Source organism: Saccopteryx bilineata, chromosome 4 (genome assembly GCF_036850765.1).
Source record: "Saccopteryx bilineata isolate mSacBil1 chromosome 4, mSacBil1_pri_phased_curated, whole genome shotgun sequence".
Taxonomy (NCBI): Eukaryota; Metazoa; Chordata; class Mammalia; order Chiroptera; family Emballonuridae; genus Saccopteryx; species Saccopteryx bilineata.
Genome location: NC_089493.1, coordinates 77,441,139 through 77,582,724, shown reverse-complemented (window position 1 = coordinate 77,582,724; position 141,586 = coordinate 77,441,139). Strand labels below are relative to the sequence as shown.

General features: G+C 46.3%; 4 protein-coding genes across 29 annotated transcripts; 2 read left to right on the top strand and 2 right to left on the bottom strand.

Annotated features, from left to right (window-relative positions):
- Positions 1-20,416: 20,416 nt before the first annotated feature.
- Positions 20,417-42,124, top strand: MAP1A (microtubule associated protein 1A). 2 transcript variants are annotated; one of them, XM_066276867.1, is made up of 7 exons: positions 20,417-20,654; positions 21,621-21,722; positions 31,219-31,301; positions 31,582-31,722; positions 31,938-40,038; positions 40,190-40,410; positions 40,606-42,124. In XM_066276867.1, the coding sequence occupies exons 1-7, from the start codon at positions 20,417-20,419 to the stop codon at positions 40,759-40,761; spliced, it is 9,042 nt and encodes a 3,013-aa protein (XP_066132964.1). In that variant the 3' UTR covers positions 40,762-42,124. The 2 variants fall into 2 exon arrangements, with proteins under 2 accessions (XP_066132964.1, XP_066132966.1); XM_066276869.1 differs by lacking the exons at positions 20,417-20,654; positions 21,621-21,722 and adding an exon at positions 27,796-27,852.
- A 1,982-nt stretch (positions 42,125-44,106) lies between these two features.
- On the bottom strand, positions 44,107-92,051 carry PPIP5K1 (diphosphoinositol pentakisphosphate kinase 1). 25 transcript variants are annotated; one of them, XM_066276756.1, is made up of 34 exons: positions 91,977-92,051; positions 90,812-90,966; positions 88,415-88,511; positions 87,960-88,233; positions 87,321-87,516; positions 86,785-86,875; positions 86,504-86,589; positions 86,029-86,183; positions 85,812-85,913; positions 85,111-85,272; positions 84,877-84,998; positions 83,481-83,582; positions 83,148-83,234; positions 82,963-83,038; positions 82,709-82,818; positions 82,542-82,624; positions 82,243-82,374; positions 81,615-81,736; positions 81,131-81,313; positions 77,420-77,561; positions 77,019-77,242; positions 76,572-76,699; positions 76,240-76,354; positions 75,966-76,073; positions 74,789-74,905; positions 74,461-74,625; positions 71,793-71,942; positions 70,866-70,956; positions 67,949-68,074; positions 67,183-67,245; positions 63,370-63,552; positions 61,768-61,905; positions 49,277-49,390; positions 44,107-45,402 (listed from the first exon to the last, which is right to left on the bottom strand). In XM_066276756.1, the coding sequence occupies exons 4-34, from the start codon at positions 88,104-88,106 to the stop codon at positions 44,441-44,443; spliced, it is 4,782 nt and encodes a 1,593-aa protein (XP_066132853.1). In that variant the 5' UTR covers positions 88,107-88,233; positions 88,415-88,511; positions 90,812-90,966; positions 91,977-92,051; the 3' UTR covers positions 44,107-44,440. The 25 variants fall into 25 exon arrangements, with proteins under 25 accessions (XP_066132853.1, XP_066132846.1, XP_066132857.1 ...); XM_066276749.1 differs by having other exon boundaries at positions 87,960-88,134; XM_066276760.1 differs by having other exon boundaries at positions 63,397-63,552; positions 87,960-88,134.
- A 4,072-nt stretch (positions 92,052-96,123) lies between these two features.
- Positions 96,124-103,476, top strand: LOC136335517 (creatine kinase U-type, mitochondrial). The gene is made up of 10 exons (XM_066276720.1): positions 96,124-96,403; positions 97,221-97,531; positions 98,160-98,358; positions 98,562-98,657; positions 99,019-99,240; positions 99,390-99,475; positions 99,593-99,716; positions 102,572-102,706; positions 102,901-103,026; positions 103,239-103,476. Exons 2-10 carry the CDS (start codon positions 97,383-97,385, stop codon positions 103,353-103,355), a joined length of 1,254 nt encoding a protein of 417 aa, XP_066132817.1. The 5' UTR covers positions 96,124-96,403; positions 97,221-97,382; the 3' UTR covers positions 103,356-103,476.
- A 261-nt stretch (positions 103,477-103,737) lies between these two features.
- Positions 103,738-121,200, bottom strand: STRC (stereocilin). The gene is made up of 29 exons (XM_066275419.1): positions 121,155-121,200; positions 120,085-120,870; positions 119,971-119,995; positions 117,973-119,227; positions 116,935-116,997; positions 116,723-116,833; positions 116,384-116,550; positions 116,006-116,192; positions 115,755-115,870; positions 115,345-115,477; positions 114,821-115,003; positions 114,506-114,544; positions 114,155-114,322; positions 113,942-114,007; positions 113,365-113,490; positions 112,876-112,934; positions 111,959-112,082; positions 111,734-111,846; positions 109,739-109,874; positions 108,894-109,090; positions 108,625-108,715; positions 108,256-108,412; positions 107,456-107,625; positions 105,482-105,637; positions 104,954-105,096; positions 104,617-104,765; positions 104,262-104,359; positions 104,018-104,165; positions 103,738-103,826 (listed from the first exon to the last, which is right to left on the bottom strand). The coding sequence occupies exons 1-29, from the start codon at positions 121,198-121,200 to the stop codon at positions 103,738-103,740; spliced, it is 5,301 nt and encodes a 1,766-aa protein (XP_066131516.1).
- Between the last annotated feature and the right edge of the window lie 20,386 nt (positions 121,201-141,586).

Below are 141,586 nucleotides of genomic sequence, written 5' to 3'. Positions count from 1 at the left end.
AAAGCAACCAATGAACAACTAAGGAGCCACAACAAAGAACTGATGCTTCTCATCTCTCTCCCTCTTGTCTGCCTGTTCCTATCTGTCCCTCTCTCTGTCTCTGTCACCAAAAAAAATGTGCAGTTAGGACATACAATACAACACTGATAAATCTTTTTTTTTTTCAGAGATAGAGAGAGTCAGAGAGAGGGATAGACAGGGACAGACAGACAGGAATATAGACAGATGAGAAGCATCAATCATTAGTTTTTCGTTGCGCATTGCGACACTTTAGTTGTTCATTGATTGCTTTCTCTTATGTGCCTTGACCGTGGGCCTTCAGCAGACTGAGTAACCTCTTGCTCGAACCAGTGACCTTGGGTCCAAGCTGGTGAGCTTTTGTTCAAACCAGATGAGCCCGCACTCAAGCTGGCAACCTCGGGGTCTCGAACGTGGGTCCTCGGCATCCCAGTCCGACGCTCTATCCACTGTGCCACCGCCTGGTCAGGCCAACATTGATAAATCTTAAGAAGGACATTAAGTTAAGTGAAATAAGCCAGTTATAAAAAGACAAATATTGGCTCTGGCCAGATAGCTCAGTTGGTTAGAGCATTGTCCCGAAAGGCAGAAGTTGCCGGTTCGATCCCTGGTCCAGGCACATACAAGAACAGATCGATGTTCCTGTCTCTCTCTCTCTCTCTCTCTCTCTCTCTCTCTTTCCCTCTTCCTTTCTCTCTCTCTAAAATCAACAAAATAAACAAACAAAAAAGACAAATATTGTATGATTCCACTTATACGAGGTACTTTGCGTAGTCAAAATACGGAGAAAGAAAGTAGAATAGTGGTTATCAGGGGCTGGAGGGGGAGGGAAAATCGAAAGTTATTGTTTAATAGGTATAGAGTTTCAATTTTACAAGATGAAAAGAGGTATAAATATGGATGGTGGTGATGGCTTCACAACATTATGAATGTATTTAATACCACTGAATTGTGCATTTAAAATGGTCAAAATTGGCCCTGGCCAATTGGCTCAGTGGATAGAGCCTCAGCCTGGCATGTGGACGTCCGGTTCAATTCCCAGTCAGGGCACACAAGAAAAGCGACCATCTGCTTCTTTCCCCCCTTCTCTTTCTCTTCCCATTCCACAGCCACTGGCTCAATTTGTTTGAGCATTGGCCCTGGGTGCTGAGGATAGCTTGTTTGGTTCAAGCATTAGTCCTAGACTGGGGTTGCCAGGTGGATCCCAGTCAGGGCACATGCGGGAGCCTGTCTTTCTGTCACCCCTCCTCTCAATTAAAAAAAAGAAGCCCTGGCCGGTTGGCTCAGTGGTAGAGCATCGGCCTGGCGTGCAGGAGTCCCGGGTTCGATTCCCGGCCAGGGCACACAGGAGAAGCGCCCATCTGCTTCTCCATCCCTCCCCCTCTCCTTCCTCTCTGTCTTTCTCTTCCCCTCCCGGCAGCCAAGGCTCCATTGGAGCAGAGATGGCCCGGGCGCTGGGGATGGCTCCGTGGCCTCTGCCTCAGGCACTAGAGTGGCTCTGGTCGCAACAGAGCAATACCCCAGATGGGCAGAGCATCGCCCCCTGGTAGGCGTGCCAGGTGGATCCTGGTCGGGTGCATGCGGGAATCTATCTGACTGCCTCCCCGTTTCCAGCTTCAGAAAAATACAAAAAAAAAAAAAAAAAGAAGGAAGAAGAGCCTGACCAGGCGGTGGCACAGTGGATAGAGCATTGGACTGGGATATGGAAGGACCCAGGTTCGAGACTCCGAGGTCCCAGCTTGAGCATGGGTTCATCTGGCTTGAGCAAAAGCTCACCAGCTTGGACCCAGGGTCGCTGGCTCCAGCAAGGGGTTACTCAGTCTGCTGAAGGCCCGCAGTCAAGGCACATATGAGAAATCAATCAATGAACAACTAAGAAGTCGCAACGCGCAACGAAAAACTGATTGATGCTTCTCATCTGTCTCCATTCCTGTCTGTCTGTCCCTGTCTATCCCTCTGACTCTCTCTCTGCCACTGTAAAAAAAAAGAAGAAGAAGAAGAAGAAGAAGAAGAAGAAGAAGAAGAAGAAGCAGCAGCCTGACCAGGTGGTGGCACAGCAGATAAGAGTGTTGGCCTGAGCCCTGGCCAGTTGGCTCAGTGGTAGAGCGTTGGCCTGGCGTGCAGGAGTCCCGGGTTTGATTTCCGGCCAGGGCACACAGGAGAAGCGCCCATCTGCTGCTCCACCCCTCCCCCTCTCCTTCCTCTCTGTCTCTCTCTTCCCCTCTCGCAGCCAGGGCTCCATTGGAGCAAAGTTGGCCCAGGCGCTGGGGGTGGCTCTATGGCCTCTGCCTCAGGCGCTAGAATGGCTCTGGTTGCAACAGAGCAATACCCCAGATGGGCAGAGCATTGCCCCCTGGTGGGCATGCTGGGTGGATCCCGGTCGGGTGCATGTGGGAATCTGTCTGACTGCCTCCCCGTTTCCAACTTCAGAAAAATACAAAAAAAAAAAAAAAAAAAAAAAAAAAAAAGAGTGTTGGCCTGGGATGCTGAGGACCCAGGTTCGAAATCCCAAGGTCATTGGCTTGAGTGCAGGGTCATCCAGCTTGAGCACAGCCTCACCAACTTGAGCACAGAATCGCTGGCTTGAGCATGGGATCATAAATATGAACCCACGATCACTGGCTTGAGCCCAAAGATTGGTAGCTTGAAACCCAAGGTTACTGGCTTGAGCCCAAGGTCGCTGGCTTAAACAAGTGGTCACTGGCTTAGCTGGAACTCCTCAGTCAAAGCACATATAAGAAAACAATCAGTTAACAACTAAGGTACCGCAACTATAAATTGATGCTTCTCATCTCTCCTTCCTTTCTCTCTCTCTCTCCAAAACAAAAAAGAAAAATTTAAATTTAAAAATGTGCATATTTTAAGTGTATAGTTTGGTGAGTTCAACAAATGTGTGTGTGTAGCTATTACCACAATCAAGTAGAAAACATTTTCATCACCCCCCAAAGTTCTCTTATGCCCCTTTTAATTTGTGTGTGTGTGTGTGTGTGTGTATGTGTCAGATACAAGGAGAGTCAGAGAGAGGGACGGGACAGATAGGTACAGACAGACAGGAACAGACAGAGATGAGAAACATCAATTCTTCGTTGCGGTTCCTTAGTTGTTCATTGATTGATTTCTCATATGTGCCTTGACTGGGGGGCTACAGCAGACCGAGTGACCCCAGTGACCTTGGGCTCAAGCTGGTGAGCCTTGTTCAAACCAGATGAGCCCGCACTCAAGCTGGCGACCTCAGGGTCTCGAACCTGGGTCCTCTACATCTGAGTCTGATGCTCTATCCACTGTACCACCGCCTGGTCAGGCAGCAACCTCTTATATGTTTTCTATCACTGTAGATAATTCCCGTTCTAGAATTTCATGTCAGTTTATTCATGCAGTATGTACTTATGGTGATCATGACAATGCACACTGAAATCTGCTTGCAGAGAGCATAACTGACTGATGACCTCAAGTGGATCTACCCCCATGTGTACCAAAGCCATACTTCCCACAGGCTGATACCAGCCAATGCCAGAGCATGGCAGGGGGTTGCAAAGGCTGGCCCAGTCCTGTGACATGCAAGATTTCCTCAGCAGGTGCTTTTGACTTGAAGACCCTTCATCAGCCTGGCTTAACCTTTCTTGGAACCACGCTGTAGGACAAAATTCTTCCTTTCTGATCCTCATTCCTTCCCTCTCTCCTTCAATGAATATGAGACCTATATCTGAAAGCTCTCTCTGCCTTCCCCTGACCCCTCCCTGTGATGGTTTAAAATATACCCACAAGTTCATTGACATTCCCTTCAAAAGGTAGTGACAATTTCTCTCCTCTTGGATGGTGAACTAGATTTAGTGACTGCTTCTAAAAAATAGAAGACAGAAGTGATGGCATCTAACTGCCAACACTACATGTCATAAAAAAGCATTGTGGCTCCCTCCTTCCTTACTCTTGGTTCACTTGCTCTGGGAGAAGCCAGCTGCCCTGTCACAAGGGTACTCAAGTACACCTACGGATAGGCCAACATGGTGAGGAGCTGAGGCTTCTTGCTAATAGACATGTGAGTGGGCTACCATGTTTGTAGCAAATCATCCAGCCTCAGTTAAGCTTTCAGATTACTGTTACCCAAACAAACATCTTTTTTTTTTTTGTATTTTTCTGAAGCTGGAAACGGGGAGAGACAGTCAGACTCCCGCATGCGCCCGACCGGAATCCACCCGGCACGCCCACCAGGGGAGAGATGCTCTGCCCCTCCGGGGCATCGCTCTGCCGCAACCAGAGCCACTCTAGCGCCTGGGGCAGAGGCCAAGGAGCCATCCCCAGCGCCTGGGCCATCTTTGCTCCAATAGAGCCTTGGCTGCGGGAGGGGAAGAGAGAGACAGAGAGAAAGGAGGGGGGGGGGTGGAGAAGCAAATGGGCGCTTCTCCTATGTGCCCTGGCTGGGAATCGAACCCGGGTCCCTCACACGCCAGGCTGACGCTCTACCGCTGAGCCAACCGGCCAGGGCCCCAAACAAACATCTTGATGGCAACCACATGAGAAACCCTAAGCCAACACCATTCAACTTATTTGCTTCTGGATTTCAAATCCTTAGAAACTCTGTGCAGTAACAAATATTTATTTTAAGCTGCTAGGTTTTGGAGTAGTTTGTTTCAAAGCAATAGATAACCAATAGGTTTCTTACACATCTACCGTATTTCTCCATGTATAAGATGCACCCTTTTTGAAAATTTTGGGGTCTAAAAATTGGGTGCATCTTATATAGTGGTTGTAGTTTTTTACTTGCATTTTGCACCTTTTCATGCTTGTTTTTGTGCTCATTATTGTAGATTTTTTTACTTGCATTTCTCACTTTTTCACGCTTGCTGTCTTTGCGCTCAGTTTCGCACTTGTTACTGGTATATTACACTAGGTTACGTTTTGGCACGTTCTGCCCAGAAATGGCTCAGAAAAGATTTTTGTACAGTGCTGAATTCAAGTTAAAAGTGATCCAGTTTGCAAAAGTGAATGGAAATCATGCTGTGAACGTAAGTTTGGTCCTCCTCCAACTGAGAAATCAATCCGAGAGTGGCTACAGGAAGAAGAAACTCTACTGAAAATGCCACAGCAGAGGAAGGCTATGAGAGGCAACTCAGAAAAATGGCCTGATTCTGAGAGGGAATTGAAGATATGGATTGAGGAGCAAAGGGCAATTGGAATTCCTGTGTCCACAAAGATGATTCAGCATGAGGCAAGAAAAATTGCTGATGAAAAAGAAGTTACAAAGGATACAACTAGTACTTCAGATTCATGAAATGGAATGGACTAAGCATGTGTATATGCACCTGACTTGCCCAAAAGATATCTGGAAGCTATAAGCAGAAGGTCCTTGAATTTCATCATTTTGTCATTCAATGTCGGAAGACACATCAGTTTGAATTGGGACAGATTGCAAATACGGACAGTCTCCCTTCAGTTTGATGTCCCAAGTAACAGAACTGTTGTTAAGAAGGGGGTGAAAACTGTAACTGTGAAGACAAGTGGACATGGAAAGAGCCATTATCAGTATACAGTTGTTCTAGCTTGTTGTGCCGATGGAACCAAGCTGCCTCCTATGCTGATTTTCAAACGCAAAGCAATGCCAAAAGAAGACATTCTTCAAGGAGTGATTGTCCATGTTCATGACAAGGGTTGGATGGATCTGGATGGGATGAAGATCTGTTTGAGAAAGTTTGGAGAAAGAGACCAGGTGGGCTTTTACACAAACCTTCCCTATTGGTGCTTGATCAGTTCTGGGCACACATAACAAAAAACACAAAGAAGACTGCTGCAGAGAATAAAACAAAACTTGCCATCATACCTGGAGATTTGACAACCCAGCTCCAATCACTTGATGTCAGCATTAACAAATCCTTCAAAGCTGCCATGAGAACAAATGGAACCAATGGATGTGGATGAAGTCTTCTGAGGACCCTTTGAAACCAGCAGGAAGAGTGAAGAAACCAACTATTATATAGGAAAAGTTTGTACCTGGGTGAAAATGCCTGATCTGTGTTGGTGCAGTGGATAAAGCACCGACCTGGGATGCTGAGGTCGCCAGTTCGAAACGCTGGGCTTGCCTCGTCAAGGCACATATGGGAGTTGGTGCTTCTTGCTCCTCCCTCTGTTCCATCTCTTTTCTCTCTCTCACTAAAAGTGAATAAAAAAGCCCTGGCTGGTTGGCTCAGTGGTAGAGCTTCGGCCTGGCATGCAGGAGTCCCAGGTTCGATTCCCAGCCAGGGCACACAGGAGAAGCGCCTATCTGCTTCTCCAACCCTCCCCCTCTCCTTCCTCTCTGTCCCTCTCTTCCCCTCCCACAGCCAAGGCTCCATTGGAGCAAAGTGGCCCGGGTGCTGAGGATGGCTCTGTGGCCTCTGCCTCAGGCGCTAGAATGGCTCTGGTTGGGGCAGAGTAACACCCCAGATGGGCAGAGCATCGCCCCCGGGAGGGCATGCTGGGTGGATCCCGGTCAGGTGCATGCGGGAGTCTGTCTGACTGCCTCCCCATTTCCAACTTCAGAAAAATACAAAAAAATTAAAAAAAAAATAGTGAATAAAAAAAATTTACTACTGGGTGAAAAGATCTTGGGATAATATCAAGATTGAGATCCTTGTCATTTAAGAAGTGTGGCAGCATCAGCCTGGCATATGGAAGTCCCGGGTTTGATTCCCGGCCAGGGCACACAGGAGAAGCCCCCATCTGCTTCTCCACCCTTCCCCCTCTCCTTTCTCTCTGTCTCTCTCTTCCCCTCCCGCAGCCAAGGCTCCATTAGAGCAAAGTTGGCCTGGGCGCTGAGGATGGCTCAGTGGCCTTCTCCTCAGGCGCTAGAATGGCTCCTGTTGCAATGGAGCAACGCCTCAGATGGGCAGAGCATCACCCCCTAGTGGGCAAGCCGGGTGGATCATGGTCAGGAGCATGTGGGAGTCTGTCTCTCTACCTCCCCGCTTCTCACCTCAGAAAAATACAAAAAAATAAAAAAAAGAAGTGTGGCATTTCAAATGCCATAGATGGAACTGAGGATGAGGCAATATATGAAGACAGTGATTCGTCATCAGACACAGATGAGGACAAGCTAATAAATGGGAGTTTTGACAGTGATGAGGAGTTGTATGAATTTTATGATGAATAAAACTTGAGTTCAGTAACATTATGTAATACTTTTTTTTCAAATTTCGGGTCCCAAAATTGAGGTGCATCTTATACACAGGAGCGTCTTATACATGGGGAAATATGGTAATTATATCTTGTTATCTACTTCTCAGGAGACCAAATAACAGTATTGTGTTTTGTTTCTTTTTTTAAAATTTAATTAATTTATTTATTTTTTATTTATTCATTTTAGAGAGGAGAGGAAGAGACAGAGAGAGAGAGAGAGGAGAGACGGAGAGAGGGAGGGAGGAGCTGGAAGCATCAACTCGCATACGTGCCTTGACCAGGCAAGCCCAGGGTTTCGAACCAGCGACCTCAGCATTTCCAGGTTGACGCTTTATCCACTGCACCACCACAGGTCAGTATTTTGTTTCTTTTGTTTGGTGTAATGTCTCTTTTTATTTTTCATCTATGTCTGTATATTTGTAGGTTGTTTTTTTTTTAATGAAATCATCACTTTCTGGCCCTGGCCGGTTGGCTCAGTGGTGGAGCGTAGGCCTGGCGTGCAGAAGTCCCGGGTTCGATTCCCGGCCAGGGCACACAGGAGAAGCACCCATCTGCTTCTCCACCCCTCCCCCTCTCCTTCCTCTCTGTCTCTCTCTTCCCCTCCCGCAGCCAAGGCTCCATTGGAGCAAAGATGGCCCGGGCGCTGGGGATGGCTCCTTGGCCTCTGCCCCAGGCGCTAAAGTGGCTCTGGTCGCAACAGAGCAATGCCCCAGAGGGGCAGAGCATCGCCCCCTGGTGGGCAGAGCGTTGCCCCTGGTGGGCGTGCCGGGTGGATCCTGGTCAGGCACATGCGGGAGTCTGTCTGACTGTCTCTCCTCGTTTCCAGCTTCAGAAAAATACAAAAAAAAAAAAAAAGAAGAAGAAGAAGAAGAAATCATCACTTTCTTTTTTTCGTCTTCTTTTTTTTTTTACAGGGACAGAGAGAGAGAGAGAGAGAGACAGAGTCAGAGAGAGGGATAGACAGGGACAGACAGACAGGAATGGAGAGAGATGAGAAGCATCAATCATTACTTTTTCTTTGAGAGACCTTACTTGTTCATTGATTGCTCTCTCATATATGCCTTGACTGTGGGCCTTCAGCAGACTGAGTAACCCCCCCGCCTGAGCCAGTGACCTTGGGTCCAAGCTGGTGAGCTTTTGCTCAAACCAGATGAGCCCATGCTCAAGCTGGCAACCTCGGGGTCTCAAACCTGGGTCCTCTGCATCCCAGTCTGATGCTCCATCCACTGCGCCACCATCTGGTCAAGCCATCACTTTCTATTTTTTTAAGGTTTTATTTGATTTTTAGAGAGGAAGAGAAAGGAAGAAGCAGGAAGCATCAACTTGTAGTTGCTTCTTATATGTGCCTTGACCTGGCAAGCCCAGGGTTTCAAACTAGCAACCTCAGCATTCCAAGTCAACACTGTATCCACTGTGCCACCACAGGTCAGGCTGTATAGTTTCCTTTTTTTTTTTTTTTTTACAGAGACAGAGAGAGAGTCAGAGCGAGGGATAGACAGGGACAGACAGACAGGAACGGAGAGATAAGAAGCACCAATCATTAGTTTTTCGTTGCGCATTGCAACATCTTAATTGTTCATTGATTGCCTTCTCATACGTGCCTTGACCACGGGCCTTCAGCAGACCGAGTAACCCCTTGCTCAAGCCAGCGACCTTAGGCTCAAGCTGGTGAGCTTTTGCTCAAACCAGATGAGCCCTCGCTCAAGCTGGTGACCTCAGGGTCTCAAACCTGGGTCTTCCGCATCCCAGCCCAATGCTCCTCCACTGCGCCACTGCCCGGTCAGGGTATAGTTTCTTTTTAATCACTGAGTTGTATTCTATTGTATGAAAGGACTAAGTCTGTTTATCCATTCTCTTATTAATGGACATTGGGTCTTTTCCAGATTTGGGCTATTAAGAATAAAGTTGCTATGACCAACCATCACAAGTCCTTTTGTGGACATATATGTTTTCATTTCTCTTGGGTAAATGCCTAAGAATGGAATTTCTAGGTCATAGGGTTGATGTTTGTTTAATTTTATTAGAAACATACACATATTATTCAAAAGTGGTTATAACATTTTACACTACTATTAGCAATATATGAAAGTTCTATTCCACAGCCATGCTAACATTTGATGTCATTAGTATTTTAATTTTTGCCATTTTGTGGATGTTAAGTGATATTACAGTGTGGTTTTAATTTGCATTTCCCTAGGACTAATAATGCTGAACATATTTTCATGAAATTATTGACCATTTGTATTATCTTCTCTTATGAAAATCCATTCAAATTTTCCACTTATAGTTGGGTTCTCTTTTTTATTGGTTTGTAAGATTTTTTCTTTTCTTCTTTTTTTTTTTTTTTTTTTTTTTATTTTTCTGAAGCTGGAAACGGGGAGAGACAGTCAGACAGATTCCCGCATGCGCCCGACCGGGATCCACCCGGCACGCCCACCAGGGGCGACGCTCTGCCCATCAGGGGGCAATGCTCTGCCCCTCCGGGGCGTCGCTCTGTTGCGACCAGAGCCATTCTAGCGCCTGGGGCAGAGGCCAAGGAGCCATCCCCAGCGCCCGGGCCATCTTTGCTCCAGTGGAGCTTCGGCTGCTGGAGGGGAAGAGAGAGACAGAGAGAAAGGAGAGGGGGAGGGGTGGAGAAGCAGATGGGTGCTTCTCCTATCTGCCCTGGCCGGGAATTGAACCCGGGACTTATGCACGCCAGGCCGACGCTCTACCACTGAGCCAACCAGCCAGGGCCTGTAAGATATTTTAAAATATATATTCTGGATCAAGTTATTTGTCAGATTCGTCATTTTGGTTTAATTTTGTTTTATACAGGGGGTCCTCGGGTTACGACAGTCTTGACATATGACATTTCAAGTTTATGATGCTTACTCCCATAAAAACTTTAAGAAATTTTTGTGAGTGGTGTAAGCTGGTGATCTAGTTTCATTTTTTTGCAGGTAGCTGTCCAATTTTCCCAACACCATTTGTTAAAGAGGCTGTCTTTACTCCATTGTATTTCCTTACCTCCTTTGTCAAATATCAGTTGTCCATAGAACTGTGGGTTTATTTCTGGGTTCTCTGTTCTGTTCCATTGATCTATATGCCTGTTCTTATGCCAGTACCAGGCTGTTTTGAGTACAATGGCCTTGTAGTATAACTTGATATCAGGAAGTGTGATACCTCCCACTTTATTCTTCTTTTTTAAGATTGCTGAGGCTATTCGTGTCCTCTTTTGGTTCCATATAAATTTTTGGAATATGTGTTCTATATCTTTGAAGTATGTCATTGGTATTTTAATTGGTATTGCATTGAATTTATAGATTGCTTTGGGTAATATAGACATTTTAATGATGTTTATTCTTCCTAACCATGAGCACGGTATATGCTTCCACTTGTTTGTATCTTCCTTGACTCAAAATGGATAAAAGACTTAAATGGAGGCCGTGAAACCATAAGCATCTTAGAAGAAAACATAGGCAGTAAGCTCTCCGACATCTCTCGGAGCAATATATTTAATGATTTATCTCCACGGGGAAGTGAAATAAAAGACAGGATAAACAAATGGGACTATATCAAACTAAAAAACTTTTGCACAGCTAAAGACAACAAGAACAGAATAAAAAGACAAACTACACAATGGGAGAATATATTTGACAATACGTCTGATAAGGGGTTAATAACCAAAATTTATAAAGAACTTGTAAAACTCAACACCAGGAAGACAAACAACCCAATCCAAAAATGGGCAAAAGAGATAAATAGACACTTCTCCAAAGAGGACATACAGAGGGCCAATAGGCATATGAAAAAATGCTCAACATCACTAATCATTAGAGAAATGCAAATTAAACCACAATGAGATATCACCTCACACCAGTCAGAATGGCGCTTATCAACAAAACAACACAGAATAAGTGCTGGCGAGGATGTGGAGAAAAGGGAACCCTCCTGCACTGCTGGTGGGAATGCAGACTGGTGCAGCCACTGTGGAAAACAGTATGGAGATTCCTCAAAAATCTGAAAATCGAACTGCCTTTTGACCCAGCTATCCCACTTTTAGGAATATACCCCAAGGACACCATAGAATGGCTTGAAAAGGAGAAATGCACCCGCATGTTTGTGGCAGCATTGTTCACAATAGCGAAGATCTGGAAACAGCCCAAGTGTCCGTCAGAGGACGAGTGGATTAAAAAGCTTTGGTACATATATACTATGGAATACTACTCAGCCATAAGAAATGATGACATCGGATCATTTACAATAACATGGATGGACCTTGACAACATTATACGGAGTGAAATAAGTAAATCAGAAAAAAAAAAAAAAACCTAAGATGAATCCATACATAGAAGGGACATAAAAATGAGACTCAGAGACATGAACAAGAATGTGATGGCAACAGGGGCGGGAGGTTGGGGGAGGGGGGAGGGGGTGAAGAAAGAGAGAGGGGTTAGGGGATGGACCTTGACAACATTATACGGAGTGAAATAAGTAAATCAGAAAAAAAAACAAAACCTAAGATGAATCCATACATAGAAGGGACATAAAAATGAGACTCAGAGACATGAACAAGAATGTGATGGCAACAGGGGCGGGAGGTTGGGGGAGGGGGGAGGGGGTGAAGAAAGAGAGAGGGGTTAGGGGAGGGGAGGGGCACAAAGAAAACCAGATAGAAGGTGACAGAAGACAATTTAACTTTGGGGGAGGGGTATACAGCACAATCAAATGTCAAAATAATCTAGAGATATTTTCTCTCAACATATGTACCCTGATTTATCAATGTCACTGCATTAAATTTAATAAAAAAAAATACTATGTATGGTGACAGGTAAAAAAAAACAAAAAACTTTAAGAAATTGAGATGTGACTGTTTTGCCTTACACTGTACTGTTAGTGTCATACTTATGGACTATGTAGACAAATTAGTTTGGTTGCACATGGCAGAAGAATATCAAGTACAGTGTACAGTATAGTATATTTATATCCTTTTCCTTTTTTTGTGGCTTAGTTGTGTTTTTATGTTCTAGATTACGATTTTACAACTGTGTGAGAATAGGTAAGTGACTTAGGCCAGGGTGTATTTCAACTTACACCAAAATTCAGGTTATGTCACTGTTTTAGGAACGGAGCTGTATTGTAACCGAGGACCTCCTGTACTTATGTAAAAACCTTTATATGATTACAAAGCCAATGTAAAAAATAAGATAAAATATATATAATATATATAAATATATATAAAATAAGATATATTCTAAAAGTCCACATTCCATTCCTGGCTGCCTTACAATTTGTTTTTTTCTCTCTTGCTAAAGGTAACATTTTTTTCTTTTTAAGTTTTTGGTGGCCCTAGCTGGTGGCTCAGTGGATACTGCGTCAGCACGGGGTAGGAAGATCCCAGGTTCTATTCCCTATCAGGGAACACAGGAAAAGCTACCATCTACTTCTTTACCCCTCCCCCTTCTCTCTCTCTTTCTTCTCCCCCTGCAGTCATGGCTCAATTGGTTCAAACACATTGGCCCCGGGCGCTGAGGATGGCTTCCTGGAGCCTCCACCTCAAGTGCTAAAAATAGCTTGGTTATGAGCATGGCCCAAGATGGGTAGAGCATCGGCCCCAGATAGGTAGGGGTTGCCAGGAGGGATCACGGTTGGGGTGCATGTGGAAGTCTGTCTATCTCCCCTCCTCTCACTTGGAAAAGAAAAAATAAATTAAATAAATAAATTCTAGGTATGCTCTAAGCATATTTAAGAGATCATCCCACTTAATTCTCAAAATAACCCTATAAGGTGCTATTATTATAATTTTACAGATGAGAAAACTAAAGAACAATACTTGCCCAAGTTCACACAGTTGACAAGTGCAAAAGTCATTTTCAGAAAAGCAGCTGTTTGAGTTAGTTCATGCTTCTTAACTCCTTTGTGGAATGAGATAGAACCTTATTCCACAAATAAAGTCATAAAGATAAAAGTAAATAAATACCAGCCCTGGCCGGTTGGCTCAGCGGTAGAGCGTCGGCCTGGCGTGTGGGGGACCCGGGTTCGATTCCCGGCCAGGGCACATAGGGGAAGCACCCATTTGCTTCTCCACCCCCCTTCCTCTCTGTCTTTCTCTTCCCCTCCTGCAGCCAGGGCTCCATTGGAGCAGGGATGGCCCGGGCGCTGAGGATGGCTCCTTGGCCTCTGCCCCAGGTGCTAGAGTGGCTCTGGTCACGGCAGAGCAATGCCCCGGAGGGGCAGAGCATCGCCCCCTGGTGGGCAGAGCGACGCCCCTGGTGGGCGTGCCAGGTGGATCCCGGTGGGGCGCATGCGGGAGTCTGTCTGACTGTCTCTCCCCGTTTCCAGCTTCAGAATTAAATAAAAAAAGAAAAAAAAAGTAAATAAATACCTAGATGAGAATTAAGGGGAACAAAGCATTCAAAGAAAAAACGACAGTCTGAACAGAAAGTATAAGAATGACTAAGGGAAAGGCAGTTGGTTCATATTAACTGAATGAAAGAGTTAATGTAAGTTATTTGGAGGAGCTTATAAAGGAAAGTTGAGCATATTATGAAGGATCTTCAAGAAGAACTCGTGAGAAGGAAGAGAAAAAGTATTTGTGACTTAATGATATTGTAAATGAAACTTTTGTAAAGTGAGTTTTGAAGGAAAATAAGTATTCCATGAATATCTTGGGAAAAAGTGCAAAACTTAATTCACACACAGATGTGGCCTCAAAACAAATTTATACAACTAGATTTAGATTCTCTTTACCATCATCATCTTCAGCACACAAAAAAATCCTTAGCAATTCCTGCAGTAAGAGATAGCTTTATTCAGAATAAAGGAAAAGATGGAATCAGAGGCCACAGCCAAACAAAACTTCCATCTCACAGGGAAATGGAAGGGATAGGGAAAATGGTATCCATAAATGTTTCTTTTTCACTTTCAGTAATCATTTTCTGTCTTTCTTTTTGTGTGTGTGACAGAAACAGAGAGAGGGACAAATAGGGACAGACAGACAGGAAGAGAGAGCAATGAGAAGCATCAATTCTTCATTGCAGCACCTTAGTAGTGCATTGATTGTGTTCTCACATGTTCCTTGACCAGGGGGCTACAGCAGAGTGAGTAACCCCTTGCTCAAGCCAGCAACATTGGGCTCAAACCAGCAACCATGGGGTCATGTCTGTGATTGCACACTCAAGCCAGTGACTTTAGGGTTTCGAACCTGGGTCCTCTGTGTCCCATTCCACACTCTATCCACTGTGCCACTGCCTCGTCAGGCAGTAATCATTTTCTTAAAAAGACAATTGTTGGGAGGGAGGAAGGATAAAAGAGAAATTTCTTTATTGTCCTTCTCAATGTTCTGCAGGGGGAGGGTAAACCCAGTGTCTTTGGTCTTCCTATTACTTAATATGAACAAATAATAATTAGGAAAATTACCCCCCCCCAATTTATTGTGGGCCTCCTGTGTGTACCAGACATAGTAATACATGCAAACTTCTCTCCCATCTCAACCTTTTCAGAGATCATTTTACACAGTGCTACCCTGGCCAGGTAGTTCAATTGTTTAGAGCATTATCCCCAAATACCAAAGTTGTGGGTTAGATCCCAGTCAGGGCACATACAAGAATCAACCAACGAATGCATAAAAAAGTGGAACAATAAATCAATGTTTCTCTCTCTCTTCTTCTCTCTCTAAAATCAAACAATTTTTAAAAGTGTATTTTACTCGGTGCCTTTGTAGAAGTTATTTTCCTCAGTGCCTTTGCAGATAAACTAGCTGTTCCTGCTAAAAGGTGACCCTATGGCTGCTGGTATTTACATCATGATCATAGTATTTTGCCCAAAAGCCAAGGACAAACCTCTGACACAGCAATCCTGTAATCCAACACACCTCTCAAGAATGCTTTATAGGCAGAAGTGACTACAGGGTGGGAATCTGAGCTGCATGCAGCTCTTTTTGATATTTTGATTGATAAGACTGTGCAATCCAGCAAAGCAGGCTGGAATTCTGCCAAATAAGAGCAACTCCTCCAAAAAAACTAATGACATTCATTGATCTAGAAGTAAGGGAGGAGCCAATATCTTTTCTTTATGAATTATCAGAGCTGGCTTAAGTCCTAGAGAGACTCTAAGCATTAAAAGGATTGCGGTGCCCTCCTCTCCCCCATACACATAATTCCAAGATGAATGTTATTAATTTCAACTACGTTCTGATTTTTCTCATGATGACAGCTTCAATTTAATTTAAATGCCAAATATGAAATTATTTCCAGAAAAAATTGATACCCCTCATAGTTTGATACATGTATCATTATACTAGATTCATGTGTACAACATAGCAATTCCATCTTTGTATACGAAACAAAGTGATCACCACAATGTCTATTTACCATCCATCACTATACAATTGATTCTCTTTACCCATCTTGTCTCCCCCTAGCCCTCTTCCCCTCTAATAATCACCAATCTACTCTCTGCATCTATGAATTTGTTTTTATTCATTCGTTTTTTAGATTCCACATACAAGTGAAATCATACGATATTTGTGTCTGACTTATTTCACTTAGCATAATAACCTCTAGGTCCATCCATGTTGTCACAAATGGTATTTCATATTATAATTTTTTTCTTTTTTGAGTGAGAGGAGGAGAGATAGACTCCTGCATGTACCCCGTCCGGGATCCACCCTGCAAACCCTGTCTGGGGCTAACGCTAGCTTGCTTGAACAAATCAAGCCAACAGCTGCAAGAGGAGAAGAGAGAGAGAAAGGGGAGCCGGAGGGGAGGAGAAGTAGATGGTCACTTTTTATGCGTGCCCTGACCGGGGATGGAACCTGGGACGTCCATAAGCCGGGCCAATGTTCTATCCAACGGAATCATTCAGCTAGGGCCAAGATTTCAAATTTTTACTGCTGAGTAATAATCCATTGTACATATGTATATACCACATCTTTTTTTTTTGAGAGAGAGAGAGAGAGAGAGAGTGAGGGAGAGACAGAGAGGCATGGATTTGTTGTTCCACTTATGCATTCATTGACTGACCAAACCTTCTTTATCTATTCATCTTTCAATGGACTCAGGTTGTTTCCATATATTAGCTATTATAAATAATGCTTCAATAAACATAGCAATGCAAACATCTTTTCAAATTAGTGTTTTCATTTTCTTCGGATAAATATCCAGAAGTGGGATAACTGTATCATATGGTAGTTCTATTTTTAATTTTTTGAGGAAACTCCATAATGTCTGCCATAGTGGCTACATCAATTTACATCCCCACCAACAGCAGTAGGGTTCTCTTTTCTCCATATCCACTTGTTATTCCCCCTCCTACTTAAGATGCACATAATTTACCTACTGGGTAACTTATCAGTGTTTATTATAAACTGATAAAGGTCTAGTGACTGAAAATCACCCACCTAGCTTAAACTTAGCCACGGCTACAATTACCTTTCATATCATTTGAAATATATACTATTTTTTGCCTTGTGCCCACTCCACTGCGCACCCAAGGCACAAACCTATAATACTGTCTTTCTTGTGCACCTCCTCTACCCTCTTTTAGTGGTGGATCCTTAGAAACCCCTTCCACAATTCAAGCATCCTTCATCACAAATAGTTTGAAATGCATTGGTTGTAACCACTATATCTATCAATGCTGCATGACTAGAGTATAGAAAAAACTATACGTTAGCAGAATTCCCAAAAAAATCATACCTGGGCATCCAGGTCAACAGTTAAATAAAACACTACAGTGGGCCCTGGCTGGTTGGCTCAGCGGTAGAGCGTCGGCCTAGCGTGCGGAGGACCCGGGTTCGATTCCCGGCCAGGGCACACAGGAGAAGCGCCCATTTGCTTCTCCACCCCTCCGCCGCGCTTTCCTCTCTGTCTCTCTCCTCCCCTCCCGCAGCCGAGGCTCCATTGGAGCAAAAGATGGCCCGGGCGCTGGGGATGGCTCTGTGGCCTCTGCCCCAGGCGCTAGAGTGGCTCTGGTCGCAACATGGCGACGCCCAGGATGGGCAGAGCATCGCCCCCTGGTGGGCAGAGCATCGCCCCTGGTGGGCGTGCCGGGTGGATCCCGGTCGGGCGCATGCGGGAGTCTGTCTGACTCTCCCTGTTTCCAGCTTCAGGAAAACAAAACAAAACAAAACTACAGTGGGCTCTATAACCATTACATGCTATGGCATAGGACTCACAGTAATGCATGACAGGTCCTCAATAATCCCTTTGGGTGGGCCCTTGAATGACATCCTTTTCCTAGCAGGTTCCTACCACAGCATTCTATTCCTAAACATAGAATATGTTTTCATATACTTTGTAATTCATATATAAACATACTTCTTTAATGTTTTTATGCAGCTTTCTATGCCTTCTGCACGCATATATCAGTATTTTCTGTCTTCAGTTGCAAAATTTGGAAGCATAGATGCTAACACTCCATAGTTTACTTTTTCTTTTTAAATTTATTTTTTTCTTATTTTCCAAGTGAGAGGAGGGGAGACAGACTCCTGCGTGTGCCCTAACCAGGATCCACCCGGCAACCCCCGTCTGGGGCCAATGCTCTGCCCATTTGGGACCCATAGTTTTCTTTATAGAGTACTTTGTTCAGTGCTTTGTGTCATTTGACACTTGAAAATATATTCAGGCCCTGGCCGGTTGGCTCAGCGGTAGAGCGTCGGCCTAGCGTGCGGAGGACCCGGGTTCGATTCCTGGCCAGGGCACATAGGAGAAGCGCCCATTTGCTTCTCCACCCCTCCGCCGCGCCTTCCTCTCTGTCTCTCTCTTCCCCTCCCGCAGCCAAGGCTCCATTGGAGCAAAGATGGCCCGGGCGCTGGGGATGGCTCTGTGGCCTCTGCCCCAGGCGCTAGAGTGGCTCTGGTCGCAACATGGCGACGCCCAGGAGGGTCGCAACATGGCGACGCCCAGGATGGGCAGAGCATCGCCCCCTGGTGGGCAGAGCGTCGCCCCCTGGTGGGCATGCCGGGTGGATCCCGGTCGGGCGCATGCGGGAGTCTGTCTGACTGTCTCTCCCTGTTTCCAGCTTCAGAAAAATGCAAAAAAAAAAAAATAAATATATATATATATATATATATATATATATATATATATATATATATTCTGATAATATAATGATGATACTAGCATCATCACCCAATGGCTGGAATACTGTTAACAAGAGTGGGGGTATTTAAGAGATACCTGTGGTCAATATTTCTACGACTTTTCCTTTGGCAAAAAAAAAGAGCCTGCTGAATATTCATCTAATATATATATGTGCAATCTTAGTACTATCATAGTCTAAATTTGCAGCTCTAATTAATGAAACCCAATTCTAGCAGTACCTAAAATCACAGGCCTGCATTTCTGCCCCTACCATCTGATCAGCGTGTGGTCCTATATCCTTCAGATCTATCTTATAACCTCTTTGTCAAATTGGATGAAAATAGAGCTTGTGGCTAACTGTTACTGACCCTTATACTGAGGCCCTGTGCTAAAGGCCTCGTCTATACCATTGCTATGGAAACTGCCCCCTTTCTCTCCCTACAACCTGTTGTGGCACTCTTTCCTGATTACAGAAGAGGAGGTCTCTCTCCATATTCGTTGCCAGATTGGAATCTTCAAACTGTGGGGCGGAGGTGTAGCAGAACATTGCCTCATGTGTCACATAGGCGAGGCACCCCCTCAACTCATGTTCTGCCAGTACTCTTATTTCCTCCTCTCTGGTCACGTCCAATTTTTTGCTTGTTTGTGTTTTGTTTTGTTTTGAGAGAGGAAGGGCAGGGTAGGGAGAGAGAAATCACTGTTGCTACAGTTAGTTGTGCATGCAATGATTGCTTCTCATACATGCCCTGACCAGGGCACCAACCAGCACCCTTAGATCAAGCCTGAGCCCTCGGTGTTCCCGGGCTACTCTATTCACTGTGCCACTGGCTAGGGCTCCAATTTCTTTTTGAGATATAATTGTCATATAATACTTGTTTCAGGTAAAGCCATGTCCAAATTGACTGCATAATGTTCTGGTTATTTCCCGACAAGACATGCTCCATGATGTGAAAGAGAACTGCTGTGAGGTACTTAACATGACACTGACCAATCCTCCTCAGGGTCTACAGAGAGAGGAAGGGGATCAGAATGTGCTCACAGGCAGCCTTGCTGAATGGGGTAATGTGCTGCTTTCTACCAGGTACCATCCCCCAAATATAAAGCAAATGGGACCAAAAAAGTGCTGCTGGGTGCAAAACAGACTCTCTGTCAGATACACACATCTACAGAGTAATTCAGTGTCTTGGGTAAAAGATCTGTAGTGCAGAGCAGGGACACATCGAGGAATAGGTGATAGTAAACTTACAGCACACACCGTTTTTACAAGGATGTTCCAGTCATAAAACACTGCCAGCCTCCTTAGTCCTCTTACCCATCCCCTGGTTCCTTGGTTTTAGAAGCCTCAACTTCTACCTTGGTTCAAATATTACTCCTTCGGTTTTAAGAAGTCCCTGAGAGAAGTAATTAACACAGTCCCCCAAGGTCACTCAACTCACTGTTGAGTAACACAGATATTGTAGTTGGGAACGTCTTTCCTGGGTTTTACTCATTTCCGCCTTGCTGCAGTCTGAGCTCACTGCTCTCCAGTTCTGCATTCGGCAGAGATGGAGGCTAGCCAACCATCTTCGGAATAACAACTCACCAGGGACTCAGGGCCAGAAGGTCATTCTGTCCCTCCAGTACTGCGCAGCCTTCCAGAGCACTCCTGGGGCCTGGGGCAAAGAGGACAGGGAAATCGAGGATGGAGTCTAACACCCTGGCAGGCAGAGACAAAAAAAAAAAAAAAAGCGCCAATGATAACACAGACACACCGACACTGATGGCGACAACATACAAAGCAGAGACAGAGACAGACAAGATGGTTCCCTCAGTTCGGGCGAGGCTGGGGAATTGCAAGACGGTACTTATAGGGGAAACATCCTAACTAGAAGCTTCTTCCGTCGCCCAAGCAATCGACTCGCCCCTCCACTCGGCCCCTGAGAATCCCCAATCCTGCCCAAGTACGAGTGACAGCTCCCGCTGGAAAACGAATCCGAGAAGAAGGCGGAAAGCGGGTACTCCAGCCCGGGCTGTACCAGACCGCAGAGCCGGATCGTGGAGGCCCCTGCCCAGCCCCTGCGGCGCCAGTGCTCCGCCTCCTGACAGGCAGCAGCCAATGAGCAGCTCCTGCCGCTGGCCTTTAAGAACTGCGCGCACTCCCCCTGCAGCGGACGCTGCGGGCCAAGCCCTCCAAAGGAGTTTCCATGGAGACCGAGGCTCTGCCCCGGCAGCCTCGCGGCGTTACCATGGAGACAAGTCCGGGGCTGAGGCTCCCAAGCTTCGGCTCACCGCTGTCTCAAAACCCCGCGGAGCCGCTGTGCCAAGCCAGAACCGCTACGGCCGCGGCACGCTGGGACCTCCGGAAACACTCTTTGCTCATCGTGATCGGTGATATCGGTACAGAGAATCAGCTGAGGGCCGTGCGGGCCCACCTTGAACAAGGTGAGCCGCTGTCCTGGCCGTGCTCGGGACATCCTCCATCCCGAGCTTCTCCGCCATCTGCATTTATCTCCCAGAGCGTACGGATGCATCCTCTATCCCTACTGTGCACTTACTGAAATCCGCGCGTCCTGTTAGTCTGAATCATCAGCCTCTGTCACCTGCATCTTCCATGTCATGCGTCCGTATTCTCCCGACCTGCCAACATCTCGCTTCCCCATCCTTCCCGCACACCCCATGGCATTCCGCAATCTCCCTGAGGCGGGGTAGCTCTGTACAATCCTTGGGTCCCCTCTGGTCACACCCTCTCTCCCGCAGTGTCTTGGTCCAGATGTCCTGAAAATCCTCACCTTCCCCTGAAGAGTCCATGTCCCTACCTTAGTTTCTTCTTTAGGATCCCTGAACAGGCATAGGTGAAATGAACGCTGCGGACAAATCTCAAATCTCCTAGTGTGCGTGGCCAACCTGAGGGAGTGACCTCTGTGGCCACAGGCTCCTCAGTCCTCACCTCCCTCCCCAGTTGTCAGCCAGTGGCGCAGTACTGCAGAGCCACCGGCGGGTGGAAGCAAGCCTGGAAGGGGTGGAGGCAGGCGAGGAGGGGGGCATAGAAGAAGAATCTAGAATCCTAGTTAGCTGGGAAGACAGCCTGCAGTAGTGTCTGGGAATAGGTCCTTGGGTATCACCATTGGGCAACTCTGCAAGAAAATTCCTGCAAACTCACTAATGACCAAGTTTAGCCTAAACTCTGCACCTCTCCCTCTGGCTCAGGCAAAGCCTAAGATAAAGGCATAGGATGGGAGACAACCATAGCCACTGACCACCTTTCTTAAAGACATCAGTGAGGCTTATTATGGCGACATTCCTTATCCTTTCCCTCTCCTTACCCCTTTTGTGAGTTTGGAAGTGCTCTCTGAAGTCCAATCCCTCTGACATTATCTAACGTCCTCTTTGTTTCTTTTTCTCTTACAGGGATTCTCTCCTGGAACATTGACTTATCATCCTTTGATTTGAACCAACAATTGAGACTCTTTATCACCCGGCACCTAGCTCACTTCTCTTCAGAGGTCAAAGGTTAGGACTAGTGTCATTTGTTTCAGTTCTTTGGGTGAGGGTTGGCCACAGAGGAGCAGAGGTCCACTCTCCCTGGCAAAACTGACCTTGTGGGAGATTTGAGTGTAGGGGGTGATGAGAAGGGAGGGACTCTTCAGGGGAGACTTGTAAAGCTCCATAGCTATTCCCACATACCCGGTACACTTCACAGAGATATAGTATGATGGTAGAAGCAGGCTGAAGAATGTAAAATCTACCTGAGAAGTGGGTGGTTTATGGACAAGCTATTGACATGCACTGAGGAAATGAAGTACTTCTCATGAACAATCAATCATCTCCATGTACAAATTCACTCTCTTTTATGTGTTCTCTTTTCTGTGTAGCCCAGTTTCCTTGTTTCCCTTTACAAAAACCTTTCCCAGATCCTTGCTTCCCAGATTCTTGTTTAGAACTTTTCCTCAGACTGCACAGCCAGGTTTCAGGGTCTCTGGTTCCTTCTTTACCTCAGCCAACAGATCTCCACAGCAGAGCAGAAATCTGGCACAAAAGGCTGATAAGCACCATCAAATCCAGTGTGGATGCAGGGTCTCCTGGATTTACTGCTACAAGAGCTAGTCACATTTTGAAGTTTAATTCTCGAAGCACAAAGGTTGCCGGTTCAGTTCCCGGTCAGGGCACATACAGGAACAGCTTGATGTTCTCGTCTCTCTCTCTCTCTCTCTCTCTCTCTCTCTCCTTCTTCTCTCATTGAAATCAATAAAAATAAATTAAAAAAATTTAACTCTGAGATCAAAGTTCATAGGATGCAGTTTCCCATTCTGCTGGGTAGGAGAGATGGGTCAAGCATTTAAGAAAACAGTATTTTAGGAGCTACCGTTCCATGACAGTGTCTGTGAGGAGACCGCAGAAAGCCCTACATCTCATTATACAAGTTCTGGGCATGTTGTTGGTAAATATTGACACATCAATCCATGTGCCAGTGCCTTTATGGAATATAAAATCCATTCAACTCTATGGTTACTGCATCAAATGACTAAATTCATATCTTATGTAGATGATTCTCAATTATTCAGTATGTAGGTTGTTGCATTTCCTTCTCTTCATGCTCCTCCTGCGAACTACCACATCTTTGGTCATTTCCCTGATCACTGACTCCTCTGGAGAGAGAAGACAAGGTGAACATGACTAATGTTTTATTATCTTAGGAATATGTGCAGCATTTTTAAAATGTGAAGCTGGCATCTTCTTGATGTGACTGGCTTCCTGTGAAGCTAGCTACTCACGGTTTTGAGACTGCATGTATTTAGAATTACTCATGTCATAGCTTCCTCCATTAGGACTGATGATTGAAAATTGATAATTTTACCACTTATTACTCCTTGGAGCTTTGGTGCAAGATTGGATAAGGGGATGATAGCAGATAAAATGAATGACTGAATTGAAGTCTGGGGAGTATCTGCTGATGTTCATAATTTATACTGAATTGTCTAACCTTGTCCTTTTGAATACAGAGACTTACGATTAGGCTGCTTTCTAGAATGATGTATGAATGTACAGAAGTTAAACCGAAATAATTAGCCATTCTTTAAATTAAGATATGGGGATGCTTGGGAAGATGTCTACATGGGAGATGCATAGTTACTCTCAGGGCCCTCTCAAGAACAAGCACTGACATGTAAACACCTACTAGATCTTTTCAGAGTTATGCCGTGGTATCCTCAAGCAGCTTAGGGCCATATACCCAAGATCAGTGCTTGCTTTAGCCTACTAAGTTTTTTCAGGTTGCCTACTGAATTTTTTTAGGTTTGCACATTTTTTTCGGTGGCCTGTCTCTGTCCCTGGAGAATAGTAGAGAATTTCCTGGAAAAACCCACATGGCTCAAGACAGCCACAGCCCCACCCTTGCTGGCTCCTCTTTCAGCTGTCTCCACAAACAACAGTCAGCCTAGAGCAGCTGCAGACACTGACTCTCCCTTCAGCCTCCCTTTAATGAGGAGGCAGAGGGAACCAGGCTGCTGGGATGGGCTCAAGAGGATTCACTAATACCTTATGGCTTAATCCTTCCTGGCCACCCCACAGGCTGGGCCACCATCCCTCTCACCTATCCTTAAGCTCTAAGCCAAAATACTTAGAAATAGGACAAAACTGTACCCTACAATGACAGAGAGAGTGCAATTATTCCTAGGCAATAATTCCTAGCCACCTCTCTCTCCACTCACACACTCAAAAAATGAGGGATCCTCTAATGGAGAGTCGGTGGTCCAGCTCCTTCTATTTTTTCTTTCTTTCTTTCTTTCTTCCTTTCTTTCTTTCTTCCTTTCTTTCTTTCTTTCTTTCTTTCTTTCTTTCTTTCTTTCTTTCTTTCTTTCTTTCTTTCTTTCTTTTGAGAGAGAGAGAGAGATAGACAAACAGAGACAGAAGGTCAGGAAGGGAGAGAGATGAGAAGCATCAATTCATAGTTATGGCACCTTAATTGTTCATTGATTGCTTTCTCATATGTGCCTTGACCTGGGGGTTTCAGCCAAGCCAGTGACCATTTGCTCAAACTAGCCACCTTGGCCTTCAAGCCAGTGACCAGGGGGTCATGTCTATGATCCTATGCTCAAGCTGGTGACCTCATGCTCAGGTGGGCCTGCACTCAAGCAGGCGACGTTGGGGTTTTGAACCTGGGTCATCCTCTGTGTCCTTAGCCGATCCTCTATCCTCTGGACCACCGCCGGGTCAGGCCAACTCCTGCTAGTGGTCAAATCTTGTAATGGTTTTCCTAGGTGAATTTTGCACCAGCTAGTCACTCTCCAGTGGTGACTTGGATGAAGATTTTATTTTATTTTATTTTATTTTATTTTATTTTATTTTATTTTATTTTATTTTATTTTGGTGAGAGAAAGACAGGGACAGACAGGAAGGGAAAGAGATGAGAAGCATCAACTCATAGTTGTGGCACATTAGGTTTTCATTGATTGCTTCTCATACATGCTTTGACTGGGGTGAAGGGAGACTCTAGCCAAGACAGTGACTTCTTGCTCATTGCCTTGGACTCAAGCCAGCAATCTTTGAGCTTAAGCCAGTGACCATGGGGTCATGTCTATGATTCCATGCTCAAGTGGTGACCTCAGGATTTTGAACCTGGGTCCTCAGTGGCCCAGGTCAACTCTGTATCCACTGCACCACCACCTGATCAGGTGAGCCTTCCTTTCTAACTCCTGGAAAAAGCTGGAGTTCCCAAGCTTTATAAAACAAACCCAGAAACAATTAAGATAATGAAAAACTGAGCTTAAATAATTCTGTGGTACTTCTACTATTGCAGTGGTAGTCAACCTGGTCCCTACCACTCACTAGTGGGCGTTCCAGCTTTCATGGTGGGCAGTAGCGGAGCAACCAAAGTATAAATAGAAAGATAGATTTAACTATATAGTAAGTTGTTTTATAAAGATTTATTCTGCCAAACTTAGCGAAAATCTGACATAATATGCTTTAACTTGCTGTAACTCTGCTTTACAAATTTTATAAAGTTACTTTCCTACTTTATAAATCACCATTACTGTGGAACCAGTGGGCGGTTAGAAAATTTTACTACTAACAGAGATACAAAAGTGGGCGGTAGGTATAAAACGGTTGACTACCCCTGTACTATTGGGTACCTACAGAAAAGGGAGAGGGTTTCATAATTTACAATTCATGCTTGATATTCTAGGACTCTAAAACACACAGGCTGAAATTCTGTCTGACCCTCTAATACCACTGATGTGCTCAGGCAGTGCTAGTTCTGATCATTTCAAACATGAAAAACATTCTGAATTAATAGGGCAGCTCACTGGCCTCAACTACTGGGGTTTGCATTGCTGTCTAAAATAGGAAAGCAGGGACATGACTAGTACTTGAAGTCCTGTCCTATAGACACTTCCAGTTATAGGTTTACTGGGAGCTAAGGGTACTCTAAAGTTGGTCTGGTTTGAGATTCTGATTTAGGGTTTCTCTGATTACCTAGATGACTTCTCATAGCTCTTCTGCAAAAGGGAGACAGATTTCCAGTGGCATTTGTACATTGTAGGTTTAGGACTCTAGGAATGAAGCATGTTTTCATCTTTTGTGCCATTCACTCCTCACAGCATTATTGGAGAATGATTCTAACATTATACTCATTTTATGTGAGTTAATTGCATGATTAATGAAATGGTAGAGTCAGGTCTCAAATGCAGGACTTTGGATCTCACTTTGTATCTGAGCTTCAACCTCACTCTCTTCTTTGGCATCTCACTATTTCATTACATCAGAGCCTAAGAACACAGCAGGTAAACAGTTGTGGTGGGTGGCTGTTCAGAGGTTGAGGGCTAAAGGAAAACTCCACTGTGAGTTGGAATCATGCCCAGGGTGTGGCCCTTGGGGGTAGCAGCTGAGAATAAGGGTGGACTCTGCACTAGGGTGAGAAATGTTATTTTGTTCTCAAGCCAATGTCTACTCGTTTCCCTCCTTTGTACAATCCAGAGAGCCCTGGAAAGCAGAAAGGAGATAAAGGGTTTGAGGTGAGAGGAAATAGGAAGTATAAAGTTGCAGAAGGGAGGCATTTCCCTATGGTGATGCTCGGAACTCGGCCTGGTTTGCGTTGTGTATCTCTGCAGATGGCTTCCTCTATCCAAATGGGGCTGTTGCCATGTTGCTGCTTTGCATCCCCGGATCTGTGCAAGGAGTCCTTCCCCTCCGTCCGTCCCTCTCCCCAGTACTGGTGACTCAGCTCCTCCTCTCCTCTAGCAGCAGTTTAGGGGGGTTGGGGGATGCTGAGAGCAGAGACTATTTTGGCTTCTCTGACCTTCAGAAGCAATTCTTGGCAGCCTGGGGCAAGGGTGGGGCTGGTGCTGGGATGTGAGTTGGTGGACATCAATGTGAGGAAGGCTTTAGGAGTTGGCAAGGCCTAGAGAAGTTGATGGAAAGAAAAGAAGAGGGCAGGGAAAGATTTTGTGGGAGCATGAACATCACTTATCATCTGGTTGGCTCTGACTGCTAGAGCTCTCCAGATCCTCCCTTTAACTCCTTGAACATGTCTCTAAATCTGAGACAGAGGTAACAAGACCAATATTAAAAGGATTAAGATAGTATAAGACAGAGAAATTAAAGAGACATAGAAAAGTGCAGGAAAAGGAGCAAACAGGGACCCAACATTCTACAAAGTCATAAGATTTTTTTTAAATCTAAAGAATATTTTGTTACATTTAATAATTGGCCTACAGTAAGAAATCTAGCTGAGGCCTGGGGCCCTGGTGATCTTTCTTAGTCCCTGTTAGCTCTTTTACCCTGCCTCTTCATACCCAATGACCCAAGAATTCCTACACTGCTTACAAAAATTAGGGGATATTTTATAGCTTCATATTCATTTTGAAATATCCCCTAATTTTTGTGAGCAGTATAGTATCAGTGCCTGTGTGTTTACTAAGCTGTGCTGAACTGGAATTGTATGTTCCCAGGGTTCCTCTGTCCCACCCTAGATTGTCAAGGACCATGTGTCCACTCCAGAATTTCAATCTACCTCCAAACTAAAATGAGACTTATTTCTGCCTTCCTCTGGTTTCTGCAGCTGTGGCTCAGAAGCCGGCAGAACTCAGTGCAACTACTGTCCCCAACCTTGTCTCAAGTAGTTCTCTCAGTCCTATTCTATGCTTCCAAGCCCCCAGCCCCTTTGGTTCCTGTTCCTCCAGGGATTGAAGGACATTCCCAGGGTCTGAGGGGAGAGGCAGCAGATGGTTCCTGAGAGAAGGGGGAGGGCCCAGATGGCACATACATCCTATATCCCCGGCACAGGGCTTTGGTCTTTTGGCTGATGCTAAAAGAGTATTTCTTGACTAGGCAGGGTTGGGGAGAAGGGTCCTGTGGGCCACTGGAGGCCAACCTGGGTCTTTGAATTGCTAGACATCTCCTCAGTCCCCCCAGAGCCCAGGCAAGGTATCAGAGCAGTGACATTGTGAAGGCAAAGAAACAGTTAAGTCTCCAGTGCCTCGTCATGGACCAACCCCTCTTCCCTGTCCTGGCCCCGCCCTCGCCATCAAGCACGGGGCCCCCCCCCCCCCACTCCCACCCCAAGTACCGCAGACTCTTCCCTGAAGCTGCCGGCTGAGGCCGGAGCTTCAGCCTCCCAGAGGGGCTCCCTCCCACACCCAGGGTAAGAACCGAACCAAACTGCGGAAGGGCTTGGCATGGGGAGTGTGGGATGCTGTGATAGAGAGGTGAAATGGGAGTAATGGGAAGAGAATTGATACCTAATCTGGTGTTTCTGAAACTGGCCCAGCAGGGTGGGAGAATAGAGAAAAACAAACATTACTCGCTTTAGGGGCTAGCCTGGACCCAGAACCTGGTAGAGGCCAATGAGGCCAAGACAGTGACAGTCCACCTCTCAGGCTGGGCCGGGCCGAGAGACATCAGCCGAGAGGCAGCAGCAGAGGGTGGTGTCACTGGCTCAGCTTGGCAGCCTGGGCTCTGGAAGAGTTTGGGGCTGTGTCTTTGGGCAGAGGCAGAAGAATCTGAGGGAAAGGCGGATGTTATGGGAATGTACCTAATGGGAGGGTCTCTGCGTGTCTGCTGCTAGAAAGCTCAGCTGCTCCTCCTATGCTGGGGGTGAGTGTGACGGCAAGTTTTTGCCAAGTAAGGGAAGGTGGGGGGACACTGTGGAAAAGAAGGGAGGAAAAGGTCATTAAGACGTGGCACGCGTCTCTTCACAAACCGATCTATTTGCAGTGGGCTCCCTGTACTCCCTACCCTGTGACTAGCTTGAGATTGGGATTCTAGCCACCCCCCAGCCCCTTTCTGGCTCCCTCTGGAGATTGAGAGGCCACTGTGGAGATTAAGAGCACTCCCCGCCGAGCAGCTGCCCAGCATTCCCAGTCCTGTCAACCCCACTGGTTCCCAGTCTCAGCCCCACCCCCAACTCATCTCTGCTTCTCTTTTCAAGATGGGGGCTCTGGAACAGAAGCGCCAGTTTTTTCTCCCTCTTTGCGTCCCCCATTCTCTACCCCCCATGCAGAGGCAGCCAAGAAAATGACTTGTCATGCTGGGGTGGGGGTGGGGGCGGAGCTCAGCGCACACTCACACACACACTCACACACTGCGGCAAACTGCAGCTGCCCGAGCGTCCCTCCCCTTTGCCTCACTGCAGAGACACCTGCCCTCCTGCAGGCTCAGCTTCAGCACCCGCAGCCCACCCCCATCCCATTACTGGCCAAGGGAAGTGACCCTGACTTACAAGAAGCCCTCCACAAAGAAAAAGGAAAAACAAGTCTATTCCCTCTGGCGGAATTGCTGGGGGAGCAGAAGACAGAAACAGTACTTTCTCCCAGGCCTGAAAAGGAGGGCAGCAGGATAAAAATCCCTGGAGTTGCCAGTTAGAACTGGAGAGTGCTTGGCTGAGGGAGAGGGTCTTGCTCCAAGACAGGATCAGAGAAGTCTAGTGGTTATAAATAGGGGATTGCAAGGATGGGGATTGAGACTGGGAGGGGGATAGTAGAGAGGAAGCAAATCGGTATGTACCACAGATATTTCTCTTTCTGAGTGTCTGAGCTCAAATGTGTGACCTTGTGGTTTGTAGGGGGGGGGGGGCGGCAGGAATTGCCCTTTTAAATCTAAACTACTTAGAGCTAGCCTAGGGCCAGTTGCTCTCTGAACCATGATATCCCTCAACTGCCCCAGCCCTGCCCCTGGCTTCCTTTGAACTGACCTCGGAGCTTCCCTCAATTCCCAACTGAATAGAAGAGAACCCTTGAACTCCTCTTGGTCCGTCACCCACCCCCAGCCCTGTATAGTATTTGATCTGATACCCTCCATAGTTAACTTGCCCTGCAGCTTCAACTGCAGCTACTTGCTGCCAAATCTGCCTGATCCTGGCACCAAGACTCCTTCCCTTAACAAAGGCCCTGGCCCCAGGCTCCTCTTGTCAGAGCCCCAGAAAGAAGAGAGAGCTGGGTCGCAGAAGAGGGTCTAGTAGAAGATTATGAGCCCTCCAGACAGCCCACTCCCCAGGCCACCTGTTCACCCCTCTGTAAGGTAACTCCACTGTGTGCTGCAATCAGCAAGGGCAGGAGCAAAGTATGGCAGCATCTTTCTTCAGTATCTTCTGTCTAACCTGCCACTTTCTTTGTTGTGTTGCTTGGTGTTTCATGTGAGCCTGGAGAAGGGAAGTGGATAGGGGATTTGACGGTGTCCTATCTTTCTCCATGGCCTGGGGAACACTCGATCTTGTTTGTGAACTGCTAACTCTCCTCTCCGTGGCAGAAGGCCCACAGGAGAGGGGCAAGGATGAGAGGAGAAAGTGTTCACAAGAGATGGGTTGTAGGCCTGACCAGGCGATGGGGCAGTGGATAGAGCGTCGGACTGGAATCAACCCAGGATCAACACCCTCTGACCCAGGATCAACACCCCGAGGTCGCCAGCTTGAGCGCAGGCTCATCTGGTTTGAGGAAAATCCCACCAGCTTGAACCCAAGGTCGCTGGCTCCAGCAAGAGGTTACTCGGTCTGCTGAAGGCCTGTGGTCAAGGCACATATGAGAAAGCAATCAATGAACAACTAAGATGTTGCAATGCACAATAAAAAACTAATGATTGATGCTTCTCATCTCTCCGTTCCCATCTGTCTGTTCCTGTCTATCCCTCTCTCTGACTCTGCAATAAATAAATAAATAAATAAATACATAAATAAATAAATAAATAAATAAATAAATAAATAAAGAGAGATGGGTTGTAGGTAGTGAACCAGGCGTTCCCGGAGCCTGGGAACATGAAGGTGGGGTAGGAGACGTAGCTGTGAAACCTTTGGAGGTGGGAACAATATGATCAAGTGCATGTTTGTGATTGCAGGCTTGGCCTCTGAGGAACCAGAGAACAAAACAAGAAGTTATAGTCCCATTTCTACTCTTTGAATTGTAAGGAAAAACAAACCCATGGGTTTAGATAGTGCACACTTCTCTCAGTCTTTTGGAATGGGAATTCTGGGCTTGGATGGGGGTTGGGAAGGATGGAGAGCCTGCAGACACTACACAAAAGTGCCCGTCTCCTCATTTCCAGCCAGTCTGCCAGCATGAAAGCCCAAGGCAGACACAGGCTAGAGAGGAAAGAACTGAGTGAAGATCATGTCCCAGAAGCCCTCCCTCCAGCTGAGCCCCCCCCCCCCCCCCCCCGCCCCCATCCGCAGGCAGCACCAGGAGCTTAGTGCTCTAGAGGGACAAAAGCTTCTTGTCTACAAGCACAGTCTGAGGCTGGAGTTCCAGGCAGAGGGTGTGGCAGATAAAGGGAGGGAGAAGATAGATTGTATGGAAGAGGGGAGGAAGAAACCCTGAGAGGGGAGGGCTAGAGGAGCTGGTCCTTTGACTGACCTCACTCAGCAGTTTCCAAAGTAGCAGGATCTAAGGATAGCCAGGCTTCTCACTCTTAAGCCCCATTTTCTGGTAGTGCATTCTTTTCTCTTGTGCCCTGTACAACATCTCTCTATTTTAATATATACCCACTTTCTTCAGTACAAATCCCTGCATCTCTCCCTCAGGCCAGAGGACCCTTTGCCATCAGAGTGAGATTCTAGAGACCATCGTCCTGGTAAACCCCAGTGCCGACAGCATCAGCTCTGAGGTAAGACCAGGGCCTGTGCCTTGCCACGAGGACTTAGTTCGAAAGTGCTGTAACTCACGCTTGCCAGTGAAAGCTGTAAGGCCAGTACTTCCTGGAATTGGCTTTGAACCATTCTTTCTCTGCCATCTAAGCTGCCTTATAGTCTCCAGCCCCACCATGGAGGTGTTGTGGGGCTACCAGGAGGGACCGCGTCCTTGCAGTACTGAGGGGAAACCAGGAACATTCAGTGTCCTCCCCTGGGTTTCCTACATCTGTGATCACTCCCCTCCTTCCATTCTAGGTTCACCATCTCCTCAGCAGCCCATCAGCTCACAAACTCCTGATTTTGAGTGGGCAAAGTTTAGAGCCAGGGGGAGACCTCATCCTACAGAGTGGGACCTACTCCTATCAAAACTTTGTCCAAGTTCTTCACAAGCCAGAGGTGAGTTCCATGTCTGCATGTCTGAAGGAATAGAATATGAGATAGGACTAAAGCTATGGGGAGAGATCCATGGAAGGGAATATCTTATATTGCTTGACCATTGGTGGTCCTGGCAGAAAGGTAGATTACCTTGGAGAGTGGTGAAGATTAGCAGACTGAATCTGAGTCAGATTAAGACAACCCCAATGATCTCCTTCTATCTCCCATTACTCTAGATTGCTCAATTGCTCAGCAATAGAGACCCTGGGATCCAGGCCTTCCTCACCGTGTCCTGCTTAGGGGAGGGTGATTGGAGCCACTTGGGACTATCCAGTTCCAAAGAGACCCTGCATCTCCAGCTAAACCCTGAGCCCATGCTGCCCACAATGGATGGTGTAGCTGAGTTCTCCGAATACGTCACTGAGACTGTGGATGTGCCATCCCCTTTTGACCTGCTAGAGCCCCCTACCTCAGGGGGCTTCCTCAAGCTCTCCAAACCTTGCTGCTACATCTTCCCTGGTGGCCGTGGGGACTCTGCCCTTTTTGCCGTGAATGGTTTCAATATCCTAGTGGATGGTGGCTCTGATCGCAAGTCCTGCTTCTGGAAGCTGGTGCGGCACCTGGACCGCATTGACTCGGTGCTGCTCACACACATCGGGGCAGACAACCTGCCAGGCATCAATGGACTCCTACAGCGCAAGGTGGCAGAACTAGAGGAGGAACAGTCCCAGGGCTCCAGTAGCTACAGTGACTGGGTGAAGAACCTCATCTCACCTGAGCTTGGAGTTGTCTTTTTCAACGTACCTGATAAGCTGCGGCTGCCTGATGCCTCCCGGAAGGCCAAGCGCAGCATTGAGGAGGCCTGTCTCACTCTGCAGCACCTAAACCGCTTGGGCATCCAGGCTGAGCCTCTGTACCGTGTGGTCAGCAACACCATTGAGCCGCTGACCCTCTTTCACAAAATGGGCGTGGGCCGGCTGGACATGTATGTCCTTAACCCTGTCAAGGACAGCAAGGAGATGCAGTTTCTCATGCAGAAGTGGGCAGGCAATAGCAAAGCTAAGACAGGCATTGTGCTGGCTAATGGAAAGGAGGCTGAAATCTCGGTGCCCTACCTGACCTCTATCACTGCTCTCGTGGTCTGGCTGCCAGCCAACCCCGCTGAGAGGATAGTGCGTGTGCTTTTTCCAGGGAATGCTCCCCAGAACAAGATCTTGGAAGGCCTGGAAAAGCTTCGGCACCTGGACTTCCTCCGCTACCCTGTAGCCACACAAAAGGACCTGGCTTCTGGGGCTGTGCCCGCCAACCTCAAACCCAGCAAAATAAAACAGCGGGCTGACAGCAAGGAGAGCCTCAAGGCCACTACTAAGGCAGCTGTGAGCAAGCTGGCCAAACGGGAGGAAGTGACCGAAGAGGGAGCCAAAGAGGCCCGTTCAGAACTGGCCAAGGAATTAGTCAAGACAGAGAAGAAGGTAAAGGAACCATCTGAGAAGCTCCCAGAGAAGCCTGCCAAGCCTGAAAGGGTGAGGACAGAGTTGAGTGAAGCATTAAAGGCAGAGAAGCGAAAGCTGATCAAAGACAAGGTGGGGAAGAAGCACCTGAAAGAAAAGATATCAAAGCTTGAAGAGAAGAAAGACAAAGAGAAAAAAGAGATCAAGAAGGAGAGAAAGGAGCTCAAAAAAGATGAAACGAGGAAGGAGGAGAAGAAGGATGCCAAAAAGGAAGATAAGAGGAAAGATAACAAACTTGAGGTCAAGAAGATTTCCAAGCCGGACCTGAAGCCCTTTACCCCTGAGGTACGTAAGACCCTCTACAAAGCCAAGGCCCCTGGCAGAGTCAAGATAGACAAGAGCCGGGCTGCCCGTGGGGAGAAGGAGCTATCTTCCGAGCCCAGGACACCCCCAGCCCAGAAGGCAGCTGTACCACTTCCAACAGTTAGTGGGCACAGGGAGCTGGCCCTGTCTTCACCAGAGGACCTCACACAGGACTTTGAGGAGATGAAGTGTGAGGAGAGGAGGTTGCTGGTGGAACAAAGGGACATAGGACTAGAAGAGAAACCTCTCCCTGCAGACACTGCAGAGGAGGGTGTCCCAAGCACAGCTTCCCAGGGGATAACACCCTCTGTCCCAGGGCGGGAACAAGAAAAGCCTGTGATGAAGGAGAAAGAGGTTGTCCCAGACACTTCTGAGGAACAGGGCAGCAAGAATAGAGGCCCAGACTTTGGGGCTGAAACAGAGGAAGAGAAAGACTCCCAGGAGGAAAAGAAGCAGGAAGCAGAGAGGCTAGCTGATAAAACAGAAGCCAGAGAGGAAAGTGAACCCGAGGTAAAGGAGGATGTGATTGAGAAGGCTGAGTTAGAAGAAATGGAGGTGATGCATCCTTCAGAGGAAGAGGAAGAGACAAAGGCTGAGAGTTTTTACCAAAAACATATGCAGGAAGCCTTGAAGGTAACTCCAAGGGGCAGGGATGCTCTTGGGGGCCGGGAACTGGGATTTCAGGGCAAGGCTCCTGAGAAGGAGACCTCGTCATTCCTAAGTAGCCTGGCCACACCTGCAGGAGCCACTGAGCATGTCTCTTATATCCAGGATGAGACAATCCCTGGTTACTCAGAGACAGAGCAGACCATCTCAGACGAGGAGATCCATGATGAGCCAGAGGAGCGCTCAGCTCCACCTAAATTTCCTACAAGTGCATATGACCTCCCTGGGCCTGAGGATCCTGGCCCCTTTGAGGCTAGTCAGCCTGCAGACATTATTGTTCCTGTCACCTCCAGCAAAGGCTATGGAGCATCAGAGACTGAACTCACCTACCCTCCCAACATGGTGGCTGCCCCTTTGGCTGAAGAGGAGCACGTGTCCTCAGCTACCTCAATCACTGAGTGCGACAAGCTTTCTTCCTTCGCCACATCTGTGGCTGAGGACCAGTCTGTGGCTTCACTCACCGCTCCCCAGACAGAGGAGACAGGCAAGAGTTCCCTGCTGCTTGACACAGTCACAAGCATCCCGTCATCCCGCACAGAAGCCACTCAGGGCTTGGACTATGTGCCATCAGCTGGTACCATCTCACCAACCTCCTCACTCGAAGAAGACAAGGGCTTCAAATCACCACCTTGTGAGGATTTCTCTGTAACTGGAGAGTCAGAGAAAAGAGGAGAGATTGTAGGGAGGGGCTTGCCTGGAGAAAAAGCTGTGGAAGAGGAAGAAGAAACTGCAAGTGTAGAAACATCTGAGAAATTTCACGGTCAATATGGAACCCCAGTGTTTGGTGCTCCTGGGAACACCCTATATACAGGGGAACCAGCCCTTGGAGAATTGGAGGAGCGCTGCCTCAGCCCAGATGACAGCACAGTGAAGATGGCCTCTCCTCCACCATCTGGCCCACCCAGTGCCACCCACACACCCTTTCATCAGTCCCCAGTGGAAGAAAAGTCTGAGCCCCAAGACTTTCAGGAAGCAGGCTCCTGGGGAGACATAAGGCATATACCAGGTGTTGGCAAGGAAGATGCTACAGAGAAGACAGTCAGGCCAGGGCCTGAAGAAGAGGACACACTAGAGAAGGGGGAACAGGTGCCTCCTCCCAGGAGTCCCCAAGCCCAGGAAGCAGCCATCAGCATTGTTGGGGGACATACAGGCTATACCATCCAACTATTGCCAGAACAGGATAAAGCAATAGTCTTTGAAACTGTGGAGGCACGAGAGCCCACTGGCCCAATTCTGGGAACAGAAGCCCTTCCAAGAGATTTGAGGACATCACTCCAAGAACCTGGTGAACCTCAGAAAGATGAGGTTCTCCAATTTCCTAATCAAAGCCTCTCCCCTAATGATGCAGAGTCCCTCTCTGTCCTCAACATGGTCTCCCCAGACACCGCCAACGAGAAAGTCATCCCCAGGTCTCCCTGTGGCCTGACAGAGCAACACCTACATAAAGACCTTTGGCCACAGGTATCTCCAGAAGACACCCGGTCACTTTCTCTCTCAGAAGAAAGTCCCAGCAAGGAGACCTCTCTGGATATCTCTTCTAAACAGCTATCTCCAGAAAGTCTTGGCACCCTCCAGTTTGGGGAACTAAGCCCTAGAAAGGAAGAAAAGGGACCTCTGATGCAGGCTGAGGATACTTCTCAGCACCTAGCCCCTATGTCTATTCCAGAACCCTGGGCAGCCACAGTGTCTCCTCCCATAGATGGGAAAACTGAATACTCTGCACAGACAGACATCACAGATGAAAGCTCGGATAGAATATTACCTGCCAGCTCCTTCTCTCACTCGACACTGATGGGAGATGGGAAACACTCACCTGAAGTGATCACAAGCCCTGGTGAGCACATTCTGACACCTGATAACTCTGTCACCAAGAGTCCCGAGTCTTTGCCAAGCCCTGCCATGAAAGACATTGCAATGAAGTTGGAACATAACGTGCCAGAGTTGAAAGACAGAATCCCAGAGCAGAAGGACAAAGGACTTGAGCCAAAGGATGAAGTCATACAGCAGAAGGACAAAACTCTGGAGCAGAAGGATGTTGTCATAAAGCAGAAGGATACAATCATTGCTCATAAAGATGAGGCTCTGGAAGAAAAGAACAAGGCTTTTGAACAGCAGGATAAGGCTTTAGAACAAAAAGTCAGAGGCTTAGGACCAAGAGACATAGCCCTGGAAAAGAGTGACGAGGCCCTGGAACCAAAAGACAAAGACCTAGAACAAAAAGTCCGAGACTTAGAACCAAAAGACAGGGCCCTGGAACAGGAATACATGGTCCCGGAAAAGAAAGATGAAACCTTAGAACAAAGAGTCAGAGACTTTGAACATAAACACAAGGTACCAGAGGACAAAGTCTCTGAACTGAAGGGCAAAGCCTTAGAACAGACAGACAAGGATATCCCTGAACAGAGGGACAAGACCCATGAACAGAAGGACAAAGCCTTGGAAAAGGAGGAACAGGCTTTGGAACAAAAATACTGGGCCTTCGGACGGCATGATGAAGCCCTGGAACAAAACAATAAGGCTCTTACACAGAAAGATAAGACTCTAGAAGAGAAGGAAAAAACTCAGGGGCCGGAGAGCCCAGTGCAGGAGAGAACCGTGAAACCGAAGGAGAAGATCCGAGAGGAAAAATCCTCAGAAAAAGTTGATGCCATGGAACAAAAACAAGCAGCTTTGCTGGAAAACACCAAAGCTCTGGGGCTGGAAGAGAGCCCAGTGCAAGAGGACAAGGCCCAGGATCAGGAAAAGAAATACTGGAAGGAGCAGGATGTGGTCCAAGAGTGGCGAGAAACATCTCCAACCAGAGGGGAACCAGTTGGAGAACAAAAGGAGCGTGCCGGGACATGGGAGGACACATCTCCTGAGCAGGAGAACAGGTACTGGAGGGATAGAGAGGATGTGGCCCTGGAGCAGGACTCGTACTGGAGGGAGCTGAGCTGTGAGCGGAAGGTCTGGTTCCCTCATGAGCTGGATGGCCAGGGAGCCCGGCCGCGGTACACTGAGGAGCGGGAGAGCACTTTCCTTGATGAGGGGCCAGATGATGAGCAAGAAGTGCCCCCCTTGGAGCACATGCCCCAGAGCCCCTGGGCTTCAGACCTCAAGGGTTTCCCAGAGCCCTCATCACAGAAAGGGCCAAAGGTGGAGCAGTGGCTTGCTGAGTCACCAGTTGGGCTGCCACCAGAGGAAGAAGACAAGTTTGCCCGCTCACCTTTTGAGGTCATCTCTCCTCCAGGTTCCCCACCTGAAGTGGTTGGACAGAGGGTTCCTCCAGCCCCACGACGAGAGAGCCCTAGCCCAGAGCCTAAGCCTATAAGGAATGAACCCACTACCCCTTCATGGCTGGCTGACATCCCACCGTGGGTGCCCAAGGACAGACCCCTGCCCCCTGCACCCCGCTCCCCAGCTCCAGCTCCCCCAACCTCTGTCCCTGAGCCATATACTCCTGCACCCTTCTCCTGGGGCACAGCCGAGTATGATAGTGTGGTGGCTGCAGTGCAGGAGGGGGCTGCTGAGTTGGAAGGTGGGCCATACTCCCCTCTTGGGAAGGACTACCTCAAGGCTGAAGGGAAAAGGGAAGAAGATCAGGCTGGGGCTCTTGACAGCAGCCCCTACAGTTCAGAAGTCCCAAAGGCCAGTGAGAACCATGCTACCAAGGAGCCTGAGCAGACGGAGCCAGAGCAGAGAGAGCCCACGCCCTATCCTGATGAGAGAAGCTTTCAGTACGCAGACATCTATGAGCAGATGGTGCTTACTGGGCTTGGCCCTGCATGCCCCACTAGGGAACCTCTTCTTGGAGCAGCTGGGGATTGGCCCCCACACATCTCAACCAAGGAGGAGGCTGCTGGCCGAAACACATCTGCAGAGAAGGAGCTTTCGTCTCCTGTCTCACCCAAGAGCCTCCAATTCGATACCCCATCCTTTAGCTATGCTGCCCTGGTGGGACCCACCGTACCACCAAGGCAGGAGCCTGATCCAGGGCCAAGTGTGGAGCCCAGCCTCATCCCCCCTGCAATACCTCCCCGTGCTCCCATCCCCCTGAGTAAAGGCCCAAGCCCCCATCTTAATGGTAACATTCTGAGCTGTAGCCCAGATAGGAGAACCCCATCCCCCAAGGAATCAGGCCGGAGTCACTGGGATGACAGCACTAGTGACTCAGAGCTAGAGAAGGGGGCTCTGGAGCAGCCAGAGAAAGAGTCCCAGTCCCCAAGTCCCCCTCATCCCATTCCTACAGGGCTCCCTAAACTGTGGCCTGAAAGTGAGGGACAAACCAGACCTTCCTCGGATTCACACCTGGGTCCTGTTCGACCCAGCCTGGACTTCCCTGCTTCAGCCTTTGGTTTCTCCTCATTGCAGCCAGCTCCTCCACAGCTGCCCTCTCCAGCTGAACCCCACTCAGCACCCTGTTGCTCCCTTGCCTTCTCTGGGGACCGAGCTCTGGTTCTGGCTCCAGGGCCCCCCACCAGAGCCCGGCATGATGAGTACCTAGAAGTGACCAAGGCCCCCAGCCTGGACTCCTCCCTGCCTCAGGTCCCATCACCCAGCTCTCCTGGGCCCCCCCTTCTCTCCAATCTGCCACGACCTGCCTCACCAGCCCTGTCTGAAGGCTCCTCCTCTGAAGCCACCACACCTGTGGTTTCAAGTGTGGCTGAGCGCTTCCCTCCCGGCCTGGAGGCTGCAGAACAGGGGTCAGTAGAGCTGGTCCCAGGAATGGAAGCAGCTGCCCACAGCCTTTGGGACCTTACTTCTCTGAGCTCAGCACCTCCAGCTTCACTGGTCTTGGCCCCAGCTCCACCTCCAAGCTTGCCTGGAGACATGTCTGATCGTACCCAGCCCTACCACCTGGAGTGCTCAGTGGCAGCCACCAAGAAGCCAAGCCTCTTCCAAGGTCCCTCTGGGGATTGTGCCACCAATGGTCCAACTGAAACCAGCCCCAAACCCCCAGGCCTTGCCTCAGCCAAGGCTGAGAAAGAAGAGGCTGAGGGCTGCTCTGCCTGGGAACGCGGGGCCTGGCCTGAGGTTGTTGAGAGGAGCTCCCGGCCTGACACGCTGCTCTCCCCTGAGCAGCCACTATGTCCTGGAGGGACCTCTGGTGGCCGACCTAGAAGTGTCTCCCCTGAGATGGAGGGTGGGCCCCAGGGATGTGCCTACGAGCCACGGCCACACCGTGGGGAGCTTTCCCCATCCTTCCTGAACCCACCTCTGCTCCAACCCACAAATGACAGTGACCTTTCAACTGAGGAAGCTCAGGTAGGGAGAGGGGGGCGGCGCCGGGTGGGGGGCCCTGGGGCCACAGGGGGCCCCTGTCCTGTGGTGGATGAGACACCCCCAACATCAGCCAGCGACTCAGGCTCCTCACAGTCAGATTCTGACGTTCCACCGGAAACTGAGGAGTGTCCATCCATCACAGCTGAGGCAGCTGACTCAGATGAAGATGGGGACTTCCTGCCTGTGGACAAAGCTGGGGGGGTCAGTGGAACTCACCATCCCAGGCCTGGCAATGACCCACCTCCTATTCCCCAGCCCGACCCTCGCCCGTCCCCTCCCCGCCCTGATGTGTGCATGGCTGATCCTGAGGGGCTCAGCTCAGAGTCTGGAAGGGTAGAGAGGCTACGGGAAAAGGAGAAGGCACAGGGGAGAATAGGGCACAGGGCCCCAGGCAGGGCCAAGCCAGCATCTCCTGCCCGGCGTCTGGATCTTCGGGGAAAACGCTCACCCACCCCTGGTAAAGGCGCTGCAGATCGACCATCACGGGTCCCACCCCGGCCACGTAGTACTCCAAGCCAGGTCACCCCAGCAGAGGAAAAGGATGGACACAGCCCCATGTCCAAAGGCCTAGTCAACGGACTCAAGGCAGGACCAAGTGAGTATGATGTGAAAAGTATGAGAGATTGTGGTTTGGGGCCGAGGGTCGCTGGTCTAAGACTCCAGGAGTGGGGGAAAGGGAAGGAGGAAGAATGTTGCCAAAAGCAGTTTACTTTTCCTCTACAATGAGTCCTGGCTTGTCTCTACAGTGGCCTTGGGTTCCAAAGGTGGCTCTGGCCCCCCAGTTTATGTGGATCTCGCCTATATCCCGAATCATTGCAGTGGCAAGACTGCTGACCTTGACTTCTTTCGACGAGTGCGTGCATCCTACTATGTGGTCAGTGGGAATGACCCTGCCAATGGCGAGCCGAGCCGGGCTGTGCTGGATGCCCTGCTGGAGGGCAAGGCTCAATGGGGGGAGAATCTTCAGGTGAGTGGTGAGGGATGCCAAGGAGGTAGTCTGGTCAAAGCTTATTCAGAGGCAATAGTGGAACACAGTCATTATTCATAAAAGGACTGAGCCCTTTCTATGGGCAGTGACACTACTTCCTGGACCATCAGGGGTCCCATCCCCCTCACCTTCCCTTCACATTCTCATAACAGGCATGTCTTGTCTCCCTCCTAGGTGACTCTAATCCCTACTCATGACACGGAGGTAACTCGTGAGTGGTACCAGCAGACTCATGAGCAGCAGCAGCAACTGAACATCCTGGTCCTGGCTAGCAGCAGCACTGTGGTCATGCAGGATGAGTCCTTCCCAGCCTGCAAGATTGAGTTCTGACAGAGCCACTCCCCTTCCCCCAGCTCCCTTAGAGAATGACCACTGCTAAGTCCTTTGGGGTTGGGAGAGAGCTGGGGAAGGAGAGGGCAGGAGACAGGATGTCTTGTGGGGACTTGGACTGGGCTAAATGGGAAGGGTTGTCCCTACCCCTCATCCATACCTGAGAAGTATGATCAAAACCAAAGGTAATGGATCGGATGGGGGAGGGTACAAAATTAGAATGAGGTCATCTGATGACCCTGAAGTGACACCCTTTCCTAGCCCTGCCAAATGCTGGTATGTGTGGGGAGTGAGGATGGGTCTCAGAGTGCAACCTCCTCCCTCGTATCCATAACCCCAGGGACCTCTTTATCTCAAGCTATTTATTTATCATCCCAAGGAAAGATTTCCAATAGTAACTTATGTGACCTGGGGACAGGATTCTGTCAGTGAGGTGCCCAAAACTGCACCCTTCACCTCCTGTCCCCTTACCCACCAGGGTCTGGGTTCCAGCAGGGGCCTAGGGGTACACCGCTGCTACACTGTCCCACTGCTTCCCTCCATATCTGAATGTCTCAGTCTAAAACTTGAAGCTCTTTTGACCAAGGGACTGGTGAGAGAAGAAAGGAGCTTATTGTCCCAGTCCCTGCTTCATACCATTCATATCCCAGGACTGTGCCCAGACCAGGACTACTGGGCAGCACAAAGGGGCAAGGAGAGCCCAGCCCCAAACCCAGAATTTTCCAAGCTCCCTACCCTTTTGAAGTTTTCACCTACCCATTCCAATTATCCCGATCCCTTCTCATCCCCTGCTTGGCTTCTCTGCATGTGGTCATCTACTGTGGCCTGGTGTGTAATGGGTTTTAAAAATAAGCCACTGCCTGACATCCCAACATTTGACACGTGGCAATGTGTGATTCCCCAGCATTCCACTATGCCATCCTGCAGCTGAAATGGGAACACTGGCTGCCTTTCCAGCCCCAAACTCTTGGACAGAGAGGATCTGGGAGGTGGATGCCATGCCAGAGGACTTGGGAAAAAGGAGAGGGATGAAGGAAAGGGAGAGGAACCTGAGCTAAAGCTTAATTCCTACCAAGTGAGATGAAAACAGGCTGAAAATACCATCTCAGGAGAGAACCTTAACCCAAGCAAGCCAGTGAGCAGCCTGCTAAACTACTGCTGGACTGAGAAATCCAGATGCTCATCAGGACTCGGCTTCTCTGCCAAGTGACTGGAAAACAAAATGAACCAGCCTGTGTTCTTCCTAGCTCCCACCCTCCCCATGCTGCTGTGCTCTGCTCCTCCTCATACTTCCCTGCTCTAGTTCCCAACTGCTGTTACGGAGCTGCCTTCCACTCTAACAATAAATCAAGTTCATTATGGATGCTGTAGTGCTGCTTAGGCTTTTTTCTTTTAAGTGAGAGGAGGGGAGATAGTAGACTCCCATGTGCACTCCCACTGGGATTCACCTAGCAACCCCTGTCTGGGGATGATGCTCAAATCTGAGTTATTTTTAGCACCTGAGGCCAACAACGCTCAACGGAGCCATCCTCAGGCCCAGGGCTAACACTTGAAACAATGGAGCCACTTACTATAGGAGGGGAAGGGGGAGAGAAAGAAGAGTTGGGGGAAGCAGATGGTTGCTTCTCTTGTATGTTCTGACCAAGAATCAAACCTGGGATGTCCATATTCCAGAATGATGCTTATCCACTGAGCAAACCAGCCAGGGTCAACTTAGGTTTTATTTTACTCTATATGTTGGCTTCCTCTCTTTTTCTTTAAGCACAGTCATTTATCTCAATGTCTTTTGGAAGTAATTCCAGGACCCAGGGAAGCCAGAGAACATAGGGTGGGTGAAGGGAGAAAAGGATATGAGGAACCAACATAATTTCTGAAAATGGATGAGAATACCTGAACCAAGGGTGGGGACATACATTTGGTTTGGGGGGGGGGTGAGAGGGGAAGGGGGTCTCCAGAGGATCAAAAGCTGAGGACCGAATAACTAGCATCAGATACTTTGGATAGGAGAATACCAAAGAGGTAAGGAGTTGTGGGGCCCTAAGAGATCCAGAGCCTACTGAGGTTGTAAACACCTCTCATTTGTGCAGTCAAGATTTTCATGGAGGAAACTGTTGGATTTTCCCCCTACAGTGAAACCCTTTATAATCCTAGGTATATCAGGAGAGGCCAAGTTGTGAATATGTATATATGAGCAAGGCGATATTCCAGCCCACCCAATGTTCTGGGCTCTCCCAATGTAAGATGTCAAGAGGGGTGAAGAAGGAACATAAGCCCTTTATGTCAGTTCCTCCTGATACTCCAAAGCATCAGAATAAAAATTAAGAGAGTGATTCCAAGGAGCTGGTAAAAAGGCATTGTGTACCTTCTGGTGTTTCAGAGAACCTCTCTCCCCTGCAACACTGCTCATTTAAGACATTTTGGGATGGTGGGCTGATTGCCATAAGGACCTCCTGGGATGCCTAATCTCTATATTTTTATAAACCATTCCTCCTCAACTATAAAGACTTTTGACTGACTCAGATTAATTCAGTCACAAACATGACTGGCTTATATTCATTCTTGATTCACAAGGATATCATCACAACCACCACCATCTCATTATTTCATATTTATTGAGCATTCATAATGTTCCAGCGCCTTATTCCAATGATGGCATTACCCCTCTTACCCACCCCCATTCCCACCCCTATATCTTTGGGAAAAGCTTCAAAATCACACCTGGTCCTAAAGACACAATGATATAAGGACAAACCTCTTGGGGACACTGGAGTGTTTGTTCTTTGGCCAGTCTGTCCCTGGCACTACTAAAGAAATATATATATATATATATATATATATATATATATATATATATATACACACACACACACACACTTTGCTCAAGTCTGTACAATAATGATTTCTGCTGATTGCTTAAAATAGAACCTGATTTTCTTTACTACAGCATCTTCTAAGCCAAACAACCCCACAACAAAAGGAGGCCCTGCTTCACAGATTGGCTAAGAACCCCCAGAGCATTTTTAGTAGTTACTCTGAAATTTTCACCACAATCTCATACCTATTTTTCCAGAGATACTGCCCAGATGAACAGGACTAACTGGGGCAGAGGGGGCGCTTGGGGATGATATAGGCCCAGTCTAAACATTAATGGCCATGATGGATATTTGTTTGGAAAGGGAATTCTTTTTCCCCAGGCATTTCAGACAGCCATCCTGGGCTTATCTGAGGAGTGCTAGCAAAGACAAAAGTCCTCCTGAACGCACATATAGTCTAAGAGTACCTTGACAAGTTGTGGATAGTTCCTCAGAAAAGTGAAGACCTTGGGATCTCCTTTTGCACTTGTCCCCAGACGGTATCTTCAGCAGTTAAGAGGCATTTCCTTTAATAATCTGGAATTTCCTGGGGTGCTCAGAGGAGGCTGGGTAATGACCAGCCAATCACTTGAAGGAAATCCTATTCAAGTCTAACGGCTTGGTGAGGAGTCAATGGCTGCTTTGAGAATGAAATTGGCCCCTCACCAAACCCACCTCTAGCACAGGTATGTTTCATACCAAGAAGACTGCTTCCTCAGACACCTCTGGTAAGATCCAAGGCCTGATGCTGGCAGGTGAGTTAGGCAACAGAAAAAGTTGCTAGCTCAAATGGCTGGTATAGTGTAACACCACTAATGAGAAAATGATTAATCACATGTTGCTGGTGGAAGAGGTAAGTTTTGATCATGGGCTAAAGACTGGCTTTGAGGATTTGAATCACTAGATGGACACTGGGTTTGGGGAACATCCTCTCCAGGCAGCTGGTCAGTCACCTCAGGGACTACCCAGGACTTCTGATTAATCTCCTCAAAGTCCTCCTGGATCTGAAGATCACCTTCCTCAGGGAACTCTTGGAATGGTGTATCACTCTCAGGAATATCCTGTGACTCCAGATTGGTTGCATAAGCCTCTTGGGCTAGTCTGCCAACTACCAAAGAGAACTCCTGGCATGGGTGGCTGATCTCTTCAGGTATCTCTTGGGCTGGCTTGTCAACTTCCACAAGGACTTCCTGGACCAGGCCATCAACCCCTTCAGGAAACCTATGGACCAACATGCCAACCTCCACAGGGACCCCCTGGCATGGCTGGCTGACCTCCTCAAGGTTCTTTTGGCAAAGTTGGAAAGCTTCCTCAGAGACTTTCTGGCACAGTTGGATGCCCTTCTGGCATGGCTGGCTGATCTGAGGGACCTCCTGGCACGACTGGTTGATATCATCATGGGTCTCCTTGCATGGGTGACTATCACCAGGGACCTCCTGGCATGGCTGGTTGACCTCTTCAGGGATGTCCTGGCATGGCTGGCTAATGTCAGGGACCTGCTGGCATGGCTGGCCGATCTTCTCAGCAACCTCCTGGCATGGCCGGCTGCCTTCCACAGGTGGTTCCTGTAGGGACTTATTTGATTCAAAAGGCTCTTGCTCTCCTTCTATAGGGAGCTTTTGTGCTCCATTCCCACGGATCTCCTGGTACAACCCAAAGCCTTGATGTTCTTCAGTCATGTGTGAACATAGGGAAGGTTGATCACTGAAGCCAAAATGGCAGTTACAATCCACTGCAGTAGGGGAAGAAGGACCAGCACTGGACACAGTGCTGGAAGGGCCACTGCTGTCTGTAAAGCAAAGTCAGGAGACCATGTCAGGCATGTTGGAAGAGCAGGCTCTACTCTATGCATGTAGTTCAAGTGTCAGAATATATGGCCTATGTTACTCATGTCTTGGGAAAAGAAAGTCTGAATTCTTACTAAATTATGCAGAGACTCACAAGTTAGCCCAGCTTAGAAACTGTTGTTCTGGCCTAACATATACTTCAGGAATAGCACTAAGGTACATTTAAGACTCCAGGAGAGAGTACTGAGGCCCACTTTATCCAGTTCTTTTACAAATTATTGCTATCCCAGTTCCAAATTCTCATGATCCCTCATTCATACCTTAGAAGCATATAAACATTTCATTCCTATGGGTCATAATTAGGGTTAAACAGAATCTTCAGAGATTCTATTCTTTAGATTTAGGGTAAAGATGCGGGGTGGAAGGGAGATGAGGCCAATATATTGTTGAAATACTCCCAATTAAATTTGATATACATCTTTGGGGAAGTATCATTTCTTTAAAGTAAACAATGTGCCTGACCAGGCGGTGGCACAGTGGATAGAGCGTTGGACTGGGATGCAGAGGACCTGGGTTCATGACCCCGAGGTCGCCAGCTTGAGTGTGGGCTCATCTGGTTTGAGGAAAATCCCACCAGCTTGAACCCAAGGTCGCTGGCTCCAGCAAGGGGTTACTCGGTCTGCTGAAGGCCCGCAGTCAAGGCACATTTGAGAAAGCAATCAATGAACAACTAAGGTGTTGCAACGCACAATGAAAAACTAATGATTGATGCTTCTCATCTCTCTCAATTCCTGTCTGTCTGTCCCTGTCTATCCCTCTCTCTGACTCACTCTCTGTCTCTGTAAAAATATAAATAAATAAAAAATTTAAAGTAAACAATGTATTTCTGAGGCAGAGGTAATAATCACTGTTTATAGCTCAAGATACAATGTAGAAAAACCTTTTGAATGTAGAAAAATCTTGTGAATTAGAACAGTAGAAAGGAAAATGATTTACCCAAAGATAGAAGAATGCCATGGACTCTCTAAATGGCAGCAGTTCTTTTTTCTTTTGGCAGCAGTTCTTAATTAACCTTTCTGGGGGTTACTGATCCCTATGAAACGCTAATGAAAGTCATGGATTATCTTCCCAGAAAAATTAGTGTGAATAGTCACACTAATCTTTACACATAATTCCTGGGGTTCATAGACTTTACTCTGAAATCCATTCATGGATCCAAAGTTAAGACCCTTTAAGTATTGGGATATACAATGTTACAGGTTTGTGGATATTATATACATATAAAATATAAAAACTAATTTCCCAGCCTGACCAGGCGGTGGCGCAGTGGATAGAGCGTCAGACTGGGATGCAGAGGACCCAGGTTCGAGACCCCGAGGTCGCCAGCTTGAGCGCAGGCTCATCTGGTTGGAGCAAAGCTCACAAGCTTAGACCCAAGGTCACTGGCTCAAGCAAGGGGTTACTCAGTCTGCTGAAGGCCCGCGGTCAAGGCACATATGAGAAAGCAATCAATGAACAACTAAGGTGTTGCGACGCGCAACAAAAAACTAATAATTGATGCTTCTCATCTCTCCGTTCCTGTCTGTCTGTCCCTGTCTATCCCTCTCTCTGACTCTGTCTCTGTAAAAAAATAAATAAATAAAAATTTAAAACAAAAAAACAAAAAAACTAATTTCCCAGATCCTGACAATAGTAAAATGAAGACCATGGAGTATTCAATTACACTGGGGGACGATTCCCACCACAACCTCTACCTTGTCACTGACCTCTAGTACAGGACTAATCTATTTTTCCATTTATAAATATTATATTTATTGATAGTATTATAATTTTAAATTTAAAGCACTCTGATATCAGTAATTATAAATTTTAGAAATAGGAGACACCTGACTATCTTGTAATGAAAGAGAACCTGAAAAAGTTGGCAGGCCCAAGCCTACAAAGGCTCAGTCATTGGGTTTAAGGAATGCCAGCAACCTCTTTTCTATAAAGGATCACAAGAGGCATACTTCAAGTAATAGGAAAAAAAAGAGGAACATGGTTTTGAGCCAACAAGGCTTATTAGGGCAGAGAGATAGACCCCAAAAATGCTTACCAATGAGGCTATACACCTGATACTGTGATTACAAAAAAAAAAAAGAAGAGCTATAAGCTGAAATCACTCAAGGGTATAAGTATCCTTAATATTCACTGAGTGGTTTGATTCATCAGGCAAATCAAAGAGGTCAGACAGAAACATAAGTGGGAGAGGGACAAAAGGGGTGCAGAACCATAAACACCACAGGAAAGAGGTAAAAGGTTCAATGGCAAGGTGAGAGTGGTGGATAATCTGAAATTCAGGGGGAGTTCTTGGTGTTAGGAAGGAAAGTTTCTTCTGCATACAGGGTGACAGAAGAAGGGCAAAATTCAACAACTATTTATATCCCAAAGCTGAAATATGAACCTTTACTTAAGTCCTATCCAAGAAAAATAGTGAAAGGCAGGTTTGATTTTAGTTATTCCCTGGAGGCAAGATGAATAAAGACAGGATTTTTTCCCTCACTGATGTCTCTGGCTCTTATCTCCCCTCTGATCACCATTGGTATCTCCCCCTCCCTACAATTACCCTAAGAATTCCTTGTGGCCTCATTGTTCACAAGGATAATTAGTGATAGGCTAGAGATGATAAAGAAGAGATGGGGGCCCTGGCCGGTTGGCTCAGTGGTAGAGCATCGGCCTGGCATGCAGGAGTCCCGGGTTTGATTCCGGTCAGGGCACACAGGAGAAGCACCTATCTGCTTCTCCACCCCTCCCCCTCTCCTTCCTCTCTGTCTCTCTCTTCCCCTCCCGCAGCCAAGGCTCCATTGGAGCAAAGTTGGCCCGGGTGCTGAGGATGGCTCTGTGGCCTCTGCCTCAGGTGCTAGAATGGCTCTGATTGCAACAGAGCAACGCCCCAGATGGGCAGAGCATCGCCCCCTGGTGGGCATGCCAGGTGGATCCCGGTTGGGCGCATGCGGGAGTCTGTCTGACTGCCTCCCCGTTTCCAACTTCAGAAAAATATAAAAAAAAATTTTTTCTAAAAATTAAAAAGTGCTAAAAAAAAAAAAAGAAGAAATTGGGGGAAAGCAGCATCTCAACTTGAACTAATGACTGAGAACAGACAACTTGAGAGATAGGACATGTAGAAAGTAGTAATAGATTCTAGTTTCCATCTCCCAGCTTTTCTACATATACAGGTTTCCTCCCAAGTCATCTTTACTTCTAATGAGAATGAAGTCTTCATCCTTTCTTCCCCAAAGGACCCTCTGGACCACTATCTTTTAGGAGCCTCCCAAGAGATAGAAGGGGCATAGAAGACAGAGTTGATAAGACTAATAACCAGATCCTCCCTTCATATTGGAAGAGGCAGATGAGACTGCTTCTGTAAGGTTGGTGGATAGTGGGAAAGGTCAGACCCACGAACTTTGGCTAGGACCGCCCACAACCAAGCACGCCAAAAGAAACTTCGCAGGAACCCTTTGGAAAAAAGCGACTGTCTGCCAGCCAGTGAGATTTCACCACATCATATTAGCTCGACCACCCTAGGGACCCTTTAAATATCTCCCACACGGGTCACCACTTGTGACTTCCCTGGCCTCCATCTTTCCTCGGGGCCATGGAACCTCATTGGGCGGGATGCGCACTCTGTACTCAATAAATAAAGCCTTTTATTATTTCACACTTTGTAGCTCCGACCCCTTCCTTCCTTCTCGGCGGGGAAAAATACCTTACAGCTTCCATGACTTACTCCTGGTCTTTCAACTCTCATCTTCATTTCCCTCAAGGTACAGGTCTCTCACTCATCAATTTTTCCATCCATTTGGCCTTTGTCTAGGAAGTTCCAAAAGGATTACTTACACCAAGGGGGCTTCTCAGAGCGCTGCCGGAGTTGCATGGTAGGTGAATGAAGAGTATGAGGTGGGGAAAATGCACTATTTGAGGCCGGGTTGCTGTGCATAGATTCAAAGAGGGCTGGATAGGTGGAGGAGAGAGAGGGAGGAAAAAAAAAAAGCATATGAAGAAGAATCCAAGAACCACAGGTTCTCAATGTAAGTCAAAACCAACTTACATTTCCTCAGAATGAGAAGGAGCATCCTTCACACAACCATTTTTAATATTTTAAACTTTATATTGAATATATTCAAATATACTTTTGAAAAGTCATTAAAAGACTAGCACAATCAATACCCATACACTCATCTCCTATATTTAACACATGTCAACATTTTGTCATTCTTGTTTCATCTATTTCTTCTTGAAGTTCTCTAAAATAAATGACAGACATCATGAATACTTGAATAAGCATTTCTAAAATATGAGAAGTTTCTCCTATGTAAACAAATGCCATTAATAAACCTAAAAAAATTTAAGAAGAGGCCCTGGCCGGTTGGCTCAGCAGTAGAACGTCGGCCTGGTGTGCGGGGGACCCGGGTTCGATTCCCGGCCAGGGCACATAGGAGAAGCGCCCATTTGCTTCTCCACCCCCCCCCCTCCTTCCTCTCTGTCTCTCTCTTCCCCTCCCGCAGCCAAGGCTCCATTGGAGCAAAGATGGCCCGGGCGCTGGGGATGGCTCCTTGGCCTCTGCCCCAGGTGCTAGAGTGGCTCTGGTCACAGCAGAGCGATGCCCCGGAGGAGCAGAGCATCGCCCCCTGGTGGGCAGAGCGTGGCCCCTGGTGGGCGTGCTGGGTGGATCCCGGTCGGGCACATGCGGGAGTCTGTCTGTCTCTCCCAGTTTCCAGCTTCAGAAAAATACAAAAAAAAAAAAAATCCTAATATCATGTTAACACCCAATCCATATTCAAATCCCAATTATTCCCCAAATGTCTTTTATAGTAAGATTCAAACATGAACCATGCATTGTGTTTGGTTATGTCTCCAAAGTCTCTTGTAATCTAGAATAGTGTTCTCATTTATTTTTTTCAAAGTGACTTTTTGAAAAGAACAGCCAATTGTCTCAAAGAATGTCATTTCCCACATCCTACCTGTTTCACTATCCCTTATATTTCCTATAAACAGGAAGTTAGCTATAAATGGTTTCATTAGATTATTTATTCTAAATAACTTTAGCAAGAATACTTGAAGAGGTAATCCTGTGTACTTTATCTTATACTATATTGGAGGCACGTAATGTCTCAATGTCTCACTAAGTAAGGCTAAATTTACTACTTAAGTTAAAGTGGCGCCCACAAAATCTCACCATTGTAAAGTTTTCCCCTTCTGATCAGAGGTGATCCTTTGACATCATGCAAGCCCATCAACATTTCAACTAATTGTGTTAGTATCCATTAATGATCCTTAATTATTTTATTAGGGGTGTCAAGTGGTGGTTTTCTAATTCTATCAATCCTTTTAATATTTATTTGCTGGCATATTTTCTGTAAAGAAGAGCTTTCCCTCTTCAAATGAGGCTATTTGATTACACTGAACTGCAATTGTTACTGAAAAGGTAGCATGTGTTTATTTCCCTTTAACTCATTTTCAGAGAAGAGTTGGTGAAAGTATTCTCCAATGGTGACAGATAATGATTTTTTATCTTTGTTTTCTTTTTTTGTAAGATTCATTATAAGTTTATGGATTTTTATATCAGTATAGTTTAATTAATTACAATTAATTATTTTTAATGCTAAAATATTCCGGTTCTGGTCAGTGAGAGCCTCTTCAGTCTTGATTGCTTCCTTGCTTTTGTTATGTGTCCCAGGGTCACCTTGCGTCTTCCTTGCCCTAGACCAATGGTCCCCAACCCCCGGGCCGTGGACCATTACTGGTCCGTGGGCCATTTGGTACTTGTCCGCAGAGAAAGAATAAATAACTTACATTATTTCCGTTTTATTTATATTTAAGTTTGAACTATGTTTTATTTTTAAAAAATGACCAGATTCCCTCTGTTACATCCGTCTAAGACTCACTCTTGACACTTGTCTCGGTCATGTGATACATTTATCCATCCCACCCTAAAGGCCGGTCCGTGAAAATATTTTCTGACATTAAACCGGTCCGAGGCCCAAAAAAGGTTGGGGACTACTACCCTAGACCATGCATTCTCATCAAAATTGGTTTGTGGTGAGGGTGAAAAAATTCTTAGATATTTGATTGGTTTGTGTCCATTAAATGGTCACAATACATAAATATATAGTATAAATATATAGTATATCAATATTAACATTTTGTGTGGTGGGGGGGGATTAGGGAGAAAATGCCTAAAGAGGTTCAGGATGGGGTGGGGGAGTGTTTGATTTTTTTTTTTTTTTGTATTTTTCTGAAGCTAGAAACGGGGAGAGACAGTCAGACAGACTCCCGCATGCGCCCGACCAGGATCCACCCGGCACGCCCACCAGGGGGCAACGCTCTGCCTACCAGGGGGTGATGCTCTGCCCCTCTGGGGCGTCGCTCTGTTGCGACCAGAGCCACTCTAGCGCCTGGGGCAGAGGCCAAGGAGCCATCCCCAGCGCCCGGGCCATCTTTGCTCCAATGGAGCCTTGGCTGCGGGAGGGGAAGAGAGAGACAGAGAGGAAGGAGAGGGGGAGGGGTGGAGAAGCAGATGGGCGCTTCTCCTGTGTGCCCTGGCCGGGAATCAAACCCGGGACTTCTGCACGCCAGGCCGACGCTCTACCACTGAGCCAACCGGCCAGGGCCTGATTTTTTTTTAAAAGAAGGTAAAAAGTATGCATTAGACCAGGGGTCCCCAAACTTTTTACACAGGGGGCCAGTTCACTGTCCCTCAGACTGTTGGAGGGCTGGACTATAAAAAAAACAACTATGAACAAATCCCTATGCACACTGCACATATCTTATTTTAAAGTAAAAAAACAAAACTGGAACAAATACAATATTTAAAATAAAGAACAAGTAAATTTAAATTAACAAACTGACCAGTATTTCAATGGGAACTATGGCTCTGCTTTTGGTTAATGAGATGGTCAATGTGCTCCTCTCACTGACCACCAGTGAAAGAGGTGCCCCTTCGGGAAGTATGGTGGGGGCCGGATAAATGGCCTCAGGGAGCCGCATGTGGCCCATGGGCCATAGTTTGGGGACCCCTGCATTAGACCAAGAATCAGTCATTTTCCCATGGAATCCTAGTAGTGGAGAATAATATGTAGAGACCAAAATCTATGTGCTAAGGGAGCTGATTGCTACTGCTGCTAATGCATAATGTTAGAAAATATCCTGAAATTCATATTGATATTTTTTTAATTAAAAAAAACTGTAGAAAAATTTTTATTGATTGATTCTAGAGAGAAAAAGGGAGAGAGATATATAGAAAGAAATGTTGATTTGTTGTTCTACTCTAGGTATGCATTCATCAGTTGATTCCTTTTATTTTTATTTTTTTACAGAGACAGAGCGAGTCAGAAAGAGGGATAGACAGGGACAGACAGACAGGAATGGAGAGAGATAAGAAGCATCAATCATCAGCTTTTCGTTGCAACACCTTAGTTGTTCATTGATTGCTTTCTCATATGTGCCTTGACCGCGGGCCTTCAGCAGACTGAGTAACCCCTTGCTCAAGCCAGCAACCTTAGGTCCAAGCTGGTGAGCTTTGCTCAAACCAGATGAGCCCGCGCTCAAGCTGGCGACCTCAGGGTCTCGAACCTGGGTCCTCTGCATCCCCGTCTGATGCTCTATCCACTGCACCACCGCCTGGTCAGGCTATCAGTTGATTATGATATGTGCCCTGACAGGGGATTGAACTGGCAACCTTGGCATATGTGGATGACACTCTAACCAACTGAGCTACCTGGCCAGGGCCATATTGACATTTTAGATTCAAATTTAAAATTATAGCATTTTAAAAAATCTTTTGAATTTATACTTGTATCTAATTTAACTTACCTTGAAAATCCTGATTCCTAATAATAGGAATATTATTACTTATCTTATTTGCATTATATATACATAGTTTTAAAATAGTACCAATATTACTAATGATTGAACTATTGAATGAGGATTAAAATTCTTTTATAGTTTCTTTACCCCACTAAAGGACTTACTAGTCATATAGTCTAGTTTTCCTTACAATAAATCTCTGACTCATAGGTTGTTTAAGAATATGTTGTCTAATCTCCACATTTGTGAATTTTCTAATTTTCCTTCTATTATTGATTTCTAGCATCATTTCATTGTGGTTGGAGAGGGTATTTTATATAATTTCAATCTTATAAAATGTATTTAGACTTCTTTTGTGGCCTAAGCTGGAGAATAACATATGGTATATCTGGATACTATTCCATGTACACTTAAGAAAAAATCTGTATTACCCAAAGGCAAGGAAAGGAAAAGCAAAAATAAATAAGTGGGATTATATCTAACTAAAAAGCAAAAGAAAGCACAGCAAAAGAAAGCAATGACAAAGCAAAAAAGCAACCAACCAAATGGGAGAAGATATTTGCGAGCAACAGCTACAACAGGGGTTAATATCCAAAATATATAAAAAACTCATACAGGCCCTGGCCAGTTGGCTCAGTGGTAGAACGTCGGCCTGGTGTGCAGGAGTCCCGGGTTCGATTCCCAGCCAGGGCACACAGGAGAGGCGCCCATTTGCTTCTCCACCCCTCCCCCTCTCTTCCTCACTGTCTCTCTTGAGACTTGTTTGGAGGTTCTAGCAGGGGAGCACAGCTACTCGTATACCCTTGACCGAAGAACGGTCCTCTCCTCTAGCGGGGAAGGTCGTCCTCTTTGACCGAGCGCGCAGCTTCGGGAGGGACGCACATGGAGCGGTGAGGGAGGAAAGGGACAACCGCCTAGCCAGCCAGGTCAGCCGAATCAACCCTGGCGATCAATGGGGTGACAGATGTTGCAGCCAGATCGCCCTTACATCCATCTCTCTGTCTCTCTTTTCCCCTCCTGCAGCCAGGGCTCCATTGGAGCAAAGTTGGCCCAGGTGCTGAGGATGGCTCTATGGCCTCTGCCTCAGGTGCTAGAATGGCTCTGGTTGCAACAGAGCGATGCTCCAGATGGGCAAAGCATCGCCCCCTGGTGGGCATGCCAGGTGGATCCCGGTCTGGCGCATGCGGGAGTCTGACTGCCTCCCCATTTCCAACTTCAGAAAAATACAAAAACAAAACAAAACAAAACAAAAAACTCATACAACTCAACACCAAAAAAAAAAAAAAAAAAAAAATCTGCCTGGCCCATGGTGGTGCTGTGGATAGAGCATCAATCTGAATGCTGGGTTGCCAGTTCGAAACCCTGTGCTTTTCTGGTCAAGGCACATACAAGCAACTGTTGATGTTTCCTGCTTATCTCCCTTCTTTCTCTCTCCCTCTCCCTCTCATCTCTCTCTAAAAATCAATATAAAAAAATCCAATTAAACAAAGGACAGAGAACATGAACAGACACTTCTCCTAAGAAGACATACAAATGGCCAACAGATACATGAAAAGATGCTCAACTTTACTAGCTATTAGAGAAATGCAAATCAAAATTACAATGAGCCTGACCTGTGGTGGTGCAGTGGATAAAGCGTCAACCTGGAATACTGAGGTCACTGGTTCAAAACCCTGGGCTTGCCTGGTCAAGGCACATATGGGAGTTGATGCTTCCTGCTCCTCCCCCCTTCTCTCTCTCTCTCCCCTCTCTATAATGAATAAATAAAATCTTTAAAAGAAATTACAATGAGATGCCACCTCACAACTGTTAGAATGGCTACTATAAATAAGACAGGTAATGAGCATGGGAGAGGGTGTGGAGAAAAAAGGAACCTTCATTTGCTGCTGGTGGGAATGTAAACTGGTACAGCCACTATGGAAAACAGTATGAAGTTACCTAAAAAAAACTAATAGTTACCATATGACCCAGCAACCCCTCTTCTCAATATCTACTTGAAAAACTTGAAAACACTTATTCACATCCCTATGTTTACTACAGCATTATTTACAGTGGCCAAGACATGGAAACAACCTAAGTGTCCCTCAATAGATGACTGGATAAAGAAGATGTGGTGCACATATGCAATGGAATTCTACTCAACCATGAGAAAAGATGAAATACTGCCATTTGCAACGACATGGATGAATCTTGAGAATATCATGCAAAGTAAAATAAATCAGACTGAAAAAGTCAAGAACCATTTAATTCACTCATATATGGGATATAAAACTGAAAGCAACAAATGAATAAACAAGAAAAAACAAACAGAAACTCATAGACACAGACAACAGTATGGTGGTGATCAGAGAGAAGAGGGAGGTGGAGGGTATCCAAGGATAAAGGGGTCAAATATATGGTGACAGAAAGATTTGACTTGGAGTAGTAAACACACAATGTAATATACAGATAGTGTTTCACAGAATTGTACACTTGAAACCTATATAATTTTATTAACCAATGTCACCCCAATACATGTAATACAAAAAGAAAAAACTGTATTCTGCTGCTGCTGGGCAGAATGTCCCATAATGTTTGTTAGGCTTTGTTGGCCTATGGTGTTATTCAAGTTCTCTGTTTCCTTATTAATCTGTGTAGGTGTTTTTCCATTATTAAAATTGGAATAGTGAAGCCTCCAACTATTATTGTAGCACTGTCTAGTTCTCCCTTCAATTCTGTCAATGTTTGCTTCATATATATATTTTGGGACTTCACTGTTTGGTGAGTATTGTTTGTAATCATCATACCTTCCTGATGAATTGACTTTTATCAATATATAATGGCCTTCTCTATCTCCTGTAGAAATTTTTGACTTAAAGACTATTTTGTCTGATAAAAATGAAACAGCCTTATGATCCAGTGATTCCACTTCTGGGAATTTATCCAAAGAAACCCAAAACAATAATTCAAAAGAATATATGCACCCTTATGTTATTACAGTATTATTTACAATAGCCAAGATTTGGAAGTAGCCCAAATGTCCATCAGTAGACGAGTGGATAAAAAAGTTGTGGTACATTGGCCCTGGCCAGTTGGCTCAGCGGTAGAGTGTCGGCCTGGTGTGCGGAAGTCCCGGGTTCAATTCCCGGCCAGGGCACATAGGAGAGGCGCCCATTTGCTTCTCCACCCCCCCCCCTCCTTCCTCTCTATCTCTCTCTTCCCCTCCAAAGATGGCCCAGGCGCTGGGGATGGCTCCTTGGCCTCTGCCCCAGACGCTAGAGTGGCTCTGGTTGCGGCAGAGCGACGCCCTGGAGGGGCAGAGCATCGCCCCCTGGTGGGCAGAGCATCGCCCCTGGTGGGCGTGCCGGGTGGATCCCGGTCGGGCGCATGCAGGAGTCTGTCTGACTGTCTCTCCCCGTTTCCAGCTTCAGAAAAAGACAAAAAAAAAAAAAAAGTTGTGGTACATTAACACAATGTAATGTTACTCACATAAAAAAAAAAAAAAGGAAATCTTACTTTTTCTGCCAGCATGGATGAACCTAGAGAGCATTATCTAAGTGAAATAAGCAAGTCAGAGATAGACAAGTACTATAGGATTTCCTTCACATGTGGAATCTAATAAACAAAATGAACTAACAAGCAAAACAGAGACAAACTCTTAGAGAGCAGGCTGACAGCTGTGGCGGGGAGCTAGAGGAGTGGCAGGATTGAGCAAAAAAGAAAATGCATTGATTGATACAGACAACAGTATAATGATTGTCAGGGGGAGGGGTGCTGGTGGGAGGTGGAGGAGAGTATAGGAGGGATAAATGGTAATGGAGACTTTTTATATTAAACGAGAGGTGGGGATGCAGAGAGACAAACTCTGCATGCGACCTATAAGCCCCCTACTGGGGGATGCTTTGTCCATCTGGAGCCATTACTCTGTTACTTGTTGGACAACCGAGCTATTTTAGTACCTGAGATGATTTGAGCCATGGCTGCTGGAGGGGAAGAGAAAGAGAGAAGGAGGAAGGGTGGAGAAGCAGATAGTCACTTCTCCTGTGTGCCCAGACCAGGAATCAAACCCAGAACTTCTACATGCCAGGCTGATGCTCTACCACTAAGCCAAACAGCCAGAGCCAAATAGTGGGGCATGGTAGGGGGAAGCAGTAAGTATCAACTCCCATATGTGCCTTGACCAGGCAAGCCTGGAGTTTTGAACTGGAGACCTCAGTGTTCCAGGTCAAGGCTTGATCCATTGTGCCACCACAGGTCAGGCAAGATGGAGACTTGACTTGGGGTGGTGAACACACAATACAGTGTACAGATGATGTGTTGTAGATTTGTGTACCTGAAACCTATATAATTTTGTTAAGTGTCACCCTAATAAATTCAATAAAAAGGAAAAACAAAACAAAACTATTTTGTCTGACATTAGTATACCCTAGCTCTCATTTGGTTATTATTAACATGGAATATATCCTTTTACTTTTTTTTCTCTAATGCATGCTCATGCACAAGGGGCAGGGAGAGAAAGGGAGAGATGTGAAGCATCAACTTGTAGTTGAGGCACTTTAGTTGTTCATTGATTGCTTCTCATAAGTGCCTTGACTGGGAGGCTCCAGACAAGCCAGTGACACCGTGCTCAAGCCAGCAACCTTGGGTTCAAGCCAGTGATTTTGGTCTTCAAGCGAGCAACCATGGGATTGTGTCAATAATCTGCACTCAAGTCAGTGAGGTTGCACTCAAGCCAGATGAGCCTATGCTCAAGCCAGCGACTTCAAGGTTACCAATCTGGCTCTTGAGCGTCCAAGGTCAACACTCTATCCACTGTGCCACTACCTGGTCAAGCTGTCTCAATTATATATATTTTTTGTCCCAGATAGCATGTTGTTCATTTGCCTTACAATATTTGCAAGAAATACCGTCTACCCAGCCCCAGTTATACACTGCATGATTTCCAAGTTAGATGAAACAAGGTAAGCACCCAGTGTCAGTCCTTCAGGTAACCCACACACAAGTTAGAATAAACACAAGTATTTGAGAATAAGGTCTATTCTGCTCCCTCTGGGCCCAGGGCCCAGGGTTCCACATTGAGAACATGGGCTGCCATTTTCTTTTTTCTTTTTGTGGCAGAGACAGAGAGAGTCAGAGATAGGAACAGACAGACAAGAAGGGAGAGAGATGAGAAACATCAATTCTTCATTGTGGCTCCTTAGTTGTTCATTGATTGATTTCTCATATGTGCCTTGACGGGGGGGGGGGGGACTACAGCAGACTGAGTGACCCCTTGCTCGAGCCAGTGACCTGAGGCTCAAGCTGGTGAGCCTTGCTCAAACCAGATGAGCCTGCGCTCAACCTGGCGACCTCGGGGTCTCGAACCTGGGTCCTCCACATCCCAGTCCGACGCTCTATCCACTGCACCACTGCCTGGTCAGGCCATGGGCTACCATTTTCAAGATTGTTGCCAAAGTGGGGAGAGGGATGGGAGAAGGTCAAGAAAAATGCTGGAAAGCTTTCTGCCATTTTTAGGTTACCTACTTTTTTTTTAATTTTTTTTTTTTCTTTTTAGGGGGAGGAGCAGGAAGCATCAACTCCCATATGTGCCTTGACCGGACAAGTGCAGGGTTTCGAACTGGCAACCTCAGCGTTCCAGGTCGATACTTTATCCACTGCGCCACCACAGGTCAGGCTACCTACTTCTTGATTCAGAATTTTCCTGGCTGTTGCAAACTTTTAACTATTTTCTAGAGTTCTGATAAAGTTAATTGTCAATTTTTACTTGATTGTTTTTAGTGTTTCTGTAAAAGGACAAGCCATCGGAGCAAACAACTGCATGGTTTAATTTTTATATTTAGACCTCTGATCTACATGGATTTATAATTGGTATACAACATGAAGTGTGGATTCCATTTTTTGTCAAATGACTATTCAATCATCTTAACTTTATTATTTTTTAAAGATTTTACTTACTGATTTTACAGGGGGTAGGGGGACGAGGAGTAGTTGCTTCATTCTAGGTGTTCACTGGTGACTTATCATATGTGCTTTGACTGGGCAAGCCCAGGATTTCAAACTGGTGACCTCAGCATTCCTGGTTGGCACTGTATCCACTGCATCCTCACCACAGGTGAGGCCCAACTCTATTTATTAAGGAGTCTATCTTGCCCTGGCCAGACAGCTTGGTTGATTAGCATTGTCTCAAAGTGGAGAGGTTGTGGGTTTGATCCCCGGTCAGGGCATATACAGGAACAGATTGGTCTTTCTGTCTCTCCCACTCTCTCCTTTCCTCTCTCTAAAATCAATAAAATAAACATGAAAAAAAGAAGTCTATCTTTCCCCTAGTATTTTAAAATACAAACTTCATCTATTTCTAAATTTTCTATTTTGTTTGATTGATCTGTCTATTCACATACCAATATTACATTGTTTTTATTATAGGAGTTTTAGAAAATGTTTTAAAATCTGGTAGGATTAGTACCCCTTTATGGTTCTTTTTCTATAAGGTTATCTTGGCTGTTCTTGCTTGTTTATTTTTTTTTCTTTTAAAATTTATTTATTTATTTTTCTTCTTTTTCAAGTGAGAGGAGGGGAGATAGACTCCTGCATGTACCCCGACCAGGATCCATCCAGCAACCCCTGTCTGGGGCATGCTCGCAATCAAGCTATTTTTTAGTACCTGAGGTGAAGGCTTCACAGAGCCATCCTCAGTGCCCGGGGCCAATGAGATTGAACCAATCAAACCATGGCTGCAGGATGAGAAGAGAAAGAAAGAGAAGGGGAAGGGATGGAGAAGCAGATGGTCACTTCTCCTGTGTGCTTTGACCTAGAATTGAACCCGGGACAGCCATGCACTGGGCCAATGCTCTACCACTGAGCCAACCGGCCAGGGCCACTTATTTATTTATTTATTTCCCCCCCCTTTTTTTTTTTTGTATTCTTCCGAAGCTGGAAACGGGGAGAGACAGTCAGACAGACTCCCACATGCGCCCGACTGGGATCCACCCGGCACGCCCACCAGGGGGCGATGCTCTGCCCCTCCGGGGCGTCGCCCTGTTGCGACCAGAGCCACTCTAGCGCCTGGGGCAGAGGCCAAGGAGCCATCCCCAGCGCCCGGGCCATCTTTGCTCCAATGGAGCCTCGGCTGCAGGAGGGGAAGAGAGAGAAGAGAGACAGAGAGGAAGGAGAGGGGGAGGGGTGGAGAAGCAGATGGGCGCTTCTCCTGTGTGCTCTGGCCGGGAATCGAACCTGGGACTTCTGCATGCCAGGCCGACGCTCTACCACTGAGCCAACCGGCCAGGGCCCACTTATTTATTTTTTAATGAGAACTTCAGAATCAATTAGTCTGACTTGAGAAAAACAGCAATATTTTTATTTGAATCACACTAAATATTTATAAATCAACTTGGGAAAAAGTGATATTGCTTTCTTTCTTTCTTTCTTTTTTCTTCTTCTCCAAGTGATAGGAGGAGAGACAGAGAGACAGATTTCCGCATATGCCCTGAGCAGGATCCACTCGGCAACTCCCATCTGGGGCCGATGCTCTGCCCATCTGGGGCTGTGATAGAAACCAAGCTATTTTTAGTGCTTGAGGCAGAGGCTCCAAGGAGCCATCTTCAGCACCCAGGACTGATGTGCTCGAATCAATGTAGCCATGGCTGTGGGAGATGAATCGAGAGGGAGAGAAGAGGGAGAGGGAGGGGGAGAGCAGATGGTTGTTTCTCTTGTGTGTCCTGACTGGGAATCAAACCCAAGACAGCCACATGCTGGGCTGACACTCTACCACTGAGCCAACTGACCCTACTGGCCAGGGCCAGGAATGATATTTCTATGGTTTTGAATTGGCCTATGCAATTAAACATTTATTTCAAGTTTACTTTTGTATATTTTTGGAATGCCTATCTTTTTTTCTTTTTGTTCATTTTAGAGGGGGAAGAAAGTGAGAGAGAGGGAGACTGAGAAAGAGAAAGAGAAAGAGAAAGAGAGAGAGAGAGTAGGGGGGAGGAGCAGGAAGCATCAACTCCCATATGTGCCTTGACCAGGCAAGCTAGAAGTTTTGAACCGGCAACCTCAGCATTCCAGGTTGACAATTTAACCATTGCACCACCACAGGTCAGGTCTTTTCTTTCTTTCTTTCTTTCTTTTTTTTTTTTTTTTTTTTTGAGAGAGAGAAAGACAAGAAGGGAGAGAGATAGGGAGGGAGAGTGAATAAGAAGCATCAACTCATAGTTACTCCACTTTAGTTATGCATTGATTGCTTCTTATACATGCCTTGACTAGAAATCAGACCTTGGGCTCAAGCCAAGCCAACGACCCCTTGCTTAAGCCAGAGACCTTTGAGCTCAAGCCAGTGACCTTGGGTTTCAAGCCAGCACCCTTTGGGCTCAAGCCAGTGATCCCATGTTCAAGCCGGTGACCTCAGTGTTCCAGGTCAATGTTCTATCCACTGCACCACTATCAGTCAGGCTGGAGTGCCTAGCTTTTTAATTTATTACTCATGTTCTAGGAAGCATGGGAGTGAGGGCAGAGATAGCAGTACAAGACAAGAGTATTTTCCATACCTGTAGACACCTGTGCTTGAGCATCAGTGTGGCGCTGGCAGACACTACTCAAGAATTCACTTACTTGTCGCAGGGAAAGGGCATTATGTAGTGTTTCTAAGGGGTAGATGGTAGGCACCATGGAGCACCCTTCAAATCCTGTTAGAAAAGAGATGGGCAAAGTCAATATTATTACTGCCAGATATATCCTAACTGGCCAAGGAAGCATGGAGAATCCCTGACAGCCATCAGGAGAGTCCATGGCTTTTGAAGTGTGGGGTATCCAAGAGTCTCAGGAGAGGGAACTCTTTAGAGCCCCAACAGAAGTATATTTCTGTCACCTCCAGATTTCCTATAAAGTCTACCTGCTAAGGCCTCCAGGTGAATCAAATCACCTCTCATCCTACCTATGGAGAGCCTGTAATGTCCCATGAAAAAAATCAACAGAATCTCAATAGGGTAAGCACCTACATTGATCTTGCACTTTTGGGGGAAATAAAACAAAGATCCATAGGTAAGGGGTGAAATTGTAGGTCTAAATGAGGTTAGGGAGGTCATGGAGCTGGGAAGAAATGGCAGATTTCAGGGGTCATGTATAAGAGAACCAGGTTAAGGAGGAGAGCATGTAATTTGAGAAGGTGTTCATGCAGATTTAGGATATGGGTAGAAAGGCTAGAATATTTGGAAGCAAGCTGGAGGGCATGCAATACATATGGAGCTCAGCCCAAGAAAACCACATGCATGAACAGGCTGGGAGATGGAAGTTCTTTCTTGGTCATTTCCATTACATCAAAGGTTCTCTTCTCTGCTTTCACTGGAAAACCCCAGACTTGCTAGGATTTCTTTACTCCATTAGGAAAAAGAGGCAACCCCCTAGAAGAAATAATAAATACTAGTTCTCTGCTCTGAACCCAATAATTTCAATGTAGGTCCACCGTTCTGGGTAAGGTAAAAGGTAAACTCAAATGCGTAACCCTAATCCCAGTGCTTGTTTAAAAAAAATGTTTCCACTGGAGAATCAAGAAACACACATTCCAACCACCTTTTCAGTTCCCAATCTTTCCTATACCTCCTCTACATCTCCTTAAAGGGACTAAGGGTAGGCAGAACAGCAACATCTATGCAAGACATAGCCTCCCGTTCACCAATGACTAAAACCTCAAAAGAATTACACCTGATCATCTTCTAACTCTGGACCTAATTTGCTTCAAGGATTTAACTGAGACCTCTGTGCCTCAATTTCCCTCTGTCCTCTAGTGGCAGGAGAGCAAGAGAGGTAATCTCTAGCTCCTCAGAGTGGGAAGAAAAACGTTTGGATTTGAAGATGGTAGTAGTAGAAGGTTATAGAGATAAGAACAGATTCCAGGGCAAAAGGCTACTCCTATACAGAATAGAATTGGGAATGGATAGCATTAGGAGGCAAGGAGGAAGGAATGAGCAGCCAATGCTATAGCTACCAGGCAGTCTGGCCCCGATCCCATCCAAGCAACTAAATGCAAGTCACATAACCTTAGGGTAAATAGGAGAGAGGAAGAGGTGGGCTCTCCTGCCAGGAGTGCAATAAGCAAAGCAGTCAGTCCCAGCCAGGGTAGTGGCAGCAGCCAGCTTGGTGGCAGGGGGTACCGTAGAAGCACTCGGGGTCATCCTGGCCTGAGCGCAGCCAGTTCCGGAAGAGGCGCAGGTGGTAGGAGCACTGGTGCAGGTGATGCGCCAGCGTGGCATCCAAGGAGACTGGCCGGCCCCCTGGGCAGTCAGAGGAAAAACTGCGCAGCAACCGGACCACAGGGTGCTGGTCATCCAGCAGCTCTGGAGGGGGTGGGGGTACCACGGCAGGAAGCACAAAGATAAAGAAAGAGAAGAGGGAGAGACAATGAGGGGGCACTGACTGGCACAAGCATTACTGGGAAGTGGAGCCACTCAACTCCAAGGTGAACTAAGAGAAAAGCAGAGATGGTCAGAGCCACTGGGCACCTCTGGCAGGAAAGAAGAGTGTTGGCATCACACAGTGAGTCTAAAAGAGGAGGCTTTTGAGACCTCATCATATAGCAAGGCCCTCCCTTTTCTCATTGAGCCTAATTCAATCAGTGCTTGCAAACAGAAGTCACATCATTCTGGACAGGGGTAAGCAGGCTTGGAAGTTCTGTGGGAGCTTTGACTAGAGGTCCAGTATTCTCGATCATTCTTAAACAAACTCTAGATAGGGCCTACTTTTCAGTCTAAAGTATTTTTAGATTGGGATAGAGATAAAAAGATTCAAAGTCACTCAGAGAAGAAGGTCAAGAATGGTATAGGCCGGGTATCAAGATAAAGTATAAAGCTAAAAGGACTCTTAAAGGCTCAGGCCAGGCCCTTTAGACCACTCTTAAGATAGCCACAGATGAGGCTGGTGTTAGACAACTGGCATGGCAGAGTGGGAGGAAACTATATGTAAAGCAGAGCATGTTTAAAATGGGAGCAATATGTGAAAGTGCTATTATTGGCTAATCATCCTTCACTATTGTTCAAATATAGAGATTCAAAAGACATCTGCATAAATCTCAGGACTTGAGAGCACTGCATCCATTATAGAAGCCAAAAGTTAGATAATTTAAATTTTTCTTCCCACTGCTAGTGAGTCTAACTGCACTTTGTTCAACTTGTCAGCTGAAAAGCTTCAATCCTGAACCACATATTATTTTGCACGCTTTGCAGTTTGTGGATATGTGTGATTCAGCTACAAAAGGCTGAGAACAGTGAAAAGTATGTGGAAGAGGGTATAAAGGAACAGTAGAAAAAGATCCTGGGGAAAAGATATAGGGTCTTAAGACCTGATGACAGAGAAGGTAGGATCAAGGTAGGATCAAGGTAGCTGAGGATGACTGCTCAGAACTCCCAAACTAGAACTGGTTACACAGGGTTTCCAGAGACCTTAGTTTGAATGTCAGGAAAGGTTTCAGCCCTACCCAGGCACTAACTGTACCAATGGTCAGACAGTTGTGTGGGTCCTTAGGAAATAATGGGTGTGGCAAATCTAATGGGTACACTCTGACATTCTAGTTAAGGGTGAGCCACAATCTCTTTCCCACATTAGTTTGAGTTCAGTGTGCAGTTTAGTAATGAGCCATGTTTGTACATTTGACGTAGTCACAGGATATGATCAAAGCTAATCAGGCATAGAAGCAATGATGGGCTGAGAGATGGTCTTCCATCCAACACAAAGAGAGCACTGCCTTGCCTCTCTTCTAAAGCCAGGTCCAGTTTTTCCAGCTGCTATTTCAAAGCCAGACATCATGACAAGGAAATGGTGGTGATGGGACAGTAGGCTAGCACACTGTTGTAACTAATCTGCTACAAGCAATTGCAGGCAGCACATCCACTCAGTAATTGCTGGGTCAGTCAAGCAAGATTTCACCATGGGATAGAACCTTAATACTGTCCTGAGGGCCAAATTAAGTCTAGATAATCTTCAGCAAGAGGCATAAATCCAAATTTCTCCTATGGCTAAAAGGCAGATCCCAGATTCTGGTTCTCAAGCACTGTAGCCTCCAAGCTCAAGTACAAGGAGAACAAAGGCCAGAAAACCCCTGAGGGGTATACAGGTTATTGGAAGAGATCTTGAATTTTCTCTCCTGCACTATACCTGAATTTTATAGGTCTTTCTTCCTCTCTTCTTTTTGCTAGAATTAACTCATTTCTTCAACTGATGAGACTGCTAACAAAGTCTTCAGGTAACTAGAAATATATAGGTTGAGAAACTGTTTTATGAACTTAGATCTTTTCTCATAGAGCCTAAGAACTAGGAGAGCTATCTATGATTTAGCTCTGATTTCAGGAGCCCAAGTTCTTGGTACTATATTCTGTTCCCTAAGTAACATGTCTTCTAAATCCAAGTCCCAGATGTGGGATTAGGGTAGGTGCATGAGGTTCTTCTCTGCAGATGACTGTGGCACATGAAGGCCAGAAGAGCTTGAAGCTAAATGTGAAGGTACAGCCAAGCCACTCTGAAGGGAGAGCTGCTGTTAGGGCACAAATGGGAGTGGGGTGGGGACATTAACTGAACAAGTATAAGCTAGTCAAGCTAGGGAGAGTTCAGTAGTACCCAGTGGAGATAAATGGCTCGATGAAGCTAAAATCTAGCAGCTGCCACTGGCCGAGGAACAGGAGATCAGCATCTGAAGGTTTTTCTAGCCAGAAAGCCAGGCTAATTTTACCTCTCTCAGAGAATCTTAGCTTTTGGACAGGAGAAAACCATATATAATAAAACTAGATTTATCTTGAAGACAAGAGACAATGCATAGAGAAACTAAAGGTTTATTATAAAGGATAAAATAGGGAATAAGCCCTCGGTTCCCCTGCCACACCCTACAAAAAGACCACAGCCCTTCAGTTTTTGGTTTCCCACCTTAGTATGGGCAGACCCAGTTCTTCTGAAAGATATTATTCTTTTTTTTTTTTAAGGCTTTATTTATTCAATTTAAAAGGAGAGAGAGAGAAGGGGGGAGGAGCAGGAAGTATCAAGTCCCATATGTGCCTTGCCCAGGCAAGCCCAGGGTTTCAAACCAGTGACCTCAGTGTTCCAGGTGGACACCTTAGACCCAGTTCTTCAATATTTTTGAAATATTATTCATTCCTAAGCTCTCCTAGAAGCCCGACAGGCATCTCAACTCTTCACTTCAATCCTCTGGGGCTACATGGAAACCATATGTAAAAACTTGAGGTAAATTCTTCTTCCTTTGCCTACTACTTCCCACTCCTTTCTTTCTCTCTTTTATCCCAGATCAATCTGGATTCCTGTTCTCTATGCCCAGTCCTAGGTTAGTAATAACAAAAAGCAGATGGCAGGAGCACAAGAACCACACCAAGTACACATAATGGTAGGAGATAAGAATATGGAGATGGGAAGTATATACTCAAGACCAATGCCCTTCTGGGTAGACTTGGGAGCTGGACTTGTGGCATTTATCCTGAGGGAAACAAACTAGTCATCCACTCCAATAAAAGAGTGGGAGAAAAAAACAGGAAGATCGAAATTAAATAAGCTGAGTTGTGGTCAGGGGAGAAGAAATGGAGATAATATAGGAAATACAATTTTCTTCCTAAAAAGGGGAATCATTAACATGTTTGTACAAAGCCCACCAGTCATGAGATGGGGAAGGGAGAGGTTTAATTAACATTTTGGTGATAATGCTGAAAAAATTGACACAATGGTGATGATGGTGACCATGGAAGTAAGACCCTGAGTTGGCACAGGGATAGGGCAGCCAGGCTGCAGCAAAGGCTAAGTTTTGTCACACAAGGGGTATGCCCCAAGAGGGACACTTAGTGAGTGTTTCATTCAGAGACAGTGGGGTGTCATTACAGTGGAAGGAGAGGGAAAGTTAGTGTCAGAACTCAGAGGTTAAGTGTCTGGAGGTGACATGGTGAGGATGAATGACACTGAGTCAGAAGCAAACGTACCGTTAGTCGGATGCTTTGCAAACGACACAGAAAATCGTTTTACGGCCGGGACAAACAAGAACTCTGGGGAGAAAAGACATCATGGGGATTATACCCACACCTGTCCCCTCCCTCTGTTCTGAATTTGCCAGCACTGTACTCTGCTCTTTACAGTTATATGACCTGCTTCCACCCCACCTTTTCTTCCTGACTACCACATTTCAGTTTTTTCCTTTGGTATAATCTCTTCTTAGGAATCCATGTGTCATCTCTACCACAATACAGCCCCACAAACAACCCTAATTTCACCACCACATCCTCTTTCTCATCATTTAAAAGTAAAATCTTTGTAGAAACTTTCATCCCTTCCCACACTCTCTTCCCATATCATCTTTCCTGCCTTAGCTAAGCAACTTCCCATCCCTGATTTCCTAAGATTTTAATCAAGGTTCCACTTCATTCTTCCCGATCATGGATCATCCTCCTAGGTCCTTACCCCTATACACCAGAATCCAGGAAAGAATATAAAGGTGGAGTAAATTGATGTAGCCGGGCTGTATGTGGGAAATTATGAAGGGATAAGCATAAATAAGTAATACTTGTATGGTGAGAAAGAGTGCAAATGGAGGTGGATGGGGTCTTGGTTCCTTCTCCTCTCTATAATTGATGAAGAAAACTTGTTTTAAGGCCAGTATCGGTGCCATCTTAAGCATGAATAGTTTTTGAACCGTGTCCTTGCTAAAGGACAAATGAAGAAAAGAGTTGTCACCCAAACCCACCCACATACCATCTCGATGTTTCAGACTGGCAGGTGGTAGCTTTTTGCCATGGCTGCGGGCGTAGTCCTGAAGATTCGGGGCGCTGGAGGAGCCACCCAGCACTGTGGTGCTGAACAGCCCCGTGCACTGTGAGCCTGCAAGGCCAGGAGTGCGTTAGTAGCCACACAAAGCTGCAATTACCACATAGAAGTACACACAACATCACATGATATCAAGACACACACAGTCATTCAGAGCCACAATTGTGAGGCTACTACGCATAGCTACAAACAGCTTTCCCTACTTTCTTAATTATGCTCGGCAAGCAAAGTGGGGATTCTCCTGAAGATCTACATGGCAGATACAAGGGGCTGCTACAAATGCAGGGTTAGTGATATTAGGGGACTCAAAGCTACTGAAAGAAATAGACTATGCTTTCCATGTGGCTCTCAGGAATGCTAAAAGAATAGGCAATCCCTCTAGATATCCCTAGATTTGATTTAGTGTTCCTTATCCGGATAGGGTTTGAAGTACCCACAAACCTAATCCCTGATAGGTTTAAAAGGAAAGAACTTTGAAACTAGAGATTGTTTTGAGTACTCAGCTCAAATTCCAAATTCTCATAAATTCCAATTCCTCCTAAGTTTTTCATCTGACATTCCCTTCCTTTTATTTCCCTTTAGGCCTTTTTACTGTTCCCAAGAAAGAAAGCATGAGGCTCATTAAATTTTTAAGTCTGAAAGGGACTCAAAAATTATCCAGTTCAACCTTCTCATTTTAGAGATGAAGACACTGAGATTCAAAAGGAATCTATTAGCTCAAGGTCATACAGTTTGTTAGGAGCTAAACTGGACTATAATACAGGTCTCTTGACTCTGAGGATCAACTAAGTTCAGTGGGGGAAAAAAACAGTTATTTTTCATCAAGAAGAAAACAGGTTGTTTTTGAAATGAAGATGGACACAAATTAAAAGGCATGGGAAAAGTCAGATGATTATATGTAGAGCACGCCTGCTTTGTGCTGAGCACCTACTAAGAAGGAGGACCTAGTGAGCAGGAAAACACAAAAAGGATGGTTTTCTGCTCTCAAAAGTTTGTCTTGTAAGCCTTATACACAGAGTCAGATGACCACACATATAAGTTCAAAGAAATAAAAAAGAACTCTATTATCAATCAGAGTAGTAAGTAAAACTTGAAAAATATCTGATCAAAAGTAGGATTGGGACTCATAGTCCCCTTTCCTACCACAGCCCATGAAGACAGAGTGGGAAGGAAGAGACAAGATTAATATCTGAGTTTGTGGGGTTTGTCCCTCTACTTCCAAATCTATTTTAGCCATGACCCGAGGTTTGGCTTGGGAACTTAATATTCATAGGAGAGATGAATAAAGTAGAGAAAAGGTCAGTTCCTTTTGATCTCACAAAGAAGGGACCATAGTTTCAGAGATCCCAGAATTTTACCATCCCCACAGAAACTAAGAAAGCTCAGATGGCTGATAATCTCCACCCTGGAATTCAGCACTGTTCTTCTATGCAGAAACTTCTCCTATTATTTCATGCTCAAGCAGGCTCTAGAATGGGGTTCCAGGGAGTAATAAGTGTTGCTAAATATTTCTGTTTTTCTTCAAAGAAGCTGAAACTAGCTGGCTGTGTCTCAGACCACCCCAAACGTTTTTACTTCTTCACTAAATAATTGGTGCAATCCTGCTAATCCTGCCCTGCCCAGCCCTTAGATCATCACAGAGGGCAGTCCCTACCTTACCAGCACCATCTGTCAACTACCACATGATACCTCTGCTTTGTTCTTGACAGCACTCCCACTTAACTGGGCCAGACAAACCTATCCTCCTTTCCAGACTACCTGAAACCTATTCTTTACTGGGACTTCTGGGATAGGAATTCCATATCACAGATCTATACATTTGTCATTTATTTTCCATGCCCCAAACCATCTACCTAATTTCAGGGATCTAGAATACAGCATATTCCCATAAAATTACCCTGGAAAATTACCCAAATCTTTCTCCCTCTGCTGGTCCAAATGTTGACCATATTAGGGCCAAGAAATTGGGTACCAAGGACAAAGGTAACAAAAAAATGAAAGGAGTTAAGTGGAGAGAATAATGGAACAAGATAGAAAGAGCCAGGGGACTAAGACTGGACCCCCAAATAATTAATTACCTCTAACTGCCATTTCTAGTTAGTTACTGGTTCACAAGTTACTGTGTGCAAAGATAGCCCCTCCCAAAGGCCATTCCCTGCTCCCAAAGAATACAATACCCTCTGAGACTTGGTCCTTCCTGTAGTCTGTGTGCTTAGGAAAGGCTGAGTGACGTTCTCCACCCCTTTCCAGGAAATAAAAAAGATTAAGAGACATTCCCTCAAAGTCCTGAGAAGCTTCTACCACTATACCAGTCTCAGATTAGTCCCTCAATTTTCAGGAAGAAAGAAAAAAAATTACAGGATTAGGAGAGGATGAAGAAGGAGAGAGAGAGTATGGAGGTCAGAGGGGCCAGAGCAGCGGTATAATAAACATAAGTTTCAGAGGAAGACATGGCACAAATTCTCCAAATAATGAATATGACACTTATGGGGGTCACAAGTACCTCTATGATAACTCTGTCTATAATAACTCTGAAAATTCAGAGTTTCCATGGCCCCTTAAGGTCTGGGATAGGCTGAAGGAATGACAGGAGAAGCCAGAAAAATGCCCTTCAGCCAGAGAAATGGGGATTGGTGTAGAAAACCAGAAGACAAACACCTTCCTGGAATGGAAACATTTATCTGGGATTAAAGTTTACACCTAAATATGGCTTCTCCACATTCATCCTCTCTAGCCCCACCAGATAATTCCACAGACTGCATAACCCCAATTCCCACAATAAGACTGTGAAGAACAGACAGACACCCCTTCCCAATAACAGGTGAGAGACGCTAGAAAACCATACCTAGGCCACTCTGCTTCATTTCCGTCGGTGGCCGTGAAGCTGAAAAGAGCCGATAGATACCAGGCCTGGAGGATGAAGTCTCAGAAAGCACCTGGAGAAAAAGGACTCTGTTACCGTCTGCCATTTCAACCCAGCAGTTTCAATAAAACCTAGATCCTGAATTCCTGCCCCTATAAAGCCAAGCAATGTCAGAAAGTTTGGAAGAACCAAAGGATTTTTAAGGGGTAAGAAGAAGAAAAGGAAAAAAAAAAGTGTACTTTGCAGAGAAAACTATCCATGAAATCTTTTTGTAGTAAAAGGTATGTCTATTTCCAAGATGCCTGTCCCCTAGCCCTCCCATCTCAAATCTGAGAAATCATTATTCAACCATTCTCAGTTCTCAACAGAGCAGGGTTCCTTAATCTTATCTATTCTTCTGCAAGACTCAGGAAGCCAATCACAATAGCCACAATAAGATGTCAAGTAAGGCTTTACTCTCTTCTTTTGATGGGACAGCTATGGCTATGGAAACCATACTCAGTTTCTTTTTTATTTATTTATTTACTTATTAATTAATTTATTTATTCATTTTAGAGAGGAGAGGGAGAGACAGAGAGAGAGAAGGGGGAAGGAGCTGGAAGCATCAACTCCCATTTGTGCCTTGACCAGGCAAGCCCAGGGTTTCGAACCGGTGACCTCAGCATTTTCAGGTTGACGCTTTATCCACTGCGCCACCACAGGTCAGCCCATACTCAGTTTCTTATCTGAGTCAAGAAGCTCTCTCCTTCACTCCTATAGACATAAAACATATTTCTAAAAAGCCCACAAGCGTCCAATCATACAACTCCCAACATACACCACCCCCCACCCCCCGACAGTGTTCTGAGTCCCTAAATCCCAAAAGGTAAAGACAGAGGCAGAAAAGGAAGACGAGGCAGGGAGGAACACCTGTGTGCAGGATGCCAGGTGAGTGGTGGACACAGCCCGGGGCTGTAGGCCGATGGCTGGGGAAGGCCGGGGGAGGTCTCCTGACCTCCGGCGGCGCCGTCCCCGCAAGGGGATCAAGTCCAGGTTCCCCGTGCACTGCATGTTCATGACCTGAAATCAGACCGGGTAGACTTTTTGTTGCATAGAATGAGGAGATGAAAACAGACCAAGGCAGCATGGAGAACCTGTGCTCAAGGAAGGCATCAGATGAGCCAGACCGAGCGTTCTAGGATACACACCGACATTCTATGCAACCTGAAATCAAAGCCGGTCACGGCTCCTTTAGCCCCCAGGCTCCCGAAAGCCCTACTGCCTATTGGGCAGACCTAATTATAGGGCTGGAAAAAATGACTGCCTGGGTCACAACTGCTATGAAGGTTACAGATTTTTTTTTATTTTTTTAAAAGATTTTATTTATTCATTTTAGAGAGGGGGGAGAGAGAAGGGAGAAACAGGAAGCATTAACTCCCATATGTGCCTTGACTAGGCACAACTGGGGTTTCGAACCAGCAACCTCAGCTTTCCAGGTCAGCATTTTATGCACTGCGCCACCACAGGTCAGGGGGATATTTTATTCTAAAACAGTCTAAAAATATGAGAAGACAAGAGGAGCTGAAGGGATTGGGGAAGGGTTGTAGTTGGTAGGGATAACATAAAACAAGGACAGGAAATATTAATATTAAAAGGCTGTGTGACCAAGGAGCAGACAGAAGATTTTCTTGCAAACCTAAGGAATATATCTTGGGCAACTGTCATCCTGGATGAGCCATGGTATAAGCAGCAGTAGTAACAGAAAGGAGGAAATGTGATTATAATAGGAAGCTTCTGTAGGCCTGAAAGAAAGTCAATCTCATCAAGTCTGAGAGATGATACACAGAGCGTTCTGCCTTTCCTAGTCTCTTAACTGCTTAAATCAGAAAAAAAAGGAGGGGGTTAAGCCAAAACTGTCAGAGAGACTGGAAGACCATATGAATGGGAGATACTTAGATGTGGAGGAACAGTTTATTGATGGAAGATTATATCATTCTATCCACTTGATCTACTCACGAGTCTGAAGGGTACTAGTGTACTATGGATACTAAGTTAACTTACACCTCAGAGAGAAAATGACACATATCCCACCTAAAGAAACTGAGTAGTCACAACTTCAAATCCAGCTTAAAATCAGCAGGAAGAAAACGAAGAGTCCAGAACAGAGACTAATTTGTCTTCTCAGGTTTCTCCAAAATCTTAACTATAAATCTCTTGCTGAACCTATGTAAGCTAGTTTTATGGATTCTTCTAAGTGATATTCCTAAAATGCAAAAACCAATTCCTTTAAGACAGAGCTGGCACAGAGCCAGGTGAACAGATTCATCTATCCAAACAGGACTCAAATTAGACAGTCAGAACCCCTGAGACTAAGATAAAACATGGGGTTAAAAAGAGTGTCATGGACTAAAGAGGGAAAGAACCTTTCCATGAAAAACAGACCAAAATCCCAGAACAGTTAGCTAGATACACATAAGATTTACAACAGTTCCTTCCTCTAGGGCTAGGCTAAAGAACTAGAACCAGAACTACAGACAGACTACAAGAATAGCAGCAGAGCACAGGCCCATGGCCATAAACCTACTCATTAGAACAAAGAGAACACAGGCCCTGGCCGGTTGGCTTAGTGGTAAGAGCGTTGGCCCAGCGTGAGGAAGTCCGGGGTTCGCACAGAGGAGAAGCACCCATCTGCGTCCCCACCCTTCCCCTTCTCCTTTCTCTCTATCTCTCTCTTCCCCTCCCGCAGCCAAGGCTCCATTGGAGCAAAGTTGGTTCGGGTGCTGTGGATGGCTCCATGGCCTCCACTTCAGGTGCGAGAATGACTCTGGTTGCAACAGAGGAACGCCCCAGATGGGCAGAGCATCACCCCCTAGTGGGCATGCCTGGTGGATACCAGTTGGGCACATGCAGGAGTCTGTCTCTGCCTCCCCACTTCTCAATTCAGAAAAAAATACAAAAAAAAGAGAACAAAGGGAACACAGACTTTCAGACTTGATTTCCTTTATAGGATGAGCATATAGATAACTCTAAAGAATTAATTTAAGGTGACACATATTTGCTTCTGTACGAGCTATAATTTTTACCCAATGCAACAAAGAGATGGGAGAGGGCCTAGCTTTTAATATCAACTGTATTGTTGTTATAGTTACTGTTTACTGAGCATCTATCCAGTGGATATTACTTATACTTTACAGATGAAAAAAGTTGAGTCTTGGAGAAGTTAACTGTCCAAGGTCACACAGCTTCTAAGTATCAGACTGAGATTTTAGCCCAGAGTTCATGTTGTTTCTACTATATTTCCTTTAAAGAACGGTCTTTTCAAATTCATCCAGAGGCCTCCTACACACTCTCATCTTTAATAATCCTTATCTCTTAGGCATCTCTCACTGGCACCTCCTTAACCTCAGAAGTAGTGACCAGTTTAAAGGAGTATTGGGACATTGGCTTTGAAAAAGAGATTAAATAAAACATATCCATCAGGGGGAGGAGGATTCTACTTAAAGTCTCAAGAATTGCTCCCTAAGGGGATTCAGAAGATTCATGGATATTGTCCTATAAGCACTTTCACTACTTCTTTCTCCCAAGCCCCTCCCATTACCTCCATGGAGCCAGCTTTTCGGTTACGAATCAGGGGTGATCTCCTTGGCAGGCCTGGACCCTCAGAGGGCTGGGGTGAAGTCTGCAATGCTCGGTCTGGCTCATCTGATGCCTTCCTTGAGCACAGGTTCTCCATGCTGCCTTGGTCTGTTTTCATCTCCTCATTCTATGCAACAACAGGCATAGATAGGAGAGGTGTTAATGACCTCCAGCCTTCTAATCTCAGACTTCTCAACCCTTTTACCTCCTATACTGTTTCTAATTTTCCTACCTATTGGTTTATAAATCCTCTAAATCCTCCAGTTCCAAATCCTAGTACTCTGACCTACCTCAGAAGAGGCTGGACGAAATCCATAGCCAGTTGGGGCATTGCCTTCTTCCTCGACACCTTTCACTCCAGGGCTGAAGTGCAGCTCCACGTGGAATCGCTCCTCTGATAAGGGATCCTATAGGGGCATCACCAGATGAAGGGACAGTGGAGGAACTGGATATGGTGGTAGAAGACCAAGCAGGGACAATAGAGAGAAACTCAAGAGGATATACCCTCCCAGGGCTGAGGTTTCAATGTATTACTCCACTCTGGGGTTGGTTTATTATAGCTTCCCTTTAACCATAGTCTTGTGTTACATACAGGTTCCTCATTTCCTCACCTCCACTGTTTGAGATTCACTGCTTGGCATGACTTTCCAGCTTCCACTTCTATGCCTTCTCTATCCATCTCCCATGATAATTCAGCTTTGCTACTACAGTGCATATATCAGAACTTCTTTTTTTAACTACCTTTTATTCAGAACTTTCATAAGGATCCTCAGACTTTATTTTTATTTTTTATTTTTTTTATTACAGAGACAGAGAGAGAGTCAGGGAGAGAGATAGATAGGAACAGACAGACAGGAACATAGAGAAATGAGAAGCATCAATCATCAGTTTTTCATTGCGACACCTTAGTTGTTCATTGATTGCTTTCTCATATGTGCCTTGACCGTGGGCCTTCAGCAGACCGAGTAACCCCTTGCTCGAGCCAGCGACCTTGGGTCCAAGCTGGTGAGCTTTGCTCAAGCCAGATGAGCCCGCACTCAAGCTGGCAACCTCGGGGTCTCGAACCTGGGTCCTCTGCATCCCAGTCCGATGTTCTATCCACTGTGCCACCGCCTGGTCAGACCATATATCAGGACATTTAAAGATATCTTTGTGCAGCCAGATGAAGAAGGTATATGTGTAACAATTATTGAGAGAAAAGGTTCATTATAACATTGTCCCAAATTCCATACCCTCCCTCATTCTAAAGCTATGTTTATGCTATCTCTCTGGCTCAACATGATCCCAAAACACTTTTTCCTTTCCAGTAGCAAACTCCTAAATGCTCTGTGTCATGCTGTATCTAGGTGCCACACCCAGACGGATTCTACAAATTCTAAGGATAAAAAAGGTTGTTTTTTTTTTCCTAAAAGGAGATGGAAGAGAAAGAAGGAGCCCTCTCCTTAATCCACCCTGCTAGCTCCTCACCCTTGTGTTGTCCTCATAGAGCATGATGACAATCTGGGTCATGTAGTTGAGCTCTGAGATGGCACTAAGGTAAGCCAAAGCTCGCTGCCATTGTGCATCCCGGGTCTCCTACCGAACACAAGAAGAGGTAAGCCATGGCTTATCAAGGGAGTCAGGGAATGGGCAGGGAGACAAGAACAGAGAAAGCTTACAATAAAGAAATAGCATTAGTAAGAGAGTAAAAGAATGCTGAGAAAAGATATTTACAGGCTGATGTCAAAAGAAAGATCCTTACATCAAGAAGACCCCCATAACGGAAGACACTGAGTAGGGAGTGGACGTGGCTTTCGCTGGTGAAATAGAGACGTGTTCGAACGTGGCGGCCTGGGGAGAGCACTCCTCGGGAGTACCTGAGGTAATAGCTAAGTCACTCACACCATCAGATAATCCTCTTCTCACCCCTCTACAAACTCCCTCCTTCCACCTCAAAGACTTATCCTCTCCTTTACATCCCAGGACCCCTTCCTTCTATTCTAGGTCCCCCTAGCTGTCCCAGTCTAGATTTTCCCAAGGGCTCCCCTGACATGCCCCTCCCTCCATCCAAAACCCCTCCCAGCCCTCCCTCACAGGGGATGCAGCTTGTTGACAGACTCATCCTCGTGGGTTCTCTGCAGGTCAAGTAGTATCTTCCGCAACAGTGGAAGACAGAAGCCCACGGCAATTTCCAGTTTCTCCTCCCGACTGATCCCGTATTCCTAAGGGCCATAGGCCAGGAATAAGTACCTCAATGAATCCTGTTCTCTTGCTTCATATTCCCAAGCCCAAGATCAGGGCTGTCTTTACCTCAGGTCTAGGGCCTCTTTCGTATCCACCATACTCCCCATCTCCAGGTTCCTCCCCAGTCTCTTGTACTTACTCAGAGCCAGGGTAGACTCTAAGAATCCTAGCAACTTAACTAATTCCTTCTCTAAGTTTCCCTCCCCTGGTTTCAATGCCACCCCTCCTTTTTGCCTCTTCTCTCCTTTCTTACCCAATGCCCCTATCCCCAGGCTAGATTCCTTATATAAGACACACCTGGGGAATGACCACATCAGCCAATGCCTTAGAGAGACGTAGCAACTCTGCTGTGCCTTGAAGTCCCAGACTTGCATTGTGCTGCACATCATACTTGACACAGTCATAGATGTCAGGAATCTTACTGATATCATAGCGCCCACTCTTCTGTCGAAAGTCACGCTCCAGCTTGCTCCAACGCTGTAGCATTAGCTCTAATGTCTCACTGTGGTAGAGTTGCAGGTCTGGAAGGAAGACAGACAGCCAGAGAAGCCAAGATTTTACCTCTAACAAAAGTCCATAAGAAATCTGAAGTAAAACCAGAGAGATGAGAATGCCTTGTCATTTAGGAGAGGACACAGGAGTGTCTAAGAACCCACCCATGCCTGAAACCTTGAAGGGAAGATAGTATTCATACACACCTACAGACTTGGGGTCTTGCATCCGTTCCCGAATCTGGTGAGTGAGGTTTTCAATCAGGGCAAATACCTGATCACAGACCTTCACAGGATTCTGGATGATAGCCATGGAGTTGAGTAGGGAAGTACTTCCAGTGGGAGCAAGCTGTGGGGAAGAGAGAGATGAAAAGCAAGACAGGCTCAGTGCCAATTGTCCATATTCCTGTGAACTTATTACAGAGATTGTGTGCAAATAAGATCTGTTTGTTGGTTCACTCCAATGAGCACTCAAACTACTGGGCATATCAGCTGTTCTAGGGCCTTTAGATGAGGGGACTACTCTAAAACAGTCATCTAAGAAGGGTTGATTTTAAAAGTCTTGGAATCCAGCCTGACCAGGCGGTTGCACAGTGGTTAGAGTGTTGGCTCGGGACCAGAGAACCCAGATTCAAAACCCCGAGGTCGTCTGCTTGAGCGTGGGCTCATCTGCCTTGAGCACAGGCTCATGAGATTGAGCATGGGGTTGCTAGTTTGAGCGAGGATCACAGACATGACCCCATGGTCATTGGCTTGAGCCTAAGGTCGCTAGCTTAAAGCCCAAGGTCGCTGGCTTGAGCAAGGGGTCACTTACTCTGCTGTAGCCCCCACTCCCAGTCAAGGCACATATAAGAAAGCAATCAATAAACAATTAAGGCCCTGGCCGGTTGGTTCAGCGGTAGAGCGTCAGCCTAGCGTGCGGAGGACCCAGGTTCGATTCCCGGCCAGGGCACACAGGAGAAGCGCCCATTTGCTTCTCCACCCCTCCGCCGCGCTTTCCTCTCTGTCTCTCTCTTCCCCTCCCGCAGCCAAGGCTCCATTGGAGCAAAGATGGCCCGGGCGCTGGGGATGGCTCTGTGGCCTCTGCCCCAGGCGCTAGAGTGGCTCTGGTCGCAACATGGCGACGCCCAGGATGGGCAGAGCATCGCCCCCTGGTGGGCAGAGCGGCGCCCCTGGTGGGCGTGCCGGGTGGATCCCGGTCGGGCGCATGCGGGAGTCTGTCTGACTGTCTCTCCCCGTTTCCAGCTTCAGAAAAAAAAAAAAATAAAAAAAAAAAATAAACAATTAAGGTGCTACACCAAAGCATTGATGCTTCTCATCTCTCTCCCTTTTGTCTGTCTGTCCATATCTGTCCCTCTCTGTTGCCCTCTCTCTCGCAAAAAAAAAGAAAAAAAAAGAAAAAAGAAAAACGTCTTGGAATCCAGAGGAAATAAAATAGACTTAGGTTGGGGGTTTTTTGTTTGTTTGTTTTTTGTGACAGAGACAGAGAGAGGGACAAATAGGAACACACAGACCAGAAGGGAGAGAGATGAGAAGCATCAATTTTTCATTGTGGCACCATTGATTGCTTTCTCATATGTGCCTTGACTGGGGGGCTCCAGCAGACCAAGTGACCCCTTGCTCAAGCCAGTGACCTTGGGCTCAAGCTGGTGAGCCTTGCTCAAACCAGATGAGCCTGTGCTCAAGCGGGTGACCTCAGGGGTTTTTTTTTATTTTTATTTGTTTGTTTTTTTGACCTCAGGGTTTTGAACCTGGGTCCAACGTGTCCCATTCCAACGCTCTATCCACTGTACCACTGCCTGGTCAGGCAGACCTAAGTTCTTGGTGGTTCTGAAAAAACACATGGACCATCTGGGGCTGATGCTCTGCCCATCTGGGGCCATGCTCTCAACTGAGCTATTTCTAGTGCCTGAAGCAGAGGCTCCACGAAGCTATCCTCAGCACCCAGAACTGATGCGCTCGAACCAGTTGAGTCATGGCTGCAGGAGGGAAAGAGAGAGAGGGAGGGGTGGAGAAGCAAATGGTTGCTTCTTCTGTGTGCCTTGACCGGAAATCAAAGCTGGGACATCCACATACCAGGCCAACACTTGACCACTAAGCCAACCGGCCAGGGCCAGTCCCCGCCTCTCACTTAAAAAAATAAAATAAAAGAATCTATTAGAAATGAGGAATTGTCAGTGGTAGAAAGGTGGATAACCACTGTTTAGCAAATGACCCCCATCAACAGTGACCTGGACACACAGGAAGAAAGATGACACTGCGTAATGGCATGCACCATGATTAGTACTGTGAGGTAGTATACTTCAGTGACTAATAGCCTGGGCTCTCGGGATAGACTCCTTGGGTTCATACTTGCTGGGTGACCATGGAAAGGTTGCTTAAATTCTTATGAGCCTGTTTCCTCATCTGTAAAATGGTGTAAAAGTAGTACAGGTCCACAGTTCTTATAATAGACTAAAGATGGCCATTAATATTTTGTCATCTTCCCCTTCCCTTGGATCTAAGCTGGCTTTGTAACAACTTAATAAAAAAATAACAAAGTCGTATTGGGCTAATTCTGGGCCTACACTTTCAAAAAGCTTGGAAGCTTCTGCCTGACTGGTGGTGGCACAATGAATAGAGTATCTACCTGGGATGCTGAGGTCCCAGGTTTGAAACCCCGAGGTCGCTGGCTTGAGCACAGGCTCATCCAGCTTGAACAGAGGGTTGCCAGCTTGATCATCAAGATGATCCCATGGTCACTAGCTCGAGCCCAAAGGTCACTGGCTTGAAGCCCAAGGTCTTGAGCCCAAGGTTGCTGGCTTGAGCAAGGGGTCACTGGCTTGGCTAGAGTCCCTAATCAAGGCACAAATGAGAAGCAATCAATGAACAACTAAAGTGCCACAACTATGAGTTGATGTTTCTCATCTTTCTCCCTTCCTGTCTTTCTCTCTCTCTCAAAAAAACAAGAACAAAAACAAAAACAAAAAACCTTTGAAGTTACTATTTTAAGTTACCATTTAAAAGTCTGGCTACCATGCTAGAGAAACCATATGGAAAAAAATATGTGGGGAGAAGAGGCCCAGGGACCACAGGAAGAGAATGAAAAGAGAGAGAGCCCAGCCATCTCAGCATCCTAGTCAAGCCTCCAGATGGTTCCAGCTCCAACATCTGGATAACATCTAGGCAGTTTTAGGAGAGATCTCAAGCAAGAGTAGTTGAGCTTAGAAGTGTAAGACAATAAAATAGTGGTTGTTTTTAAGTTAATGAGTTTTGGGATACTTTCTTGTGAGGAATAATTAAAATATTCTGCCCTGGCCGGATAGCTTGGTTGGTTAGAGCATCATCCCTAAGCATAGAGATTGTTGGTTCAATACCCAGTCAGAGCACATACATGAACAAATCATTGTTCTTGTCTATCTCTCTTTCCCTCCCATCCTCTCTTGCTAAAATCAGTAAGTAAAAATTTTTTTAAATAATAATTAAAACATTCTCTCATTCAAAATCTTTGGGATCAATATGTCTGGAATCGAGAATTTTTCAAACTTTAGGAAGTTAATATACGGCGTATGCTATATTTTATATAATACCTCCAGCAGGGCCTAGTACATAATCAAACACATTTTTATTTATGCAGCAAAATGTATGACTATACTAAATGGAATAAATAGGGATTAGAAATATTTATCATATCAAATTTTGCTGCCAAATGAATCTTGGTACCAAACGTATAAAACTCCTTTTGATTTTTGAAATTGTGGACAAGAGAGTATGGACCCATACCTATCTCAAAGGGTAAGGATTAAATGAGATGATGTATAGAAAGCACATAAAACAGTACCTGGCACATGATAAGTACCATTATTGATCACTATTATTTAGAATTCTAGGAATTTGGGATCAGGGGTATATGGAGAAGAAAGATAGGGAGAGCTTGACCTGATCATAATCCTCAGGGCCAAAGGGTGCATCCCGCTGCAAAATATGGTGAAGTTGAGCCTTCACCCGGTGCTGGCAGCTGCTTAAGGAATCGCTATCACTGTCCAGAAGCCCGTTCATGTTGGCACTCTTCACCATTTGTACCAAAATGGGTGTCAGCTCCCCTTCTAGAGCCAAAAGCCCCTGAAAGGGAAGTACAAAGTCTATCAGTTTTCCTTCCAGTCTAGCATAATCCCCCTAAGCCTAGATGGTCTGAGAGATCAAATGAGAGCTGGCTAGGAGAACTGGGGTATATAGGTCAAGGGCCTACCCTCACTTATTATTCTCAGCTTGTTCTCAGTAGTATAGAATGGGGTCAAACATAGAAGAAACTTTTCTGAGTTAGCACATAAACACCCTAAAATTTCCCAACTATATAGTTTTCCAAACTCTCTGTTTCTCTTCCTAAAGGAAGCTGGGACTATGGGATAACTGTAATGTGTACCTTGGCAAAGGCAGCAGCAGTCATCTGGACACGGCCTTCATCAGAGGCATAGATCTTGAGATCATGGCGGAAAGTGCTATGAAGACGAAGCAGCCCACAGCCAGGGAAGCCAGCATAGTCACCTGGGGGCAGAGGGGAGGACCAGGAATGCATTCCACAAATACCCGCATGGAAGAAAGAATTCCCGTCTGACCAGGTGGTGGCGCAGTGGATAGAGCGTCGGACTGGGATGCAGAGGACCTAGGTTTGAGACCCTGAGGTCGCCAGCTTGAGTGTGGGCTCATCTGGCTTGAGCAAAAAAGCTCACCAGCTTGGACCCAAGGTCGTTGGCTTGAGCAAGGGGTTACTTGGTCTGCTGAAGGCCCGTGGTCAAGGCACATATGAGAAAGCAATCAATGAACAACTAAGTTGTCGCAATGAAAAACTAATGATTGATGCTTCTCATCTCTCTCCATTCCTGTCTGTCCCTATCTATTCCTCTCTCTGACTCTGTCTCTGTAAAAAAAAAAAAAAAAGAATGCTCATTCCCACTTGAACTTTCCTATTGCCTCACTCTCTTCATTTTTCCAACTTATCCTTTAGTCAGTTTATCCCAGCCCTGCCAGGTGTTTACTCCCCAAACACTCACCCTGTCCTCCAGGGTACATGCAGCGAAAAGCTCGCCCCAGCTCCTCAGCCTGAACACGGCCAGCAGGGGTCAGTTCTCCACCCCATTTCAGTACCAGCAAAAGAGATTGAGCCAGGGCCTCCTGCTGTGGTTCTGCAGGAATGAAGGTCAGTGGCTAGGTCTAGATCTGAGGAAAATACTGGGGACATCTAAATGTTAGGTCTTTAAGGAGCCCGGAAAGGTACTCTGGGGTAGAGGTTATCTAAAGTTTCAAGAATAAGAGATCTGAATGATAATGGGAACAGGTTACTATATCTTACCTTGCCCCTCATTAGAAGCTTTTACTCCATGAGGGTAGTACGTCAATTGCACCTTCCGGTTGATGCCTGAGAAATGACCATACCTACAAGATAAACTCATAGTTTACTTTCTATCCCAGCCCCCAGTTCTCACTGTTTTCGCTCCCTTTTTCTATCCCCTTTCTCACATCTCCAGCACAGACTTCAGCTGCTCTAGTTTCCCAGTCTTCTCCTCGATCTCACCACCTGGTTCTTTCTCTAGTTCTGCCAATAGCAGCCTTGCGATGTCCAGCACCTCCTGGAGGAAATAATAAAATATCCATGCAGAAGGCCAATTCCTGGCCAGTTACCCTTTCATTCTGGTTTCTCATGGAGGCTTCCAGTCCCATTCCCTCTGTCCTTCTCATAGCACTGCTGCTCCAAACCAGATTCACTATCTTACCTGCAGCTGCTCAGGCCGCTTTAGTTTTAATTTCCCTGTTTTGTAGCCACCATGTTTTTCAAATAGACTAAAAAACCTGAAGAAATAAAAAGAAGTTTCAGTATAGAGTGAGAAAGTCAAAGCCTCTGTGAACTGCCTCTCCCCATTTCAAAATCTATTTGCCTAAATCAGGGCACTCTTTCTACCTTGGATGTGTCACTTCCATCTTCATCTTCTGCTTGGGGGTACGGTCCCCATGACGAATAATCGCGATGACACAACGAAGTTCCATCCTAAGATAAGGAGTGTTCTTAGAACCTCTCCCCATTCCATCCCTCGCCACCTCCCATCATTTCATCCTACTTGACATGTCAAAGAACAGAAGAAAACTATCTGAGATTAGGAATATAGGCAAGATTAAGAAAACCAGCTAGAAGAGACCCAGGCTCCACTGGTCAGAATACACAGGGTCAGGAAGTAACTATTGGTCTGATGTAGGTGCCTTAAGTAGGTTACTCCAGATTTTTTACTTTGCTCACATAGTGCCAGATGTGGTAGGGACAATGGGAATGTCCTCAGCCTCTGTGGGGATAGACCATGGAATCTGGAACTGTGGGGCAAGTTCCCGCATTATGGTGTTCCTAGAAGGAGAAACATGAAAGAGCTGTGTGAAAATGAATGAACCAGAACTACACATATGAACAAAGTCACTAAACACAGCATGCTGAAGAATAATACATTAATATAAAGTATAAAAGCATGCAAAAAAAGACAGCCCCAAATTTTTAGTAAAAATGTTACTAAATATTGTATGGGATTGACAAACACCAAATACCTCTGCGTAGGAAGGAAAGAGATGTAATTAGTGAGGAGTATGAAGGAGCTTCAGTTACATTTGTGTGTGTGTGAGAGAGGAGGGGAGATGGTGAGACAGCTTCCTGCATGCACCCTGACCGGGATCCACGTGACAACCCCTGTCTGGAACCAATGCTCAAATCAACTGAGCTATCCTCAGCACCCAGGGTCAATGCTCAAACCAATTGAACCAATGAGCAAGAAGCAAAAAGGGAGAGAAGGCGAAGGAGGCAGAGAGAAGTGGATGGTCGCTTCTCTTATGTGCCCTGACTGGGAATTGAACCTGGGACATCCATATTTTAGGACAACACTCTGTCCACTTAGCCAACCGGCAAGGGCCTCAACTACATTCTTTTTTTTTTTTTTTTTTTTAATACAGAGACAGAGAGAGAGTCAGAAAGTGGGATAGATAGGGACAGACAGACAGGAACAGAGAGAGATGAGAAGCATCAATCATTAGTTTTTTGTTGCAACACCTTAGTTGTTCATTGATTGCTTTCTCAAATGTGCCTTGACTGTGGGCCTTCAGCAGACCGAGTAACCCCTTGCTCGAGCCAGTGACCTTGGGTCCAAGCTGGTGAGCTTTGCTCAAACCAGATGAGCCCGCGCTCAAGCTGGTGACCTCGGGGTCTCGAACCTGGGTCCTCTACATCCCAGTCCGAGGCTCTATCCACTGCGCCACTGCCTGGTCAGGCTCAGCTACATTCTTAATATTTTATTTCTTAAGCTCAATGGTGAATACATGGATACTAACCATATTCATCATTTCTTATACATTTTTAAATGTTTTAAAATACTATGTGATGAATTTTTTTAAAAGTTGTTTTTAAACAGTATTATAGTATGATTACATTTGATAAAATAAATTTAGTTTGTTTATACATGGCAGAAAAAGACATGCTGTTACATTTAAGACTGTCAACAGTAATTACCTCTGGGTAGTGCTGGGAAGACAAGAGGGCTGAGGAATCCTTTCTCTATTTTTCTTTTTCACTTCTAAATCATTTAAATTAAAGTAAAAGCTTTCTAACTCTCTTCTCTAAGTCCATTCTCCCCAGCCCAAACCACTGTGTCCCTTACCCCAGAATCTTGGCACAGTCATCATAGTATTTCATCGAATTCTTGACAAAACTGAAGCCATTGACATCACATACAAAGGAATGACCATTGGCACGAAGAAGGTCAAAACCACAAACTGTTTGCTGCAAGGCAAAGAAGCAATATGAGAACAAGAGAGTCATTCTTTCTTCTGAGACCTCTGCTCCTGTCTCCCTCATTACACAGAGCCCCTCACCCCTATGGGCCTTCCTCTACCTTAAATGCTACGCAGACTTTCCTGGCCACCAGCTTTTCCATGGCAGTCAGCATCACTGGATATCGAATCTCTTTCCCTTCACTGTCTCGTTCAACCTTCCCATCCAAAGCTGGAGATTTTCTGGCTTCAGCATGAGCATAATCTGGCCCCACTGTATATACCTGCAGGTACATAGCATCACTGAGTATGCCCACAGCTCACCCTGCATATAAGAAGACAATATGAGCACTAGGTATGTAGACTAGTTTCAGAGTGAAAAAACAAAAACAAAACAAAAAAATAATCTGAGTATTAAGAACAGGAGACACATTTTTCTCACTGAGCCCTACTGAAATATAATTATGAAGGTTTCTCCTAGGGACTCCAGCACTATCATCTAGTCCTTATTAAGAAATAACTTACCAACATTAAATCATGTCCCATGTCACCCTTGCCCTGGCTCTGACAGTGATAATGTAAAATATCTACTTCCCCTACTTGCTATTACTGCTCACAAAAATTAGGGGATATTTTATTGCTTCATATTCATTTTGAAATATCCCCTAATTTTTGTGAGCAGTATATTTGTACCTGAATATGAAAGCCACTCACATTCACACTTTATTTTCTATGACCCCCTCCCCATGCTTCCACTTGCTCCCCAAGCATCCCATCCCACCCAGACATTTATAACCTCTTAAATCCCTGTATCCACCATAACCTTGACATCTGTGCCATCTGTGGGCATAAACTCCTCATAGATGTATGACCCTGTCTTTCGGACGCTGCTCTCAGGAGAGTAAACGCTGCTTCGGCTGCCAATCTTTGGAAGGAAAAGGAATAAAAAAAGAATGTTGCCTCTATTTTATTCCCAAATCCTCCAGCTTCCCTCTCCACAGCCTCATTCTTGTCCTTTTACTTCTCAGATTCCCCCATACCTTACGAAAGAGGCGCTGGCTTCCTCCTCCAGCTGAGCTGGGGTAGTAGATGTACACATTGTGGTCCTCTGCACTCACTGGCTTCTCCACAAAGGGCTTGGGAAAGACAGCTCCGTTTACCTCTACGTGATCTTCACCTTCTATCAGGTTGCACTCTGAAAGATAGATATGTAGTCACTCCTAGGACCTAGGATTGTAGAATATATCCAACTCTCTTTCTCCAAGTTTTAATCTCCATAACTCTCAAATTTCTATGACCATATCTTAGTAATAAATATGGTAATTTCTATATGGTATATATATCTGTATAAGATATCCAAGGCTGAGTCCAAAGACCCATGGCTCTAACTCTACCCATAACCTAATAACCAAAGCCTCACTTACATAGGTGATACATAGATGTCTAGAGAATGGAGAATTGGGCTAAGTCATAGAAAGAAAGGCAGGTCAGGATTGGACAACACCAGGTACTCACCCTCAGGCTGGGCAGGGTCACGGTTGAGCACCGCATATCGAGGCAGATCAATACCCTCCTCCTGCAGAATTCGGTACACCTCCCTCCTGTCATGCACAGAATAAATTAGCTGGGAGAGGTGGAGATGGTGACTATGTGGAGGGGCTAGGGATTTCATTTGCTCAATAATTGGGAGGTACTAGGGTGCAGAATTCAAGAGGATATGGTACAAAAATTAAGCATGTTTGACTCTGCCCCTCCCAGAGTGGGTTCTCCAAACAGGCATGATCACAGTGCTATACCTATCCTGGATGTAATACTGCATAGCCAGGTCATTGATAAGAAAGGGATTTCGAAGTTTGGAGTACGCAACAGCTTTGTCCAGAGGAAAGCCTAGGATGGAGAAAGACAACAGAGACCAAAGGAAGAAAGTGAGAGACAAAGTGAGAAAAAGGCAAGATATATAGACATATTAAAGCTATTTGTTGCCATTGAGCTCCTCTATCCACCTACCCCATCCCTTATTCTTCTGCCTAACTTTCCAAATCCAGAATTTCCATCAGGAAAAAGTAAAAAAGAAATTATTTTTATAGTACTTCCAGAGATCCAGTTATGTTAGAGATCTTAAGAATTGTAGAGCTGCCCTGAGGTTCAAATATGAACTTTTCACTACCTGCAGCAACTCCCCCAAAATGTAGGGAAAGCAAATGCTTTTGCACGGCTCTCTAGTATGTCCAGGAGAACTAAAGGCCTCTTTACTATCTGATAGTAAGAACCTCATCTCCCAGTCCAACATTCTGAACACCATTCCTTCTCATTTTCCTTTACAGACCCTGACCTTTGGAGTGGAAAGAAATGAGGCAGTGGCAGGATGGCCAGTTTTCTACAGGTTCATTGAGGATCACATCTTCTCCCAGGATAATAACAGTCAGGTAGTCAAATCTGCAGAGTCGCTCTAGGATTTGGGTCATTGGCTTGGACTTGGATTTCTTGGTCATGGCACAGATGCCAACAATGATCTGAGGTTCAGGAGGCTACAGAGAGGAAGTGCTGTCAGGAATTCGGGAGCTTCCCACCTGGACCATTCCTATCAGGGAATACTGTCTCATCTCCTTAGGGCACAGTTTCTTGCCAGGACTTTGGACCTATGGGGTAAAAGTCTCCTACCTTAGGTCTAGATTAGGGTCCCTGTAGGGATTCCTACTGCCTACAGAACAGGAATCTTTCCATAGTAGGAAATGTGTGCTCAGGCAGAAGAACCTGAGAACCAATAGCCATGAGGCAATAGGGAAGGGCTTCAAAGGGAGGCAGTCCAACCAATCTCCACTCCTTCTCCCCTTAATCAGGATAGGGACTGTTTATGAGAGGAAGTCTATGCTTTTGAAAAGAATAAATGAAGTGTCTTCATCCAAATGGAATTTTGATTCTTTATAACAGGGGTCCCAATACCAAGTTATATCATTTTCTCTAGTCTTACCACTTCATCCTCCTCATCCTCAAGGAGCTCACTGTCACTCTCTTCTGTCCTCATGCTTATATGATGGGTGCCCAGCCCCTCATCTCCAGCTCCAAGGAAGAAGTGGGCTGTGGCACTCTCGCTCTCACCGGCCGGCAATGACCACATCCCCGCCGGAGCACCCACTCATCCCGTTCTGCAGTGAAGGGTATCTCATTAGCTCAGAATCCAAGCCCCATGACAGGAGGTGGGGTGGGGGATGGGGATGAGGAAACAAGAGGGAAGCACAAGGGAACTAAGGGAAACAAAAAAAGCTATGGTAAGTAAGATAAACAGGAAAGGAGGCATGTGAGCTATGACTTGAAATGACTAGAGATCCATAAAAGAAAAGCAAGTTCTCCCTTTTCCTCCCAGCTCACCCCACCTCCAACTGTGAGACTGACTGGTAAGAGGATCAATAGATTAATAACCCTTACAGTGCTGGCATGTCCCTGATTCTGCCAGCAGGAAACACCCGTTAACTCCAGTAGCAAACGGGAAAGGCAGTTCCTCATGGAAGGTTACTGTCGATTCCTATGAGAAAAAAATAGTGATATTTCAAACTCTGAATCCATTCCAATATGTTCCTAGTCCTTCTCTACCTCCCCACAGTTAGTGATGAACTCAGTGATTTAATTTGGGGTCAGAGGAATGAGAGAGATCAGCTGCCTTTGCCCTTATCCCCTATCTTCATTTCTGCCATGGATTAAAAAAAAAATTAGTTAAGGCACTCTATGTTCTGAGTATTATCCAAACATTAAAATTCTCTATCCCCCTGCCTCTCCTTCATCTGCTCCACCTTAAAAGACAGATACCCAAGTTCAAAAATTTTGTTCAAGGAAATAGATCTGATGCCAGTTGTGAGACTGAGGATACAGGCACCCACACAACAGCTTCCAACCCATTCTCAAACTAAAATTTCTTTGTTTGTTTTTTTACAGAGACAGAGAGAGAGTCAAAGAGAGGGATAGATAAAGACAAACAGGAACGGAGAGAGATGAGAAGCATCAATCATTAGTTTTTCACTGCAACACCCTAGTTGTTCATTGATTGCTTTCTCATATGCGCCTTAACCGTGGAGCTACAGCAGACCGAGTAACCCCTTGCTCAAGCCAGCGACCTTGGGTCCAAGCTGGTGAGCTTTGCTCAAACCAGATGAGCCCTCGTTAAAGCTGGCAACCTCAGGGTCTCGAACCTGGGTCCTCCACATCTCAGTCCGACGCTCTATCCACTGCACCACTGCCTGGTCAGGCTCAAACTGAAATTTCAATTTTTTTCTCCACCACCTCTGGTACTACAGACCCAAGGCTAGTCTAGGCCAATGTCCCTCACACCAGAGCTACAGTGGGAAAAAAATCCAGCCTAGAGTTATGATCAGTGAGATTATTTTAAGACTTAAACTTGAGTCAGAACAACTTGGCAGCTCTAATTCTGCATACATACTCCTAGAGTAGTGGTGCTTAATCAATTGTAAATATGCTGTGTAGGGGACATTTGCAGGAGACATTTTAGTTGTCACATCTTGGGATGTGCTATTGGCATCTGGTCAGGAGATGTAGGGATGCTGTGAAATATTCTAAAATGGATAGGATATTTTACCACAACAAAGAATTATCCAGTCCAAAATGTTGGTAGTACTAAAGTTGAGAATTCCGGCTGTAGAGACTTGTACAAGGATGCTCATAAACTCGCTGTTAGTAATAGGAAAAATTAAAAACTCAGATGTCACAAGTAGAAGAATGGATAAATAAAATAACAGACTAACAGCAATAAAAAAATGACTCAAACAACACGAACAGCTTCCAAGTGCAAACTATAGAAATACAAGTAGCACAGTTCCATTGTGTAAATAAAAAATATTACATATGTTTATGGCTGTATACATAACTAGAAGTATAAGAATAGACTGGAAAGAAAAACAACAAATTCATGATAGTGGTTACCTCTAAGGAGAGAGAAGAATGGGACTGAGAGAATGCAAATGGAACTTCACAACCCTATCTATAATGTTCATTTCAATTTAAACAATTTGAACCAAATATACAAAAGGTTAACCTTTATTAATACTAATCTGTGAGACTCCGGGTATTTGTTACTTTTTTCCCCAAAAAATACAATTTAGTCACACATCAGTAATTTTCCACATTCTGCAAAAGTTCTCAAAAGTGCTGACTGATGACTAAGGAAAGCCACAAACTCCTTAAGTATATGGATTAATTTAGCCTTATAGCATTTTAAGTCTTCAATAATAATTACTTTCTGTATTTTTATTAAAACACTTTTATTACAAATTGCAGCTTTGATTAGAAAGTTACAATTAACCTTTATCTAAACCTCAATCTTTCCAGTTTTTACCAATCCGTTTGTCTCCCCTGCTCAACCACCCAGGAGGCACAACATTCTCCTCAGATTTAACATTTTCAGTGGTGCACTGCAGGCCTTATACATATACTTCCCCTCCTGATTAATAGGCTATTTCTTTTCATTCCCTTTCAGTGACCTGACCCAATTTCCATGACTTGTGGCATGCCCAAGGTCCCTGCATAGTTTAACCAAGTAAAATTTTGTTGCAATCTTTATCCTTTCTCTAAAGCAGGTGCTTTTTCTCAGGTCTAAGATTCCTAATCTTTCACCCTTTCTTCCACTGAGTCCTTCCTGGTTTTCTACTGAATATACACAGTCATGCTCTTGAGATTCTATCACAACTCTATAATAGAAGGGGGAAGGAGAGTCTGTTCACAAGAGGTGAGAGGTCTAAATTCACAGTTAACAAAGCAAAAATAGAAGCCTGACAGAAATAGCTATGAAATAAGCCAGGATTTATTTAGATGTACCTCTGGGAGAAGCTAGGGCTTAACGTGGTGTTGCAAGAGCCATTCCCTTGTTTCCTGTGCTTGTCTCCCATTCCCTCTCACCCAATACTTCGTTGTGAAAGAAAACTTCAGACTCTACATTAGGTTAAAGGGCAGTCCTACGCTGGCCAGTATCCCTGTGGAAGGAAGAAAGGGAGGGAGGAAGGGAGGGAGGAGATTGGTAAGTAAGGAGAAAGGAAGGGGAAGGTGGGCAATCTTCTCAGGAACATCCATGTTAAATTGGACCTGGAGAAGGGGTAAGCTGTGTAACTTCTATATGCCTAAGAGTTTAGGGCTGCTTGCAGTGGTCCTCCCCACCGCTCGACGGAGGACTCCACCAGGTGTGAGGGGGGAAGTCAATACTGAGTGCAGGCAGGATTACAATCTTCCTAACCCTTCATACCTACCCTTGTTCTGACACTGACGAACTGCGCTGATGCCCTCGTCCTCAGTTATCAATTCACTCATACCGCCTGCTTTCCCCAACTTGCTGAAATGGCTCTTCATTGACTGCCCTAACCACTCCCATAACTGATCAACTAATCCAATTAGTAATCGAACCAACCTCTCACTCACAGGTTCCCCGGCATTAAACAGTCCTTCAAACCCTCAGACGTGTCACCACACTTGGTAACACATTTAAATGGAACCCTCAGTGATTCCCCACAAAGACTGCCTGAGACCCATACTTGCCTCACTCTACCCCACTCCAGACTCACCTTTTCCTCTCTCTTCAACCACCCCTTCCTCAAGCTGGTTCTGCACTCTGCCTCCATTCCCACTCCTGCGCTCACGGGCTCCCCACCCTGACCTTCTCCTACGCTGCCCCCTCCCCTCACGCAGACCCTCACACGCGCGCGTCTCTTCTCTCGCCGACCCCCTGCTCGGTCCTCTCCTCACACAGGTCGCGGGCACCAATACCGCCCTCAGATCCCGACTCCACCAGCCTTTGCCCGCCCCCACCGGCCCCGCTCACTCTCCCTACGCTGACATTGAGGCCTCTCGGCTAGGTCTCTTTCCGTAGGTGCCCCCAGCTGGGAGTAACCACGGCCCTCAGGACCAACCAACCCCACTGTACCCAGACCACCCCCTCAGATACCGCCCCCAGCCCCCAGCCACTCCCCCACCGCCCCCGGCCCTCACTCACCCGCCTCCCTGAGCTCGCGCAACCGAACCTGCCGGCAGTGACACCTGACAGCAGCCCAATCAAAGCGTGACTTCTCTGCGGTGCCACCAATCAGCGGAAGGCGCGCACTGGCAACAGAGTCAGGCTGCGTTGGCCGGCGCTTCTGCGCTGGGGAGGGTGGCCCCTAGTGGCTCTGTGGAGGAAGTGCAATCTGATGCTCCCTCGGATTTCTGACTGCGTTGCCACAATCCAGATGCTTGGTGTAGACATTTTCCAGTGAGAGTAAGAAGGGGGTAAAAGAGAGATGCAGAGGGAGAGGCAGAGTTTGTGCCATTGCACCTCCTTGAGGAATAAAACTAGGTCTTCTTTTTCTTTTTTAAATAAATTAGAAAACGGGGTATGATATACATAGAGATCCAATAAATATAAGTTTAAAGTTTCAACAGGTACGGACGAGGGAAGGAAAGACTGAAGACAAGCCTGACCAAGCTGGGAGTAGACGCTGAGGACCTAGGTTTGAAACCCTGAGCTTGCCAGTGTTAGCGTGGGGTGGCTGCATTGAGCCCAAAGGTCGCTGGTTTGAAGCCCAAGGTCACTGGCTTGAGCCCAAGGTCTTTGGCTTGAGCAAGGGGTCACTGGCTCAGCTGGAGACCCCTCCTCCATCAAGGCACATATGGTAAATAAATCAATAAGGCGACCAACTTTTTTACAATGAAAAGGAGGACAAAAACAAATTGAAGAAAACAATATTGTAAATAAAAGAAACATTCATTGCAACAATAATACACTATAATATGATAAATGCATAATAAAAACATTTGTAGTATTTTATATTGTAATTATGCTTATATGCCTATTAATTTTTAATAATAATTGTAAGAAAAAAGTACTCATGTAGTAAAACTAAATATCAAACGAAACCACTAATCTGGAGTGATATTCGGGTGTATTTATCATTTTCTAATTTAAAAAGTCTGTTTTATGCAACTATTTAATCAAAATGCGTTATTAACAGATATGGTTTGAGGTTAGATTTCCACTTTAAAACTCGAATTTCGGGAAAATACTTGTAAATAAAATTATACATTTTATTAAAATTAAATAGATGATTAAATAGATATTATTAAATAGATAATGAATTAATAAAACATGAATTATGCTTACCTGTCTATGATTGAATATTCACTGAGAAAGAAATAATCGTGAGTCTACAATGTCATATGTGCCATGTCGTGTTTCAGTAAGACGTACACAAAGTCATTTGTGCGCTTGGTATAACTCAAGCTCTCTCAAAGTCTCCCGTGCAGAGTGCATGGCTCTCATAATTGCATCTCGTCACACTGTACTGATCCTTGACGAATCGTCATGTCAAATACAAATATGTCATTACACGCAATGGATCAACTCTGCATCGATCCAATATGGACATTTACAGATTAATCTTCCAATATCAAAAAAAAGGACATGTGGGAGGACACTATTTGAGGGAGGACGACCTTACAAAAGAAGGACTGTCCTCCCTAAAGGAGGATGATTGGTTACCTTACAATCAATGAACAACTAAGATGCCCCAGCGAAGAATTGATGTTTCTCATCTCTCTCCCTTCCTGCCTGTCTGTCCTTACCTGTTCCTCTTTTTGTCTCTGTCTCTTGCAAAAAACATACAAACAAACAAAAAACCTGAAGACAAAAACAGAGACAAAGAGAAAAACAGGCCCTGACCATATTGCTCAGTGGATAAGATATGGACTCGGGGCACCAGAGATCAAGGGTTCTACCAGGGTCAGGGCACACAGGAAGCAATCAATGAGTATACAACTAACTAAAACAATAAGTTGATGCTTCTCTCTCTCTCCCTTTCTTTCTCTTTCTCCTCTAAAATCAAAAGAAAAAATTTTTAAAAGAAACATCAGAAAGTTAAAGGAAGGAACAGAGAGACATATGTATGGAGGAGCCAAGTAAATGGATGGACATGGTAGACTCAACAAGTTGATTCCCATCTCCTCACTTTGCTTGCTCTCTATCCTCTAAACTTGTCTGACTCCTGACCTTGCCATTAACAGCTGTGCAGACTTGGACAAGTCATTGAACTTCCCTCGGCCTCCGTTTTCTCATCAGTAAAAGAGTATGATTAAAAGCCTACCTAACTCAGGCTACTGCATATGTGAAAGCATTTTGTATGTTTGTATTGTTACTATCTTTGCAACCTCACTTAGATTTCTCTGATCAAGACAATTTCAGCCTGACCAGGCAGTGGCACAGTGGATAGAGCATCTGACTAGGATGCGGAGGACCCAGGTTTGAGACCCCGAGGTTGCCAACTTGAGCGCAGGCTCATCTGATCTGAGCAAAAAGGTCACCAGCTTGGACCCAAGGTCACTGGCTCGAGCAAGGGGTTACTCGGTCTGCTGAAGGCCCACAGTCAAGGCACATATGAGAAAGCAATCAATGAACAACTAAGGTGTTGTAGCGAAAAACTAATGATTGATGCTTCTCATCTCTCTCCGTTCCTGTCTGTCTGTCCCTATCTATCCCTCTCTATGACTCTCTCTGTCTCTAAAAAAAAGACAATTTCAAGTTCCTTCTTTATTCTCTGTGCCCTTTGGGAATCTTATCACTCTTTCAGTCAGGTGCCTTGTTCTACTGACCCCAAGGATTGCCAAATGGGGTAGAGATGATTCTAAGTATTGGCCCTAAGAGAAATAGATAACCGTCTTAGTTCATGCTCAGGCTTCTATCCCTTCCACCAATCCAACCCTTCATATGAGTTTTTGTTTTGTTTTGCTTTGTTTTTAAGAAGGAGAGAGACGGACAAACAGGAAGGGAGAGAGATGAGAAGCATCTACTTGTGCTTATGGCACTTTAGTTATTCATTGATTGTTTTCTCATATGTGCCTTGACTGGGGTCTCCAGCTGAGCCAGTGACCCCTTGCTCAAGCCAGCAACCTTGGACTCAAGCCAGAGACCATGGGATCATGTCGATGATCCCATGCTCAAGCCAGCAGCTTCAGGGTTTCGAACCTGGGTCCTTAGTGTCCCAGGTCAACACTCTATCCACTGCATCACCGCCTGGTCAGGTTTCATACAAGTTATTAAAGCATGGTAATTAACTTGTTTTCTCATCCTCCTGAAAATGTATAGTCAGTCTCTAGTCATTCATTGGAACAATTAAATTCTATGAAATAATACATACAGGAGTTCCTTGTAATTGTAAAGTGTTTTGTAAATACTAAACATTATTGATAATAATAATTATTAAATATATTAAATACTATATATATTACTTACCATATGCTATAAGATAAATTTTTAAAATTAGTATTAATACATTATGTGCCTGTCAGAGGCTCACAGGGAATAAGAAGCTACATGAATACATATCTTTTCTCAGTGGAGCTATTATTTAAATTTAAATTTGAGCAACTATTTTCCAAACTTAAGTGATTTCTTTACCTCCTCTAGGCAAGTCTTATTTTTCGTTCTGTAATTCTCTTTTCCTGCTTCCTACCTCTTTAATGTTGGTAACCACTCTTTCAATCAAATAACCATACTGTTCCGGAAAATTATCTCCCTCCTTTATCTGGGTAAATGTACACCATTTCAAGTAATTATATTTACTTACTCATAGCTATTTCTCAATCCTGAGCCCTTACAACACAGGTAACATTTTGCATCTCTCCTAGAGTGACCACATTTCAACTGCAGAATTCAATAATTTCTCTCTGACTAGCAGAAGTTAAGTGATGGGCTCAAAAGAGAGGTGGGTGGCATCTAAGGATACCCACAAACAAGGAAAGCTGGAAAAGGAAAACAGGGAAACCTGAGAGGAATAAAGTGAATGAGAGTATAGGGGTGGAGTGGAGTCTCATCATTGAGACCAGAGGACAATGTGAAAGAAATTTTTTTTCTCAAATATTCTCCTCTAAGATTTTCAAGTATCTTACTGTCTTGTGGGTACACCAAGACAGCTGAGGGAAGGGATTTATACCACCATGTCTACCCAACCTTAACCGAACCTCCATACTGAATGAAGCCTCGTGTCTATTTTAGCTCCAACATTTATTCTCCTTTCTGCCAGGACAAAAGTCAAGTCACACCCAAGTCATACTTGGAGCTGTGGGAACAGAGCCCTCTTAAATCTGAGGAAAGGGAGGAGGAGAGAGGACCAAAAGGAAGGTGGAAATTCCTTAGAAATCTTATGCCCGTGACACCACTCCCCCTTACACTGTGGATTAAATAGCATTAGGGAGCCAAGAGAAGAAACACTTGTGGTATATGGAGACCTGTGCCTGCCTGTTTCATTCCTACACCCAATCATCTCACCACACCCTTTACCTCACCCACACTACACTCCAGACCAGGAACTGAGAGCTACAGAGAAGGGAGAGGAAGAAGAGGAAACTAACAATTCCCTGCCAACCCCAGCCCCACCGCAGTGCAACCAACAGGTAGGCAAACTTGCAAAGACTACTCGGAGAGAGTGCTGTGAGTAACAAACGGTCTGAGCCTGGAAAAGACTGTGAGAAGTAAAAGACCAAAGGTGAAATAGGGGATGGGAAGGAGGGTGGATGACAGAAAAAAAAAGTGGGGGATCTTAAGAGGTGTAGGCAGCACAAAGCAGGGCTTCAGATTAAGGGGCAGGGGCGAGGTTGGTGAACATAGCATAGATAGGTTAAGAATTTATGATTCCCTGAGTCCTCTCAACCTTGTAAGGAGAGCACAGGTGTTAAGGGAAACACCCTGGTCCTCTTCCTGGTTCTAAGGAAAAGGTGACCTTGAACCAGCGGGCGTCTTTCACAATCTCTGCCTCTCTATGCTTTCTCCGTGTCTTCCTCTGGTATCTGTGTTTATTCCACGGTTTCCCTACGGCCTCCTACCCTGGGAAGACGGAGAGGTTGCTGGGGCAGGCTGAAAGCAGAGAAGACGTTGGGCAATGTCACACACACACACACTCCCCCCGCCCCAACCCTCCGGAGTGACGAATCGGGCTAAACCGAGAGGCTTGGGAAGGGTGTTCCGACAGACCCCTTGGGTGCTGTTCCTCTACTTGGTGCTGAAATCTGGGCAGCCTCATCCCTGGGGTGCAAATCTCCAGTCCCCCTAATCTACCTGGCGGGGGCTGCCCACCTCTGTCTCCGCACACCTAGCGCGTTGGCAGGCGGGAAGGCGGAGTTTAAGCGAGCCCCACCCCTAGAGACTGCGGCTGGGGCCTCCCTCTCTTCCTCCCGCCTGCCCACCCGCTAGTTCATTGCGTCTCTACTGCAGGCTGGTTGGTACCCGCTACCACTCCAGACTTCCCTCCGGGCTCGATTTCGGCTCCAGCCTTGAACCCAGTTCCGGCCCTCAGTCCGCCTGGTTGCATCCTCCTTCCCGGTTTCTGCCCTGATCCAGCTCTTGCTCCAGCATTCCGTAGCAGGATCCTCAACCATGGCTGGTCCCTTCTCTCGCTTGCTGTCCGCCCGCCCGGGGCTCAAGCTCCTGGCTTTGGCTGGAGCTGGGTCTCTAGCTGCTGGGTTTCTGCTCCGCCTGGAACCTGTACGAGCCGCCAGTGAACGACGGAGGCTGTATCCCCCGAGGTATCAGTGTCTGAGCCCCCACCCCCACCCCGGGAAAGTGGTAATGGGAACGAAGATGGGGATGGAGATGAGGACTGAGCAACAGAGAAGGGTTATGATCACGAAGGCTCTGGGTAGAGTGCTGTACAGTCTGGAGACTCAGAGGGGTGGGGGTGGAAGCTAAAACCATAAGGCTAAAGCATTCTATGGACCTGTAGGCTATAGACCTTGTCCCCAAGACCAGCTCTTGTCCTGTAAGTTTTGGCTATACCCACTCTGTCCAAAACCCTAACTGAGACATCAGTAACCATCCTTTTTGATGCCTTTCATCTCCTTTTCTTATCCCCTACTTCCTGAATTTTCCTCCTTACTCTTTCCCCTCCCCCATTCTTAATGTTTTGCTCATGGAATGAAAGAATTGAGCCGATCTGATGAAACTGAGCTGGCCAGCCAGAGCAAGCTAGAACTGTTGGGAAAGAATAGACCCTGAAACTCTCTAATGAGATTACCAAGGTTTAGCCTCCCTATAATCTCCCCTCCTCCCAAGGAGCATAGCCAGACATGGCTAACTGGACAGCTCCTAGCTGATTGCACTGGGTTTAGGCCACCTGTGCTCTCCCTCCGTGGTTACTGGGTACCCCTTCCTTAGTGCTGAGTACCCAGACCTCCGAAAGCACAACAACTGCATGGCCAGTCACCTGACCCCAGCAGTTTATGCTCGGCTCTGCGACAAGACCACACCCACTGGTTGGACGCTAGATCAGTGTATCCAGACTGGCGTGGACAACCCCGGCCACCCTTTCATCAAGACTGTGGGCATGGTAGCTGGAGATGAGGAGACCTATGAGGTAGGGGGCCTCCAGAGTTTCCCTGGTGATCCAACTCATTTTCCCAGTAATCCCAGCTCCTTTCCCCTAAAAACCCGCCACTTATATTTGAAACTGTACCATCTGTATTTATGTTTTCTGACCCTGTGAAATCAATCCACATTTAAATCTTGAGAGGGGATGCCCCCTTCTTAACCACCTTTTCCCTCTTAATTCCTCCTCAGGTATTTGCTGAGCTGTTTGACCCTGTTATCCAAGAGCGGCACAATGGATATGACCCCCGGACAATGAAACACACCACTGACTTGGATGCCAGCAAGGTAGATAGAATATTTCACTTCTGATTTGCATCGCCTTATGTGCAATGTTCGGTTTCTCCAATCTTTAATTATTTCCTGACTCGTGGTCATTATACTGCTGAGTGTTTAGTCTTAGTGTGGAAAAAGAATTATGTTTTAAATAGCAGATATGGAGAGGAGAAAGTGGGTGAGAATGACCACACCACAAGGTGGGCAGTTTGGGGGAGGGATCATAATGCCCTCTTCAGTTGGAGTGCTTGCCTAGTGGGCTTCTTCGACAGCATGCAATGAGGACTCCTTTAGTCCTTAAGGACTTTCCCAAGGCCCTCTGTTCCCATCGACTGTGTTTCTGTGACTTATAGTAATTTCTCTTATATAACAGATCCGTTCTGGCTACTTTGATGAGAGGTATGTATTGTCCTCAAGAGTCAGAACTGGCCGAAGTATCCGGGGACTCAGTTTGCCTCCAGCTTGCACTCGGGCAGAACGACGAGAGGTGGAACGTGTTGTGGTAGACGCACTAAGTGGCCTGAAGGGTGACCTGGCTGGTCGTTACTATCGGCTCAGTGAGATGACAGAGGCTGAGCAGCAGCAGCTTATTGATGTGAGGGGCCTTGAGAGGGAGCTGAGTGGGGGGAGCAGATGGAAAGAAGAGTCAGAGGAGAGGCTGGGCCAGATGAGTTAGAATGGCTTTGAGAGGCCTAGGGGCTACTGTGTGAGAATTCTTAATCCAAGTCCCTTTACTTTCCCCAGGACCATTTCCTATTTGATAAGCCTGTGTCCCCATTGCTGACTGCAGCAGGAATGGCTCGAGACTGGCCAGATGCTCGTGGGATCTGGTATGAGGCTTACCTTACCTCTTTTGTCCCCATATCCACATAAGTTTCTTTCCGTCCATCTTTCCCAGTTCTTGCCCTATCTAGTCATCCCTGTCCTTCCTTCTTTCCTGCCCTCAGGCACAACAATGAGAAGAGCTTCTTGATCTGGATAAATGAGGAGGATCACACACGGGTCATCTCCATGGAGAAGGGTGGCAACATGAAGAAAGTGTTTGAAAGGTTCTGCCGAGGCCTCAAAGAGGTTGGAGAAGAGTGTACAAAGGAACTAGGTGGGGGGGGGGGGACATAAGGAAAAAACAAATGCTAGCACATGCAAATCGATCATATAATTTATCAACCAACCCAGGACACTATTTTTTTTTTTTAAATTTAATTTTTTTTTATTTATTTGTTTTAGAGAGGAGAGGGAGAGACAGAGAGAGGAGAGATAGAGAGAGAGAAGGGGGGAGGAGCAGGAAGCATCAACTCCCATATGTGCCTTGACCAGGCAAGCCCAGGGTTTCGAACCGGCGACCTCAGCATTTCCAGGTCGACACTTTATCCACTGCGCCACCACAGATCAGGCCCAGGACACTTTTGATAGTAAAAAAGATTACCATCAATCACTCTAGAACAGGGGTCCCCAAACTTTTTACACAGGGGGCCAGTTCACTGTCCCTCAGACCGTTGGAGGGCCGGGCTATAAAAAAAAACTATGAACAAATCCCTATGCACACTGCACATATCTTATTTTAAAGTAAAAAAAACAAAACAGGAACAAATACAATATTTAACAAGTAAATTTAAATCAACAAACTGACCAGTATTTCAATGGGAACTATGGGCCTGCTTTTGGCTAATGAGATGGTTAATATCCGGTTCCATATTTGTCACTGCTAGCTGTAACAAGTGATATGACGCGCTTCTGGAGCTGTGACACGTGCATCCGTGTCACCGGAAGTAGTACTATATGTGAGCGACGCTGTGTTTTGCTCACTAACCACCAATGAAAGAGGTGCCCCTTCTGGAAGTGTGGTGGGGGCCGGATAAATGGCCTCAGGAGGCCGCATGCTGCCCGTGGGCCATAGTTTGCGGACCCCTGCTCTAGAACAATAGGTATAAATCAGGACTGACCAGGGGAAACCAGAATATATAGTCACCCTAAGAGTAAGAAGAGAGAATGTCAGATTCTAAGGAAATAAATGAAGCAGTTGCCAGATAATCTGAAAATGAAATAACAGATGGTGGGTCAGTACCTTGAGTATATGGTATAGAATGGTGGGGTGTGCAGATAAAGAAAACTTTTGAGTCAGGATAGGTGAAAGATTGGTGTGTTCATGATTCTGTGTAACCACCCAGTTCTGAGCTGAGGTAGGCCTCAACTTTGGATTCTGTCATTCTTGCTAAAGTATCAAGTCTAAGTTTTAAATTGAGAATTGGAGGGAGATGGGCAGAAAGTCAAGAACAAAATGACTTGGAAAGTTCTGGAAAATGTGGTTCTACATGAAAGGTTGAACTGAATCTTCAATCCTATATGGACTGAGTCTACGTATTCAATTCTAGGTTAGAAATTCCTATAAAAATTTTTAAGATTTTATTTATTCATTTTAGAGAGAGAGAGAGAAGGGAGAGAGAAGTGGGGAGGAGCAGGAAGCATCAACTTCCATATGTGCCTTGACTTGGCAAGCCCAGAGTTTTGAACTGGCAACTTCAGCTTTATGGGTCAAAGCTTTATCCACTGAGGCACCACAGGCCAGCCCTAAGCCCAATTCTTATTGTATATTCTCATACATATAGTTCTATTTTGCACTTATAAAGTTCTTCTTGCCTGACCTGGCAGTGGCGCAGTGGAACGAGCATTGGACTGGGATGTGGAGGACCCAGGTTTGAGACCTCGAGGTTGCCAGCTTGAGCACAGGCTTATCTGGTTTGAGCAAGGCTCACCAGCTTGAGCCCAAGGTTGCTGGCTCGAGCAAGGGGTCACTCGGTCTGCTGTAGCCCCCCAGTCAAGTCACATATGAGAAATCAATCAATGAACAACTAAGAAGCTGCAACGAAGAATTGATGTCTCTCATCTCTCTCCCTTTCTGTCTGTCTGTCCCTATCTTGTCCCTCTCTCTGACTCTCTGTCTCTGTCACAGAAAAAAAAAAGAAAAAAGAAAGCTCTTCTGCCTTTTAGAGTCTAGCTGGGAAATTTCTACTATTTTTGGCAAGTAATAGATAATATATTCTGACTGTAAGTGGATAGGGAAGTACTTTTTAAATTATATGCCTCAGTTTCCTCATCTATAAAGTTGGGATAATAAGACTTCCTAAGTTTTAGGTTGTTGGAGGGTTTAATTAAGATAATGCTTATAAAGTACACTGTATTTGGCCAATAGTAAATGTTCAATAAGATAGGGCTGCTCTTACTATTCTAGATGAAAGGGTTTCCCCCTGTTCAACATATAAAATACCCCTTTATGCCATGGTACTTTCTGAACTATGAACCAGGTCCCCTTTACTCATGTTTCATTGGTCTTCAGGTTCATCACTCTGGCAGATCTGTACCTTCAACTCTAATAGTCATCTTTATGATTAAGATACTTAAATGAAACAAAAACACCCTTCCACATCCCTCCTTCTGCCCCACACCTACCTATAAGTCTGAATTTTCTACAGTTTTTATCTGCTTTCTGATATGTACTTCCACAGAAAGCTCTCTTACCTCTTCTTTTGGCAAAGCCTACACTCCCATTTTCTGTCTGAAAGGACCCTCCCAAGATCTAGGCTCATTAGCAAAGCAAAGATAATCTGTGCTTGCAGAGCTCATTGACTAATCAACCTTTCTCAGTTCAGTTCAACATCTAAACCATCCTTAATGCATCATTCTCTCAAGTTTCTCTTCCTCCACAAACAAGATATTTTTCTGCAATCTCATTTTATGGGCTTACCTTGTATGCAAGATAATAACAAGCCATTTTCGCCCCCCCAAAAAATAAAAATTAAAACCCGAGCAGTGTCATTTTTTCACCTAAGTTTCTGGTTCTAGACATATTTCTAGAGTTTCTGTGGGTCTAGCTAAGGAAAGGTCCACAAATTTCTGATTTTTCACTAACAGAGATTTTGTGACCTCAGGTGGAACGGCTGATCCAGGAGCGCGGTTGGGAGTTCATGTGGAATGAGCGTTTGGGATACATCTTGACCTGTCCGTCTAACCTGGGCACTGGACTTCGAGCAGGAGTACACATCAAACTGCCCCTGCTAAGCAAAGTAAAGGAGTTATGGGGTTAGAGAGGGGTGTGATTGAGGAAGGTGGCTGTGTGCGGATCAGGGAGTGGGAAAGGAGCCAGACACACTATGGCTAAAGGGTCTGGGAAAGAGCTCCGAGTAGGTTCAGGGCCCTCTCAGGTAGAACCTGTCTCTGCCTCTACTGACCCTGCTCCCAATCCCTATCTCCCTTCTAGGATAGCCGCTTCCCCAAAATCCTGGAGAACCTAAGACTCCAAAAGCGTGGCACTGGAGGAGTGGACACAGCGGCCACAGGCAGCATCTTTGACATCTCTAACTTGGACCGACTGGGCAAGTCAGAGGTGAGGTCTACAGGGATTAGGGTAAGGAGAGGTATAGGTCTGTGGGGGTTGAGATAAGACAGTGACTGGGTCTCAAGAATGTAACAGAATCTGAAATAAAATTCAGGTTGAGTGGGGAGGCAATTGGAAATGAGTTCTCAGAGGAGGCAAATCAGTGCTCAAGAAAGAAACTCAGGTTATGGGAAGCAAGATCAAGGGTTAGTGTCCTTTAGGTGGAGCTGGTACAACTGGTCATCGATGGAGTAAACTATTTGATTGACTGTGAACGGCGTCTGGAGAGAGGCCAGGATATCCGTATCCCTCCACCTCTCATCCACAACAAGCATTAACTCCCCATCAGCAGATGACTCACGATCTCCAGGACTTCTGCCCATTCAAATGGTGGCCATTCCACTTGCCCTGGAAACCCCAACTTCCTCTGTCTCAGTAAAGACACCTTGTTATGCTCCAGCTGTCTGTGTTATTTCTAATGATGGGGCGAGGAGGGAGCAGCCTCCATGAAAGGAAAAGAAGCAGTGGGGTTATTTATGATGGTAAGAGACTCCAAATATGGCAGGAATACTGATTCTCAGTTGGGTGGAATGCTTAGCATTTTACTCATATTCCTCATCAGCTTCCTGAAAATAATGAGAATATACTCCCATTTGCATTTTATTCACTATGATGTAAGGTTTTCTTCCCAACAATCTCTCTTTAACTGTAGGAACAGGCTCATAGCAGGTTGCCAAGGAAGCAGATGGCTAAAACCAGGACCCAGGAAGGTTGTGACCAGTCCTGGAGGCCCCAGGCTGTGCTTCGACCTATAATGAGACAAAAAATGGGAGAAATGTCACAACTGTGCTCCTCAGGACCCACTGATACTTGGAAATTATCCTTGGAAACTATCTGCCTGTATACCTCTTCACTCCAGGGATCTCCCTGAACTGGTTCTAAGAGTCAGATAGCACCAAGCTAAGGGTTGGAGGACCAAGCTGTGTAATTGGGAACTCACCCTGCTGTTCTGGGCTCTCCATTCCCTCACGCTGGGCCCATGCAACTGCTTGTCGTTGCTCAGGACTCAGAAAGGCCATTTGCTCAGGAGTGACAGCCACAGCCTGAACACTGGTGAGACTAGATAGCTGGGTGGGGCTGAACACCACCTGGGGTAAGGGGCAGTAATCAGTATACCCAGTGTAGCCCCTGTTGGGCTCTAGTTATCTTGTTGTCACCCCAGACCCCAGTCCATTAATACTCACAGCAAATTTAGGAGCAGGGATAACAGAAACGGCAAGAGGAGCAAGGCCCTGGATCTGTTCCCGCAGCAGTGCTGAAAGAGCAAGGTCTGGGATCCCAGCTGTTGAAGCAAGTGGGATGGGCATCCAAAAGTTGTCTTAGACTGCTGTCCTCTTGTCTCTTCAAACTTATAGACCTCCCCCAAGCACTCCTTAAGTTCCCTACTATAGATTTTCCCCAACACATCTTCAACCTCTTATCTAAATGCCCCTTCGGCCTCCCATCTTGAGAATTCTAGAGCAGTCCTCCACCCAATTTGCCCGTGGTATAGAAACCCATACCTGACAACTAGCACCAGCAATGGCCCAGTCTCTGTACCTGCTATTGTACCAATTTCAGTGAAGATCTCAGGCCCCCAGTTACTGACTGGGCCAAAACCACCAGGCAGAACAAGGAGTTGAGCTAGAACCTCCAGCTGTTCCTCAGAGCACCGGAGATGCAGGTTGCCCAGGAAGAGAGCTGCTTGGCTGTGGAAGAGTGAGGAGAATGGACAAAGATTCAGCCACAGTTAACAGGTCCATGGTCATGAGATAGGGGTAGAGATGGCTTCAAGTGAGGTCCCTTTCTCCACGGGATTACTTCATGATCCTTCCCTCCCCAGTAAGCCCACCTTTACCTCAGCACCACCATCCACATCCCTCCCTCCGTAGGTGACCTGAATTCCCAACTGTTGATATGCTGTAGCTCCTCTGGCCGCAGACCACAGATTGTGTAACCCAGTGCAGTCAGGTGAAGGAAGTCCAGGTGGCTCACATGCCGACCACTCTGTCGCAGGAAACTGGAGACCACAACCCGGAGCTGGAGTGGGGATGGAGGGCACAGGATAAAGAGAGAAATCATAGACAACTAATGGGGAAATGATTAGGAAGTGATAAGAGCTACTGGATTATATTCTTTTATTATTAAAACCTGAAGATCCAATAACTATGGGGAAGGTGGAAGATTCAAAAGAGAGAAAGACAGAAAAAGAGGGAAAAGAAGCAGCAGGGAGTATTATGTGTCTAGGAACTCAGAGTAAATAAATCACAAAGGTTCTAAGGCTACTAGTATGGAGTATTAAAAAAGATAGAAAGAATGGTCATTCAGAGTCACAGGAAAAAATTCTTGGGCTTTAGATGATCTAGAGACCTGGACCTGTGGGCTGGATGTTTGGAAGGTGGTAGGAAGGAGGGCAAGGTGTTACCTGGACAGAGCTCCAGCCATCTATCTGCCCCAGGGTGCTCAGCACTCCCCAGTCCACCAGGTTTAGCTCCTGTAGTTCCCGTTCTCCTAAACCTATTAAGAGCCGACCCAGTTGCAGGATCTGTTCAGGAAGAAATCCTCGTGGGGGACCCCACAACTATGGAGAAAGAGAGAAACAATGTGAATGGAAAAAGCACTGGACTAGGAGTCAGAATGCTGAGTCTTAGTCTTGCCTCTGACCTTAGCTGTGTAACTCTAGGCAAATTACATGTCTTCTCTGGATCTTAGTTTCCTCAACTATAAAATGAAAGGGTTGGAATAAAGTTTGTCTGACTAAGCTGTTTTTGGAAGATGCTAGAGTCTCAGTAGGAAAAAGTAGCAGACTCTAGACCATGAGTTCTAAACTATTATATGCATCAGACTCACAAGGGATCCTGTTAAAATGTGCGTGCCCAGACCCCATCCTCAGAATCTTCTTCAGTGAGTTGAGCATGGGACTCTGGCATCAACATTTCAATAACCTGCTTCCCTGATGATTTTGATACACACTAAAGTGTGGTAACCATTGCTAATCCCTCTACTCCTACTCACTGCTTTTGCTTTTTTTGTGACAGAGACAGAGAGGGACAGATAGAGACAGGAAGGGAGAGAGATGAGAAGCCTCAATTCTTCGTTGTAACACCTTAGTTATTCATTGATTGCTTTCTCATATGTGCCTTGATTGGGGCGTTACAGCAGACCGAGTGACCCCTTGCTCAAGCCAGCAACCTTGGGCTCAAGCTAGTGAGCCTTGCTCAAACCGATGAGTCTGCACTCAAGCTGGCGACCTCAGGGTTTCAAACCTGGGTCCTCCACATGTCCCAGTCTGATGCTCTATCCACTGCACCACCGCCTGGTCAGGCTTTAGCTTTCTTTTCCTTCCTTCCTTCCCTCCTTCCCTCCTTTCTTTCTTTCTTTCTTTCTTTCTTTCTTTCTTTCTTTCTTTCTTTCTTTCAAGTGAGAGGAGGGGATATAGTGAGACAGACTCCCACAAGCATCCTGACTGGGATCCACCTGGCAACCCCTGTCTTAGGCCCATGCTTGAATCAACTGAGTTATTTTTAGCACCTGAGGCTGACGTACTCAGACCAACTGAGCAACCTCAGCTCCCAGACCAATGCTCAAACCAAGTGAGCCACTGGCTGCAGGAGGGGGAGAGGAGGAGAGAAACAGGTGGTCCCTTCTCTTGTGTGCCATGACCGGAAATCAATCATACACTAAGCCAATGCTCTATCCACTGAGCCAACCAGCCAGGGCCAACACTAGCTTTCTTTCCTCAATATTTATCCCCTCTGATTTTCTACTCAATAGTCAAATTCTTTTTTATTTTTTGGGGGGGCAAAACTTAAAAAATATTTTTTTCAATTACAGTTGATATAAAAATATTATATTAGTTTCATGTGTACAACATAATGAAGTTCTGGCACCCATCTGATACCATACATAGTTATGATATTGGTTATATTCCCTATGCTGTACTTTACGTCCTCATGACTCCTTTTATAACTGGCAGTTTGTACTTCTTAATCCTTTCATCCTTTTTCACCCGTACCCCTAACCCCCGCCCCCATCTGGGAACCATCAATTTGCTGTCTGTATCTATGACTGTTTCTGTTTGTTCATTTACTTTTTTTTTTTTTTTTTAGATGCCACATATAAGTGAAATTATATGGTATTTGTTTTTCTCTGCCTGACTTATTTCACTTAGTATAATACACTTTAAGTCCATCTGTGTTGTTGCCAATGGCAAGATTTCATCCTCTGCTATAGCCAAGTAATATGCCATTGTATATATTTACCAAACCCTCTAATAATTCTTTGATCTTCTATTTCCCCACCTTTCACCTAGCTATTTATTCTTTGTATGCCATACCACACCCAACCAGCTTTCTCATATTTTTCTTCTTCCAACCCCAACTGGCCTCCCATCCCTAACCTGTTTTGCTTTGCCCATTGCTGCTCGCAGTTCCTCAGGCCCAAGTCCTGGGTCTCCTGCAAATAGTGCCAGGCAGTCCTCAAAGTCTGAGAGCTCCATCTCTGTAATCTGAATTGCAGACCAGGCTGCTGGAAACGTTGCACGGACATCTGCACAATTTGGCACAGGTTCTGAAGGGGGAAGGCAGGGCCTGGGTCAGTGTAATATTAAAGTATGACATTATACTTTAGAGATATCTATAGATGGAATGATCCCTCCAGCCTTTGGAAGACTGGTCACTGTGGGCAGTATGGATCAAAGGATTCCTATAGTGAGAGATTTATAGGACACACAGGATGTTAGAACAAGCGACTGGAGAGAACAATCCCTACATTGTACAGATTGAAGACTGAGGGGTTTGTCTAAGGATTTAATGGCACATCTAGATTAGCACCCAGCTCCAAAGTTCCCTAGCCCCACATCCTGAGTGTTTTCCCAGCAAAGAGTTCCACACTTAGCCAAGCCTATAGCAGAACAAACTGTTAACAGGGATAAGAGAGCAACAAAAGAGGAGTCATGGGCTAAAAATGTAATAAGTTATAAATTCCCAGAGCCACAGAGTCCTAGAACTAGAGAAGACTTTGAAGATCATCTTTTTGACCTCTGAGCTTCCTATATTAGGAAGCCCATGCCCAGGGAACAGAAGGCGTGCGAATTTGCTCAAAGGGCATTGCACACCTAGAGCTCCGACTTCTGCTTGCCTTGTTGGATACTCTTTCCTGTTCACCCTGCAAGAGGTATGAGTATTTGGGTAGTTTCACCTGGGAGATAGTCTGCAGTGGGCCGTACAACCCCAGCTACCAGAGCTGCTTTCTTGGAGGCAAGCTGTGCCCCCCCACACAGCTGTCCAGATCTGCTCTGTTCCCAGCTCCGCTGCTTCTCTAAGAGCCGCTCCAGGGTCTCTGGGCCCAAGGCCTCCTGTATGAGAAGGTAGATGGGAGGTGGGGAGACCTGGGCAGGTCAGGGCCAGCTGTTGCAGTTCTAATTCTAAAACCCTGTCTCTTTTTAACAGACTCCCCCAGATTCAGACTTTACATTCTCTGCCCCCAACTTCCTTGGCCTTTGCTTCCCAGAACCAGCTCACCAGTCCCTTCTCTGTTCTCACTCCCTCCCTTGTTCCTTCACCTCACCCTGGGGATCAAGGAAATTGCCTCAGTAGACAGAGTGAACACTAGGCGTCCAACTTGTTCTAGTTCATCTTGGCTCCACAACTCTGGTTTCCTAGAGGACAAGAAGAAGATCAGGGGCTGGGATGCTGAGGGAACTGTGAGGAAAAGGAAGGGGAAAAGGGGACATGCTCAGATTTCAGGGAACCTCAAACATTGAATGCCACTGATGATGATGGTTGAGAGAATGGATGTAGGATGAATTAGAATCTGAAATTCACATATGTCCATACCCAAGAAGAGGCTCCTGCAACAGCAGCAATCCCAGCTCTGTGGCAAATGGCTCTCCTAGGCAGAAGTCCTGCAGCTGACTGAGGTGGGCCAACAGGATCTGTAGGGGGATCCGTCGTGTGCTCTCTATCTCCAGGAATCCTACCAAGGGGCCCAATGTCTCCAGCACTTCCTTTGACACTGTTGTCTCCTTTAGAGCCTAAAGAGGGGTATTCAACCTTGGGACAATGCATCTCTTACTCAGAGGACCAGACTTCTTTGATCAAGACACCAAGACCTTGACTTTCCCTCCTTCCAGCTCTTAACTCAAGATCCTATAATGTCCAGTTTCTTAAACAATGAGCCTATATAGGAGCAGTCAGAAAGACTAGAAGGAGGAAACCAAGGGATTTCTTGGACTATAAGGGATGTGAACAAGAAGCATAAAACCAAGAGATAGATCTAGGGCACTGACTTTCAAATTTTTCATCTGATGGCACACATTAACTAATTACTAAAATTCTTTGACACGCTAAAAAAATGTATTTTTTCTGATCTGACAAAAAAAATAGGTATAATTTTGATTCATTCACACCAGATGACTATCGTTGTGTTGGCTGTTGTCCTTTTTTAAAATGACAGTCTAAGGGAAAAGAGGTCAATGTTCCTGACTAAATAGTAAGGTATTACATATTTTAAAAGTTCTTGAAGTACATGGGTTGAAAATTGCTGACTAGAGTCTAAGGCCTTGTGTATGCAAACCTGTTTAGTAGCAAAAGTGTTGGATTGGGCCTAGAAGACAGAGGGTATGTCCAACAGATAAAAATTACCCCACAGCAGCTCTGAGTTGGGTGGGGTGGACTCTTACCAAGTTTTGTAGTGCCTTCTCTGCCAGGGCTGCCCGGTGGAGTGGGGTCAGTGCCAGCAGTTGCTCTGGAGCAGCTCGTACGAGCTCCACCACCAACATAATGGATTCATTGGACAGTCTGTCCATCAACCGGACCCTATAGCAATTTGACAACAGAGGCATTTGGAACTGAGCTAAATTGAGAAGGGATCACAGAATGCCACATTTTCCAGATAAGAGATAACACCAGATCAAACCCTGTGGCCCTGATAGGAACTGACATTAAACAGCTCAGATCCAATTCCCATGATAGTGCTTGAAAGGAGAGAACAAAGTGAATAATATATTTTTAGTCTTCTTGAAAAGAAATGATGGCCCTGGCCTATTGGCTCAGTGGTAGAGCATCAACCCAGCATGTGGATGTCTCGTGTTTGATTTCCAGTCAGGGCACACAGGAGAAGCGACCATCTGCTTCTCCACCCCTCCCCCTACTCTCTCTCTCTCTTTCTCTTCTCCTGCAGCCATGGCTTGGTTGGTTCAAGCACATTGACCTTGGGTGCTGAGAATGGCTGAAGGGAACCTCTGCCTCAGGTACTAAAAATAGCTTGGTTGTGAGCATGGCCCCAGATGAGCAGAGCATCAGCCCTAGACAGAGGTTGCTGGGTGGATCCCAATCAGGGTGCATGTGGGAGTCTGTCTCTTCATCTCCCCTCCTCTCACTTGGAAAAGAAAGGGGAAAAAAAGAGAAATAATCCTATTTTGTCTAATTGAATCAAAAGCCAAGAATATTAAGTATCACTTAAGTTTTTCCTCCATTTTATAGATTAAAAAAAATAGGTTCACAGAGATCAAACAGTGGGGTCTTACTCCCAATTCCTGTTTTCCAGTGCCACCCTTTAAGTACCTGTTGTGAGGCAGTATCCTCTCATTTGTATTGCACTATACAATTTACAAAGTTCTCTTAAGTATTAACTCATTTGATTCTTATGACAAAACCTGGGTATAAAATAGGTATTGTTTATATCCTTGCACAGATGAAGAACTTGAATCTTCTAAGTCATGGTTCAGGATCATTCACCTCATCAAAGCCCTTGGGATTCTAAATTACCTCAAGGACCCAATATATTTAAACAGACTTGAATGGCTTTAAAAAAAAATTTAAAAAGCTTTTTTCCAGAAATCAGAAGTGACATCTTATACTCCATCTAGGTTTGCCAGGCCTTAAACTGGGTCACCAAGTAGTACAAGAGCCAAAACCTGTGGAAAGGCCTATAAAAATATAAGGGTGAGGTCAACTGTTTTTACTATTTCTTCATCCGCCAGAAGACGAACACCAGACTTTTCCTACTCTGCCTTACAGCTCTCATGGCAATGGGGTAAGAATCTCTGGGTTGGGAGGAGCCTTAGGTTCATTTCCTTTCTCACCCAACCCGTACTTGAATCTGCTCTACAATATTCATGCCATGGGGCCAGCTAGACTAGACTTCAATAGCCCTAATGACTCGGAACTCAATTACCTCAATTTTTTCTTTTTTTATATTATGCAAAAATCTGACTTTCACTTATTGTTCTTAGTCATGTCCAATAAGACCATTCAGAAACATGTTAATCTGTTTTCTATTTCAAGTACCCCCTGGGATACTTGAAGGCGTTTATCATATTTTTCATAGACTTTCTCTTTTTTTCTACCCCTTTAAACATACTGGGAACACAGTGCCCTAAGCAGACTGTAATCCTCTGGGGCAGAAATTGGACCACTGCTTCCCTCATTTCAAATACTCTATCTCTATTAATGTGGCCTGGGTTATTTTCAGATGCTTGGCTGGCCAAACCACAATGCTACCACCCTCAACTGTCTTATGCTGAGAGTCAGTTGATATACAAACCAACTTTGAACAGCTTCTGGCTATACTTGATGTTAAGGAACCACCAGACATAAAAGCACCCTCTTTACGGCAGAGCTTTGACTCTGCCGTTGTTTTCTAAGATTCCATAATCTCCAGTTGCAGCACTTACGGTAAGTCCAGGAGTAGCTTGGTGTCTAGCCCACTCAGTTCTGGGCCCAGAGTGGCCAGCTCTGGCTCTGGCATTGCCATTCTCCGCTGTAGGTCTGCCCAGATACAGGTTCTCTATGGGACAGGTGGGGAAGAAGGGCAGGACAGGGCTGAGTATGGGGGCTGGGTTCTATACCCAGAGTCCCTGCTTCCCTGCTCCCACTTAATGCCCAAACACCCCTCTCACCAGACTCCCTCGAACCCCAGTGGGCAGTTGATAGATCATGTGTACCACTTCAAGAAAGTCTGCCATCGAGTTGATCTGTTGCAGAAACTCACAGGACATGCCCCCTGCCAGGGTTCCCAGAGCCCTGTTGGTGTGTGAGTGGGTAGATGTTCATTTAGCATGTGCTGTAGCTTATCTGCTCCTTGATATCAACACTCTCAACACAAGTACAGATGTTTGTTTATGGTAATTTAGAGTTTGAGAAATGTTTTTTCTGTAGGTAGTCTTATTAGCTCCCCACAAGATCATCACTATTTATCAGAGAAGAAAATACAGATTTACAGAGGTCAAGTGATGCTTTCTACATTATTCTACTAGAAATGTAGTAAGTTAAGACTGAGCCATGCTTTCAGATTCTGAAGCCCATGATTCTTTTCCTGCAAGTGTAGGTAAGTGATATTTGCTTATTCCTGTTTATTCTTGCTTGGTCAGTGGCTCTGAAGTTACTTTGGTTTATACTAATAATAGCAAATGTTTATAGAGAGTTTACACTGAGCCAGACACAGTGCTAAGTACCTTATATGTCTTATCTCGTTTAATCTTCACAAACTATCTATGAGATAAGAACCATTTGAATTCCCATCCTACAGAAGAAAAAACTGAAGCTTAGAGAAGTGACTTTCCCAAAATCACAAATAGGTAACAGGGGTGGGACCTGAACCCAGGTCTTCTGAATCCCTTAGATCTAGTTGAGATAGGTGTGGTACTGTGGAAGGGCAGGGACTAAGGACAGGAGGAGCCAGGAGAACACCCACCAGTTAGGACCATGCATCATTCATCCCTGTATTCCCCATTGCATATCACATGGTGCCTGGGACATGGCAAGCACTTAAAATTTTTAGTTGAGTTAAACTCACTGCTCAACCCAAGTTACTCACTGCAGATTCCTAAGGGTCAAGTTGGTAGGCACCTGCATCTTCTTCCAGAGAAACTGTGCCTACAGGAGAAAGAAAGAAGAACCACTTCCCAGCAGAGATATTACCAAGGACCTAAAATGCTCTGGACCCAGTCCTGCCTCTGATCCAGTGAGCCCCACCAGAGAGAGAGAGACAGAGAGAGAGACAGAGAGAGAGAGAGACAGGCAGACAGAAAGAGAAATGGAGGAATAGGGAAGTGGGAGAAAGAAAGAGCAAAACAAGTCACATTATACATTATACTAGGAATAAGGTACCAGATCTAGAGCTGAGGGATGGGTCAAGTGTTGGAATCCATGGGAGTCCGAAAGACCGAGAGAAGTGCCCGACAGGGTCCCTTTTTTCCTTTCAATAAAGTCTGTTACTCTGGCCTTTTGAACTCCCATGGGTTCCAACATAAAAGAGGTGGACAGATTGAGAGAGAGGAGTTTTGGGGTAAGTGAGGGGAACTACCTGTTGCTCGGACCAGGGCAGTTCCCGGTAGCGCCTCCGGTCAGCCAGAAGAGCTGCAGAGTCCAGTTGCAGTAGCTTTAGTGGGAGCAGGGGAAGCAGGCAGTCTGGCCACGTGGTGGGGATGGGCTGCTGGTGGGGATGGGTGTAGTGATAGGTGAGAGGGTCTGGACTCAGTCCTCAGAGAAGAAAGGGAGCCATGGGGGCAGGAAGGGACCAAAGCTAGAGTTAGAGTGGAGTGGCATGTGCCACTGTAGTAATGACACCTGAGAGCCCTCACATCGAAGGCAACTGTGAACAAGGGTTGCTGCTATTTAGGCACCTGATGAACTAAAAAGTGCCTTAGCCTCCTTGAAAGTGAAATAGCTGGACTGAGCAGTTTCTTAGGGCTCTGATATTCTAGGACAGTGTAGGCCATGCTGTCCCGCATCTGGAACTAGGAAGAGCAGCTAATGTCTTGGTGGGCAGAGCTAACCTGAACTCTCAGGTCCACTGCTTGGGGAGTGTGTGAGGCAGCACCAGCCATATGAAACTGCCCTGGGGCATGGAGAGAAGCTTAGTCAAAAGATTCCACACGTACCTGACCAGGGATACACACAGCTGCCCCGGCACCTGCTGTACCCATATTTTTAGCTCCTTCTTTCACCTGCATGAAAAATATATGAGTGTGTTACTGTGTATGTGTAAGAAAGTGGGGAGGTATAGGAGGCCTTCTCTGGCCACAGGGAAGATGTCCTCCTCCCAACCGGAGCCCACAGCCCTGACTGTCTCATCCTCCATGCTGTTCTCATACCCGAAAGGTCTGCAGCAGTGCTGCCGTCTGGCAGGCTGAGAGACGAGACAGTTCAGGGGCCAGGCAGGAACAGGCCCCAACCAGAACTCTCCTAGGGATGGCCTGCAACGTCTGGGAGCTGAGGCCTGGCAGCAGAGGATGCAAGGAACAGAGTTCCTCCAAGGACAGCTGGGGAGCAAGAGAGACAAGAGACCTGAAGAAGAGGGGCAAGGTAGTGGGGAAGACAACAGTCACAGTGCAGCCAGGTAGCAGGTAAGAGGGGGACTGAGATGGAGGAAGAAGCAGACATGGGAGCCAGGGAAAGGGAACACAGAACCCTCTCAAGGATGTTGAAAACTTGCTGCTACTTACTTCGTGACTAGGAAGGAGCCGTCTAAGCAGCAGGGCAGCCTAAGGTGGGATGGGACAGGAAACAACAGTTCTCAGGTCCCAAGAGCCAGGTCCCTAGGACCTGCCCTCCAAAACTTCCAGTTCTCTCTCTACCACCCTCAGGAACCAGCCTGGCTCCTGGCTATTTCTTGATCTGAGGAAAGGATGAGTGAGTCCTCCTTGGAATAGAGAAATAGGAGGCTTCAGGGAGACTGACAGTATCCCTCCTGCATGTAATTCTCTTGACTGGCATTCCAGAGGGTAGAAGGTGAACGCCAGGGAGTGAGATAGGCCCACCTGGGCAGGTGTGACACTGGTTCCCTGCAGGGCAGGAAGCATGGCTCTAAGCTGAGGCTCTGACAGCTCCTGAAGGAAGCGGAGGCCCAGCTGAGGGAAGAGAGGGGCCCAGACCCGCAGCTCCCGGGGGCTCATCACAGCTCCTCCAGATGAACGCAACACCCCCATAAGTTCATATGCCACCTGTAACCAAAGAAGGTTTGGGACTGGAGAGAAAAGACAGGTGAAACTTAAACCTCTCTAATTGCACATCTGGATTGCCCAGGGTCTGGGCTAGGGCTTGGAATCAAGGATGGGACAGGAGCAGATTGGGTTCAAGATGTCAAAGAATGTTTGGAGTGTCATGAGCCAGAAGGGGTAGGGTCAGGAAGAGGTGGTAAATAATAATGGCATATGGAATGGAGGTGGCAGAGGTGGGGGAGGGCTGGCACCTGTTTTTAAGCTTGGTTGAAATGACTGGGAAGATCCTCCACACAGACCCAGGGAAATCCTAGAGTCTGCGAGGGCTGTGCCAAGGGGCTCACCCGTCCTTGTGGGCTGATGGTCCCATTGGCAGCACATTCCAGCAATCCCAGTTCTACTTGCCCCATCGGGTCATTCAGGGGTACCAGGCTCTGCAGCTCCTCAGGACTCAGGAAACAGGCAAGCGGCCCCAACCTGAGGAGAGCACGAAGCTGGCCTTTATGTAGTCACTGAGGCTGGTACTATGGCAGGGATCATGTAGGTACATGGGGTAAGCACTCTGACCACTAAACTAGGAAATATCATGAAACTAGGAGAGTGCCATAGACAGGCCTCTCTCCAGGAGCCCTGCACTGCCTAGAGCCACTACCTACTCTCTTGTCCCTTCCTACCTAGGATCCTTACCCATCATGGTAGCTATATATGCCTCTATTCCACTCTGGCTTTTATCACTGATCCTATAACCACTCACCTGCGCACCTGCTCCTCTCCATCCTGGACACTCTGGTTCACCAGGCTACGCAGCACGTGCCGGGCGTGTCCTGGTCCAAGACCTGCTGCTGGCCAGCTATCCTCCAGGGCCTGGATCTGAGATGGGGAGGGTCAGCTTGTGTTGGGGTCACTGTGGGACAATTGCAGTGAGGGGCTCACTAGGAGACATGCTTCTGACTCCTATCCTACCTAGTAAAAGATAGACTAGTCAAGTAATGATGATTCTCATACCTGGTGAGGGCTGAGCTGCAGAAAGTTCTCCAGAGGAAGGTGGGGTAGCAGAGGTAACACTGCCCACAGCAGCTCCTGGGGCCAGGCAGGCACTTCCCCAAACAACTCAGGGGCCAGCAGTCGTCTTGCCAAAGCTTCTTTCTGTTCAGGCCTCATTTCTGGGCTATAATCCCGAATCGCAGCCAGGCTGGGAAAAGTAACGAGTCTTAATCCTCAACCCTGTTCCAAATTGTCCCCTGGTTCTCGGCAACTGCACTGTCATAGCCAAGAAATAAACTCGCACTGGTTTTAAGAGAGGAGCTCTGAAAGGAGCTGCTCTGAGTGAGTGGGGTTGGCCTGACCCTGACAAGGTCAGGAGGAATGATGTGAGGTCCTTACACACTGTCGTTGGCCAACAGGGATGGTGGGAAGCGCATCAGGTCAGAGACGGCCAAGAAGGGGATGAGCGGCGACAGGTCAATGAAGAGTTGGGATGTGAGGCGTGGGTACCGCTGGAGCAGCAAAGCTGTCAACCGACCAACGGCCTGCTCCTCAGATGGTGGTACCTGTGAGGGCACTGGAATGGATGCTGGCTCTGGAGACACTCAGTATCTTTGTCAACTTCTCTCTTGAGTTCCTCAGTCTACTGGGGGTTAAATCCTCCTCACACCAGGTTTCAGGTGCTCTTGATTTCTGGATTTCCTTTTCCACCCTGTTCCCTTCCCCCTCTATGCCCACCTGCATCTGGGACCAAGAACGATGCATGAGCGTCAGGAAGCCCTGAGCAGCCTCACTCTCTGCCGAAAGCACCAGCTGCTGGAGATTCTCTGGGGGCATGTGCAGGTATGCCTGGGAGTGGAAAGTCATGATGAGTAAGGCCTCACTGGGCATGAACCTCAGGCAACAGCTGTCAACCAGTCCACCCAACCACAAGCCCCTCCAGCTGTTACCTGCACCAGAATCTGCAGTGCCCAAACACTCTTCTCCCTCTGGAGCAGATCCCACAGAATAGGCTGGTGGGGAGACAGACAAGATGCCAAGAAAGCTGTCTTCTCTGTCCCTCCTGAAACTTCTTCAGGCAGTCCAACTTCATTTGCTATGAAAAGTGTTCTTCATCCAAAGCTAGTGTTTGTGTGTCCTCAGGTATTAAACTCCTTTAGGTCAGGGACCATGTCTCTAATATCTATATCCTCTTCCAAGCCAGGTCCATAGCTGGTTCAATAAGGACTTGTAGATTCAAATCAAATTATTACAAGTCTATCAAATCTTCCTTCACTAGTCCCAGGGCTTGAGAAAAATGGGCCCTAACATAGAGTGAGAAATCTTTATATACCCTGCAGAAACTAGCAAAGTGCCTTACACATAAAAGACACTCGGTGAATTATGGTATTTACATATTCTAGTCCCTTCACTCTTCAGAGAAAAAACTGAAGCCCAGAAAAGCTAAATTAAATTACCTGCTCTATGCCACTAATTTGTGGCATAGTTGAACTTAGAACCCTAGTCTTCTGATTCATACTTCCCCTGAATTTTTCTCATTTCTGCCTTATCTTCCTAGTTTTGCCAGTCTCCAATTCTCACTCTCTAAGGACAGAATTAGAACTTTCTAACTCAATCCCCTTCTTTCTGGAGCAGAAAGAGTGAGTTGAAGTATCAGAAAGAAAATGAGATAACATGTATTACATGTTTCTATATTGTGCACTGTGCTAAACCCACAGCAATTATTACTATCTCATGTAATCCTTGCAGCCACCCTAAAAGAGTAGCACCGCTGTTCTCACCCATTTACAAATGAGAAAAATATCGCTCAAAGGAGTTAATTAACTTGTTCAAGGTTGATCACAGAACTAAGAAGTGAACCCAGGGCTGTCTGGCTCCAGAGCTGTGTACTTAAACCACTGAACTACACTACTGCCTCTCAGTATTAGTGAATTCCCCAGGAGGCCCTACCCTCTGTTCCAGGAGCTTTCACCTTGTGGATCACTCACGCTGAAGCATGCCAGCAGCTCCGTTTTGCTTATTCCAGAGCTGGAGCTGTCAGTGGGTTCAGAGCCTGGTGAAGTCAGCTGTTCCTCCTGCTCCAAGTATTCTCCAATTGTCCGCAGCACACTGCGTCGGCCCTCTGGGCGGAAGGCATCCCAGAAGGAGCAGTTGTCTGCGAGACTGGAGAGCATCAGGGCCTGACCCAGCATCCCTTGGGCTTCAGGCCCTCCGGCCCCTGGACCCAGGAGGAAGGCCAGTAGGCGCAAGAGATAATGTAGGCGTGTAGGGTGGGCAAGGGCTGGCACAGAGGACTGACAGCGTGGCAACTTGGAAAGCATGCCAAGCAGGAAAGGGCCTGGGGCCAGGCAGAGTGGAGATGGTCCTAATGGTGGCAAAGAGGGCAGAAGAGGGCCCAGTAGCCCATCTAGGAAGCAAGTATCATTGCCCCCACGACTTATTCTGCACTGGCCGGCTAACCAGGCCCAGTAGGGCACCAGGGCCTCATACATAGTGTCATTGACACATACCATCATCAAGAAACTGCCCCCATCTGGGCAGCGTTCCCCGCAGGGTCCAATGTGGCAGGGTGGGAAGGCAGTGACATCTGGGGTAGGGCCCTGGCATACATGTTGAACCCAAGCCTGATTGCTGGGGGGCACAGCCTGCAGACTCGCCTCCCCACACAGCCGCTCAGACCACAGAGTTTCATTCTCCAAGAAGCAGCCCCAGAAGATCTCTGGGGTGAGGGGAACCGGGGGCAGACCTTCGGGGCAGCTGGTAGGGGGTGGGAGCAGACCAGCACAGAGCCGTTTTACGAGACGGCGGTTGGGGCCAGACAGGGCTGAAAAGGAGAGATTGCCACAGATTGCTTCCAGGAACTGATCAGGAAATTGGTCATGGCAGGCCTGTAGCCAGCCTTGGGCACCTGGTGCCCAGGAAACTGCATACCACACAGCTGTCTGGCAGATGGCAGTGATGCTGGGAGGGGGCTGTGGGGTGGCAGGCCTAGTGAGCTGGCAGAGGAAGTGGAGAGAGAAGTTGGAAATGATGTAAGGTGGTCCTGGTCCTGAGTGGTTCTCGCAGAGGGCTTCCACGGAGATCGCTCGCCGTTGGCGAGGCCTGATGTGGGCAGAGGGCTGGGAAGCCCTGGGCAGAGGCACACCCATGCTCAGGCATTGAAGGAGGGCAGGGGGTGGGGGTGGTGATCCAGACAGAAAGCCCAGTGCCTGGACATCCCAGGAAAGGTTGTGCCGGATGCCCCTGGGTGCAGAAGGAGGAGCTGTCAGGATTGGGTCAGTTTACATTTCCTCTAGTTGAAGAGTCTGACCCTGGCCCAGAGTCCTGCAGGGGGTGGTGGCAAGCATAGACTTTTCTAGAAGTGAGGTTCCTAGGAGGATAGGTGTTACTGGTTTAAATGCTGAGATGTGGGAAAAGGGAGAAAGATCTGTCCTGCCAAGGCACAAAATCACCTAGAAGCAGCCCAGTTGGAGTCCCTTTGTTTTCATAGCCCCTTCTTCCTCCTTTTTCATATGGTTTTAAGTAGCTAAAACACAGACTTCAGTTGGCCTCATATCAGGAAATCTACCCAGCAAATGAACATATCTAACTGTGCCCTGATACTGCTGTACTGAAATAGTAAGGGGTGGAGAAATCCAGTCTTGTCCTTTATTTCCACATTCCATCCTTATGAGCCAACATTTATTAATCACCTTGTGCTAGGAACCATTCTATATGATTTATACATACAGTACCAACTAACTTAATCTCTTGCAATTACTCTGCTGTAGCTAATATTATCCATATTTTACCATTGGAGAAACTGAGGCACAGAATGAGAATGCAACCTGCCCAAGGTGTCATATGGCTTGAATGAAGTAGAGCTGGGACCCCAACCCAGTCACACTCCAAAACCACCAAATCATACTCCTATCAGTTTCCCCTTCTGCCCTGAAACCTAACAACTTCCCAGGCCCAGGCCCCAGAACTCCTCCCCTGCTACTTACCATAAGAACAGCTGCTGTAGGTTGCCTAGGAGGGAAAGAGTAAGAAAGAGGACTACCCCAATCTCACCTCTTCTTGCCCTGCCATAGCCCAGCCCCAGCCCCAGCAGCACTCACCTCCCTGGCATTGCCCATTGGCATCAGGTTCTGGTTGTCCCAGAATTGAAAAGACCTCATCCTGCAGGGAGTCAGTGACACGGAGAAGCCCCTCCTGGAAGGCAGCATAGAGGGGGGCCCCCACTGTGCGCAGCAGACCTCCCCAAAGAGCCTCCTCAGAGCCTAGCTCTGCCACTGGGATGAGCAAACTCAAGAGACCCTGTAAAAGGTGGGGTGTTGGCTCCCTCCCATCAAGGCCTGTGGCATTGGTGGGGTCCATACTGGGCTGCACCTGCACCAGGGTTTGCCAGCGTGTGCCCTCTAACAATAGCAGCAGAGAAGGCAACCAGTCAGCCACCAGGACACAGTCAGAGGGACCATCGCGGGCACATGGGGGCCGGGTAGGGGAAGGAGGTCCCCCAGGAACTAAGGCTCCCAGCAGCACCTCTGCAAGTCCACCCAGCACACCTGCCTGGTGCCCTAGGAAGTCCCGGGGGGTCTGCTCCTGTCCCAGCAGTGCCAGCACATCCCCTAGTAGCCCTAGCATTGGTTCCCAGTCCGGGCTGCTTCTCAATGTCACTAGGAAATCATGGAGCCGGAGGGCAGGGGGTTGGGGAGGCGGGGGCTCTCCCACCGGTCCCTCCCCCATTCTCCCAGGTTCAAAAGAAGAAGAAATGTTGGCCAGGAATGCAGAGAACTGTGAGCGGCTGACGGACCCCTGGGGAGCCTGGTCCAGAGTGGAGAGTAATGACTTCAGGAGGGAGAGACCAGGGTCCAGGGACTGAGGCCCAGTAGGGGCCAGAGTCACTGTAAGGAGAGAAACTGGAGGTCATTAAAGAGAAAGAATCTAGAACCCAAACTCAGATCTAAAAATGAGGCAAAAACGATGGGGAGCTGAATCCCTTTCATCAGCCTACATTAAGTCTTGGTATGCTTTCTTAACTCTCATTTTCTCCCTTAGCTCCAGTCCTTGTCCCTTTTCCTTGCCCCTTTCTTTGTCTTTTACCTGACCAGTTAATATCTTTGCATTCTTAAGTCTCTTTCCAGCAGCCATCCCCTTCATTCCCAGTGCTACTCAATGTTTCTCTTACCTGTACAAAACAGCAGCAGCAGCAGGAGCCAGGGGCTCAGAGCCATGTTTCCAGGTGAACACTGGTACTAGAGGTGAATTCTGGTTATTCTCACCTTGTGTAGGATAGCCAGGTAAGCGCAGGGCACCGCAGGCAGACTGAGTCTCCACTGACACTGTAGTGTGGTCTTTCAGGAAATAATATCTGTAACCTGACAGCAGGTTTGTCACCTGAGCCACTGAATACCTGATCCTTTGGCTTTGGGGAAAGGTGTGCTTCTGTGAGAGGACAAATGATAGGGGATCCCAGGGGGGTTGCTTCAGTTAGGAGCTAGGAGAATAGAAGTAGCCAGACATGGAGATGGAGTGCAGGATGTAATCTGGGGCTTTGCAGGAAAATATAATGAAATAAAGAGGGTTCAAAGGAACTTAAAAGTAAGTGGGATCTGAGAGAATTGAGGAAGAAAGGATGTCCAAGGGAAAGGAACTTGGAATCCAGGTGTAAACAGAGAAGAAGAATGAAGATAAAGTTCTGATACAAGGATGGAGCATTTAGGAATAAGAGATCTGCTTTTGATTCAGTACCCAGAAGCACAAAATGTTAAGAGCTCGGTGGAACATCAGAGAGCATATAGACCACACTTCTCATTTTATGGATAAGGAAGTAGACCTAGTCAGTTGTTAGTGACTTGCTCATCAGGCCATTCAAATATTTAGGTTTGCCGCTCTCTCTCTTACTGTGACCTAAGTAAAAGCTCTATAGAAAATTCTGGGTCTTGCCTGGCCTGTGGTGGCGCAGTGGATAAAGCGTCGACCTGGAAATGCTGAATTTGCCGGTTCGAAACCCTGGGCTTGCCTGGTCAAGGCACATATGGGAGTTGGTGCTTCCAGCTCCTCCCCCCCTTCTCTCTCTCTGTCTCTCCCTCTCCTCTCTAAAAAATGAATAAATAAATAAATAATTTTTAAAAAAAAGAAAATTCTGGGTCTTATAAGAAAGGGATAATCCAGATTAAACCACTGTACAAAGGGCTATTCCCCTTCCCCCATGGAGGAAGAAAGAAAGAAAGAGAGAAGTGCTCATAGATCAGAAATTGCTCATTCAAAATAATCTGGTCTGGGCCTGACCTGTGGTGGCGCAGTGGATAAAGTGTTGACCTGGAAATGCTGAGGTCGCCAGTTCGAAACCCTGGGCTTGCCTGGTCAAGGCACATATGGGAGTTGATGCTTCCAGCTCCTCCCCCTTCTCTCTCTCTGTCTCTGTCTCTCCTCTCTCTCCCTCTCTGTCTGTCTCTCTCTCCCTCTCTCTCCTCTCTAAAAATGGATAAATAAAATAAAAAAAATAATAATCTGGTCTGGTGTCAGGGTAAGAAGCTTTTTCTGTCCCCCATTTATATATCCCCAAAGGTCTTTCTTTACCTAATACCAATTCTAAACAGTAATTCAACACTGAGGCTCCATTCAAACCATTATTCTGTCCCTCTTTCCTTAGAACCTTCCTCTGTTCTATTCCTCAAACCTACACCTTTAAATCCATTATTAATGCATGTCTGCCCTACAAGGTTCACTTAGGAGTATAGAATTTTAGAGCTGGAAGGGACCTGAGGAATCCCCCAGTAAAAATATCATATTCGGGGCCCTGCTTAGTTGGTTTGTTGTAAAGTACCGTACCCCAGATTCTGAAAAGCACCATACCTCACTTCAGCAGGTTTACATAGAGACACCAAGTCCAAAAAATGAATTTTGAGGAGTTATTGATTAAGCCGGTGGCTTACACGGGGGATTGTTCAGGCCCAAATCATGCAGCCCCGAGTATATTTTATTTATTTTTATTTTTATTTTTTTTGTGTGTGGAATAACAAAAGGCTTTATTGAGTATAGAGCGTGCATCCCACCCGGCGAGGTTCCCTGGCCCCGAGGAAAGATGGAGGCCAGGGAAGTCACCCCAAGTATATTTTAGAGGCTGGTTATATACCCTTTGACGACATACAGGTTGGTTGGGGGGGCATGACAGCATGACACAATTATTAACAAGATTATAACATTTGTCTAGGGGATTTACAAAAAACGTTAAAACTTTTAAGGTAATACAATAAAAAACATTCATAAACCTTTTAGTGTCTATCTCTCCTCCTCTGCCTAGAGCAGTGTTTTTCAACCAGTGTGCCATGAGACATGCTCAGGTGTGCCATGGGGAAATTAAACATGGGTCCCCAAACTACGGCCTGCGTGCCAGATACGGCCCGTGGAGGCTATTTATCCGACCCACAACCAGCCGCCTCCATCCGAACATAAACATTCCCCTCACAATCCCTCCAGCTATCAGCAACAGGAAGAGTGGAGGCACAGGGAATGCTCACTGACCAATCACCTTCTAGGATTCATCCCGATCACTAGCGATAAGCCAATAGTAGGCCACCTCTCATCCACACCCAGGAAGGTCCCCGCTCGGGCTACCACGCACTTGTCATTGTGTGGCCACAGTGAGTAGTTGAAGCTGCTACTCCTCCCCATGGTCCCGATTTCTAATCCTAGTCAGGACTGGAGGTAAATGTTGCCACCACTAGATGAAGCCTCAGCCTCAGCTGGTTAGGTCTATCCTGATGGTGTATATAGATATTTGACCTTTTTTTTAAAAAGAGGCCCCCACAGAGGGTGATATACAATGCATCACAATGCATCACAATGTTATCTAACTTTAAAGCTAAAGTTTGCTGATCTTCCTTTGGACAGTTTTTGGTTATCTGTTGCCAAGAAGTTCCCCATTCTGGCCAACAAAGCTATTTTGACATTGCTCCCGTTTTCAACCACATATCTATGTGAGCCGAGCTTCTCAAGCTTGACTGCAATAAAAACTAAAAACAGAGAGAGACTGAGAACTGTTGAGGAAGAGCTTCATGTGTGTCTTTCTACCATTCCTGCCAGGATATCCCTTTTGTGTTCATCGAAACAGGCCCAGGTTTCACACTAAGTGAGTATAAATACATTTAGAAACTATATTATTAACTATATGTATAATATGTACTGTGTTAGAGTGTCATTTTGTGTCATTTTGGTAGGTGGTGTGCCCCAGGATTTTGTAAATGTAAAAAATGTGCCGCGGCTCAAAAAGGTTGAAAATCACTGGCCTAGAGGTACACGTTAATCTCATGATTCCAGGAAAGGAGAGCCAAAATCAATGTAGGGTGGTATGTAAATTTTGCCTTTTATTGAAAGGGAAAGGGAGTTCTTCAGATAACCTTAATCCTTTCAGAGAACTTAAAACCAAATGACCCTCATCGTCCTTGTAAATCAGGAGATTTCTATATCCTTTTCCCTCCATTTTCCAAAAAAGGACAAGACAGAAAGCCTGACTTTTCCTCTTTAAAATGGCATTGCCAATACTAAGTTTTACAGTTTTCTGGCACCTTACCACAGGTTCAGTGGATAGAGCATTGGCCCGGGCTTATGAATATCCTGGGTTTGATTCCCAGTCAGGGCACACAAGAGATGTGAACATCTGCTTCTCTCCCCTCCCTCTTTTTCTTCCCTCCCACAGCCAGTGGCTTGATTGGTTCAAGCATAGGAGCTGGGCACTGAGGATGGCTTAGTTGGTCCTAGTATTGTTGTAAGATACCAAAAGCTGAATATTGATATTGATATTCTGGGAGGAAAAGTCAGGCTTTCGTGTCCCATCCCTCTTTTAGGAGAAGAAGAATGTAGAAGTTTCTGGCTTGCAAGAACAATGAGTCATTCAGTTTTAAATCTAAAATAAAGGTTAACTTAGAAACTTCTTTTGTTTCAATACAGGCAGAATTTATATACCACCTTGCATTGATTGTAGTTCTTCCCCCTTCCTGGAATCTTGAGGGTAAAATACTGTTGGGCAGATAAAATATATTATGCTCACTTTGTTAAAAATAGAGCTGCCTACATGGAGGCCGACACCCAGGTGATATTAATGTGTGTTGGGGGCAGGCTGTGGGGAGGCAGAATCCTTATAGCCTGGGGCTTGGTTTTGGGATTAAGCCTTTCCCACCCTTTTTGATGTGGGGTGGTACAATCCCATCATGCCTCAGATAAGTGACTTTGTATTAGAGACTTCCCTATTTTGTATATTGGATTAAAGGTTTGGATTTCTACACTATAAAATAGGGGCAGAACGGGAGCTTGCTCTCTTGGTTCCTGAGATTATCATTAGAGAGCAGAAAGAGGCCACATGGAGTAGGCCAGGAGAAGCAGCCAAGATGGCAGAGTGTTGAGTGAGAAGACAGTTTGCAAGTGCAGAGTTTGTGCAGGGAGAAGGAAGGAGATGGGGAACAGAGGTGAATAAGTCTGGTGAGCTAGAAACCTTTGATTCTAGGAAACTCGGATAAGTCAGTAACTTTGTGAGCACTGAATGTGAGTGGGTTTTGGAGCCCAGTGTGTGGTTTTACTTGCCCACCAGGTGCAAGCTAGGATTAAAAGCTAATGGCCCACCAGTTTTTGGCTTCGTTGTTTCTTTACCGGCTGTCCGAATCCAATGCGAACCTGCATGAGCCAGGCTGTTGTGATAGTGGCCATGGCTTCTGGCTTTACAAATACCTCTAGGCTAGTAAGGGAAGATAAACCATGAAAGATTTGTGTAAAGCCAGTAGCCAGGGCCACCATCTCAGCTGCCTGGCCCATGCAGATTCGCATTGGATTCGGACAGTTGGTAAAGAGACAACGGAGCAAAGAACTGGTGGGCCATTACCTTTAATCCTAGCTTGCACCCGGCGGGCAAGTGAAAACACACACTGGGCTCCCAAACCCACTCATTCAGTGCTCACAAAGCTACTGACTTATCCGAGTTTCCTAGAATCAAAGGTTTATACCTCACCAGACTTCTTCACCTCTGATCCTCAACTCCTTCTCTCTGCACAAACTGGCTTCGCACTCAGCACTCCACCATCTTGGCTGCCTCTCCTGTTGGAATCCATGGGAGTCCAAAAGACCAGAGTAACAGGCTTTATTGAAAGGAAGAAAGGAACCCTGCCGGGCACTTCTCTTGGGGAGAAGAGCACTGGTTACAAACTAGGGGTGAATTATATAGTGTTTGGAAGAGCCTGAGGAGATACTGAGGCAAAAGTCCTAGTATGTCCGGAATGCTCCTCCTTGGGAGGCTTGCCAGCTTCTTGGAATTCCTCTGTCTCAGGGGCGATAGTCCAGTAAGGGTGAGGTCTGACAGATAAGCAGAACATCAAGAGGGCAGTTTGGAATACACATATCTATCATTTCTCAACTCTGTGGTTACATATAAAAGAAAGGCAGTTATTAATTTTATAATATACGATGAGGGGTGATGAGGAGAAAGAAGAGAAAAAATTGCAAAATTATTGCTTCTTCTGGAGAAAACTCAAGAAAAGAATCTTGCGAAGCCAAGTTCCCCATCCAGTTAAGGAGGTCGTCAATTTCCATGCTGTAAGGTCTGAACCAGGCGATGTCCTCGAAAACCTGAGTGAGGAAGTAAAAAAATTTTGCGAGGTAATAATTGTGAACTGCTTGCTGCGAGTGCCGAGTGGACAGAGTGAAATGGTGATACATGGTCTCCTGGATGAGTCTCATGAGACATGCTGGTCTGGTTCCTCTCGAATGAGAGGACATGTGGAGATTTTTAGAGACAGGGAACCTGTTGGTGTAAGTTTTTGAAGGACTGAATATGTGTGGTTTAAAAGGAAGGGGGACGCCCTGGCCAGTTGGCTCAGCGGTAGAGCATCGCCCTGGCATGCGGAGGACCTGGGTTCGATTCCCGGCCAGGGCACATAGGAGAAGCGCCCATTTGCTTCTCCATCCCCCCCCTCCTTCCTCTCTGTCTCTCTCTTCCCCTCCCACAGCCAAGGCTCCATTGGAGCAAAGATGGCCCGGGCGCTGGGGATGGCTCCTTGGCCTCTGCCCCAGGTGCTAGAGTGGCTCTGGTCAAGGCAGAGCGACCCCCTGGAGGGGCAGAGCATTGCCCCCTAGTGGGCAGAGCTTCGCTCCTGGTGGGCATGTGTAAAGCCAGGAGCCACGGCCAGGGCCACTATCACAGCAGCCTTCTGGCCTATGCAGGTTCGCATTGGATTCGGACAGTCGGTAAAGAAACAACGAAGCCAAAACTGATGAGCCATAGTCTTTAATTCTAGTTTGCACCGGCGGCAAGTAAAAATACACACTGGGCTCCAAAACCCAGTCACATTCAGTGCTCACAAAGCTACTGACTTATCTGAGTTTCCTAGAATCAAAGGTTTCTAGCTCACCAGACTTATTCACCTCTGTTCCCTATCTCCTTCCTTATCCCAGATACAAACTCTACACAAACTGGCATCTCACTCAGCACTCCGCCATCTTGGCTGCTTCTCCTGGCCTCCTCCACGTGGCCTTTCTCTGCTCTCCTCTGCTCTCTTCTAATGATAATCTCAGGAACCAAGAGCCCCAACTCTCGTTCTGCCCCCATTTTACATTGTAGCTTCACAACCTCTAATCCAATATACAAAATAGGGAAGTCTCTACTACAGAGTCACCTTCTGAGGCATGATTGGATCGTACCACCCCACATCAAAAAAGGGTGGGAAAGGCTTAATCCCAAAACCAAGCCCCAGGCTACAAGGATTCTCAACACACATTAATATCACCTGGGCGACTGCATCTTTAACAAAGTGAGCATAATACATTTTATCCGCCCAACAATCCACCCCTATGCTCACTTTACAACCCACAATCTATACCACCGGCATCCCTGTATAAGGAAATTAGAACATTACACAAATTACAACAGCACAAATCATACAGTTTCAACAATTACAAAGGTACACTTCACCAGTCTCTGAGCACTTTGCCCAAAGCGCAAAATGTCCTCAGCCTATGGGAAAAGCTTCCCGGGGTAGGGGAGTGCTTCCAGCAAAGCCACCCCCCACTCCCATCAGGGTATTTCACATTGTCCAAAATCCATAATCCGTAAGTCCATCCAACAAAGGAGCCAATGCCCACTCCAGTCGTAGTCCAGGAAATCAGTCCACGCACATAGGGTGTCAGCCACCCCCCTCATCTCTGCCGTCCTCGCAGGTCTTACACTGTCCCAAAGAGGAGCACGTGGCAATGGCAGTCAGCATTTCCATCTTGGCTCTGGAGAGCATGATAATGTCCATCCTATGTCCCCAAAATCACAAACCCACCAGGAGCATAATAAGAACTCCTTGCTTCTGGGTTCTCATCTTATGGAGACTGCGGAGTGCAACTCCAGCTCGATTCTCCTCATCTTCCAAAGAGGAACTGGAAACATCAGCTCCTGCTGCCGGGCTCGAACCCCGGGCCGCTGCCGCCTTCTGCTCCGCAGACCTTGCAGCTCCGGACCTGGCCTCGGCCTCAGCTTCAGCCTCAGCCTCAGCCCCGGCCTCCTGCCGCTGCTGGTTCTCCGCAACATCCAGGGCAAGCTGCAACTCACGAACCTCTGAATCCTCCTCCAGCGTTTGCTCCATTTCCAGGCGAATCTCGAACACCTGGTTGGCCTCCTCCTCCAGCTCCAGGGTCAGCATCGGTTTCTCCTGTGTTTGCTCCAGCTCCTTCCGCTGCTCTGTTTGCAGGTCCCGGGCAGCCTCTTCCACAGAGCTCTCGGTTTCCTCATGCATGGCTGTAAAAGTCAGCCAGCCTACAATCCCCAAAAGGACAGCCATGGGGAACCCTAACAGCAGCCAGTCCTCTACTCCACTGCTCAAAGGCTCCTTGCCGATCTGTACCGAATCCTGCCGACTATGCCAAATGTAAAGCCAGAAGCCACAGCCAGGGCCACTATCACAGCAGCCTTCTGGCCTATGCAGGTTCGCATTGGATTCGGACAGTCGGTAAAGAAACAACGAAGCCAAAAACTGATGGGCCATAGTCTTTAATTCTAGCTTGCACCCGGCGGGCAAGTAAAAATACACACTGGGCTCCAAAACCCAGTCACATTCAGTGCTCACAAAGCTACTGACTTATCTGAGTTTCCTAGAATCAAAGGTTTCTAGCTCACCAGACTTATTCACCTCTGTTCCCTATCTCCTTCCTTATCCCAGATACAAACTCTACACAAACTGGCATCTCACTCAGCACTCCGCCATCTTGGCTGCTTCTCCTGGCCTCCTCCACGTGGCCTTTCTCTGCTCTCCTCTGCTCTCTTCTAATGATAATCTCAGGAACCAAGAGCCCCAACTCTCGTTCTGCCCCCATTTTATATTGTAGCTTCACAACCTCTAATCCAATATACAAAATAGGGAAGTCTCTACTACAGAGTCACCTTCTGAGGCATGATTGGATTGTACCACCCCACATCAAAAAAGGGTGGGAAAGGCTTAATCCCAAAACCAAGCCCCAGGCTACAAGGATTCTCAACACACATTAATATCACCTGGGCGACTGCATCTTTAACAAAGTGAGCATAATACATTTTATCCGCCCAACAGCGTGCCGGGTGGATCCCGGTCGGGCACATGCGGGAGTCTGTCTGTCTTTCCCCATTTCCAGCTTCAGAAAAATACAAAAAAAAAAAAAAAAAAAAAGGAAGGGAGTTTGGAGAACATTCAGGAGATAACTTCTCAGGCTGAGGGGCAGCTTCTTCCTCCTGTCATCTCTATCTATTTGATAATTCCCTTGTGAAGTTCTCCTTGGGATATTGGGGAATAGGAGTGTAGGAGCATTTGATTGTAGGTAATCCTAGAGAATTCTCTCATCCAGGCCTGTAGGAACTTGATAAAGAAGGGGGCAAGTATTTGAAGATCAGGAATGCAGAGATAAGGAGGATTGTATAGCGGGGCGGTGAAAGTTCTTCCATGGTAAAGTTAGAGATATTCTTTCCTGGAAGCCCTTGAGAGAGAGCAGTTAGCTTGAGCTAAAAAAAAATGTTTCATGTCCTTTTGTAGGCTCTTCTTCAGCCAAGAAGACCCAGCGATCTTGTCCCCTTTCTATGTGAAGGGTAAAAAAACTGAGAAGCATTAAGAGGTGAATGCTATTCATTCTCCTAGTTCTTCAGGGATATGGGAGAGCTTTAGGGTTAGGGGACCTGTAGGGGTTGAAAGATAGGATTTAGGATGTTTGCTGATATAGGGTTTCAGATTTTTCTGTTCTGTGAGGGCAGGTTTCAGGGTTGGTGTGTAGGGTTAGGTAGATTTTTCCAATTTTCTGATTGGTGAAGGTCTGCGTGCGGTTCTGAAAGAAACTAGTGAACAAACATAAGAGGCAGGGTCTAAAAGTTAGAAAAATAAATAGGAGAGTGAGTGGAGCAATGAAAGGCAATAGTCAAGATGCCCAGTTTGTGTGAAACCACTGATTCCATGTTTACAAATTCGCAAGGCTTCAGAGGGAGAGAAAGAGAGAGAGAGAGAGAGAGGGAGAATAGGAATAAGACAGGGAAGGGGCTAGTCCCCCTTCCCCTAGACCTACTTTTGTAGAGATTTCTAAAGCAATAAGAAGAGGGATTACTTGTACAGCTCGTTTGGTTCTTAGACTGACAGGTAGTGTACTAGGATGCCGGGGTCCAGCCCCCAGGGGAAAGGATCCAGGGGTCCCACAGGAAGAGACGGCGTCGGCACGAATCGAGTGAGAGAGCCGAATTCTTTTCTTACTCTTTATTCTCCAATTAGCATTTACTGCCAGGCATCTCTCTCAATTACTGGTCTAGCTTTCCTTTTATGCACACACACTAAGTTACAATCACATGGTATTCAGAATACATTGATTAGTCATTGTTTTTGTTTCACTATGATTACATTTCCTAGGTAACAGTTAATTCATTTCTATAAACTATAAATCAGGTGGTAAGTCATTCAAAGTACAATTATACAATAACTTGAACTGCAATAACAATATTGATACAAACTTCCAAAAGGTCAGTACTGATTAATAACTCTACCTTGTCTAGGATACTATTGTCTAGTCAAATTTTATTTATTACTATATTCATATACTAATTAAGTTCTAACTTTACTTTTCTCAGAGTGTTCCACCACCTGCAGGTCAGGTATGCAAGAAGAATGGAAAGTTTCTTTACTCTACCACATGAGAAGGCTAGGGAGGAAAAGTGATGAATTAAGTGAAGGCTGAAAGGTGCTCTGTGTATAGTTACTGTTTCCTACCTATTCATAAGTCACAATCTATTCTTTCTAACATGATTAATAAGAAGAAATTCTCCTACCAACTTAACCCTTTATGAGGGATATCATAGCCAGCCTCTTATGTCTATGAGCCCAGTTCAAGGGACTTACAGGTTTTTCTGTGGAACTCACACCCTCTGTCTCATTTCCAAAGAAATTACTACGAATCTACAGGGAAAGTACGGTACTATTATCCCTGTGCCATAAATGATAGCACACACCCAGAAAAGGGGGGATATAAGGCCAGATTAATTCAAAAAGGTCTAAAGGGGGAAGTATCGTTGTGCCTTTCCTTTGCGGTGACTTTGTCAACCCGCAGCTGTTAGTCTTCACTGCGGTGACTTTACTAACCAGCAGCCATAGGTCTTCTTCTGCTGTGACTTTGTCAACCAGCAGTTGTGGATCTTCTTCTGCTGTGACCTTGTTAGCCAGCACTAGTGGATCGGCTCCCGACACTAGGAATTGAAAGAGGCTCATGGGGTGGGATTAGGTTGATATTTGGGGTGAGATAGACTAGGGTACAGGTTTCTGTCCAATTAGTAGGGAGATATATATAGGTGTTGGTCCCATACGAGTAGAAAGCCCCTGATTGGGTGAAGTAGGCTGAGAGGTGAATAGAGCATAGAAGGACAAGGGGTCGGTTTTGTTTCTCGGTTTCTGAGCTCCAGATGGTTAGGGTGGAGGAAAGATCATCCCAATAAGTAGGGAAAGTAGAGGATTGTTAGTTAGGGTGACTGATTAAACATTCTTTGAAAACCAGTTTTCTTTTTTAATTTTTTTTATTATTCATTTTTAGAGAGGAGAGAGAGAGGGAGAGACAGAGAGGGAGAGAGAGGAGAGAGAGACAGAGAGAGAGAAGGGGGGAGGAGCTGGAAGCATCAACTCCCATATGTGCCTTGACCAGGCAAGCCCAGGGTTTCGAACCGGCAACCTCAGCATTTCCAGGTCGACACTTTATCCACTGCGCCACCACAGGTCAGGCGAAAACCAGTTTTCTGACTGTACAAATTCTTTTTTCTCTATACAAGCTTCCTACAATCTGCACAGACTTTCTACAACTTACATAAAGCTTCAGCTTTCATGCACTTTCTTATCCAGAAATAACTGGTCTTTATAACAACTTGCTTTTTGTTTTTCTTTCAAAAGTATTTCCATACCTTATACCTTCTATTATCAAAACCATACAATTCCTTTCTAGTCAGAACTCTTTTTTTTTTTTTTTTAATTTTTTATTTATTCATTTTAGAGAGGAGAGGAAGAGAGAGAGAGAGAGAGAGAGAGGGAAGGGGGGAGGAGCTGGAAGCATCAACTCCCATATGTGCCTTGATCAGGCAAGCCCAGGGCCTCGAACCGGCGACCTCAGCATTTCCAGGTCAACGCTTTATCCACTGTGCCACCACAGGTCAGGCTCTAGTCAGAACTCTTGATTTAAAAATCTTTAACCTGCCTGACGAGGCGGTGGCACAGTGGATAGAGCATCGGACCGGAATGCGAAGGACCCAGGTTCGAGACCCCAAGGTTGCCAGCTTGGGCACGGGCTCATCTGGTTTGAGCAAAAGCTCACCAGCTTGGACTCAAGGTCGCTGGCTCCAGGAAGGAGTTACTCGGTCTGCTGAAGGCCCGCAGTCAAGGCACATATGTGAAAGCAATCAATGAACAACTAAGGTGTCGCAACAAAAAACTGATGATTGATGCTTCTCATCTCTCTCCATTCCTGTCTGTCTGTCCCTATGTATCCCTCTCTCTGACTCTCTCTATCTCTATAAAAAAAATAAAATAAAATAAAAATAAAAATCTTTAGTGACAATTAAATTGACTTTCTTTTTATCCTAGTTTCCCTTTTCCCAAAGCCTGATTAAAAGAGTCCTTAGGCCTGACCAGGCAGTGGCACAGTGGATAGAGCATTGAACTGGGATGCCAAGGACACAGGTTTGAGACCCCGAGGTCACCAGCTTGAGCACGGGCTCATCTGGTTTGAGCAAAAGCTCACCAGCTTGGACCCAAGGTCGCTGGCTCAAGCAAGGGGTTACTCAGTCTGCTGAAGGCCCATGGTCAAGGCACATATGAGAAAGCAATCAATGTACAACTAAGATCTCACAACGAAAAACTGATGATTGATGCTTCTCATCTCTCTCCATTCCTGTCTATCTGTCCCTGTCTATACCTCTCTCTGACTCTCTCTCTGTCCCTGTAAAAAAATAAAATAAAAAGTAAAATAAAATAAAAGAATGGCTCAATAAAGCCAATTAAAAAAAAAGAGTCCTTAGGTTTTTCATATATTTGCCATGCGTAGACCAACCAGCTTCAGGTTTGTGGTTGGAGTAAGGCATGCCATTTTTCTATTTTAGCAGCAGTGGGAGTTGTCAGGATCACGGTGTGTGGACCCGTCTAGAAGAAAGTCAGTCCTTGGGTGATGTACTGCTGGAAGCGCCTCTTGGACAGTCTTTAAATAGTTTGCTGAGTAACCTGTAAATCCTGCAAGTACTTAGGGAAAGGGTGGTTACATTTCTACACTTTGCAGTTAGAGTTTAAGCCCTAGTGACCACTGATTCTAGCTAGAATTAGCAGCAGGTCCCAGCCTACAATAGGTATGGGGCATTGAGACAAGAGGAATACAGGAGATACTATACATTAAATAAAATAACAAAATTAGACTGTCAGTACCCACAGTAGAGATCTTCAAGGGATAAATAAAACTCAAATATTTAGGCAAGGCATAGTAGATGGCTCCTGTGTTTACAAGAAATAAGATTAGTTTATCTGCTACTTGGAAGAAATACCTTAGGCTCGTGAACGATGTTCTTGGGCCTTCAGTGGCAATTCCCAGCACACTGGGCAAGGTCAGGTCACAGGTAGCTGGAGCAGGGCTAGAAGAGACTGAACCCTCCCTCCATGGAGCAAGGGGGCAGCTTACCTTCTCGTGTCTCTCTCCCACAGCACAGACGTGTAAACCGGTGGGGCCGGGATTCAGTTCAAGAACCTTTCTTTCCACTCTGGAGCAGGGTCCTGATGTAATTCTATGAAGCCTTTTAGGGCGTTGGAGCCTTTAGAGCGTATGCCAAAAGCTGGTATTTCCTGACTTCTTTTGGGCCTTATTTGCCTTTTCTGTTACTTCCTTGGTCAGTATAGACCTTAAAAGCCATGCTCAGAAGATCTCACTGAGAGCAAAATTGGGGATTCAGTGTCTAAAGAAGCCTCTTAGACTGAGGAAAGAAAGGATTTGATTTGCAGTGGTAGGTGGTTGGAGACTGTGGAGGGTCTGAGTTCGATCTTGGGTGATACCTCAGGTGGTGGGGGTTAAGGTGATGCCCAGATAGACTACGGATTAAGAGTGAAGTTGAGCCTTAGCAGAAAAGACACGATACTCCTACACAGTGAGGAAGTTAAGAAGGGTGGCTGTGTGTCTCCTTGAGGCTGGCAGGGAGGGGCTACAGAGGAGTAGGTTATTTATATATTGTAAGAAAGTACTAGTTTTTAGATTGCATGTTGCTAAATCCTGAGCTACTGCTTGCCCAAACAGGTGTGGGCTGTTTTTGATCCCCTGGGGTTAAATAGTCCACGTAAATTGCTGGGCTGCATTAGTGTCTGGGTCAGTTTAAATAAAGGTAAAGTCAAACAGAAAGTAAGAGTCAGGGTGTAGAGGAATGGTAAAGAAGGCATTCTTGAGGTCTAGGATCCTGAAGTGAGTGGTGTTTGAGGGAATGTGTGACAGTAACTTATAGAGATTAGGGACTACTGGATGGAGGGGAACTATTGCCTCATTGATTAGATGTAAGGCTTGTACAAGGCGATAAGCCCCTGAAGGTTTTTGAATAGGAAGGATAGGGGTATTGCAGGGAGAGTCCATGGGGATGAGTAAGCCTTGATTTAAGAGGTGGGTAATTATTGGTTTAAGGCCTTAGAAACAGACACAGACAAAGAGACAAAACAGATTATTTACTCACACAGCTTAATAGACAATTCTGTTTTTTAAAGTTTTTTGAGATGGCAGGGAGTTGCCAGCATAGAGGGGAGGAAGAGAGAAAGACAGATGGACAGTGTGAACAGCTGGATGGAAAGAAGGAGGGTCGGAATCTGCAGGAGGAGGGGAGGAGGTTAAAGTGCTTGTGATCAGAGGAGTTAAAAAGATTTAGAGCTCTGAGGAGAGGGGAGGGGGCGAGGGGGAAAAAGGCACAGTCACAGTTTGTAAGGAGAAAGGAGGGGTTGGAGAAGACACAGACAGAACTGCAGTTTGTAAGGAGGGAGGAGGGGTTTAAGAACACAGTGGAGGCCCTGGCCGGTTGGCTCAGCGGTAAAGCGTCGGCCTGGCGTGCGGGGTACCCGGGTTCGATTCCCGGCCAGAGCACATAGGAGAAGTGCCCATTTGCTTCTCCACACCCCCTCCTTCCTCTCTGTCTCTCTCTTCCCCTCCTGCAGCCAAGGCTCCATTGGAGCAAAGATGGCCCGGGCACTGGGGATGGCTCCTTGGCCTCTACCCCGGGTGCTAGAGTGGCTCTGGTCGCAGCAGAGCGATGCCCCGGAGGGGCAGAGCATCGCCTCCTGGTGGGCAGAGCATCGCCCCCTGGTGGGCAGAGCGTTGCCCCCTGGTGGGCGTGCTGGGTGGATCCCAGTCAGGTGCATGCGGGAGTCTGTCTGACTGCCTCTCCCCGTTTCCAGCTTCAGAAAAAAAAAAAAAAAAAAAAAAAGAACCCAGTGGAGAAGGGAGGGGCCCCTGGCCAGCAGGGGAGGAGAAAGAGAGACTGGTATTTGCAGGTGAATGAGAAAGAGGATGCAGTGAAAAGAGGGGAGGAGGCATTCTGAAGAGAAGAGACTCAAGTGGAAGAGATTTGTAGAGGGACCAAAGAGGGGTCCTGAGAGAGGGGTGCCCCTGGGGGTCAGGCAAGAGGGAGACAGAGTTGGGAGTCCATGGAGAAGGAAAGATTAGGAGTGGAGGTTTTAGGTGAGGTTTCTTTGGCCAAAAAACGGCCTGCGTGTAGAACAAGCAGTACAGAAATTAAGGACAGGAGAAAAGGTATCAATAGAAGAAAGCCTGCACATAAGGAATCTCTGATGCCCTTCCCATTGGTGGCAGAAATTGTCAAGATCTCTTAGGATACTGTAATCGAATGTCCCGTTTTCAGGCCAATGGGAGTCATTGTCTAGTCTGTACTGAAGCCATACTGTGTTACAGAAGAAGATTAATTTCTTTAGTTTGAGGTCTGAGAGACTGAGTTTGGTGAGGATTTTTATGAGACATCCTAGAGGGGTTTGGTTGGAAGGCCTAGACTCTGAAGAGCCATGGAGACAGGTGAGTAAGAGGGGGCGTCCCTGCCTTTTGTCACTGTCCCAAGAGGAGAGAATCTCCGTGTGGGGGAGTCGTCCCTGATAGAGGTCGTCACCACCTGTCAGGGAGCTCCGAGGACCAGAAGTCCGAGAGAGTGGAGAGGTTTGGCTAGGCACCTAGTCTTCCGTGCAGTCCACTGAGACTGAAAGTCAAACCCCTCAAAACGTGAGGCGTGTCAGAGAAAACCGTCCGACCAGGAAGGGGTGTTTTTAGAGAGAAATTTGAAGACCAACTGGGGAAAGGGAAGGGAGAAACTCCTTACCTTTCTCTGGTCTGGCAGGGGTTCAGGACAGGGTTAGACTGCCGGCCAATCAACCTGTACATGTCAAAACAGAATCAGGGAGTAAGTCCGGGATGAGCTGCCGCTGCCCATTGCTTCCCTGGTTGTAAGTTTGTTCGGCAAAGAGGGATCATCCAGGCAGTTAGTACCCTGTCCTGGGTTTGGCACCAAATATTGGAATCCATGGGAGTCTGAAAGACCAGAGTGACAGGCTTTATTGAAAGGAAGAAAGGAACCCTGCTGGGCACTTCTCTTGGGGAGAAGAGCACGAGTTACAGACTAGGGGTGAGTTATATAGTGTTTGGGAGAGCCTGAGGGAATATTGAGGCAAAAGTTTTGGTATGTCTGGAATGCTCCTCCTTGGGGGGCTTGCCAGCTTTTTGGAATTCCTCTGTCTCAGGGGCAATAGTAGAATAAGGGTAAGGTCTGACAGATAAGTGGAACATCAAGAGAGCAATTTGGAATTCACATATCTATCACTCCTGGCCTCCTCCATATGGCCTTCTCTGCTCTCCTCTCTAATGCTAATCTCAGAAACTGAGAGAGCAAGCTCTTGATCTGCCCCCATTTTATAATGTAGAAATCAAGACCTTTAATCCAATATACAAATAAGGAAGTCTCTGATACAAAGTCACTTATCTGAGGCATAATGGTATTCCTCATGAGAGTGTACCACCCCACATCTAAAAGGATGGGAAAGGCCTGACCTGTGGTGGCGCAGTGGATAGAGCGTCGACCTGGAAATGCTGAGGTCGCCGGTTTGGGGCCCTGGGCTTGCCTGGTCAAGGCACATATGGGAGTTGATGCTTCCAGCCCCTCCCCCCCTTCTCTCTCTCTGTCTCTCTCTCCTCTCTCTCCCTCTCTCTAAAAAAAAAAAATGAATAAATAAAAAATTAAAAGGATGGGAAAGGCTTAGTCCTAAAACCAAGCCCCAGGCTACAAGGATCCTGCCTGCTCACAGCCCGCCCCAATACACATTAATATAATCACACCCATTCCAAGCAAGAAGGGCAACTAATATCACCTGGGAATGGGCTTCCACATGGGCAGCGCCATCTTTAACAAAGTGAGCATAATATATTTTATCTGCCCAACAATCAATCCCTATGCTCACTTTACTACCCACAATCTACACCACCAGCATCCCTGTGCAAGGAGATTAGACACATTACACAAATTACAACAACATGAAAAATCATACAATTTCAACAATTACAAAGGTACATTTCACCAGTCTCTGAGTACTTTGCCAAAAGCGCAAAATGTCCTCGGCCTTCTTTCTAGCCATGGGAAAAGCTTCCCGGGCAGGGTAGTGCTTCCAGCCAAGCCACCGCCCCCCACCCTCATCAGGGTATTTCACATTGTCCAAAATCCATAAGTCCATCCAACAAAGGAGCCAGTGCCCACTCCTGTCGTAGTCCAGGAAATCAGTCCATGCTGGCTTGAGTGCAAGCTCTATTGGCTCAAGCACAAGCTTGCCAGTTTCAGCATGGAGTGGCCAGCTACAGTGCGCTCATGTAAAACAATCCCATGGTCACTGGCTTAAAGCCCAAAGTCTCTGGCTTGAGCAAAGGGTCATTGGCTCAGCTGGAGGCACCTCCCTGTAAAGCCAGTAGCTATGGCCACCATCACAGCCGCCTGGCTCATGCAGGTTCGAATTTGATTCGGACAGATGGTAATGAAACAATAAAGTCAAGAACTGGTGGGCCATTACATTTAATCCTAGCTTGCACCCAGCAGGCAACAAATACACACAGTGGGAAAACACTTCCCTTTCCATCCAGGGCTCCCAAAGCCACTGACTTATCCGAGTTTCCTAGAATCAAAGGTTTGTACCTCACCAGTCTTATTCACCTCTGATGGGCAGATAAAATATATTATGCTCAGTTTGTTAAAGATGACACTGCTCATGTGGAAGCCCATCTGCTCATGTGGAAGCCCGTCGTCCAGGTGATTGCTGCGGATGGGTGTGATTGTATTAATGTGTGTTGGGGGTGGGCTGTTGGCAGGCAGGATCCTTGTAGCCTGGGGCTTGGTTTGGGGATTAAGCCTTTCCCACCCTTTTTGCTGTAGGGTGGTGCACTCTTACAAGGAATCCTGTTATGCCTCAGATAAATGACTTTGTATCAGAGACTTCCTTGTTTGTATATTGGATTAAGGTTTTGATTTCTATACTATAAAGTGGGGCAGAAAGGGAGCTCTCTCTCTCTCTCTCTCTCTGTTCCTGAGATTAGCATTAGAGGAGAGAGCAGAGAGGAGAGCAGAGAGAGCCACGTGGAGGAGGCCAGGAGAAGCAGCCAAGATGGTGGAGTGTTAAAGGAGAAGCCAGTTTGTGCAGAGAGGAGATGGGGAACAGAGGTGAATAAGGCCGGTGAGCTAGAAACCTTTGATTCTAGGAAACTCAGATAAGTCAGTAGCTTTGTTAGCACTGAATGAGTTTTGGAGCCCAGTGTGGGTTTTTGCTTGCCCTCCAGGTGCAAGCTAGGATTAAAGCTAATGGCCCACCAGTTCTTGGCTCCATTGTTTCATTACTGTCTGCCTGAATCTAATGCGAACCTGCATGTGAATGGCCACGATGGTGGCTCCTGGCCATACATTTGGCGTAGTCGGCAGAATTCAATACAGATTGGCAAGGAGTCACCACCACCTTTGAGCAGTAGAGTAGAGCAGTGGTCCTGAACCTTTTTTGGCCATGGACCAGTTTAATGTCAGAAAATATTTTCACGAACTGGCCTTTAGGGTAGGACGGATAAATGTATCACATGACCAAGACAAGCGTCAAGAGTGAGTCTTGCCTGACCAGGCGGTAGCGCAGTGGATAGAGCGTCGAACTGGGATGCAGAGGACCCAGGTATGAGACCCCCAAGGTTGCCAGCTTGAAAGCGGGCTCATCTGGTTTGAGCAAAGCTCACCAGCTTGGACCCAAGGTAACTGGCTCGAGCAAGGGGTTACTCAGTCTGCTGAAGGCCCGCAGTCAAGGCACATATGAGAAAGCAATCAATGAACAACTAAGGTGTCACAACAAAAAAAACCCTAATGATTGATGCTTTGCCTGACCTGTGGTGGCGCAGTGGATAAAGTGTCAACCTGGAACGCTGAGGTCACTGGTTAAAAACCCCGGGCTTGCCTGGTCAAGGCACATATGGGAGTTGATACTTCCTGCTTCTTCCCCCTTTTCTTTCTCCTCTCTGTCTGAAAATGAATAATAAAAAAAAAGAGTGAGTCTTAGATGGATGTAACAGTGGCAATCTGGTCATTTTTAAAAAATAAAACATCGTTCAGACTTAAATATAAATAAGACGAAAATAATGTAAGTTATTTATTCTTTCTCTGCAGACTGGTACAAATGGCTCACGGACCGGTACCGGTCCGCAGCCCGGGGGTTAGGGACCGCTGGAGTAGAGGACTGGCTGCTGTTATGATTCCCCATGGCTGTCCTTTTGGGGGCCATAGGCTGGCTGACTTTTATAGCCATGCGTGAAGAAACTGAGAGCTCTGTGGAAGAGGCTGTCCTGGACCTGCAAACTGATAGATATGTGAATTCGAAACTGCCCTCTTGCTGTTCCGCTTATCTGTCAGACCTCACCCTTCCTGGACTATTGACCCTGAGACAGAGGAATTCTAAAAAGCTGACAAGCCGCACCAAGGAGGGGCTCCGGACACACCAGGACTTTTGATTCAACACCCACATGCTCCAAGCCCCCAAGGAGGAGCATTCCGGACATACCAGGACTTTTGCCTCAGTATCCCCTCAGGCTCTCCCAAACACTATATAACTCACCCCTAGTCTGTAACCAGTGCTCTTCTCCCCCAGGAGGAGTGCCCGGCAGGGTTCCTTTCTTCCTTTCAATAAAACCTGTTACTCTGGTCTTTCGGACTCCCATGGATTCCAACATTTGGTGCCGAAACCCGGGACAGGGTACTAACTGCCTGGACGATCCCTCTTTGCCGTCCAAACTTACAACCAGGGAAGCAATGGGCAGTGGCAGCTCGTCCCAGGCTTGCTCCCTGATTCTGTTTGGATGTGTAATTGTGGGTTGATTGGCCAACAGTCTAACCCTGTCCTGAACCCCTGCTGGACCAGAAGGTAAGGAGTTTCTCCCTTCCCCTTCCCCGGTTGGCCTCTAAATTTCTCTCTAAAAACACCCCTGTCTGGTCGAACAGTTTTCTCTGACACGCCTCGCGTTTTGAGGGGTTTGACTTTCAGTCTCAGTGGACTGCACGGAAGACTAGGCGCCTAGCCAAACCTCTCCACTCTCTCGGACTTCTCGTCCTCGGAGCTCCCTGACAGGTGGTGACGACCTCTATCAGGGACGACTCCCCCACACGGAGATTCTCTCCTCTTGGGACAGTGACAAAAGGCAGGGACGCCCCCTCTTGCTCACCTGTCTCCACTATGGGCTCTTCAGAGCCTTCCGACCAGACACCTATAGGATGTTTCATAAAAATCCTCACCAAACTCGGTCTCTCAGACCTCAGACTGAAGAAATTAATCTTCTTCTCTAACATGGCATGGCCTCAGTACAGACTAGACAATGACTCTCATTGGCCTGAAAATGGGACATTCAATTACAATATCCTAAGAGATCTTGACAATTTCTGCCACCGGACGGGGAGGGCATCAGAAATTCCTTATGTGCAGGCTTTCTTCTCCCTTCTCTCCTGTCCTTAATTTCTGTGCCTTCTGTTCCACACGCAGGCCGTTTTTGGCCAAAAGAAACCTCACCTAAAACCTCTGCTCCTAATCTTTCCTT

Bases quoted from the DNA above. Each gene is read 5' to 3' on its own strand.
- MAP1A (XM_066276867.1), top strand. From the start codon at position 20,417: ATGGAGACCGAGGCTCTGCCCCGGCAGCCTCGCGGCGTTACCATGGAG. The intron at 31,302-31,581 runs GTAAGACCAGGG...CTTCCATTCTAG, and splicing joins CCGACAGCATCAGCTCTGAG to GTTCACCATCTCCTCAGCAG. The intron at 40,039-40,189 runs GTGAGTATGATG...TTGTCTCTACAG, and splicing joins CGGACTCAAGGCAGGACCAA to TGGCCTTGGGTTCCAAAGGT.
- PPIP5K1 (XM_066276756.1), bottom strand. From the start codon at position 88,106: ATGTGGTCATTGCCGGCCGGTGAGAGCGAGAGTGCCACAGCCCACTTC. The intron at 83,583-84,876 runs GTAAGGGACACA...TTCTCCTTCTAG, and splicing joins GACTGTGCCAAGATTCTGGG to GAACACCATAATGCGGGAAC. The intron at 74,626-74,788 runs GTAGGTCAGAGT...GTTGTTGCATAG, and splicing joins TTCGTCCAGCCTCTTCTGAG to AATGAGGAGATGAAAACAGA.
- LOC136335517 (XM_066276720.1), top strand. From the start codon at position 97,383: ATGGCTGGTCCCTTCTCTCGCTTGCTGTCCGCCCGCCCGGGGCTCAAG. The intron at 98,658-99,018 runs GTAGATAGAATA...CTTATATAACAG, and splicing joins CTGACTTGGATGCCAGCAAG to ATCCGTTCTGGCTACTTTGA. The intron at 99,717-102,571 runs GTTGGAGAAGAG...TTGTGACCTCAG, and splicing joins TCTGCCGAGGCCTCAAAGAG to GTGGAACGGCTGATCCAGGA.
- STRC (XM_066275419.1), bottom strand. From the start codon at position 121,200: ATGGCTCTGAGCCCCTGGCTCCTGCTGCTGCTGCTGTTTTGTACAG. The intron at 116,551-116,722 runs GTGGGCATAGAG...GTGCCCTCACAG, and splicing joins GTTCTTGGTCCCAGATGCAG to GTACCACCATCTGAGGAGCA. The intron at 103,827-104,017 runs GTGAGTTCCCAA...GTCTCATTATAG, and splicing joins GGAGAGCCCAGAACAGCAGG to GTCGAAGCACAGCCTGGGGC.